The sequence below is a fragment of the Acipenser ruthenus genome, chromosome 12 (assembly GCF_902713425.1).
Source record: "Acipenser ruthenus chromosome 12, fAciRut3.2 maternal haplotype, whole genome shotgun sequence".
NCBI classification, from domain to species: domain Eukaryota; kingdom Metazoa; phylum Chordata; class Actinopteri; order Acipenseriformes; family Acipenseridae; genus Acipenser; species Acipenser ruthenus.
Window position 1 is genome coordinate 3,137,770 of NC_081200.1, and position 135,662 is coordinate 3,273,431.

At 38.9% G+C, this 135,662-nt stretch overlaps 5 protein-coding genes across 14 annotated transcripts; 1 reads left to right on the forward strand and 4 right to left on the reverse strand.

Annotated features, from left to right (window-relative positions):
• The first annotated feature begins 2,393 nt into the window (after positions 1–2,393).
• On the forward strand, positions 2,394–4,478 carry LOC117417357 (transcription cofactor HES-6-like). The gene is made up of 4 exons (XM_034029462.3): positions 2,394–2,760; positions 2,891–2,977; positions 3,118–3,199; positions 3,307–4,478. Exons 1-4 carry the CDS (start codon positions 2,680–2,682, stop codon positions 3,741–3,743), a joined length of 687 nt encoding a protein of 228 aa, XP_033885353.2. The 5' UTR covers positions 2,394–2,679; the 3' UTR covers positions 3,744–4,478.
• A 4,800-nt stretch (positions 4,479–9,278) lies between these two features.
• Positions 9,279–32,095, reverse strand: LOC117416452 (period circadian protein homolog 2-like). Of its 3 annotated transcripts, none has more exons than XM_034027522.3 (24): positions 31,825–32,095; positions 27,854–28,295; positions 26,592–26,690; positions 26,238–26,392; positions 25,704–25,825; positions 25,393–25,594; positions 25,176–25,227; positions 24,901–25,043; positions 22,864–22,942; positions 22,120–22,226; positions 21,751–21,907; positions 20,642–20,750; positions 20,303–20,434; positions 20,073–20,181; positions 19,659–19,830; positions 18,360–18,490; positions 17,329–17,529; positions 15,800–16,081; positions 14,543–15,411; positions 14,240–14,395; positions 13,655–13,817; positions 13,167–13,365; positions 12,590–12,740; positions 9,279–11,743 (listed from the first exon to the last, which is right to left on the reverse strand). In XM_034027522.3, the coding sequence occupies exons 2-24, from the start codon at positions 28,180–28,182 to the stop codon at positions 11,570–11,572; spliced, it is 4,293 nt and encodes a 1,430-aa protein (XP_033883413.3). In that variant the 5' UTR covers positions 28,183–28,295; positions 31,825–32,095; the 3' UTR covers positions 9,279–11,569. The 3 variants fall into 3 exon arrangements, with proteins under 3 accessions (XP_033883413.3, XP_033883412.3, XP_033883415.3); XM_034027521.3 differs by having other exon boundaries at positions 17,329–17,532; XM_034027524.3 differs by lacking the exon at positions 17,329–17,529 and having other exon boundaries at positions 9,280–11,743; positions 31,825–32,094.
• Positions 32,096–35,655: 3,560 nt separating this feature from the next.
• On the reverse strand, positions 35,656–48,467 carry LOC117417453 (vesicle-associated membrane protein 2-like). The gene is made up of 5 exons (XM_034029614.3): positions 48,349–48,467; positions 41,606–41,732; positions 39,686–39,844; positions 39,324–39,375; positions 35,656–37,641 (listed from the first exon to the last, which is right to left on the reverse strand). Coding segments are annotated over exons 1-5 (357 nt in total). The 5' UTR covers positions 48,351–48,467; the 3' UTR covers positions 35,656–37,624.
• A 1,647-nt stretch (positions 48,468–50,114) lies between these two features.
• LOC117417151 (phosphatidylinositol 4,5-bisphosphate 3-kinase catalytic subunit beta isoform-like) lies at positions 50,115–101,939 on the reverse strand. 8 transcript variants are annotated; one of them, XM_059034337.1, is made up of 24 exons: positions 101,324–101,939; positions 89,467–89,529; positions 78,612–78,798; positions 76,114–76,342; positions 74,724–74,947; positions 71,025–71,204; positions 70,047–70,214; positions 69,268–69,357; positions 68,301–68,549; positions 67,364–67,460; positions 66,732–66,862; positions 66,152–66,205; positions 65,663–65,851; positions 63,879–64,000; positions 63,130–63,273; positions 61,261–61,360; positions 60,106–60,284; positions 58,655–58,764; positions 57,964–58,042; positions 55,533–55,700; positions 55,205–55,328; positions 54,635–54,780; positions 54,365–54,497; positions 50,115–51,428 (listed from the first exon to the last, which is right to left on the reverse strand). In XM_059034337.1, the coding sequence occupies exons 3-24, from the start codon at positions 78,762–78,764 to the stop codon at positions 51,291–51,293; spliced, it is 3,207 nt and encodes a 1,068-aa protein (XP_058890320.1). In that variant the 5' UTR covers positions 78,765–78,798; positions 89,467–89,529; positions 101,324–101,939; the 3' UTR covers positions 50,115–51,290. The 8 variants fall into 8 exon arrangements, with proteins under 8 accessions (XP_058890320.1, XP_058890317.1, XP_058890321.1 ...); XM_059034334.1 differs by having other exon boundaries at positions 89,457–89,529; XM_059034338.1 differs by lacking the exon at positions 101,324–101,939 and adding an exon at positions 101,153–101,306.
• Positions 101,940–117,948: 16,009 nt separating this feature from the next.
• On the reverse strand, positions 117,949–119,650 carry LOC117416901 (forkhead box protein L2-like). The gene has a single exon (XM_034028379.3). It carries the CDS (start codon positions 119,234–119,236, stop codon positions 118,319–118,321), a length of 918 nt encoding a protein of 305 aa, XP_033884270.1. The 5' UTR covers positions 119,237–119,650; the 3' UTR covers positions 117,949–118,318.
• Positions 119,651–135,662: the final 16,012 nt, after the last annotated feature.

Consider the following 135,662-nt stretch of genomic DNA (forward strand, 5'->3'; position numbering starts at 1 on the left):
AAATAAATATCTAAATATATTTTTCATTGATTTTTTTTTCAATTTTGTTCCATTGCTTTACATGGGGAAACATATTGCATCCTCATATGAGGTCATCATGCATTTGCGTCTCTATATGTCCCTAATATAAAAAACTAGAAGATCCACTTGAAATATCTGGATCAGGAAGTCCCCCTGGCTGTAAACTCACACCGCATTATCTTTTAGGGTCCCGTAAAGTTTGAATGAGGAATTTCTCACTCATAGGTGTTCTTCTTGCCAGTTGCCTTTCCTGTAGGAACAATACAGACAAGCGCAAAAACGCGTTTGATGTTTCTGACAAAACCTGCTTGTAAAAAGAAGACTGTCTCTAGCTAGGTACTAAAAATACTACTCGGGGTGCTTTGATGCTTTGACACACGAAACCACGGGAATTGGATCATTTGATCTAATCTTTCTGCACCACTGCATGTTCTTACTTTTCAAAGAATGTGTGGTTTATTCAAATGACTTAAACTGTCATCAAAAAGGGGACTTTGATTTATTTTTTTAAAATCAGCATCCTTAACATGCAAGGTTCTTTAGAATAAAACGTCAGGTTTGGTTGTATTAAACAGATCAGTTGAATAACTTTTCTGTAAACCTGACACAGTACATCTAGTGTGCATTTCATTAACAACAGGGAACATTTGTAACCACATCGCCTCAATGCTGGGAATATACTGTACAAGGCTGAGCGGGGTTTTAAAACGGGTGTACATTAACGTACAGGAACACTGCTATAATAACGATTTCACAAGGCACTGATCCGTGAACAACACAACATGGTGGAGAGGGAGAGGGAGAGGGAGAGGGAGAGAGGGCGTGTTGGGCAATCCTACAAGCCCTGAACAAAGGCCCCCAGAGACAGCTGCAAGATCTGCAGGCTAAACTGTTAAAGAATAGCCGAACCATAGCGTGGGCATGGCAAGGTGCCAAGAGCTTCCACTTCAAAGCCTACAAACGCTGCCACCAAGTCTACTGTGAATTTCACAACACCCTGTGTAGTGCCAAAAACAGTGCGTAAAAACGCGAGGTGCTGCTGCTGCTGATTTGTGTGTGGAAATGGTGTGTGTGTGTGTGTGTGTGTGTGTGTGTGTGTGTGTGTGTGTGTTTGTGTGTGTGTGTGTTTTGCTTGTTTTTACAACGCAAATAACAATTTGAACAACAATGCAAAGCCATATTCAAACATATCACACGCTATATTACGACAAATGAATGAACGGATACAAATAATAATTGCAACATTTGGAATGCAACGATGTACAGCATTTAATAAACCCTTATAAAGAGCTAATGACACACAGAATATACATGAATATCATTTGAATATTTTTGCAGGATTACTGAAACTAAGCGTGAAACTTAATGAACCTGTATAAATAGGAGCACAAACGTGTATTAGTAGTAGTATTGGGTTATTGGTAGTTATTTTATGCTAGTTTAACGATTTTTTAAAAAATATTATTTATGTTTATGCAGTTTTGTGAGAGTTTAGACGGCAAACCCCGCATGTGGCTGAAGGAATTGCTTGTATAAAACAATAACGTATAGTTTTGCGTGTTAACCAGATAGCAATAAAAGGTTAGCAGAGGCACCATTTGAGTCGTCGCATACAGCATCATTCATATACAAAGCATCAATAGCATAAAAAAAAAGACGGAAACAAATGAAGCGCCAGCAAACACCTGTCGTTCTCTTTGGGGTCGAGCCCGAGCCTTAATTCTCTTATTTGATTCATTTGGTCCAAGGGGCTGCAGCTGCCAACTGTCAGCATCGTGTTACATTCACAAGGCCAGGCAAAACAGATCTTAGGTTCACAGATCCAAAGTGGGGTTTTTAGAAACGAAGCCGGGTAAATATATATATATATATATATATATATATATATATATATATATATATATATATATATATATATATATATATATATATATATATATATATATATATATATAAAACAGTGTTCAGCGTGTGTATCGATATTCTATAACCCTTATCAGAAATGCACAATCGTCTTTTGAAATAAAATAAAAATTCATATACAGTATACCTATTGAGTTATAATTTTTGCTTAGTTGAGATTTTTTTTTGTATTATATGAATACGTCCCAAAACCAGCTGTGAAAAATACGACAGCATAATCAAAATTTAACGGCATTATACGCCCTGCTGAAGTTCTTTACATAGCCTATCAATAGACGTGTTTTATATAGTATCTATAGTAATTGATGCCTTATTTTAGTTCATTCGTGCTCATGTTTCGTAGAAAATCGCGTCGGGCGGCGAGAGGAAACATAAAATTAAGGCAACTCCTTTTTCCAGGGCATTCACAAGTCCGCACAGGCAAAGCCCGCAGTGCCTCCAAACTGAGACAAAAGCCTGCCACACGATTGGCTGACGAGAGGTGCGCTCTGGCGTCTCTGGGTCCTCGCTGCCAAACCGCCTATTGATATGCAAAGTAGACCTTATAAATACTTTAGACAACAACTCACTTCCAGCGACAGAACTCGTTGAGATTACACAATAAAAAGCCGGTTTGCGTGTGTGTGTATGTTTCTGTAACTGTGTGAGCCTACCAGCTGCTCTCTCCGTTGGATTGAACCGATCTGTGGATTACAGTAGTTCGCATATTAATTTTTTTTGGGGTTGAAACCAAAAATGGCTCCCTCATCCAGACCTTACAAAAATGGATCTGCGCAGGATGATGATGAATATTTTGGGATTAAAGGCGACAGAAAGGTAAATGGCCTTTTTTGGATGTATATATGCATTTCATGGTTATGTTTTAATGTAAACATGTTTAATTTATAACTACAGTGCATGGACTCGGGATCTTATCAAATATATATTTGTGTAATCTGCATTTTAGGCGAGAAAGCCTTTGGTTGAGAAAAAGAGACGAGCTCGGATCAATGAAAGTCTACACGAACTGAGAGGCCTTCTTGCAGATAGTGATGTAAGTTTAAATACAACAATCTAATTCTGCGTTTAGGCAAACATGTTTGTTTGTTTTTTTTCATTAGGTGCATGGCATTTAAGGTCTTATGTCTCCTACACACTGCAGTGCAATACCTAATAGTCTTTCCTCTATTGCAGTTTCAGACAAAAACGGAGAATGCCGAAGTGCTGGAAATGACTGTGAAACGAGTTGAGAATATTCTTCGGAGCAGAGATCTTGGTAAGCCGCTGCGCTTCGTGTTTTAATGTGCAGTGTTTGCAAATATTGTGCAAATGCACTTTTAATTAACCGCATTCCTAACTTGTATGCTTTCTCTTTCTTTGTAGAAACCGACACCATGAACCGTGAAGCAAGCGAGCGGTTCGCTGCAGGATACGTACAGTGCATGCACGAGGTGCACATGTTCGTGTCGAATTGCCCCGGGATAGACGCTGCAGTGGCCGCGGAGCTGCTCAACCACCTTTTGGAATCTATGCCCCTGAACGAAGACCATTTTCAGGACATGCTTGTGGATTTAATGTCGGACTCTCCCAGCAGCAGCAGCACTTGGCCTAGCAGCGAAGGGGTATGCCCATCCATGATATCCCCCGGGGGTGCGGGGTTGTCTGGCCATTCTCCAGCGCCTTCTACCACATCCAGCGAGGACACATGTTCCGATCTAGACGAGACTGATACGGAACCCACTCAAACTTCGTCGGATAACTCCAGGAGCCACAGCATACCTGGTGTCCTCTGCTCGAAATCCATGTGGAGACCGTGGTGAAACTGTGAACCGCTTCTTTAAAAAGAACAAGGCACGAAATGGAAATCTACCTAGTAGTTTTGGCTCACGTCTTTGTAGAATGACCGTGTACAGTTTTCAAATGGTGCATGTGTGTGTGTGTGGTCGTCAAACTTGGAATTTTAAAAACTCGTGAGAAATGTATCGTATGGCACTGTTACGGACGACTGTTTTATTTTATTTTCAGTTGTACTGTTCCACTGTACTCGTTGAGTGAATTATATTTGTTTAGGACATCGTAGCAAAGCTCTTTTGTAAAGCACAGCTTCTCTTGGTATCGCCCGCCCCCCTTCCCCTTCCCCTTCCCCTTCCCCTTCCCCGATTTTAACTCCAGATGTCCAATTTATTTCACATTGAGAAAATAGGCCTGGGAACATACCCTGGGCAGTAAAGGGTTAAGGGACTGGCACAAGGATGCGCTGTGTGTGTGTGTAATATGCAAGGACTCGTTCCTACAAGGGATAGAATTGGTTAGCATAATTAGGGATGTATTTCTACCTTCTGTGAAGGAAGGGTAAACTCAAATAAATTGCAATGTTTAGATGTAAGTGTTGTTGATAGCAGGATGCCTTGAAAACTGCATATTGTTCTGGACATGAGAAACGACTGGTAGCACATTATTAATTTTAAATGTATATTAGGTATTGTAAAACGTTTCCTATTTTGGAACGTCTAATAAAACATATTAAAGAAAAGCGTTCTGCTTTATTCATCTCACCTGCGTTTGTTTTACTGTTGTGTGGATGTGTTTTAATTTGTAAATTATTATTTATTAATTTTTTTCCCACCTGCCAGACACAAATTATTAGTCGCTTATTTGGTGACGATCTGTCAGTTATGACTGCCTTAAACGGTATCACTGTAGCTTTGGGTTATAATATTTTATGTAATGTATGTAAATATCCATGTCCCAAATATTATAGTACTTGGATAAAGTGTATCTAATGTGTATCCATACGTCACACACATTTACACCGTAAAAGGTGTGTTAAAAGCAGTTTCAATTTTTAAACTTTCAGAAAGAATGAATTGTAAATAAGTACATAACTACAGAGGGCTGCAATAAAACCGATAAGCTGCTATTCGTTTGTTTGAACAGTTTGGGTAAGTTGTGGACGGCGTGCTTTGAAGGTCTAAAGCGAAGGGTTTTTTTATGGACCAGTTGTTCTTGCCGGTCAGTGTCAAAAACGCCACTTTTCCTTCAAGTCAAAGAGGTTCCCAGTGACATACAATGAACCCGTTCCATCCAAGTGTTTGAGTGCTTTGATATGCAGCCTGGGATGCCAGTGCGAACATGCACGAAACTTGTACAATTAAGAGATGCGGATTTTAAAACATGACAGCGTATATCTGTGTAGAATTGTACTTACTATAAAAAAATAATTATATATATATATATATATATATATATATATATATATATATATATATATATATATATATATATAAATGGATTCCCATCTCAAAACACAACTTTCATTTGTTTTTGTATTTTAACAATTTGCTAAAACAGCTTGTGTTTAAAAACAAATAACTATGTTTACATCCTTTTTAGCGCGTTAATATTCCACTTCGTGCTTCGATATATTAATATAGTATCCGTAGGTTAAATAGTTAATATGTCCGCGCATATATATATATATATATATATATATATATATATATATATTAGTTATAACTACAGGGCTTGCATAGGATTTATAACATAATTAGGTTAACTTTTTTTCATTCTATCCATAACCATATAGGTTCCAGCAGTTCTTTTTTTTAGTTTTATAAATGCACAAGCCGTGTCTCGCAGAGAGGGTCAGTGACTGGTTGGGGGTATGAAGACCCCTCCCCTCCCTGATGCTGAACCGCGACCTTGTAAAGTTGTCGCCTCTGATGGGCGTGTGAATGGAAAGTGTTATTTACACGGCAGATACGGAATCAATTGTACCAGTCAGCAGGACAATGTTAGATCCTGTCCCTGAACAAAATGCCAGGCACCAGCTACAAAGCAAAGCTCCATTTATAGAAATATGTTATTGCCCTGTCATTTGTTTTTTATTAGATGCTTTTTGTAAGTTAAAAATCTGAACTGTAGCCCACTGAATCCATATGATATGATGGAGACGGTTCCTGTTTTGCTCATCTCTGGAACCCTTGTTTAGTTTAGGGTTTAGAAACGTTCATATTGTAAATAACAGGGCGCACTAGAAGCACTTGGTCCATCTTAAATGAAGGCTTCTAAATGTGAAGCATCGAATTTTGGAAATCCTGGGGGAAACTTTTGGTTTTATAATGAACATCTGGAGTATCGTTGTTCAGGTGATTTGTGTGAAGTTAGGAGTTAGTTTCTCTGGTCCAGTTGTAGCTATATATAATATAGGAGCCACATGGCACGGCACATACAGATCTGAAACGGTATTTAAATTCACACACTATTCTCATCTTGTAACTGAGATTTAGTTAACAAGGCAGGATTAGCCATGTCTGTTGAGAGCCCTTGTCAATGGTAATTGTGTCCGTTTTTGCACCTTTCAATCAAATTGGAGGATGTGCCAATGTCCCGCCTGGTAAATGCCACCTTTCCATCAAAGCCGTTGTTTGCATCTCTATTTAGATAAATAACACTGATGATAGTATCTACCAGTTTTCACGTGGGATTTAAAATTGTTCTTTATCTCAGCGTTTTGAAATCAATTCTTTTTGACCTCATGCAATTGGTCACGATGTATTTATTTATATGTGTTTATGTATGTATCTTCAAAGAGGCGCGGAGAGCTAATAGGCGTCGCTGCTCAATTACTCCCTGTGTGCAATATGAACCTTTGATCTGCAGCAATACTCCAGCGAGTTAACTAGTGGTCTGCATAATAACGAAGATCTGACACCACGGGATTCAAAAAGAACAACAGATTGTAGTTGTTTTCTTCTAGAGAGAACTACCCTGGCTACCTGGTTATATACTGTGAATAATTCGACTATATACGAGGTGTTATACGTAGCTCAGCGGATCCGTTTAAAAGGGGGGCACAATACATGTCTAACTGTATACCTACATAACGAATGGGTGTCTTTGTTTTATGATATTTACATTATTTGAAGTTGAATATACATACATATTTTTGACACATTCAATCATTTTTAGAGGAGTGATACAAATGTGAAATACTTTTTTAATTGTATTATTATTATTATTATTATTATTATTATTATTATTATTATTATTATTATTATTATGTATTTGCTTTACTTGAAGTGGACGGCTACAATGCTACTTAATGGCCTTGTTTTACCTTATGTGGAAAACAAGGATGTAAAAGTGCACGATGGCCCCAAAAAACCGCCAGCACTCCCCCTCCACAGCGGCCAGCACTCCCCTCCACAGCGGCCAGCACTCCCCCTCCACAGCGGCCAGCACTCCCCTCCACAGCGGCAAGCACTCCCCCTCCACAGCGGCCAGCACTCCCCTCCACAGCGGCCAGCACTCCCCCGCCACAGCGGCCAGCACTCCCTCTCCACAGTGGCCAGCACTCCCCTCCACAGCGGCCAGCACTCCCCCTCCACATCGGCCAGCACTCCCCCTCCACAGCGGCCAGCACTCCCCTCCACAGCGGCCAGCACTCCCCCTCCACATCGGCCAGCACTCCCCCTCCACAGCGGCCAGGACCCCCCTCCACAGCGGCCAGCACTTTGCTGACGGATTAAAAATCCACACAGTGGATCTAGTTTATTCTGTTAATTTCCAAATTGGTCTCAGTTGTTAGATTTTTTAAATGTTTTATTCTGCAAAAACCGACCCTGCCCTTCAGTATGTATTATGTGTAAAAGCTGTAGGCATACTGCGGTTTGTATAGGACATGCTATAGATGTATTTTCTCTAAATGTTCATGCATTAACTAACAGTGAATTACCTGCGCTTTAATTGCACATTTCAAATAGGCCTAGCAGTATAAAAGTACACAGTATTTCGTAATACAAAATACATTACTGCTGTGCCATTAAAAACAACAAAGAAAAAAAGAAAGAAATTCACAAGTCTTTAAATATTTTATAGATGGCTGTTGACTAAATTAAGCGATTAAGCTTGCATGTTAACTATGCAAGTATATTTATCTTGTTAAGAATCATTATTTTCTTTATATAGACATATTAGAAAGGAGAATACAACGTTTATATAGCTACTTCTGTGTTAGCCTATAGTTTGAATTACTGATTGAGGGATACGAAGGTAGGTGTCGACACAGTGGGAAATCGCTTTCTCCTTTTGCACGGAGCTGATGTTTAACTGGAGATGGACGGTTTTGGAATGCAGATTTCAAGGTGAGATATAAACACGGCGCCTTTGAAGAATGACCGAGCGAAGAGAGAAGACGGATGACTTGTTGCGTTGGTCAAAATATAGCATCTTACCAGCGTGGGGACTGGGTTTCACAAAGATGTGTTTGTGAAACCACGACGCCACCAATCTCACGATGAAGGGAACCACCAATCAATAAATTTACACAGAGAATTGTGAGGGTCTGGAACCAACTCCCCAGTAATGTTGTTGAAGCTGACACCCTGTGATCCTTCAAGAAGGTGCTTGGTGAGATTCTGGGATCAATAAGCTACTAACAATCAAACGAGCAAGATGGGCTGAATGCCCACCCACCACACACAGAGCTTCAGGACGTCTTGTAATTACCTGCTGTACACAGAATAACCTTTTAATTACCATAGCACTTTGTTAATGGTCTGATCCAGTGAAAAATAATTAAATAAATACATGTTGACTAAATCATTATTTTACTAAGTATTTTTTTTTTTCCTAAGCCATGTTTAAGGGCTCTTGTAAAACAAAATCATTTCAGACCATTGCTGGAGCTTTAACAGTTTGATTTGACGTCCTTTTTCTTTAAAATGACATTGCTGCCCTCTAGTGTTGAATCTTTCAAATACATACATAATTAAATAAAATTATCTATGAATCATGATCTTAAGCTCGTTTAGCTCTCAACGTTGATTTGAACAAATTCATCGACACTGGCTATTGGCTCATTAAACAGCACATCAGGAGGGATTAATCCAGTTATTTTATACGTTAACTGTTTGTGACTGTTGTAAAATAAATGCCATCAAAGACATCGGAGGGTTTGCATTGAAGTGTAAACGATCTGCCAATAACAATATTAATAATAATAATACTACACAAAGTTGAGAAAGGAGTAAGGATATTGTAATTTACTCGGCATATGCAGTCATTTGACGCCTGTCCACCAGAGCGCGCTACAATCACAGTAGCTGCACTGCCATCTGTGTGGCACAATAGGAATAGTTACATGAATTAAAGCCTCTAAACCACGTATCTGTTTTCTGTGAACTGTACCAACGATTAAGGCTGTTACTGCCCCAAGTCACATGCATACAAATATGGATAAAGGCATCTTCAAATAATAATAATAATAATAATAATAATAATAATAATAATAATAATAATAATAATACAACTTTCATTGTGTTAAAAACATTGCAAAAATACGCAATAGGCAGAGAGAATAATGTGTAAATGGCACTGGGCTAATCCAGTAGAATATTGTGTAAATGTCAGTGTGCTAATCCAGTAGAATATTGTGTACATGTCACTGGGCTAATCCACTAGAATATTGTGTACATGTCAGTGTGCTAATCCAGTAGAATACTGTGTACATGTCACTGTGCTAATCCACTAGAATATTGTGTACATGTCAGTGTGCTAATCCAGTAGAATACTGTGTACATGTCACTGTGCTAATCCACCAGTCCCAGGTATCAAAGAGTGTTTTTACTCCTTCATTATTATAAATTTGTAAACAGGATTCAAATAGACACTCCTGTTCCTACATATGACTGGTGAGCGAGTCTGCTGTAAAGACCATGGATAAAAGCAGGGAAATGATGCATAGCGAATTGACTTTTGAGAATGACTGTGAATTGAACAGCACTGTGCTTGCCAATATTGTAGCAGTGGTGCTGTACTGTAGGGTAATGACGCCTGTATTTTAATGAAAGGTTTCATCAGAGCAAACAAGGCAAGTCTAATTTAAAAACATTTCCAAGGCAGATGAAAAGGTTAATCTATATTGCCTAGGACAAACTGAGGCTAATCATTGGTTGGTCATTTTAACCCAAATAATATGGATCCACCCTCTGAGCAATTCAGTTACATACAGTAGCTCTGGATACCTGAGACACATTGTCCTTTTTTCATATTCTTCTTTATTTGCTCTGTAACTGTACAAATAACCCCCTAAACCTAATTTTATGGACAAACAAACCTTTCTCCTCTTTTTAAATTTTCAAATTAAAAAACACATTGTACCAGTGCATGAAGACTTTGTCCAACAACACTTAAAAGACCAACATATATGTGTATTGCTTTAAGGTGTATCAAAACAATGACATGATGTTAAGAGAACACAACATGAAACGTCTGCGCGGTACGTATTTTAGTTTGCTGGTTAGTTTAAATGTGGGGCACCTAGTTTAAATTCATCCTTACTATACTGTTTCTTTTTATTCCACAATGCAAAATTGCTTGCAAGAATCCCGGATACCTGGTCACTGTAGACAAACACAATTGCACTTTATTTTTTATCCGCAGACATGAACCAGTAACACAGTGACTGTTTCAAAGTTCAACTAGCGCCTACAGTGGCCGTTTCTTCTTATACGCGTATGTCACTTAAATTACCTTTCAAATATATAAAACCAAATTACAAAACATATTATATATACTGAACAAAAGAGGAATTCCTAAAACAGAAGCAGTGATAGAAAGATTTAAAAAAAAGAGAGTGGCAAAACCAGTGTAAAATATCAAGTGTTCTCTCACAGTACAGCCAGCACTGAATGTCATGGTTAACACAAATAAATACTCAACAAATTGGATGCGAAGTAAATAAATAAACAAATATTCATAATACATACAGTAAAACCTGTATTTATGGTCACCTGGGGCCGGTTTTTCAAAACTTTTAATTTGGATCACAGTAATTCCGATCGCATTTTCAAAAACCCAATTGCACAACATAATCCAGATCAAATGCGTTAATTTGATTAGCAAAGTTTTGAAAAACCAGCCCCAGATCTTACTAGACAGTGATCACAGAGAATCCAAAAACAGCCATCCCTTCTTCCAATACAAGTGAATGACTGACACACTTTGAATAAGCATTAAGCAGTCACCTGTCTGTAGCAGCCCCTTTGGTGAACCTGTAATGCAGGTTTTACTGCACTTACACCAGCCTGATCTCACAACACCATACAATGCACACAGTGTCTCTCAAGTGGTTGCATTGTTCAACTGATTGCAGCTGAACAAAAAATAAATCATATTTCTTACTTGTTGCCCACTACTGTTTCATATAGGTTTCTAGATGCAGTTTTTAAATAAATATAAACATGTTTTTATTTTAAAACATGATGATAGATCTGGTCCTGCTTTCACATAGTGTTGCACTTCGATTCTAGAATTTCCAGTCATTAACCAACCAGCTGCCTCCCCTGTTGACTGACATGCTTTCAGCCAGTAGTATTCTTTGTCCTGGATAGCAAGACACTGCTGAGGTGAAACGAGCTAGGAAGTGCAAATGTAACTTCCTGAGAGAAAAGGGCATGGAAACTGAGCGCTTTTCAATGTAGTCCCAGGTATCATGCTTCAAATGAAATATACTTGAGACCTATGTAGCTAAAGTGAGAACCAAACAGGTAAGATTCATGACATTATTTTGTTTGCTAGTTTGCTACAATCACTTTCTATTTCTGGTTCTGAGTCTGTTTCTCATTAATTGCCTGTCTTGCTGTTAGGACATTGGACTTGCTTCTGCATGTATTTGCTCTTCGTTTGTAACACTCAGTGTCCTCAAACTGCCCTCCTCACTGGGTTTGACCATTGCACAGAGTTCAATGTTCTGTATATCCACGTCAAAGGCAGTGGATGCACCACCTTGAGTACTCTCCACAGAGCAAAGGCATTCCTGAAGAGACAGAGTGAAATACGATTAATACAGGACCACAGTGAAGAAAAGACTTTTGTTAAAAAATGTCCTTATCGATTGCCAAGTTAATATGAATATTTGAGTGTGGCACACATGAACCGGGAGATAAAAACAAAACAGGTATTGGGTGGGTCCATAATAACATGTGCAGCTATGGCCAAAAGTTTAGCATCACCGAGAATTTTAGGATTGAGACAATTCCAAAAAAAAAAACACTATATGAACATAATTTAGATATTTTGTTCATCAACATGATAGCAAAGGAACTACAAAATGATATAGTAAAAGTCTAGTGGAAGCCATAATACTAGTGCATTATTTCATGTTAGATTTCGTCAAAATGTCACATTTTTCAATATTTGTCAGTTTTTAGTTAAATATATGGTAAACTGCAAAGCCGTATGTAATTCAATATGTTAACATAACTTTATTCAGCAGGTCTGCCAATAGCTGTACATTAAATGCAATGTACAAATGTTATTGATAGAAATGTCTGCAGGTCGTAGTGTTTACACCAAAACAGCACAGGTTACAGAACGAAATGCTCTAAAAGCATGCCTTTATTCCAGACATGATTGTGTATTCTTGTTTAACACAATAACCTGGAGCACGCTTTTGCCCTCCCTCCCCCCCTCCCCCTTCCCCTTCCCCTTCCCCCCTCTCCCTTCCCCCCTCTCCCTTCCCCCCTTCCTCCCATTCCCCCCTCTCTCTCCCCCCTTCCCCCTCTCTCTCTCCCCCCTCCCCCTTCCCCCTCCTCCCCCCCTTCCACCTTCCCCCTCCTCTCTCTCCCGTGCTAAATGTAAAATTAGGGTTCAACAAACTTACTGCGACATCGATAGCTTCAGGCAGGACACCCTTCTTCATCCAGGGGTGAACCTCCACTAGCTCACTCTTCTGTTCCATCCTGAACTTGGGCTGGGCTTTCTGCATCTGTTTCAGCTTGTCTCTGTCTTCTTTGAGAACCGTCTCAAAATCTCTGCAGTCAAATAAATCAATACATGAATAAATCAGCTACACCAGTAATATACACATCTCCCACACCCCACAGATGGTAATGCAGCATTACATGCGTCAGTACAGAGGAAAAATGCAGGTCGCCATCTGGAACTGCATCTCATCCCATACCTTATCGGTTATTTAATCAAACCTGGTGGACCAGTTTGAAATTGCCAGAGGCCAGAATTTCTTAAACACACATATTACCATGGCCTTGATTCTATTAGTGTGAATAAGATTTAATGACAAACAGGTGTCTGTTTGAGATCTAACTAGATACAGAGTATATATTCGTCCCAAATATTTAAAATCAAATTGGCTACTAAGACTACTACAAACATATATAATTTGCTAACAAGACTAGACATTGAAAGCCAGCCTGCCTGAGCGTCCCCATGTTACTCACCGTGTCGGCACCTGATAAGTCATCATGACCGAATCGTCTGCATTAGAGATCAGCAGCCACATTGGATCCTGGAGGACGTATTTAACGAAGCCAGTGCCCTCTTTCTTTTCCATGCCGGTCTTGCCTTTCAGTTGGTGATCGTTCTCAGAAGAGTCGATGCTTCCAAAGTACTTGCTGGTATTGCTGGTCTGGCTGCTCCCTAAATGGATGAGTGGATTTCTCTTTAGTTCAGTTATACTTGCATTAAAACAAGCGTTGAGTTCTTGTAGAACGGTGGTCTCTTAGACACAAGTGCTAAATTAACTAAGATGTTGCTCCAGTGTACCTTTTGGGAATAATATATATATGTTTCCTGTTATGGAAATGTTATGGTATTGCGTGGCAATCGCATGCGTGTGGCATGTGGTACTGTGTGTCATTTTGTTTTAAACTGTACAACAGCATATTTGAGATGCAAACTGTTGTTGTTTGGTTACCACAATCGTTACCTGTGCCACTGCCTGAGGTGCCACACCCATTGGAGCCCGAGCCCAAGGACCCCGAGTTTGCTGACCCTGTGCCAGACCGCGAGTCTTCCTGCAGCAGAATGTCAAGCAGATCGCTGGAGGAGGAGAGGACATCACTGACCTGGCCTTCACCTGGGGATTCGCCCTGCACAGCAAGGAGGAAGGGACTTTTGAGTGGGGTACGGAGCACACATCACCCGTTCAACTTTATCGAAGAAAAGAAATCGAGATTGTTCAGTGTGCCACATTTTAGAGGAATATACTTTATTTTTGAGATTGTTAATACAAACATATTTATAAAAAGAATTATGCAAGAGGATTTTGTAGATTTTATTTTGTCAGACAGATGTTACACTTCAGTTAGCAAACTGATGGTGTGAACCCATTGCTTGGTAAGAGGCTAAGATACATTTGATCAGGAAATAAATACTTTCATTTAATATTCTTATTTTACAGCTATGCCAACATAGCGTTAAAACAGATTAATATGTTTTCAAGATAAAAAAAAAACAAAAAAGAAACTGGTCCTATCAATAGATTGCCCAAGTTGTCTCGATGTTAGCCTACCTCAATGTTCCAACAACCTCTACAGCTCACTTTATCCCATGCAAGGTTTTCTTCTGACTTTAACCCCTGATCCTTGGAATAAAAGGATCCAGAGGAAATAGGGATATTGGCAGGTGCTCCATACGAGTTTACTACACCAGGATGAATGTGTGCCAGCTAAAGGGTTTAAGGAAAAACATTAACATTAACATCAGCTACTTTTATATGGATGCTGCTAAAATATATAAAATATATAAGGAAAACAGAAAATATATTAAAAAAAAAACAGGGCTTGAAATATTTGTAAAATATATTTCTACATACGCCCTCTGACTCCTTGCTCGTGGCAGCTCCTTTGTCTCTGTCTCCTGCAGTCCCAGCAGCCCCTAGGGACATGGCAGAAGGTCTCGCTTCCTGCCTCTCCACCATCTTGGGCGTCTCTTCCAGCTGCAGGAGATTCAGTTGCAAAGGAGAGCTGCACCTCGACTGGAACAAAGGTGGAGAGGCTTGGTCCTGCACCCCGACCGACTGGGGGGTAGAGGAGCGGGACGGCCCATCACGCTGCTCACTCTCCATCGGCATGTTGTAATGGAACGGCTGCCCAGGAAACTGGGGGTACGCCTGGAAAACATTGGGATTGGGAGCGCCAAACTGGGGCTGTCCTGGGAATGCCGACGGAACGGGGAACGCAGCTTGGGCTGAGAATGTTGGATGTGGGGGGAAAGAGGGCTGTCCGGGGTAAAAGGACGAGTGGACTGCACTGTTCATCTGCGGGAACATATAATTTGGGAGCACGAATGCCACCATTGGAGTAACTAAAGGTGCCGAATACTGTGGCGGCTGCATTTGGCCGCAATTCTCCTGGGCACTCTGCCCATCCCCAAAGCCACACATAGATGGGTTGGTGGCAGGAGGCATAGCTCCTGGTGCAGTCAAGACTGGCATTGGGTAAGCTGGCACAACCGTAGGGAAGGACATAGCAGGGTAGCTGGACTGAGAGGTTTCTGAGGGGGACCAGGGGGTGTGGTTTAGGCCCACAAGAGGGGGCCTGTGTGGCTGCTGATTGTGTGAAGAGGTGCTGTCTGATGAGTCACATTGCTTCACACGTTTAGACTTGGTTTTCTTGTTTCTCCCTGCCTTCTTAAAGGGGGGTTCAGTGGCATCCTGCCCTCTCTGTCTGGGTGTTTGTAAACCTTGAACCAGCAGAGAAAATGTGAATGCATTAAAGAGTTCTGCCCTGAATATGCAAACAATTGAAACAGTTCTACATGCATGTTATTTTTTTTTAAAAATACAGTTTATATTATATGCATGTGAAAGCATTCTAAAAAAGAAAATGTGCAATATACTTTTATTTAAGTCACAGAAGGCAAAGAGTAACTAGTCGGAAAGATAAAAACTTTTATTATAAAAACTAAATAATTATCTTAATTACAAAAATAAAGTACAATTAAAACAATCTAAATTAAATACCAATTTACACTTAAAAAAAAATCATCCCCACTATCCCCATGAAGATCATTTAATGTAAAATAATAATAATAATAATAATAATAATAATAATAATAATAATAATCCCACCTTGTGCACATTTGTGCCCCTTGTGTTTCTCCTGCATGTAGAAGCTGCAAGGAGATTGAAACATGCGGAACCCCCGGGGCTCTTTGAACTTGCTGAGGAAGGCTTGCTCCTCCTGCTGCGTGTGCGCTGCCAGCACCTCTTTGGTGAGGCCCCGCTTCTTGTAAGCTTCCTTCTCCTGGCTCACCACTGGCACTGCACTGGCTGGAGGGGGAGGGGGAGGGGGAGGGGGAGGGGGCTGGCTCTCCACTGGTTCAATACCACTCGGACCCTCTTCCATTATTTCTGAAATGGCAAAAATTCATTTTTCTAATCTATGCTCCAATACCTTTATTTATGCATTTTTAAATACAGCCAACCAGCAAACAAACCAAGTAGAGAAAGTCCTACTAGAGAGACAGTTGTAATAGAGACAGGCGATAATAACATTGACTCCCACATTTAAATGGGCCAAAAGACAGCGGCCACTAGTGTTGTTTTTATTTTGGGCTGCTCGCTTTCGGTGCTGTTTTCCCGATCAGAGTAGTTAAGCACAGATCAGTCCCCTGACAGTACATTCGATCAGCCCTTCTGGAAGGCACAGTGCTAGAGGGGGAGAGCCCAGCATTAGCACTAACCAACTTTTCTCACTTTTAATTTCCTGCCTGCCACCCTCAGAGGAAATATGGATTTCTTAGTTAAAATCCTGTAGGTAGTTTTGAAATAATTACCAGGGACAGGCAGAGTCTTATCTGGGTTATTTGAGTTCTATGATTGCAGTTCTTTTTGTCTGCTTTTCAATTTCCTAAAACATTTCAATGTGCTCAGGATATACTGGTAAGCTGCTGCAATGACAGACGCTTATAGTGGTTAGTTTGCAAAAATCAAAAAAGAGAAATTATTAGCAATACAGAAAGCATGACAAGATGCATACATTTAAACTCTTGCAAAATAATTAAAGAAATATGCATGCAATAAGAAAACACTATTAGGGTATTTATAACCTTGGCATAGGTTTGATTTTCTTGTCGTTCAGTTGCTTTGCAATTTGAACAGTTAGGGCCATTCAATGAATACAAGTTAATATTGTTGTTATTTCAGCACCAATACTGACTATAATATGTATTAAACAGAGGGAATAGGCATGGAGTGGGAGCTTATTCGAGGTACAAATTGAACATCATGGTATATATTAATGGAATACTTAATCTTATTAGGTGCTTTGAGAGTGCTTTCTGCCAATTTAGTCAAATTGAAGCGGATGCTATCAGCTTAATATTAGAATTTGCACACTTTTTTAGGTGTGGATTAAACTGTTATAAGCTTCTGAAGACTGATTTTGAAGCTCGATTACTGCTTCAGTAATGATATATATAAATTTCTGATTTTACATGATATCATTACTGAAGCAGTAATTGAGCTTCAAAATCAGTCTTCAGAACTGATTTTGAAGACTACAAAAATAAAACGAATAGAAAAAATTAAAAAAGTAGTAAAAACACGTTTAAAAAAAGAAAAAAAGAAAACACAAAACAAAAGGTTTATGTGTGTACCGGATTCAGGCTGTGGTTTCTTGTCCCCAACGTGAACAAGAGTACTGCTGTAACTACACTGGCTGGTAATGGACACAACACTGTCAGCCTTGCTGGGTAAAGCAAGCAGGGTCAGTGAAGCGCCAACTACCGCTGCTGCAGAAGCGTTTTCAGGCGACTTCAACGAAGCAAGATCAGCTTGATGGTCTAACAAGGGAGAGTCTGCTAGAAAAATCACAGCACATAACGAAGAGAAGAAACAATTTCAAGAACCGTTTTTGTAAAAAAATAAATAAAAAATACTTAAGGGCAGGGTAGCCATCTTTGTCTCAAATATGGTCACACTAGCTCTTAGTTTTGGCTGATTTTCTATTTAACCCTTTCAGTCCAAGGTCCTGCCTTATCTTAGCGCTGTATGCTAACATAAGCCGTATGAAATCACGTTGGAACCTCACATGACTCCTAGGTCCCAGTCTGAAATATGTGTAAAACATGTATTTTTTGTTCAGTTCTCATGTATACTCAAAAAAGGGGTTCCTTCTTCAGCTGGACACAAATAATTCAGGACTGAATGGGTTAAAATCAAACTTCAAAAACTTTTCAGTGCAGCCGACACACAGCTCCTACTTGCAACAAAGTTGTTTATTGTCAGTTCAACAATATAGTGTGTTTTTATTTTGTATTCTTTTCTTTTTTTAAATTGAGAACTTTTGAAATGGTCCCCATTGTTCGCAGTCAAAAATCAGACTGTACACTCCGCTTTATTTTTAAATAAAAAAAATCATATATTAAACATGATAATTGAAAAGGCAAGGGCACATATGATAAAAAGCAGCTGGCAGTCAAAAGGTTAATCAAAAAATTTTATTAACGTAGTTTCAAAACTATTTAAAAAACTTACAAGAACCATACCCCTCCAGAACTGTATTAAATCCATCGGCATTAATACACACACACACACACACACACACATACATATATATATATATATATATATATATATATATATATATATATATGCGCTCACACACACACACACACACATGCTATACCTTGAGAAAGTAGCATGCTGTCATCAGTGACACCCTGCTTGTCTTTGTCAGAGTTGTCAGAAGATGCAGTGTTGGAGGAAGACACACATTTCCTCTTAACAGTGACTGGGATATTACAGCTATCCAGAAACCTGGAAACAACACAGCAAAGTGAGCCTGCTTGGTCTTGCTGTTGTACGGTATACACCACACAGTCAAACCTGTATCAAGTCTTAAACAATTAAAAACCTGGGCAACACTTTCATTAAGTCTTATTAAATCAGGTAGGATTTCCTTTTGAACAGTGCATGAACACGTGTTAATTTTGCAGGACTTCCATGCTTTTCTCGTGGTTATACTATGCGTTTGCCATAGTTTGCCATATGTTTTTTACATGCTTTACCATAATTCTCTGGGTTTTACAATGCATACCTATGCTTTATTTAACTTTGATCTGCTTTTACTGTGGTAAACTTATATAAGGGGAACTGAATTTATTATTTATCAGCTTTAAAAATCTCCTCATAATCTAAAAGCAGAAACAGTAAGACATAAAAGCTCTGAAAATGCAGACAGTATAAAGTATTCCTTCAATTTACCCGTATGCAAGACTGTGATTCTACAAAGGAGTTCATTGGTTCTTTTTTGTGGGAAGTATAAATAGGTCTTTACATGTGCAGATTTGACAGGGGGTTCAGTGGCTCGCTCAGATTTGTTTTTCAGATAGGTAAATCAGATTATAAACTGCATATAGCCTCTAGTATAGTCAATAGACAAGGCAGAGAACTTAGATGGAGATAGCATGCATCTAGGCCATTAGGCTTGAATAACAGCGCACTTCACATTATAACAAACACCGTGCTCCTGTTCAAATAATGCACAGCACCAATCAAAACAAACTCGGTGAAGTGCCTGAAGGAAGCGGGCCTGCAGTGTTATGCACATGAGGACGACTGCTGCAAGGATCTGAAGATAATAAAACCTACTCAACTGGTATTTATAAACAGCTTTGATGCAACAGCCACTCATATTTGCTGAGTTGAAATGGATTATTTCTAGTAATAGCAAGACACGGTGTACAAAAATAAGCAAATGTTTTTGAAGACATTCAATGACGTCTGAACAGCCTACAGGCCTACAGGCTGGCTGCACTCCTCGCAGAACCTTTCTTTAGAAATGTTTCTTGAATCTTTCATGACCGGATTTTAATGGATCAAAATGGGCTTTAAAAAGAACAAAACAATGGCACACCATTCCTCAAAGCAAGCCTTAAAAGTTTCATGAATACTGCCCTGTAACACCATTGGCTCTTTTACTGACCTGATAACACTGTCAAGACAGCTGATTTGCTGGTAGGAATAAACGGTCTGTTCCTTATTGCTTATCTCTTCAGACTTGGTGTTTGTTTTCTCAGAAATGCCTGTTGTATTACCATTCCCAGAGATAAGGAGAGTGTCTTTGGTCCTCACATTTGAGTCCTTTTGTGGTTCAGCTAAAAAAAAAAAAAGAAATGTATACATTTAATGAACGAATGAAACAGAATGTCACTTAAGAAATAGAAGCAGGTTAACTAAGAATGTCCAGTTAATTCCACCATGCTGGTAGATTGTTGTAGATAATTCTAGCACTGACCATTCATACTTAAATACTACTGTAACACTAAAGTATGATAATAATAATAATAATAATAATAATAATAATAATAATAATAATAATAATAATAATAATAATAACCAGCAGAGCTGTGTTTCTTCGGCTCCAGTTTAGCTCTGGACTCAATAAAGATCTGCGGCCCGTGGTTCTTGAGCATGTGTACACCTTTACAGATCTCTTGAAATGTTCTCTACAAAAGAAAAAAAGCAAAACAAACCCGATTTTAATCTTGAGATTATTAGTAAATGCATCTTAACAAAGAACTGAATGGAAATTAATTTAATATGTGTACATTTTGAATGCAGACTTACAGGCTTCTCCTTTTGTGACTCTTCATTTAGATGACCAAAGCTCTCACTGGATGAAGCCACACTTCTTAAATGCTCACGTGATTCATTGCTTCCTAAACTCCCATACCCACTGGAGCCATGGCTGTGCACCGGCTACAAGAAACACATTTTAGAAAAAATAACTAAATACAGCATGTGACACCAGGCATACACACACAAACACACAATGATCCTAGACCAATTGATGTAAGCAAGAACATGCTTTTGACTTTAGTTTCAAGCACAAACCATGTAGTTAGCCACAGTGTAGAAGAAAGCATGCTGTGTATAACTGTGAATTCAACATGTTTCAGGACGTACCTGGAGCAAAAGCCTGTAAATCTGCTCTGTGATTTCCTGAATATCAGAATCGATTATTTTACCCTCGGTAAACGGTGGAGCGGCAAAGACATCCTCATTTACAGGACCACTGTTCAAACAAAACAAAGTATTTAATGATTAAAATACAACATAAAAAAGAGCAAAAGCAATCTGCAATTATGTAATTTGATATATTCTAAATCAATATTTCTTCACAGAATTATTAGATTTTTAATCCTTTGTTTTGGCTACAGATTGCTGCGTCTTATTTTGAGGACAGTCAAGTTAGACGTGCCCGTAATCAGAGCAGTGAAATTTCACACTGGCTATGAAGCTCAGCACAGAGAACATGGAGCTTTATCATCACTGTGGGTAGGAAGGCACCAAGAAAAGCTTCAGTTTCTTATTTTATATTGAGGCGTTATAAAAGCATCTGAAGGGCTATATTTGGAGAATTAAGTAACATTTACACTTAACTTTCGCACTTAACAAAATCAGAGTAAGCTATTATAGCATTAGCATTAAAGAGAACATTAAAATAACAGATAGATGCCAGTTAAAAATGCTCCAACAAATTACAAAGTAGCCTATCCTCAAATGAGCAGTATGGCACTTAATGGGTTAATAATATTACTCCTTTTTGCATAAACACCCAATCTGATTGTGATCAGTCGATTCAATGGGACATTATCAAGCAAAAATCATCCCATAGGAATGGGCCAGTAGGTACCTACTAGCCTCCCAACAGGTAGAGTGGGTCCAGTTCAAGCGCTTTAATGGATGTCGGATGTAGTAGCCACTAGAGGGCACTAAACAAGCGGTGTTGAAATATTACTAAAAATGACTTTAATAGTAACACAGTTAGGTTTAGGGGTAGACATTAGGTTAGCTGTAGACATTAGGTTTAGGTGTAGGGGGTAGAGTTAGTGGTTAGTAGGCTAGTAGGTAGCTACTGGTTAGTTTGTCTTATGTCACCCGATCTGATTGAGATCATTCGATTGAATGGGACATTATCAAGCAAAAATCATCCCATAGGAATGGGCCAGTACTTCTGCTGCTAAGAGATTTTACAATAAAAATCAATACTCCTTTAAATTTGTGACACTTACGTTCTGACTGTATGTCTTCCTATGATAAACGACACCTTCCTGCTCCAAGGGTTGACAAAACTAGACCAGCTGGTATCCATAGTAACATATTCTCCGTTCCGAGCACAAAACCGAACTGCACAATGATCTGTGAAGGGCTGCCCTGCACACTGCAAAACTAGTAAGAAAAAATCAATGCATAGAAAGCATTCAACAAATGTCTTGCATAACTATCCAAAATAATTCAGTACTTTGCAAAAAACTATAATTGAATGTGATGACACATATAATTAATCCCAAAGCATTTTCGCCACAAGTTACTCTCTGAAAAGACAACACTTTTCATGCAAGTCCAAACAGCTGTGTATTAAAGCTACAGTACAAACTTACTTTTTTTGTGGACAGCCAACATCAAATGCCTGTCGCTGGGGTGCAGATACAGCAACACAGGTGTCCCTATCAAGTCCTGAGGAAGATAACCCAGCAGTGGCACCACTCTGAAGAAACAGATTAGATTGAATGATTCATGAGCAACATGTTATATTTAAGAGGGTGAACATGTTAATTACTACAGTATAGGCAAATCACCCCACAGTGAAGCCACCAACCCATAGGGCTTAGGCAGTTACCCCCCATGGTTCTATAGGAGAATGAGGACTAACATTAGCAGCCCCCTGTCCCGGGCAATGGGAACAGGATTGCCCTAAAAGCTCCCTTTATACCAGTATACCTGCCACTTTGTCCAATACAATGTTCTTTAAACAGAGGCATTCAGTTTGAAGTGTGTCTCCTTTGTCACATCATATCTACAGCTGAAACTGTTATTTGAGGTATTGTTTTTTTTTTCTCAAATGGAAAAATGCCAGTTAAAATGAAAGACCAGTTTGCTGAAAGCGCTTGCCTTAATAGACTAAATGTAAAAGTTAAAAGCTGTATTTTCCTTACAAACTGACTGTATTGCTCTATTAAAAGGATGTATCCAAGGTTAGGTGTTTTGAAACACAACAGTATATTATAAGGACGTTTTTGTGAATGTTGTCGCTTACTTATTCAGTGAAGGCAATCTTTTATTAAAGCACGAGTCAGTTTTGTCATTTGACAGTGTTCATTTTAGAAACGAAAACAAACTCCCACCTTTCATCCACATCCTCAAACATGCAGCTCGGGGTGTGGGTGGTGGTAAAGATCCTCTTATCTGCAGGAATCCTGGGTGCTAAAAAAAAAAAAAAAAAAAAGAATATGTAAGGTCTTCCTGTCTGCACTGTGAACCCATGCACTGTGACGTCACCAGCGGGACCAGAAAAAAGGGTCGAAACAGATGAAACCAATTCTCATTGTGCACGAAGGGCAACAGCAGCAAATTATATAAAACAAAAAAATAATGACACCGATACAGGAGAGTAGTGGACACAAGAGACAAGAGGCATAGCTGGCATTTCAAGCACTTCCAGATGTTGCAGGATCACTGCAAATGGTTGTGAATTCAAACCTAAGAGACTCACTGAATCACCGGAGTTAAGATGCTTTCTCCCCGATAGATACATTACTGGATACCTAAACTTAGAAATGCAATGATTTATTCAATTTATGAACTGATACTATGTGTACATATTTTTTCACATCACTAGGGTTATTTCGGTGTGTGCAGCCATGAATATTTTGGAAAATCGAATCAAATCAAATTTTAAAATCAGGTAATATTGAAATGTGTGATTATAAATGAATAGTAAATATAAATATTTGTGTTGTATTGTATTGCTTATAGCATTGTTTGCACTTATGACGAATAGTAGATTTGCAAATTTTCAATGACTGTATCGTTAATGAACTAATTGAGGTCAGGTGCTAATGTGTTTAATAGTGTGGACTGTATCTATTCACGTCAGCACGATGAAGGCAGTCTGGCCAAAACATGGCTTTGTTTTTAACTTTGTTCTTTTACAATAATAAATAATAAAAGGAAGGACATTTGATATTATTGACATTTGGAAGGATATTATTATTATTATTATTATTATTATTATTATTATTATTATTATTATTATTATTATTATTATTAATTATTATGTTGCACCTTATATTTTCATCAATTGTGAATTCAAACTAGAAATGTCTATAAAAAAAACAAGAACTTGTGGCAAAAAGTGGGAAATACACAACAATTACAAGTAGTTCCATGCTGGCAGCAAACTTCCAATTCCTCTGCGATTAACGTAAGTGTGTCATCGGCACATGCCAACCGTGATGAACAGGAAACCAAAATAGCAAATACAGTTCCGGATCCTATTCATAGTGAAGGCAGGAGAACAAAGCCAAGCCAATCTTGGGAAGAGGAAGGCTCTACACCGTATAATAAACCCATCACACAGAACAGTCTGTTTTTAAATTGAGTGCAGTGCGTTTCTACCACATGCTGGTCTGCCTGCCTGCCTCCTCTCCACAAATAAAGGAAACTAGCTTCCAATTACACACGTAGCTACAATTAGTAACTCTTGAGATAGATTTATTCAAACAGTTGGCATTCTACATCATTCTAAACAAAGGTACAGTGTAAAAAAACAAACATTTTTTTAAAGAAAAGTATGAAATGTTTAAAAACGATGGAGAGTATGCAAATCACTTTCTGCAATCTGCAATATCCACCATCATCTCAAAAGCCTCCCTTAAACATACTAAGCCGTGTTAAATATTCAAAATGATCCCCCTGCTTATCCCTCTAGCTCAGGTGTGTCAAACTGAGTTCCTTGGAGGGCCGCAGTGTCTTCTGGATTTCGTTCCACCCAAGCTCTCAATTACTTAATTGGTCTAATTACTTGATTAACTGGACACATTTAACACTTCTCACCAGGCCTCAAAATGTTTCACAGGTAGTGTACCTTGAATCAAGTGCATTTTTAAAACCATCAACTGTAAAAGACCTTGAAAAATATTAAATAAGTCAACTTCAACAAATAATTCGATCAATTATGTTAATTGAGAGCTTAAGTTGGAATGAAAACCAGAAGACCCTGCGGCCCTCAAGGAGTTTGACACACCTGCTCTAGCTTAACATGAATAGATATCAGATGTTAATCAGAACAACCCTAGTTTATATATTCAATATTCATACATACAGACTATGAAAGGATCCCATTAATGAGAAGGTGTGTACAGCACTTGCATTTCCTTTACCTTCATATCCAGAGTGTACTCTTTCTGCAAGCAGCAGACAGCTGAAATGGTCCTCAGCATGTTTAGAGTGCTGTACCTTCATCAGGTAAGGAGTCATCCGGAACGGGCAGTACTGCATTTCTCCCACTCGCTCTTGCCCTCCGCTGTGAAACATTGTTAAAAGATCAGAGGTCAGGAATCAGTGCAAAGTCATTTCTAGATTCTCCAGTAGATGGAGACATTGGTTTGTGCTGCAAGTTACCTAGAGTCACAGCTTTATAAATATAGGAGCTCACCTGATGCGACAGAAAAAAGATTTTTCCTGCATGGAGTCTGGAGGCGATGACTCTGTAAGACAAGAATAAAAAATGGTTTCTGGAACTGTACTTCAATTATACCCTATTTGTGAGTTTGTTATTTAGAAAAAACTAAAAACATGTGGCAAATGAATCATCACAACTACGATTGTATAGACACAAACTCCCTTGTCGACACGGATAACGTTGTACACACCGGCCCCAGAACACATGCTCCAGGATGGCAGCCTGTAAGGTGCTGTGAAGCTGTAGAAGACGCTCACGTCTTGTGGCAACAGGAACTCCACAAACTTGGCATTCCTGAACACCTCTCTCTTACAGTTCAGGATGCACGCAGCTTGATCGGAGATGAAAACAATCTTCCCTGTGATCAGAGAGACAGCCACAGCAAATACATCCTGTGGGCAAAAAGCACATGATGAGGCTGCAGTGTAAACATGCTTTAAAAACAGCACACAAGCATGCACTTGTGAATAGCACCTGCGGTATCATAAGCTGCACACTTACATTGTTTTTCAGCGTGTACTCAGATGTGATGTTGTCTATCTCTTCAATGGTGTAAGAGGAAACATCAAGACCGGAGGGCTGGCTTTCGTTGATCATGAGCAACTGATAGTACTCCTCATTAGCTATAGAAATAACAAAAAAACCACTGCGTCAACAAGGAAAATTAATAAATGCATTGGCTTTTTGTCAGTTTTCTTGGTAAGGTTAACATTAGTTAATTTTGATTATTGTAAAACTAAAGAAATCAAAAAGTGTCCCTTTCAAGGTCTGTTTGCATTATGCTTACTAGTGAAAGAAATAAGCACTTCATACAAGACGTTTCTGTAACTTAAAAAATAATGATGATCCGAGTACCTAGTTTGTATATTTACAGTGACAGGTTTAAAACCACACTTATGTATCCAGCCATTTCAAAGCATTTCTTATTTGAGAGAGAGGCCATTGACCTGAGAACAACATGGTGTTAGTGTACCTGATGAAATTTAAAGCTGGCATGGGGGGTAGGGGTAGTTGAGAAGCCACATGTCTTCATACCTTTGACTTGCTTCACACAGCGCAGTGCGTAATTCAGCGTAGCCAGCGTGCTGGATTTCCCTTTGGCCCTCTTTTCAGAAGGGAGGCGTACTTTCAGCTGCTTCAGAGTTTTCAGCAACTCTTTTTGAGTCTTGGCCTTCGCAGACTCTTCACTACTGCAATGTTGAAGCAGAAATATTTACATGGCTGAAATTATAGACCTGCTATTAAAATTTGATATATAATGGAAACAAAATACGTTATCATGAAGTCACTACAGCAAAACAGAGCAACAGATTTATTATGACACTGGGCTAACAGCTTAAACAGCAAAAGGGTTTGATCACAGTGCAACCCTAAGACTGCTTCACTAACCTGCAGCCACTAGTGGATGGGTTGTCAGGCTCAGAACTGGCACTGAGGAGACTGAATGCATTGGAGCTGCTGGGTGGGGACGGACTCTGGGAGTTCACGCTATGGAGAGAAGTAAAGACATTTAGTTTGAACCTGGCACTTACTGGGTGTAATGTTGCACTGGTCACAGCTACTAGATGGTCCACTTGCTTTGTATTGCAAGTGCAGACAAGAAAGATAGATAGATTTACTTTGGTTTTTACTGCACAGAATTCTACATGACACTGTATTGTTTATAATGACACAGCATTGATAGATATTTTTGGTACAAATGCATCCCCCACCCCAAACACACACACACACACACACACACACACACACTCATATTCCCCTAAACAGGATGATTACACAATGAGGTTCATTGCAATTATAATTGCATCCACTCGGACTATGGTCTTAACCTCGGGTATGCGGCTTAAGCTTCCAGCAATACCTTCTACATCCTATTTATAGTGCAAACGAGCTTACTCCACAAACCAAGTCCAGACATCTGAATTACAGTAAGTAGAGCAATGAATGAAGGTTTTAAATAAGCTATCGGCTAAATCAGTCGCACCTGAGTGTAACACCAAAAGTTAGCATCCTAACACTAAAAGTGTTGGGCTTGTCTGGATTAGTGGTTTTAGAGCTTTTAACCTCATCTCATCTCATCTCATCTCACTGACAAGGGACAGAATCCGTATCGGCAGTGCATCACACAGCACTGCCCGTTACACTCCTTTAACCTTGGCGATCGGCTGCAGCCACTCTGTGATCTGGGTAGCAGCAGCAGTGTAACTGGGCAGAGGCTGGGAGCAAACCAGCGACCCCGCACACCGCAAGCTAGCATCTAAATCACAACGCAAAAGAGCTGGTGTTGTCTGAATCACACAACACTGCCCGTTACATGAGCTAAATTAAGACATCTGCAATAGGGCCTTGGCTTCAGTGTATCCTAAATAATCTTACACAGTAATAGAGCCTTAAATAGATTACAATGATAAGTCTTATCTATTAAAGTACCTTGGGAATGTTATGCTTAGTTTACCCTATGAGATTTATATGGATGGCGGTATTATTTTGGGAGCAATCCTTCAGTTGAGTTATGGCTCAAGATAAGAAAACTATATAAAAGAAACAGGCAGTTCATTTGCTGGATTAAACTATTGGTAGAAACTGTCACTAAAAAACAAAATCACACACGAGACAACGACAACAATAACACCAACGACAACGACAATGACCTTTTATTGCTCTCTGAAGATTCCAACAGCACAGAATCCTTCCCGTTCCCACTGGAACTCCCTGAAGATTCATTCCCATGGGAGCCACTGCTCGTCATCTCCATGTCGCTGTGCAAGCCCTGCCTGGGCGAGGGGGCTCTCCTGTCCTGGCTGCTGTCACTGCCATCGGAGTGAAGCACAAGCTCTGCCTCTTCATGCCTGGCTTCTGAAAAGCTGCTCATTCTGTACAGCCGGGGTCTGGATGCTGAACACGCTGGGACATCTTCAAAATCAGGGTCCCGCTCAGGGCTCTGCCCCTCCAAGGTGGAATAGAGATAGTCTTCAGACATCGGATGTTAGGAGGTTTGAAATGCAAGCAGGCAAAACACAACCCATTTATATTGTCTTGCTTCCAATGAAAGCTGGCTCTCACTCGATGTTGAGAAGCAGGAATCTTGAGTATCTGTTAAAGTCAAAAGAGACATAGATAAAAACACATTTTCATCCCGAAGGTGAACAGATGTATTACAGCAGTCTACTGTACATCAAACAGCCCCTTCAAAAAGTGTCTTACTGTACCTGTGCAGACAGGGTAGAATAAAAAAGGATCAATGTCAGGGTTTGAAAGACATATTGTATGTGTCTATGTCTGGGTTTGAAAGACGTATTGTATCTGCTGATTTACTCGAGCAATTACTGGCAACTTGCTACAGACGGCAAATAGGCTTACCTCAGAGGCTTTGCCGTACTGAGGTAGTGACCAGCTAAAAGGTACCCTATTACAATAGGTTTTACAAGGACATGAATCTGTTCTTAATGTTGCATCCGGATACATTAAGGCAGTACTGCTAAAGTAATATTAATAGCAATAGTATGCTTTATAAAAAGCCTCATAAAGGAACAGCTTACCAAGATGAGTGAGTATAAAAGTGCGGACTCGGTGGTGCATTTACAGAAACGCATGGGGACTCTCCGCATCTATTACAGAGTGGCAGGCACGCTACTGACAGCATGCCAATCAGATTAGAAGTCACATTCATCAATATGGGTAAATGCACGACAGCACAGGCAAGTGTAGTTTAATATAGATACAGTGAGATAGAACAGCGGTAGCACACTGTGTTTATTACCAGAGTCCAGGTACAAAAGTCTGAGGTCATGAAATCTGCGTCACATCAGAGAAGTATCGTCACTAACACTGTTAAAATGACTCAGCTGCAGAAAGACAGTTGAATTGACATTAAGACATAATAAATAAATACCCCCTGTCATTGTTTTTAATAGGTCAGTTTCAATAAAACGTATTTTTTAACTGTGCTTGAGGTGCAATAAATAAATACAAAAAAACAAAGATGACCTTTGTGGTAATATGCTTTAACAGCATTGCCAATGTACTAAAAACAAGGAGTCACTATGGCATACAGCTTCCATTTCAATTCATTTCAGTACTGAAATGTTTTGGGACTACTGTGTCTATGCAAGCATTGACGTATGTTTGTCAGATTAGTAGGCCACATAACGGGTTCTGTCTAAATAATTCAAAAGGATCTATTGTTCTCACACTGACACTGCAGTGACACTGGGTATAAGCAAAGAGAAATGAAGGGGAATGAAAAATGACACTGCATGGAAAATATCCCACTAACACACAGCATCGGCACAACAAAACAGCTTCTTTTGTTCTCACTTTGACAAAATGTTCTGTCACATCTTTCAGTGTAAAAGCTAAGCTGTACATCTGAGGGTTTCCTGTAGCCACAGAAATGCACGTATACAAGCTCATTCAACCTTTGTTATCAAAGTGAAGTGCCTGAATGCTCCCTGTAAATAGAATTACCACAAGTGAATTTCCTGCAGCCACAGCTCAAAACCTCACTTTGCAGGTATTAATCTCACTGGGGTTTTACTAGCAATTTGCATTAACAAGACTAATCATTATTTATGAAACCATTTACCAAGAGTCATACACATAATTACAGCCAGTTTCACATGTTATAAATATTTGTAATTGTTTTAAAAATGTATTTAACAAATAACTGCCTGCTAGACGAACAGCTTCAAATCTTAATCATATTTAAGACCTATTTCCCCAGCCACAAAAGCAGCATGTAAGAACATGAAGATGAATGTGAATCGCCTTAAAAAGCCCTGTTTGCACAGTAACATTTGTCAGACAGGCACACATCCAGTTGTTCCCAGTTTGCATAGCTTGGCATTCTCCAAAACTCTGTTCACCCACTGTCTCTCTCCAAACATCCTGTCTTTTGAAGACTGCATTAACAGAATTGACTGTGCGATTATGTTTTTACAGTATATCAAACGTCACACAGCCGTGTCATTCCATCTCAAGTGCAATGAGGGCGGTTGTCAGTCATTACATTGTGTTTTGTTGCAAGGGTAGCAGACCCTCAATATGCATTTGCACTCTTCAAGAGCATCCAGATCACAAGGGCTCCACAGCTCTTCTGTGGCAGGTACAGGACACCTACTTCTCCAGCACTTGTGATTTTTCAGGGCACATCACACCCTTGATTAAAGACAGTCTAGGGGGTCTAGGGAATCCCCAAGCAGCCAAAGATATTCATCTAGGTACAGTAGGAATATGTGACTTAAGATTTTCCATAACAATAATAAATCCCAATATAAACTTTCTATGGGTTATGCTGAACAAAACTTAGCTGTATGTAAATCAATATGTTAACGTAACAAGGTTTAATTCGACTTGCAAAATTAGTTAATTCTATAGAGGTTTATAGTACATATCCATAGCTGTATATGTACTATAAGCCTACTTTACTCTAAAATCCAAATCTCAAGTAGACACCATGATTAGAGCTTTCATTTTTTATCCTGTCATTTACTACTTATTTATTTCACAAACTGATAACTCCCCCCCTCGCTGACATCCATTACTTTGTGTCAATTATACCTGTCAAAGTTACTTGACGATCCCAGAATATGCCTGTCCTAATAGGAGGCTGTGTGGTCCAGTGGTTAAAGAAAAGAGCTTATAACTAGGAGGTCCCTGGTTCAAATCCCACCTCAGCCACTGACTCACTGTGTGACCCTGAGCAAATCACTTAACCTCCTTGTGCTCCGTTTTTCGGGTGAGACTTAGTTGTAAGTGACTCTGCAGCTGATGCATAGTTCACACACCCTAGTTTCTGTAAGTCGCCTTGGATAAAGGCGTCTGCTAAATAAACTAATAATAATAAACAAATACCAGGTCCTGCCTGCACTGTCAACGTAGCCCTTGGTACAGCATGCAGACTCCCCTCATCCACCATCCACTTACTGTATGTACACTGCTACTGTTCTGTACACACTAACCACAAAAATAACAATCGTATGACCAATGCAAAAAGAACATGCGCCACCAGCCTTGTTACATTCTCATTATGAAAACAGATTTTACATCTTGAAGTCCCTTGTGCCACTTCGTTCTCAACAGGCTTTGATGAAGTAGTTTAACGTTTCACTGTTGCGGGCGGGTGGTACAGTGACCCTACCTCTGAGGACGCATTTTTTCTTTCAATTGTTTGTTCTACAAAACGGGTGCCGTGCACATAAATGAATAAATAAATAAATACAAACAGCTTACAGGGATTTGCAAATTATTAATTACATTCAAGAAATTACACTGTATAAATACAAATACATAAATGGAGCGTGGGTCCGTTTCTTAATCTAAACACGCTGACCCACCAGTGGATTAGTTATGTAACCTTTTTTTTAAACTGTCTTTAATAGCGCGTTTCACCGTTTATGCCATTTTAAAAACACATTCAAGAAAAGAAACTAACGCTAAATACACTGTATGAATTTAAACCTAGGCACGCTACAATTTAACAATACAATTGATTTTACCACGGTGCCGCTGCCTCATAATTAGAATGCCGCTGTGTTAACCATACCTAGCACAATGTGACAGCGACTGTACGCAATGCTTGATACATTATTAAATAAAACCAATACATAAAAAGTTTCAATACCTGAATGTTAAAAACAAAACATTGACTGTCCGTCTTGAGTTTTTTTTTCTTTAATGGAAAAGCTGTGTCGCGCTCTTGTCAATTTATTCAGAATTCCTGTGTAATATCTAAACGCCTATATTGAAAGTTACATAAACCAGACTGAGCTCCGCTGTAACAACACTGCCTGCAAAGATACTGCACTTGCTGAACGTGACCCCATTCCCTGCAGACAACCCTATTGGTTGCAAGAGCTTTGCGTGTCCAGGGATCTGTGCCTCTGCGCACCGATTGGCTTGTGTTGCAGCCAGTCTATTTGCATAATACACACATGGAAAACCATTCTACCCACAGTACTACGAGTATGACAATGTGGGCGTTGTGGTGGACGAGTACTATTGGCCCTCTTACAGAAAGAAACGACTAAGTTTTAATTGTCCGCTGTTATATAAACGCGGTTGAACCTTTTTCGGCAGCACTAGTATTGATGGTCGATAAGCTGTCGCTGTAATAACGTGTATTGTTTTTTAATTTAATATATTTATTGCATTGTAAGCAAAAATACATATTATCTCCTTGTAATAACTACGAATATCATGTAACTAATATCGGTCATTTAAAATAACAATAATAATAATTAAAAGAAAAACATTCAAAACGCAATGCCACTTAGCAAATATCGTTGCTTTTGCTCTGCAGAGACACCTTCTCTCACGATATAGAGAACGGCTTGTGTAATAAACTTCAGGGTGCAGATGTGAATAAGCAGCCTACTTATGCAAAGGCGTTGCTTCCGGTTTGATGGCCAGACGCACGGGACCTTAATTTGAAGCTCAGAGGCACGTGTGTTATACAACAAGCGCATGTCCCTAACTAGCGATGAGGAAAACCGAGTTCGTGTCCTCGGAGTTTTCGTTGTTGCATTATCAATGCTGAAGCTCATGTACAAATTATGTTGGTTTGACGTGTAACATAGATTTGGAGGTTGAATAGTAAATACCAAGCAGTCGTATAAATACTGCCAGCTATAGAGAATGTGAGCTCAAGTTAAGACTCTCCAACCAGTGGAATAAACCGATTTATTATTATTATTATTATTATTATTATTATTATTATTATTATTATTATTATTATTATATTTATATTTATAATAATAATAATAATAATAATAATAATAATAATAATAATAATAATAATACGACGGCTAATACTACTACTACTACTACTACTACTACTACTACTACTACTACTACTAATAATAATAATAATAACAACTAGTAGAACTAAACCCTGTAAAGCAGTTGCTCCCTAGCAAAGAGCACAGTGCTGGAGACTCCAAAGTGCAGTGGTGAATGCCAGATCAAACTAGATTATTTTTACTTAATGTAATGTTGGCCGAGGTTCTCAGTGAGATATTCTTTACATAATTCTGATTGTGTCTTTAATTAATATAGTAGCAACACACCAGCCAAGGAGAAGGGGATTAAAGAGCCGTGATAGAAATTACAGCACTGGTAAATACTGGTCAGAAATGATGCTTTACTGGTTTTCAGATGGTTGTGCTGGTTCAGGAGGTTTGGTGCTGGCTCAACCAGCACAACCATTTGAAGACCAGTAAAGCATCAGCTCTGACCAGTATAAACCAGTTAAGAACTATAACGTTCTTAAGAAAACTGTTTATTTTCACCACTCCTGAATTACACTTCTTGCTCTAACCTTGTCTGGGATTTTATATACCATCTGGGTTCTCAGTAAGGGGCCAATAAATGTTTAGTTTTTTCCCCCTATTCCTTGCTCTTAGCTGGTCAACATCTCACCAGCAGTTGCCAACAGGGAGCTGCTGGAAAATGTGGAATTTTTAGAGATGCTGTAATATATGGAAAAAAAATCCACCTGTACAAAATAATCTGTTTTGCACTAAAGATGCATGTGCATCATTGAAAGTACATCAAAGGGGCATTATTTATGAGGGTGCTCAGAGAAACAGGAACATTGCTTTTTAATATGGTGACTCATCTGGAAGTCATTCATTACTATGAATCAATACATCATAACAATGGGCACGTACTGCATTACATAGCATGATACAGTTGAATGGATTACCATTTTCCATGACACCCTTCACTTGTACATTTTCAGTGTGCAGACCCATTGCAGTCCTCAATATTTCATAGAACGAGGGTCTATATAAGATTTGCTGATGGATTTCCTCAACCTACATTCTATTTGAGTGTCCTATGCAACTGTCCTGTTCCAGTCCCCACTTGACAATGTAGGAATACAACCAACAGGAACACACGTCTGCATGTGGTTTTAGCATTTTATTAACACAATGAATCTCAATAAAGCACATGTCTGGTATAATTCCCCATGCTTTCTATTTTGCGTCCACCACTCCGAAACACATCCGTGCAGCTCTCTTTTCATCACGATTGAATTGGACTTTTTTTTTTTTTATCATGCGTCATTCAACGAAAATTGATTTTTTTTTCCATTCAAGTCTCCAGCCACTTACTTGTGCTTTCCTTGACCAAAATAGGTTTCTAAAATTGTTTCAGTCTATCTACAGAACCATTTATTTATTCCCTTAAGTTGTCACCGAAACACTGCATGCGACAAACCCCTTCGTACTAAACCCTTTATCAGGGTAAAAGAGACCAAATTAGCAGCAACACAATACAGACTATTGGGTATTAATGATGATGATCTATCCTGAGGATCCTGTATTACTGAATGCTTTCTGGAGGTGGATCATCTCCTTTGATGCTATCCCACTTCTTGCTTTTGATGTATCCTTCAATAAATGCTCCCTCCACAATTCTATAACAAAGGCATTGCCTACTTCACTTCCATAACTGCTATCCCTTAAACATGCATCTGGGCTTCTTTGTCCTCCAATGCTCCTCTGCAATGCCGTGAGGGGGACGTTATTAAAGAAAACTATTACTGGGCTTTCATCATTTTCTCCAGTTGCTTTTCAAATATATATTTCTTCAAAATACTCGCTCTGAACTCAAAGGAAAAACTTTAAGAAACTAAGCCAGGTAGATAAACAAGACCTGCAAGTTCCTTCTCCAGTGAAATATCTCAAGCTATTGGTGCAGAGAGATAGGCAGAGGATCAGGATGGAGATTGTGTTGTTCAAGTTCATCACAGATGTGCTCGATTGGATTACAATCCGTGGAAGATGACCACATCAATGGAACAGTGGAGGGGTGTATTATTGTCTTGAAAGTAGCCATCACCATCAGGGCACAAGTGCAGCATTGTTAGGGGACTCTGTCTGCAATGATGCTGAAGTAAACTACAGCATTCTTTCATCCTACCAGAGTAATCAGGGAACCCAGGGTATACCGGGAGAACCCTAACCCCCGTACAGTATGTTACTGCACAAATACAGAAGACAATTAAATATCCAGCGATCTTACAGAAACACAGGCCACTGTAGGGGCAAATATTCAAATCCTATAAAACATGAATAAATCAGGTCACCAAAGAGACTGCTCAATGCAAGTTGCCTTGTTTGTTTTAGGAAGCAAAGAATTATTAATGCTTTCTGATTGGTTGGAAAAGTTTTTGAAACATAATGAGTATCTTCCCTCTAGTATCTAGTTTCATGAAATGTTAAGAAATGGTTAACATGGTTCTTAATGATGTTCTTTTTTGTGCAATTTATGAAGTTTTAGGGCATCTAAGAGTCTTCCAGCACCCCCCGCCCCCTCCCCTTCAAAGTATCTTCGCTATAATTTGCTATTTAAACCATCAATTAAAAAGCCATCAAATTGAAACACTTCATACTTTGTATATGGAACAGTGTTATGATATATACAAACACAGAGGCACAGATTTTGTTTTGTAACAAAACTTTTATTTGCACATTAATATGCACATTAAACTCTGTAAACAGGATCACCATCGCAACATAAAAAAATAAATAAAACATCCAGTAAATAAACAAAGTACTTCCATGCAATGTCCAAACATAACATTACAGACTCGGGAACGACCTTGAACTGACCTCCAGCAGGGGCACTTACACAATACCATTGGTCTTCACAAGTAAGAAGCTCCATTAAGACACAAATTAGGCAAAGGCATTTTTATACAGTAGAAAACAAGTTGTAATGCTTGTTTTTTGTATACTCTTAATATAATGTGTCCTTATTCTACTTGTGCTTAACAGACGTAGGCAATTCACTCTGGTAATACAGAAAGGTTGCAATAAAGGAATAAAAGATTCATTTTGTGGCTAACAAGAATATTTATGAAAGATTAAAAAAGTGTGAGAGACGTATCAAAATACTTTTAGCCAAATGAGTTGACAGCAGAATACAGTCAATGGGAACTACATTGTGGAAATAATTGAGCACATGCCACATTTTTTTTAAATGGAAAACTAGATTAGAAATCCCGCTGTTTGCTGTTTAGTTCAAACCCTTTGGGGGTACCCTTGAGGGGGTAAACATCAGCTTGCATTGTGCACAGCACCTGATTCTATATTTTCTGTGCACTTACATACTGTTGAACTTTGCGTGTAACTGCTGTCACTGTCAGTGAAGCGTTGCTCAGTTCGTTTTGTAAAAGAAGGCTATGATTTGAATCATTGTTTAAATATTTGTGCTTTGACATGCTGTTTTGGGTCAGAGATATCTCAGGTGATTACAAAGGCAAGCTACTGTAGTCCCAGTGACTAATACTGTAGTTCCCATGACTGTACTCATCATACTGGACAGCCACGTTTTTATTATTAAACAATCTAAGAAGTGTAAGGCACAACACCACCACATTTACAAAAACATGTATCACTAGTGAATGCACTTGGCGTTTAAGCTACAGGTCGCTGCACTGTGAAGCCTTGTTGTGAGACTAATACAAGGCACTGCTAGAGTGTGGCACTATTTTACAAGACAGAGCCGCAGTTGCTAGAGAATAGAATGTGGAATGTTGCTTGTGGCAGAAATCTACAGTATGGAACAGTACGTGCGTTGGGTGTTTATCAACTTTCAATCCCAACCCCAATGTACTGCACCATTAAAAACGGCTAATGCACTTGCAATCTGCACAATGGGACTATTTAAATCTGGGTTACTTAAACTCGACTGAAGATCCAATTTGGCACTCATTTGTGGCAAAAATAAACAGCAAATTTACAATATATGGTTCTCTGTAAATATACTGTTGACTTACTGTAGTTTGCATTTTCTTTAACAAACTGGATTTTACTGGCCCCAATCTCAATAAACTATTCACACTTCAATATGCTTTAAGGCTTTAGACAGAGCCTATGTATGGTTAGTATGAAACACAGGTTTAAATTCCCCTTAGTATTTTAATGCTCTGTCCTTGTAAACACAAAACCCGTATACCACCAATACCAAAAAAAAAAAAAAAAAAAAAAAAAAAAAGACATTCAGTGAATTTACATCTAAAACAACCCCTCACATCAGGAATAGATCATTTAAAATGACATTACGGGACACAGAGCTACTCCAATTACAAAGCAGTATTTCTGTCACCTTCTGGAAACATTGTAGCCATTAATATCTTTGCTTGGCAAACAGAATGGAGCGGAGGATTCTGAAGGGGTGCTACTTGTCACATGACAGACAGGCAATGGAAAGGGAACACTTGGCAGTATTTAGCTGGTATAGTTGAAACAGATCATTCTCATTAAATAATAGTGCTGACCACCACGCTATTCCATCAGATCACATTATTTACAAGCAAAATAAAAACAACCATGGGACTTGTATGCAGAGGTCAGTATGTAGAAAAGGTACGGTCCCCGGAAAACAAGGGTCTTCTGCATTGTCACTCCTCTTTAGGTGCAGAAATAAACTATTTGAAAAGAGAAGCAGAACAGTGACAAGTTAGCAGAGCTGCTGTATAACAGTACTCCATGTTCTAAAACAGCACGGAATCCTTCAGGTAACTCATTCGTGTGCAAAACTGTCAAACACATTCACACACTCCTGAACATGGTCCAGATATAAAGGGGCAACACTCTGTCTGAATTAAAAACACGATTCTGCAATTGTACATATTTTTGTAAAAACAAACAAACAAAAAAACATCATACATACATTAAACAGCATAATACAACAAAAGGTCTCATAATTACAAGCGTATCATCCATTACTGTTACATTCAGAAATACAAAAAAAAAAAAAAAAAACTTAATACGTTCATAGATATCGAGAAAGACACTAATCTTGGACTAACTTAGGTAAAGATGTCAAAGGTGGTGCTCACCGGACTCTGTAAATCAGCTGTACATGTTTGTCGTTGAAATTTCTAAATTATACATGTTAAAAGAGTTTTCTTTTGAGAAACACACATACATAGACCATTCAATGCCTGGCTACAGACAACTATTTTAACCCACTTTCTGTGTAAAAGTCTTACATAACACACAGGCCTCCACTGGAATTTTAGTGTTACTACACTTGAGCAGAATCAATCCAGGTTAATAATGTTTATGTAAGTAAAGTGTTGCACCGTAATTGCATACAGGTATGAATCTTCAGGAGGTGTTGCTTCATAACAAACGAGCACATGGGTAGAAGTGTGTGAGCTGAGTGTATATAACAGTGCTGATTCTGTTTACAAGACCCGAACCTGCTCAGTGTTATACAGCCTTTAATATATTCAAGCTACTCAATAGCTGTAACAGAAAACAGGCAGTGAATGCTGCACTCTTATTGGTTCCATAGCGACCAATCGTCTGCCTGCTTCCTTGTACAATAGATCTCAAACAGACAAGCCACTTAGCCATCAGCAGCTTACATAAAGCATATGGTTTTATTTAACTGGGTTACACATTTATATAAGCCACTGATTTATAATGCTTGCTGCTAGCAGTGAAAAAAAATAAGAGCAGATTCTTATCAGATTATATAAAACATATAATATTCAGGTATAGTAATAATAATAATAATAATAATAATAATAATAATAATAATAATAATAATAATAATAATAATAATAATAATGTGTTCTATCTGAACGATTTTTTAAAGTGACTCCACATCATGAATGTGTTATTTTGAATAATCAAGAATTAGGTAAGTTAAACATAATGATGAATATTGTCCTGGGTTAAGTTTGAAATATGAAACATCATGTAATTTATGAGGGAAATGACCATAAGAAACAGGTGCAAGCACAGAAAGTGGAAAATTGGGCCTGCAGTCTTTTTTTCTTTCTTTTTTATGTAAAAAAAATGACCCCCTAATCTATCCAGTAAATAAACAAAATGTAGATATAACATGTGGAATCCCCTCACTACAGACACTTAATATCCTTTCTGTCAAACATTAATGACGAGAGATAACATCATTAACTATCATGAATATACTTTAATTAGGTCGCTCAAGAAGAGACCTGAGTTTTGTGAATTGGGTCCTATATTTAATCATTTGGGCACTGCAAAAAAAAAAAAATATATATATATATATATATATATATATATATATATATATATATATATATATATATATGAGTATATTAAATGTACTTACTGATGATGATAATTAGAATGATTGCACAAACCCCTCCAAGAATGATCATCATCTGTTAAAAAAACAAAAGAATGAATTATTAAATAATACAAATTAAAAATCACAATATGATGATAACGCAATGTACCACCATATTGTCTGAATTCTTTTTTTTGGAGGGGGGTGGGGGTGTAGAATAATCCCATGAGTACTGTTGTGTTTAGGGTCTGATTCGTGTTAAGCTCCACCCTGGATTTCAGGTGGATATCCTGTGCTGATGCAATCCAGGTAGTACCCTGCTACCGTAAAATGCTTTTAAAAATCCAGCAGTGGCTTATCCAGCCTTTCACATCCAATATAAGAAATCTTTTTACTGTGCTTACCTTACAGTTTTTCCACCAGTTCTTCCTCTTCAGTTTGGCTGCACTGGTTTCGAACTGGGAGGCCCCAGCTTGGAGAGCATCAGCGCGGTCATCCAGCTCGGAGAGCTTTGTGTCTCTCTCCATGACCTTCTCCATGTTCATTCTCATCACATCCACCACCTGCAAACAGTCCCACAAAGAGCTTCCACTATCACTGAGTCAGGAGCTTGCAAAACACATACTCCATATACACGGAATGGATTAGTCACTGATGACTCAACTGCACAGCACAGACACATAATGAAAACTTTATACGATGAACATGTGAAAGGAATCAGGGTACTGAAGATCAGAGGAGGAAAATCCACGATTAACATCAGATTTCTGACATAGAATCTACTTTCCACATATAAACTACAACCTTCATTCACAAACATTTAAAATGACATCCTATTATAAAAGTTTATAAAAGTCACTGAATCTTGCCTCATCCCAATTGCTTCCGATGAGTTGAGTTGGTTTAAGAGGCTGCTGCTCTGGCAAACTGAGGGACTTACAAACTAGAGCAGGGGCTGGGGTGGTCCCGGGGTTTAACATGTGGCCCATGGGCAGTATAATGGTAATTATGTGATCTTTCATAGGAATCAACTTAATAGAGATTCCCTATACAGCCCATGTGTTTTACTGTCATCTAATAATTGATCCTTTCTGAGGTCCCAGATTTCAAGAAGACAGGAGTAGGATGCCATCTGCTGGGTGTTTAAAATACTGCAGTATTCAAACTTGGTTATTCTAGTATTTTTATATTCATAGCTAACCTAATACTAAATGTAATAAATCATCCCTGACAAAACACATAGATAATTGGCTGGCGTAAAGTCCCTCAGGGTATATCCACACTTTCTATGGCTTATCTGTTTGACACACTGTGTGAAGTCTGGTACTGGCATAGTTCTCAGGGAACAATGATGCATAAAATGATGACCCACATGGGGTGCTACGTATGACACAGTTATAAGAGTTTAAAAGCAGGTTACAGCCACAGCCACAGCATGTATGGCTATGCCTCAATGACGTCGTTAAATCACCCTAAACTTCAAACACTGGGTAAAACTATGCAGCTACAATTTCAGCAAATGCATACAGGACTTGGCTGAAACATCCTTCAAAAGTTTCCCACAGTAAAAGCATGGCAAAATGTAATAAAGCACAGTGAAAGCAGATGTAAGTATTGTACAGCACAGAGCACCATGGTAAAGCATGTTAAAAAAAATGATGGCATTAAATGTGCATTATAATCAGGGAAAAATCATGGGAAAAGTGCAACAATACAGTGCAGAGATCCTATGGTAAACTTATATAGGAGATAACTTCGGATTCTCTACATCACCTCTGGATTCCTACTACATTTGTTAGATCAACAGAGTGTGATTTTTATCAACACTGGCTCCTGCTGCCTACACTACACCAGGAGAGGCTGGTCCTTCACTCTTAAAAGGTACACTGTGGCCAAACAGGTTTTGAAATGTGTTTTTGAAAAGGGGTCAAGAATGGTAATGAACAGCATGTGTCATTGTTCAAATGAGGGTTAAAAAAAACCAAACTATTTTTTCATTTTGATTCTTTTGTAAACCAGTGTTCATTATTTCTTACATTTCCCTATTTTAATTCCCATGCTGGCATTCATTTGGTACGATTTTAATTTTTTTGCACGTGAAACAGAGATTTAAGAATTTCTATTCAAAATCGAAACTAGTTTTTGTTATAGTTTATTTACATGTCAGACATTGGTAGAAATCCATTTCAATAAATGGCCTCTGTTGCCAGGATGTTCCAGGGGTGGAAGCAGACAGGATACCTGCAATGTATTAATAGCATCAGTTCCTATCCTACAACACAGACGCATCATGGCTTGCACAGTAACCCACTCTCTGAACTCACCTCGTCCACCTGTGCTTGGGACTGCTGGATCCGACGGTTGCTAGTGGTGTTAGGGGGTGGGGGGGGACCCCCAGTCTCTGGATTGGCCGACCCACTGAGGGGTCCTTGTGTAGGGGCTGGAGCTGACCTGAAAACATAAGGTTAACCACAGCAAGGAGGCATTGTGATTAATCAATAGTGCATGGCTCTGCAACTGCAAGAACACCTCCGCCCTCCAGCCTGCACATACAGATTTAATGAAACTGTGCTAATCACAACAGGCAGATGAAATGAAGGTTTGATGGGCATTGTAAGTACACAAAAGTAAGTTTAATTTGAGTCATAATGCATGTTTTTCTGAGAAACTTTTAGTGATGCTGAAATGAATCATGTTGCTAAAAGAGTTCAAAAGAGTGAGTTGAAAAAAAAACATGAATTAGTGGCTGTCTAAAAGTGGCAATTATAGACAAGTGCTGTTTAAATCCATTTGTTCATCAGATTGGGAATTTATTGAAGGGCGTTACGGTAATAACGCTACTGTGCTAGGAATTGGACGAGGACCAAACAGCCTTGTTTGTAAATGTTTGTTTGTTCTTCTGACTGCTTTTTATATGCACCCAATCCAATCCCTCTCTCACTCTCTCACTCTCTCTCACTCAAGGATGTGAACATGTGAAACATGAAACATTGGTATTAATTATTTTCAGGCAGTTGGCTTTCCACCCACTCAGAATCAACTTTTTTTTTTCTAGGATTATGAAAGAAATTTACTTTGAATTAATGATCAGATCAGAAGCTCAGGTGCCTTAGCGAGAGGATTAAATCCTGCTCACTGACTCAATCTGGGCAAGCCATCTACAAGAGGCCTGATCCGACTGATGCTCATCCACTTTCAACTGTCCGAGTGGCCAGAGAAGAGGGGACAGGTGTCAATTTACTGCTCAATGGCAGTCCGTGACAAAGCTAAATTGGATGGATTTGCAGGCAGCTCCGAAGCCAAGAAAAAGAAATTGTACGCCCACATGAAACCGGTGCTGGCAAATGTCAGTATAATTAGCAATGCAAGTAGACAGCACACAGAAATTTGTGTTAGGAGGATGTGTCACCAGTTAATTTCACTGCAGGCTGCAGTCAAGTTTATAGGGGGATCTTCATGTTAGATTCGACATAGACTGCGATGCACACTGTTGAACCAAATGTTGGATCTGGTGTTAACAAGCCAATCGAAAGCTGTGTATGTCAGGCTATATCAGGATACCCTGGCTGCAGCACAGCAGAAGGAATAGGAGGGGTGTGCGAAGGGAACCCCACGAGTTTAGGTTATTAATAGCTGTTGATGTTAAACACAGACAATTGATGGAGAGAGGCATGCAGTGTTCCTACCATTGCAAAGCTAAGATCTTTATCTTTTAACACCCTGTATCTGGCTTCTGTACAGGTTTACCAATGCTGTTTGTCACCATACCGTTTAGGGCAGGTGTGTTATTGCCTTATTGTAATTTCATATTTGACAGTTACTTCTGTTTTTTGAACAGTAATGTTAATGGCTGCAGTCCGGTTCATTTTTCCGAGGTTCGTATGTGGAATCATGTTTCACGGAACGATCCCACTCATTAAGATTTAATCTAACACATGACGGAACTTTGGAAAAACCTTTATTGGATGCCTTGGCAACCAAAAGGGTGCAGGAGATGACTCACTCCATGCCTTGCTGTTAGCTACGGAGGTAATGTGTCAATCAAGTGCAGAGATGCCTTCGACTTCATCAGCTATTAAATACCCCTCACAGAACTCCTTTGTTATAACCCAGCAGTCTGGACACACAGTGTGATATGTATTTGGAGTAGAGACCTATGCTTTCACTGTGTGGTCAGGGCTGGCCAGCGGCAGAAATAGTAAAATCAGAAGCGGAAGACTGCAGTTCCGCGGTTTTTGCACAATGATCAAAATGCCAAAACAATCAAACAAATGAAAAACAGCCCCCAATCAAAGCTGTAATTTCTTGGTTCTTTATAAATGGTGTGGTGTCTTCTCCAGGTGGCTAAATGACTGATTGATCAGCCAACCAGCAACTGCATACCTTGCATTCACAGGTTGTTCAATCAGACAATCAGCCTCCCAAGAAAGACACCACACCAAACCAATTACCTTCTTTAAAACCATGTGGCTGTGCAAAGGCTGGTCATCCTGGCTCCAGGCTGTTCCCCTTCTCAGGCAAGATGGCTGCCAGCCACAGAAACACATATTTTAATGTGCAGGGCCTCTGCCCTGTCCCTGTCTTTTACTAATAATAGAAGGGTTAATTTAATGTCATTAAGAGGTCAGTAAAAGCCATGCCCATGGCACCTAATAAACAATGATATAAAGAGCCACTTTGCTAACAGGGAGCAGTGTAGTGTGCTCAACAGGTGTAGCAAAACAGCAGCTAATTCAGTTAGCCTTCTCCGCATTCAGTGTCATCAGGAAAAGAAAACCATCATTGGAACCTGCAGTTATTAATAAGTTCCACAAAGGATTCCAGCCTGGGCGTTTCCAGCCATGCTGTGTGGGTTGTAGGGGTCCCCTGTGAATCACTGGGAGACCGTTTCCCTTTGCACAGCAACACAGGCCAACATACATAGCCCACTCACCTCCCCCACAGCTGCCTGTCACAGAATGAGAAAGCTCTTATACTTCAAAGTGGTAATCATATTCTTTTTTGAAAAGACACAACCCAATGCAAAATGTTGTGCCTTTAACATTTAATTCAACATTTGATTCACTATTTAATGAATGAATAAATATTCTTTTTATTGGAGGGTAGAATTGTATGATAAAAGTCTGGTGAAGGTTGAAAGCAAACAAAAAACAAACGGTTATTGTAGAGAATGAAAGTGTGACATAAGTAAAAGGGTCCCCATTGTATGAACCAGAAAAAAACATTGTACTGTTAATGAGTTTCACATTCTTATTGCTGCAATTCCAATTGTGTTCTTTGGAACTAGCTGACAGTGACCTCAACGTTGATTCATCTTAAAAAATTTACAATGAAGGTTGCGGTGACATCATACATTTTTTCCCAGGTTATTGAGTACATCCATGGATTTAAAGGGCAACTTGACATGTTTTCCTAATAAATTACTGTGCAACCACAGTAAATTTTCATTGAGATAGAGAAATCTATTAGCCAACAAACATATTTGTTCTTGGTTTCTGCAGAGAAGATCTGACAACAAAAATATAATAACTCAACGCTGCCACCTCTTCTGCAGTTTTCACACATTTTCCTAAAGATGCTTGGAACTATCAACACATCTCCAGATCAAAGGTGTATAATCTTATCACTGAATAAACCTGCACTCAATTTTCAATTACTTTTGAAAAACCCAAATGCTGTCTTATAAAAACCTTATATATGCTCCATATAGGGGGAGAAACTATGTAAAAGGCTGCATGTGATTTGTAAATACATAAATGGGTTATCTTCACGATGCAATCAACGTAGTACCATCCCTGGGTTTCTCAATCACTAGCAATTCAATATCTCTGAAGGTTAATGTTCTGCATATCTGCACAGACAATTAATGTCCGTTTTACATTTTTTATTGTATTGCCCAATTGCTTTAAGGAAGTCATTTTGTTCAAATCTGTCTATGCCGTGCATGACTGTGAAAAACAATGGACATGAATTGAAACAATTCTACAATCACATAAATATGGTTTAATTAAATACATTTTTTTATCTGCTTTTTTTACTGTCTCCTAATAATTTCTGTATTATATGGTGCATGAATGTCACATGGGGGTGTGGGGTGGGTGTGGGGCTGTAGCTTTCGAATCCATAGTCCTGTATGTACTGTAACGGGAACTGCTAGATACAATTCCTGCCTACAGACATGCCCCCTTTGATAAACTACTTGAGTGCTATAAAAGAAACTTTGTATAATCTTAAGCAAACATTCAGACACAAAGATCTAGACAGAAAAGGGCCCGGAATGGTTTCCTCTGTGGTAGGACCCTTATCCTGTGCATAGTATGGTCAATTATTGTTGGATCAAATTTAGAGGGTAAAACCTGTTTTTGATTGGGTGCTTTTGAAGTCATGGTTTGATCAAATTCAAATGAAAAGTCCACTAGATATAGCCTATAGTAACCAATCACAAGCCAGGTATGATTTATCAGCAGAGCACCAAGGGTAATGTTCTGAGAACCTTAATCATTTCTTACAAATAAGTATATTTAGAACAAAATCAGACAGGTTGTTCTGAAGATATAGATAAATACAATGTAAGTAGTGCCTCCACTTGTATAATTTATATACATTAAATGATGTCGTCCTAATGTATTCTATATATGAATGAATGAATCCAGATACTAATCTGGTTATATTTGCGCATTGTATCTCACCGAATACACTGGAATCCGCTTTTTATTCCTCATCAGAGCTTGTCAACATGTCTCTCAGTATGTGGCTTCCTGATTTATTTATAGAACTATTGATAAACCCAGCTGATGAATTCAGGGATGAGTCATCAGTCATTAAATAAGGCAGCTTTGGTTACTGCTCGTGGTCAGACTGCAAATGTTCTTGCTTCACACAAATTACAACAGCAATCAAAAAAGAGAAAATATATGCTCTTCAGTAAATTTCACAGCATGCTTTAACACCTATTAAGAAAAATGCATACAATGCAGCTGAACTCTCTTCAGATTTAAAATGGCATTTTCATGACCCAACAGAATGTGTATTTAATTTATTAAAGTAAATCTTCATAAATATTAGAAGAGATTTGATTTGCTTTTATGCTAATACTGTACATCTTGTTTTTGACAGACCAATAGTTCTGAAACATCAGATTTTTTTCAATGCTTTTGATGTAAACAGACATAACGTTTACACAAACTCATTCCAAAAATATGAGTCACCAATGGACTTTCAGGTGAAGCACTACATGTTAATGACTTCTATTGAGCAAGTGCATAGATTTAGTGAATCTAAGAAGTTATATTTGAAACCATTATTTTTTTGCAATCAATGCATGTCATATATCCCACCTCTGTTAATGCATTAAACATCCTCAGGCTACACTGGGGGAGTTTCCTTGCGTGGTTATTTACACGTGAAGTGGCGATGCGCCTGCACGTTCGGGAGAGCAGCTCGACAGGATCAGGCTTGTGGTTGAAAATAAACCTGAAATGTACGGGGCCTTTTTTCTTTTGGCTCGAGCACAATGTCTGGAGTAAAATTAGAACACACATGGAAACTCCCCATTGCGGTCTGGAATTGTGATTGAGCATGTAACATAGGTATCAGTGCAGCTGAAAAAACAGAACTCCTTGCACGTCCACAGGATGCAAAATAGCACAAGGTACATAAATGTCTACTCTTAATTTAATGGAAACCAGACAAAAGCATTCATTAGCAAATCACACAGGGACTCCTATATAGTCACAGTTTGTGAAAAGTTCAATCAACTCGGGCGAGAATAAAGCTTTCAGACAATCATTGGCTCAGGCAATCAGTACCTTGAACTTTCATTGGCTCAGACAATTAGTAACCTTGAAGATTCTGAGCTACCTTGAGAAAAGGAATGCCTGTAGCAAGCTTCATTAGAATACAATATATATATATATATATATATATATATATATATATATATATATATATATATATATATATAAAAATCAGGAACAGGCAGCTGGGGTGGGGGTGCTGACCAACACACAAAAGGGTCACCAAGCACACACATGTGGAACAGACAGAGCTATAAGAGAGTTATACATGGCAGAGCTCAATTGCCAGATCTCAATTCCATCTCATTGCTGTGTGTAATAAGATGGGTTGGAGGGACAATGCACATGCAAGTAAAGATCCCTCAGAACCACATGCTTGGTTTCCAGTTCTCCACAGATCTATACAACACAATAACACAGCCTTCACATGCAACACTACTGTTCCATATGCTTATGATTGTTTTAAACTTAAAAATATGTATTTTTGCAAAAGTGATGCTTTAGACAACTGTACTGCGTAGGGGTATCAGACGACAGCAACACAGCATGTATCAGATATGTAGGGTGGATGTTTAGTTCTTTCTCTAGACTAAACATCCATGGCAACATTAAGTGACTCTTTAACATACTTCGGTCAGTAAATTTTTGCTCCTGAAACGACTGTGAGCGAGGACTAGAAAAACAAAGCTAAAAATTGCGCAGAAGAAATAAAAATCGCAATACTTATACCCACACAGCACCCCCTATTAGTACTATTTGGCGCGCACGCATGCGTCAGCGTCACACCACTTTTTGCTTTTCTTTGGGGACAATAGAAGTAAACACACTCAATAAATAAGGGTGTTATCCAAAATCTCGACGTGCTGTCAATTAAATGTATCCAGCTAAAAATGGGCAATTATTCTGCATCTCACGGTTATGCTACCCCACCCCCTCGCAACAAGTTAAAATGTTACTTATTGAACTTTTTAAACCGCATGTGCAATAAAATAAAATAAACAATAAAATAAATAAAGATAAAATCACTTAACAGACTATTATTCAGACTTAAACGATCACATTTGCAATTATAATACAATTGTTCCAGCCCACTACATTTTTCAAGTCACCTCGCGGCGTTACCTGTTTGATTCAGCACCATCACTTAAGAACAGCAACCCAAATTCGCATCACGCCTACTTCGTGTTTGTATCAAGCAGTTAAAGTTATCATAACGTTATCCCACATGCTTTAACGCGTTTTCGTGTTCTAAGCAACTGATCTGTACTTACATCGCTTCTTAGATAGTTTGACGCCGCCTGTTACACAGCAAAACAACTCTCGCTCTGCTGCAGCAGCTAACAAAGATGGCTTTTGAATACTGTAAAACCAGTGACGTCCTCGACATCCGGGTACTTTTCAGCTGTAGCGGACGAAAATGGTGTCGGAGTTTACAAATACAGATTTCAACCTGTTACACCGCCCTTAAAATGATTATGCTACAAAAAATAAATGCACCTACGGCAAAGACATGTAATAGCAAACGGGACGAGAAAATGTATAGTGTATATTATTGACGTAAAGAACATATAATGTCAACAAATGAAACAAAAAAAATGTGTAATTGTATGAAAAAAATAATTAATTTTAGGTCAGGTGCATGTTTAGCTATATTTTAAGTTTCTGTGTCTTTGTTTTCCGAATTGCTGGGGCAGGGAGTCATTTTTGAGAAAGATAAATAAAAACGCTTGCACCACCCCAGTTACCACCAACCTAACGGTACTTAATATAAACTAGTCCAAGCGTGGCTAAACGAGGGTCGGTGAAATCCGCCTTTAATGGTTAATAACCTTCTGCTCAAATGCTCTGGTAGAATTATTAATAGCTGTATTACATTTACTTTAAAATCCAAGCAAACGCATTTCACAGCACCGGATGTGTGGGTTACTCTCATTCATACAACACGATTGCTTCTGCTAATCCTCAACCTGTACAGTTGCTTTGAAAGCTCTATATACATCGAGCTACACTTACGTGGGTATTCATTTACGCGGTGACGTCTGCGTGACAGTTGTTTATGATAGGGTAGGTGGTTTTCTGGAGACTACAGGCATTTTCATAGGACCTCAATGATTTTATATATATATATATATATATATATATATATATATATATATATATATATATATATATATATAGGGTGGGAGTAAATACCTGCCCTGAAATGGTCTATAAGGTGTAGGACCATCAATGATATCCAGCTTTGATCATTATGATGTATTTATTAGCAGACAGCCTTATCCAGGGCGACTTACAAGTGTTACATGATTTGACATGATTATCTGTTTTGGATGGATGCATGATAATTCTTTAACACTGTTTACTTGCACTGTGAGGTTTAAAATTACCATTTTATCTAGTCACAAGATAACAGACTTCAGAGCTTGCTTGGGCTTTGTTGTCCCTTCATGATTCTCCTATTCGAGCCCTTCCTTTGAAGACTGAATGTAAAAGCATACGCTATTGAAAACATAAATATGTTAGTACTTCTAACACTGAAGGAAATGTGTCTGCTTCAGAACATTTGGAAATGGGGCATTAAAGTTTCAATTTAAAAGAGGATCTTCTCTTATTTGGCTCAGATGTGATGTTCTGTGCAATGGAAACCCTCTACCAAGGATTAAAAAAACTAAAAATATATTTTCATAAGGGCAATGAATTTTGAAATGTGCATCCATTTGGTTGTGGAAAACAAGATGCTATGATACTGCAATTGCTGAGCAGAAAATGTGCCCGTGGCTCACAAAGCATGCGACGATGGCACTGCCAAGCAGCTATTTCATGATCAGCTTCATGTGCGCTAGACAGAGCAATGCAGTATCAACACAATTCAAGAGTTCTTTCTGTACAAACTCCTTCATTGTGTACTGCTGCTGGCCCAGATTCCAAAATCCATCTACCGTGGATCAATAGCATTTTCTGGTATTAATCTACTGAATGGCAAATGAATATTGTAAAAAGGCAATCAAATAAATAAAATGACTTTTTCCCCAGAATATAAGAAAATAAATGTAAAAAATACTTTAATAAAGCGTATGAAACAAAAACAAAAAGCCTGCCCAGAGGCATACAGATTTCAAATGCTCAGCGTCAACAACAAATACAAGCTACCAGTGTGAATCAACAGCAGGACAGGAGAAAAAAAAGAAAAAAACAAACACACACTACAGTTTCTTGGAACCAGCTTCTCGTATTGCACAAATCGACAGCCAATGATCGAGGAGCACCTCAAAAAACATACCTTTAGAAATAAATTAGTACAAGAAGATTAACAAACTCTGTATCCCTGTTGCTTTTTACACTACAGCAGAGATATAAAAAGGGTACATGTCATAAATATTGCTTTTGCATATATTATAGCAAGCAATAAACAGGGAAGTACGTAGTTTGTGGTACTTTGGTCCAGGGTTCGAGTTTCCCCTCAGAGCCGAGATCAATCCCAGTTAGACTTCATGCTGACAACCAATCTGAGAACCCAAGAGACCGACCAGGGTTCATAATACAAAAAATCATCATAAACCTGGTGGATCTCCCATCTTACCTTTTCAGAAACTAAAGTGACAAAACCAATGAGAGCACCATAACACTGTCTGTTAGTTCGTTACTGGGTATGTCCCTATGAAAGATGTCCTGACTTCTTGCCATACAAGTGCACTGAAACTATTTGATTAGCAACAGTGAGACAATCGTCAAAGTTACTTAGTGTTGAAAGAAGAGTTTGTGATTAGAACAAACGTATCCATCCTTTTTTTTTTGTTGGTTTCAGATTTATTACAATGTTTAAAGGTCCATTGTAACTATGTCACGTTTCAATTAAAATAAAGCCTCAAAACCTAGAGACATCGTTACAGTATAATTTGTCACATATTTCTTTACATCCGTTCCTCACATACCAGGTCATTAAAAATAAAGGAAAACGAAGAAACCAGTAGCGCTCGGCGTGCAAATTCAGCAATGGATGATTACTCACTATATACAGATATGTAGAAAAAACAAAAAGAAAAAAAATCATCTTGGTCAAGCTTTGAACAAGCAGAGTGAAGCTCAGAGTGCAACGATTGGGGTTATTCACATCCAGTCTGTGTCTCGGTCACATTATTTTGGTCCAGACGGCAGCTGATCCCTTTTTTGAAAAGCAACGTCCCCTGGTCATCTCAGTGTGGTTCAGTGATCGCTAGGACCTGTTGTCTTTCGCCACGTTATGTGCCATCCAGTTCACTTTAGTGGTCCAGCTCTCACGGAGCGCTTCATCAAACTTCTGCCTGAACTGTTTCAATGCATCCTCGTCGGTTTTCCCCAGGGCAAGAGAATCCTAAAAGGGAAAAAAAGAGGGGATTTAAAAGGACACCTCCTGCTACGGTACAGCTGTTAAAACAGAATAGATAGTATACAGTATTTGACTGGACCAACAAAGTGAAGAGTGTGTGACGGTCTCAACCTAACTGCAATTGTTAGCCATTGTAGCTACCAAAGGTTTTTCCAATATTATTCTAAAAAGTTTTTCCAATATTAGAACAGCAAAGAACATTCAAAAGAGGAGGTAAAATGTCTAAAAGACACAATCATTGACGAAGAGAAAAAAATAGCAAATATACTAAATGATTACTTTTCACAAGTTTTTACAAAGGAGGATATGGACAACATGCCCCACATGTCGACCTTTTCCTATCCAGTCTTAAATAACTTTAGCATAACAGAGGCAGAAGTGTTAAAGGGACTAGGAGCTCTTAAAATAAACAAATCCCTCCCAATAGTATTTAAAGAAATTAAAGAAGTTATTTACAAACCGCTAACCAAGACCATGCAACAGTCTCTTGACACAGGGGTTGTACCAACAGACTGGAAAATTGCAAACGTAATACCGATCCACAAAAAGGGAGACAAAACCGAACAAGTTAACAACAGACCAATAAGCCTGACTTCTATTATATGTAAACTATAATAAGATCCAAAATGGAAAATGACCTATATGGTAACAGTATCCTGGGAGACAGCCAGCATGGTTTCAGGAAAGGGAGATTGTGTCTAACTAACTTGCTTGATTTTTTTTGAGGATGCAACATCGCCAATGGATAATTGCAAAGCATATGACATGGTTTATTTAGATTTCCAGAAAGCTTTTGACAAAGTCCTGCATAAAAGATTAATTTTCAAACTGAACACAGTAGGGATTCAAGGAAATGCATGCACATGGATTAGGGAGTGGTGATTAGAGGAGAAACCTCAAAATGGAGCGAGGTAACCAGTGGAGTACTACAGGGATCAGTTTTAGGTCCTCTGCTATTCCTAATCTACATTAATGATGCAGTCGAGACTGTGTCCACATTGTGTCCTGTGTCGAGAGGGGCTGTCCTAGGGTCCGTATCCTGTGACAGACAAAGAGCTGGTCAGAATGACGCAGAGCTCTTGTCCTATCCATGTAGCACCTCAACGCCTGCACCGGGTAGAGGAAATTCAATCTCCTATCCTCCTCCGAAGAAAACGGAGGTGGATGGAAAGACTCCAGTTCCACAGACTGGTTCATGTAGAAGGCTGTGATCATCTTAGGGAGGAAAGCAGGTTTTGTACGTAGTGACAACCCGCTGCTATCGTCCCTGCTCACTGACCCGCTTTGCAGAGGCGATAGCCAAGAGAAAGGCTGTCTTCATAGACAGATACTTCAACTCTATGAAGTGTATGGGCTCAAAACGGGGCCTTCATGAGAGTCTCCAGTACAATATCAATGCTCCATTCGGGAAGAACGACCTTGCTTGGAGGGCGTAATCGCCGAGCACCCTTGAGAAATCGGATTGCCAGGAAATGCGCACCCGGAGATGCAGAATCAACGGGGCCATGGCACGCAGAAATGGCCGCCAAGTACAACTTCAGTGTAGAAGGTGACCTACCGGCATTGAGCAGTTCTTGCAGAAACAGAAACTGGCATGGGGCAAGAGACTGGGTCATGACCCTTAGTCAGACACCAGTTCTGAAAATATCTCCATTTGTAGGCATATGTGGAGCCTGCCCTAGTGTTCTGCAACGTACCCACGACCGATAGCCCTAGGGCTGACCAGCAGTTCCCTTCAGCGGCCAGACCCATAATTGGAACATGCCTGGTTTCGAATGCCAGAGAGTGCCTCTTGCCTGACTGAGGAGATCCAGGCAAAGCGGGATCTCCCAGGGCTGGCTTTGTAAGAGCTGGCATTGGGTCGAAAACCAGATTTTCCTGTGCCACCAGGGGGGCCACTAGGAGAACTGTCGCCTTCTCTAACCAGACCTTCTGTAGGAAGGTCGGAAGCAACGCTATCAGCGGGAACGTGTTAAGGAGCATCCTCGGCCACTCGTGGGATAGGGCGTCTACGCCTAGTGGACTGCCTAAGCAGCAGAGGGAGTACCACAGGGGACAGTGTGTCATCTCCGCCAAGACGATGAGATCAACCTGCGCCTTCACAAATCGTTCCAAAATGCGCTCCACCACCTGAGGGTGGAGCCACCACTCTGACGGATGCGCACCCTCCATCGAAAGGAGGTCCGCCATCCAGTTCACTACTCCAGGAAGATGCGTCACCCGTAGGGACAGCAGGTTCCTTTGAGCCCAAATCAAGAGCCAGAAGGCAATGTGATGCAACCCCGGAGACCGGAGGACACCCTGGTGGCTGATATACGCCACCGCAACACCGGGAGAAAGTGCTGGAGGGCAAGGAAAACAGCCTGCAACTCCAGCATGTTTAATGTGCAGGGACGTCCATCGGCCTGACCAGGTTCCGCGGCTCAACCAGCCCCACGTCGGAGCATGGGGAGGGAGTAGCGCGGCCACTTGCCAAGACGCCTCACGTTCTCGGTGGGAGCGCTCAGGATCTCCTCGACAGCCGACCCAAAGGTATGCCACAGGGAAATCGGCGCATCTAACAGCGCCGCCTTATCCACATCGGGGAACCTCGCTTGCGACAGCCACAGCTGTCCGCAAGCTACTTCAAGGGTTGCCAGGCTCCGGCCTAGGGCTTGCCCTGGAAGGCCGGAGATCTGGAGCAGCATGCTGGAGATGAGACGGGACTGAGGACATCAGCACAGGAAGGAGCCTATCGCCAGCTCTGATATAAAGAGCTCAGCGATTACCTACCAATAGGAAGGCATATCCCATAAATATGTTTTGGTGGTCGTCTTCGATTTAAACAGATTTTAAAATAAATAACAATAGTTTTGTGACTGTCCAACAGTGGCAGCATAGATAATAAATGGGGGGCAGGGGGGAGTAGTAGTAGTACAAACCTTAAGGTACTGAATGTCTTTGACCGAGGTGAGCTCGGGGAGGCCTGCGGTCAGCATCAGTGCAAACAGGGTGATGAACAGGTTTCCATTCTTCCGCAGGATCAAGTAGGCCTCTTCACAGTACTGACGAAACCTAGCAGAGACCAAGCAAACATGTACAGCAGTCAGAGCTACTCCCAGTACAGCAGCTGATGAGATCTGAACTCGGAGCACCACACTGCTGAACAGCTAAACTCAAACTGACTGAAATGAAACCAGAAAGACACCTGCCTGCCAAACTTCTCAGTGTTCCCAGTCTTCCCTTGCTGAATGACGTGGATGAAGTCGTAGGTGAGGATAAAAGGCACGCGCTCTCTTTTGATTCCGAACTTGGATTTGAAGTTACCAAGGATATGCCCAAAGTCTATGTGGAACAGCTATAAAATAAGATAGATAGACGCAAATAAAAATACATGCATAAAATAATTAAATCCATAAAATCAATCTGCGACTGATTGTTAAATCAGGTGACTCCGCAGCACTTCTCTCTGAGGACTACAATTTTGAGTCTTGTATTCGGACACATTCTAGTTAAGAATACTAGAAAAAGTACAGAGACCAATGCATGCACAAACTACTATTCTAAATACAACACATCCTCTTGACCGAAAAAAAAAAAAAAAAACAACACACTGAGCCATGAGATGGTGCTGTTGTGCTGGCCAGAATTTTTTTTAAACTAAAATGCTGCATAAGGAAAAACAGTATTAACAAGTGTAGCCAGCAACGGAATACGTTACCTGAACTTCGAAAAGTCTGTGAGTGAAATAATAAAAGCTGTATTTGTGTACAAAACCCTACCTGTCCGGTACTTCTGACCATGATGTTGTCACTGTGTCTGTCACCGATGCCAAGCACATAAGTAGCTACACAGTAACCAGCACAAGACAATGTAAACTCTTCGATGGCTCGCTCCAAGGCATCTCTGCAAAGCAAACCGGACAAAAAACGACTGAGGATTACAGTTACCAGGACGTCAGGTCTGGAGACACTACCACACCACGCATTAAAACATCCACAGAGAGCTGCATCAAAAAGCAGAATAGAAATGAATTGAAATCCGTTTCAATGCTAAAAGAACAGTGTGCAGGCCTGCTTTATACACAAGGACATGTTTGACAGTCATTACCCAGAATTCTTCTCTTTGAGCCAGTTCAGAAGAGCGTCCTTGTTGAAAGCTGCGGTCGCGGCCACGTTGCTGTTTGTCAGCTGAATGTTGGCGATAGTTTCAGACGCTGACACCACCTCAATTAAGCCAGATTTGTCTCCGGTTGCTAGGCAACCATAAGGCACAATTCTGTAAAAAACACAAAACATATAACAAATACAGTCGTCAGCAGAATACATGCAAACCAATGTTTTTCTGCAATTTCTGCTATAAAACAGCAGGTGGTGCCGTGTTTTAATTACTAAAGTAAAATCCAAACAACTCTGTATAAATGAATAAAAGTATGCCAATGGTGGTTTTGGGGAGTAAAATTCATATTGTGGATATGACAAAACCCATCCATTTGTCTGTACAAATGTTGTACTCGTTACACACAGTTTATAACATTCCTGGGCAATTAGAGTTTATTATTATTATTAAATATTGAAAACTTTTTTTTTTTTTTTTTTTTATTAGTTTTGCAGTTTTAATTTATAAACTCAAGAGATCACACACAAATTCAGGGATGAAAATAAGACTCATATTGCATAGCACTTTCACCCATTCCAGGTTTTACTACAAGCTTGATTAACCACAATGTACAGGTAAACAAGTTCAGGTGCGTCTTACTAAACTTCTAGTAAAACCAGGAATGGACCAACCTGCTTTGCAATGGGAGTCTGATTTCCATCCCTGCATGCTTGTGTATGCTGTATCACTGCCTTCACCAAAAGAATAATCCCCCCATTCATGCATTTCTACGAGAGAGAATGCTTGTCTTCATTGAACAGAATTCGTTTGTGAAGTAGTCCAGCTCTCTGTGGCTGTCAGGCAGCATTATCTCAAAACAGGGGCCTGACAGATCTGGGACTGGGGCTGCAGATCGGAAAGCGCCCCGAGAGATGAAACCCTTGCGCTGCAGATTGAGTTCAATAAGAAGCTGATTAAGAAAGGATCGCGAGTCTGGGAGACATGTGGAACCACTGCCTGTCTTATCACAAAATGACAAACCCGCGCCAAGAGTGGGAAGGTCAGGGGGTCTGGCTGGCACTCTTCCATGGCATTTCAAGCTTGCCTCGCTTGCTGCTGCTTCCCTGGGCTTCCCTCCAACTACTTCCCTTCAACAGCCAGAAAGGATGAAAGCTCTCTGCTCCCCAGAGGCCGAGGTACTCACAGTCCGAGGAAAAAACAACCTTGTCAGAGAGGAATTCTGACAGAAGTCAACTCCAGGACACGTCCTCAGGGCCCGTTCTATCTCATCCTGGTCTTTCTGACCCTAACCTCCTCTTGACCCAGAATGCAGTCCACCACCTCCTTTCTGTGGTGGGCTCCTACTGACAGATCTAGAAGCAATTCTTGGAAATCAAATGTCTTCTTCCTTCCTGTTTTTTTGCGCTTCAAAATGATTTAGTGAGGTCCAGCTGGAGTCGTTTTCATTCCGTGATGCCGCACAATATAAAATCTGCCAATCAAATTTAACCACCTTGGTTCCTTTGACAGATTCAATGGCCTATTTACTTCCTGCACAAGATGTGCTGGGCACGTTGCCTTGGCTAAGGCATACAAATTGGAAACAAATGGATACCCTGCGAATGAAATGGACATGTGCCAGGTGGAGTAATGGACATGTGCCAGGTGGAGTAATGGACGCAAACAATAACCTATTGAGCCTTTTTTTGTTTCACTAGATTAAATTCAACACTGGTAAGGGAGAGTTAATGTAGTAACACTGGGACCTTTTGCCCAAAGGCTTTGTAATAGGCTTCATTCAGAAACAGAGAGGCGATTTCTTAAGGCATGTACTCTCTCACATCAAAGCCAGACAAGATTATCTTTAATAGTACCATATGTTGTAGCCAGGGTTACTAGTGCCCAGGGGCGAGATTGAACTCCAATATGCTTCAAATGTGGCCAATGCTATGAACTCCTATCCAAACCGCTTTCAAATTGGGAATGATAACGATTACATACCCAGAACAGACCATTAATCCAGAGATTTTTTTTTTTAATGTAACTTTAAAAGAAATAGAGGAAAAAAAAATGTAAATGCTTATTCCAAAGGAACATGAAACCAATTATGGTAATGCTCACACACAGTTCCCAATATTATCCAAATGTATATAGCTCATTTATCTAGCTACTTTCAGAAGGTTGATAAGCCTGTTCCTAGTAGCGCGGTCTGGTGCGAATAACTCTGTATTTCATTTCTAGAGAACTGCTTATTGAATTATGATGTTGAAACATTGTGAAGCATTGTTACAGTACCTGGCATAGTGACATGTCAAGACCACGGTACAAGCTATTTCCAAGTAGTTACTATAGTAGTTACTTGGCCTGTAATGCAAACACACAAGTTCATTCTGTATTCAAATCTTAGTAGCCAGGTCTCTGTATTTAAACAAGGAGTTCTCACCGGAGGTCGAGATTAGCCTCCTTCCACAGCATGTCCATCAGCCGGAGTATCTGCAGAGTCAGCATGTCCTGTCGAAGGTCTGAAAGAGAGAAAAGAAACAGCAATGAAGAGCCTTTACCAAGGAGAGGGTCTCTGAACTAGGGTCAGACAGAACCCAGTGCTCCACAAGTGTCCTTTTTGTCAGACGGCTTTAGGGTGAAAAAGTGAATACTGTGGTTACCCAAAAATAATGAACCCTTTACTTCATGGAAGGCCAGACATTGGAAGCCTCCCTCTGCTGCCCCCCCCCCCAGCATGGTAAACCATGCATACCCTACAATGGTCTACAGAATAAAATGAGCTAATAAGAAATTCACAAAATGAACAGTTATTAGCTGGATGACTTAGTTTAAATTTTAAAAACTCTTAAAACTACAGCTTGCTTAGTTCTCTGGCTTCTTCAGCCAAAGCATCAGTCATTTCCAAAGCAACGTGTAGATGAACTTAAGAGGCTTCAAGTTCAACACACTATTTGGGCCAAAAGCTTTTTTCAAAAGGGCGCGCACACACACACACACACTCGATTGGGTCAGAGTGAACCAAACTGGGGGTGGATCTTGCCTGGACTAATCTTTTTTGGTGGGGGGGGGGGGGGGGTCTGGCTGATAAGAGGCGACCCCAGCCCTATTGGTACAAACCCTGGGCCACTCACCATCCCCGTTCTTGATGATTATGCCCAACGACTCCCCTCCCAGAAGCTTGTTTTCATACACTATCCACAGAGGTTTCATTTTTGAGTCCATGAACCTGCATTTCTCCACACTTTACAAAATAAAAAGGAAAAAAAAAAATCAATCAATCAATCAATCAATCAACAGTTCCTGTACAAGCCTACCCAGATTTGGAGAAAAAAATAAAACATACAGGAAAAACATTCTAAAGTGTTACTGAAATATATTTGCCCGCTTCTGGGTTCAGGGAGTAAACTGATGCAGAGCCGGGGAGAGGGGGGGGACGGGGGGGGGGGGACAGGACGGACGACGACGATGAGCATACCGATTTGTTGAGGGCTGCCAATATTGTCAGCTTTTTGTTTTATTATTACATCACTTTTCATTCCTCTTGACTCTTGGCTCGTGGCAGGAACAGCCAGCCATATGGCATCTCCTTTTTTGCTGGGGCTGAAATCACCAGGGTGCCCAAAGAGAGTGGAGCTAGCAGGGCTTACTGGGACCGGGGGGAGCCAAAATCATGGGTACCATCAATCTAATGCAGGGATGGAAATAAGACTCCCGTTGCACAGCTCTTTGATCCATTCCTGGTTTTACTATGGGTTTAAAATCAGACACACCTTATACACTGTGGCTAATCAAACTCAAAGTAAAACCAGAGAAACTGCTATGCAATTGCTTATTTCCATCCCTGTAATGTAAATATCTATAAAAACGATACATTATGGGGTGGGGCAAACAACCAATCACAAAATGTTTCAGGATGTTATTTTCAGTCTGTTGAATAAGTAATTGGTGGACATGCTGCAGACTGTCACAACTGCACTAACCATGTACAGGATGCAATAAGATTCTTGTGATTATCCAGCGGCTGGTGCTGTCACTCAGTTACATATACATATACAGCTGGCTCTCTGAGCTTATATATATATATATATATATTATATATATATATATATATATATATATAGATAGATAGATAGATAGATAGATAGATAGATATAGTTGTTTGCTTTAAAGATTACATTCCCAGTAAATGATAAGATATATATTTTTTTATGGATATGGAAAAAATAGTAAAATAGGAGGTGCTAGATTGATTCTTTTTTAAAGTTGGCTACATAAAACTGCAATCAAAACACACATGTGAATTTGGAAGCCTGTATGAATCTTCATTCCTGTAAAATTAATTTAGACTTCCATATACACATTGCACTGCCGAGCCAAACTGACAAACTGATGCTCCACACATGGAGATGAGTCATCTAGCTCGGGGGGGTGTCTATTATTGCGTGTGTTCTTGAGAACACATTATTCGTTTTGCCTTAATGGAATCAGGATTTGCACAACCCCATCTCATCTCATGTCTCCCACCACAAAGCAAGCCTTTGATGTCTGCCCCCATGGCCTGCTGGAAGGCCGTCATACTCACTTGAGCCCTGAGAGGATGACGCTGGGATTGAGAGGAGACTGGAGATTGGAGAGAGTCTCTGTGTACGCACTCTGTTTCAGGCAGGTCATCATGGCTTCCTTCGCTTTGCTCTTTGTGCTTTTGATGGTGCCCAGCTTGATGAGCTCGTTCACAGCTTTCAGCTTCGTCAGCGCCTCCACCTGAACAATACGGCATGGGTTAGCGCTGCAACGCCTATTTTTGGATTAAATTCACAACTTTTCTTAGCTGTTATCCCCTCCACATTGGAGAATCAGCACCAAAAACAATTAACATCAGCACTTGCTTATGGGTATTATTCTTCCATCACCTGAATATTCAAAATAAATAAATAAATAAATAAATAAATAAATAAATAAATAAAAACACACCTGATAATATTTAACCAATCTGATAAATAGCCACGTGCTTTCCCAATAGTGCCTAAACTTCATAAAATTAGGACAAATCTGTCCAACGCCACTGCTGGACAAACCAAGTCTAACCAATCCTTGCTGATCATAGGTCACTAATTGCTTACTGTTACAGGAACAGAATGGCAGTTCAGAAAGGAGATCCTTCTTTTCTATACTAGGAAACGGCTGCCTAATCTCCAAGGTGTTAGGTTAAAAGCTGAAAGGCAGCGGCGGTACTTTAAGCCTGGCCTGACAGGATACTGTGGAAAACTGGACCAAGGGCCGACTGTGAAGGAGAGGCAGCGGAGAGCTTTCGGGTCAGCCAGCTGTCAAAACCAACGTTGTGTGGCTTTTCCACAGTCCCACGAGCTGTGCTAGCACTGCCAATAACACTGTATACCACAAAAAATGAGCTTTTTGAAGTATTTATTCTTTAGAATTTCTTCCGTGTTTGTGCAGTTGGGAATACGCCAACCCTCCCCTCCTTCCCAGAAGCCGTGTTGACATCTAACTTCCTGGTATGGCACGAACAGTTTTACTTCCCTACACTCACTTTGTTTCTTTCCATCATCATTTTTGTTTTCTTCCAACATAACTCCCCCTACACTAAAGTGCATACGCAAGAGGATTTAAACAAAGTGGTAAATACAGCTGTGCATGTGGCAGTACAATGGGAGCATTAAATCTACGTATCAAAATGAAAGCAGCCCACAGGAGAGGAGGCTGTAGTGTTCTCCGTTACCTGTCTCTTCAGAACCTCGATGTGAGGTATACTGCCTCGGCAATATGCCTCCAGTATCAAAGCAAACTGTACAGAGACTGCAGGCATATGGATTTCAGACCTGCAAGACACCAAACAAAAACAACGATTAAAGCCAGAGGTTAAATAAAGAGCACACCGACAGCTTCTTTCTTTGCTCTAAATATCCGTTTGCTGTTACAGGAAAAAGGAGCAGGGTTAGAAAGCTTCTTCAACAGAGCAGGAGTAATTCACACCAGATCTAGGTCAAGCCAAGAGACTGAAAATAAGGAGCTTTCTCCAGCAATTTCTACATAAACAGTGGAAGTTTGGTGCCCCATTATGAGAGGGATTTATTATTTGGTCCTGTTTAACAAACACGAGCATGGTGGCAACGCACCCAACAGACACAACAGTCATAAGAAAGTTTACAAACAAGAGGAGGCCATTCGACCCATCTTGCTCGTTTGGTTGTTAGTAGCTTATTGATCCCAGAATCTCATCAAGCAGCTTCTTGAAGGATCCCAGGGTGTCAACTTCAACAACATTACTGGGGAGCTGGTTCCAGACTCCCACAATTCTCTGTGTAAAAAAGTGCTATTTTCTGTTCTGAATGCCCCTTTGTCTAATCTCCATTTGTGACCCCTGGTCTTTGTTTCAGGTCGAAATAATTTTGAATGCTCGAATCAGATCACCCCTTAGTCTTCTTTGTTCAAGACTGAATAGATTAAATTATTTTAACCTGTCTGCATATGACATGCCTTTTAAACCTGGGATAATTCTGGTCGCTCTTATTTGCACTCTTTCTAGAGCAGCAACATCCTTTTTGTAGTGAGGTGACCACAATTGAACACAATATTCTAGATGAGGTCTTACTAATGCATTGCAAAGTTTTAGCATTACTTTTCTTGATTTAAATTCAATACTTTTCACAATATATCCGAGCATCTTGTTGGCCTTTTTTTAAAGCTTCCCCACATTGTCTAGATGAAGACATTTCTGAGTCAACATAAACTCCTAGGTCTTTTTCATAGATTCATTCTTCAATTTCAGTATTTCCCATATGATATTTATAATGCACATTTTTATTGCCTGCGTGCAGTACCTTACACTTTTCTCTATTAAATGTGTCTGCCCAGCTCTGAATGCCGTCTAGATCATTTTGAATGACCTTTGCCGCTGCAACAGTGTTTGCCACGCCTCCTATTTTTGTGTTGTCTGCAAATTTAAGTTTGCTTACTATACCAGAATCCAAGTCATTAATGCAGATTAGGAATAGGAGAGGACCTAAAACGGATCCCTGTGGTACTCCACTGGTTACCTCGCTCCATTGAGTTTTTACCTCTAAAATCGGTACTTTGTGTTTTCTACATGTTAACCACTCCCTAATCCATGTGCATGCATTTCCTTGGATCCCTACTGTGTTCAGTTTGAAAATTAGACACGATCTCCCTTTCCTAAAACCATGCTGACTGTCTCATAGGATACTGTTACCATATAGGTAATTTTCCATTTTAGATCTTCTTATAGTTTACATATAATAGAAGTCAGGCTTGGTCTGTAGTTACCTGGTTCGGTTTTGTCTCCCTTTTTGTGGATCGGTATTACGTTTGCAGTTCTCCAGTCTGTTGGTATAACCCCTGTCTCAAGAGACTGTTGCATGATCTTGGTTAGCGGTTTATAAATAACTTCTTTCATTTCTTGAGTACTACTGGGAGGATCTCATCCGGCCCAGGGCATTTGTTTATTTTAACAGCTCCTAGTCCCTTTAACACTTCTGCCTCTGTTATGCTGAAGTTATTTAAAACTGGACAGAAACAGGTCAAGATGTGGGTCACGTTGGCCGTATGCTCTTTGCTCTGAATTACTTGCCTTAAATGCCAGAACAGGAAGTGCCCTATTCTCCGGTTGGCCTGTGCTCTCTCCAGCAGGAACCTGGAAAGGGCGCAGTCGTAGTAAGGCTCGTAACGGAGGACTTGAACAAGCTGCAGGAGGTACTGGGACAGCTCCTCGTCGCTGTAAGGGAACGGAGAAAGATGACTTATTGCAGAGAGAGCCGTATTCTTTCTCTACTTAATTCAGTGAAGGCTTTATTTTGTTTTTGCTCCTGTGCTGGAGAGCTCAGAAGTCCTATCAAGCCACACAACCGGCCCGCACTGCACACTGTTGAAAGGGCTCAAAGTTGCGCTTGACAAGATGCGTTTGAACTCAAGGTATAAGAATGGAGAGCTGTCAGTAGGGTCCGATGACTCAAAGTTGTTTAAGAAAACAGATGATTATCGTGGCTGTTAGTATTTTACACAATGCAGTATTTATAGGTCCTTTCCTCTAGCATCCGTTACAGAATAGTAGATCCTACTGTAGATTCAGACTGCAGGGAATAACCTAAAACCTGGAGCCGTGCATTCAAAGGAACACTGTCAACAGGAGTGAAAGCAAGTCCCAGTAAGCAGGCCTGGTTAATTGTTACTGTGAACACTGAAATGAGAAGCAACAGCTGAACACCTACACGGGATTCAACAGCCAATAACAAGACTGTTCAGAGAGTTCTGAAGGTGATGTATATTCAGTCAGGGTAAGAGAAAGGGATTAAACCCCCGGCACAGTGCTGATGTACTTGCCTCATGTCTCTAAGGCAGTGCACTGCATACTCCCGCACGTACTGGTCTGGGTAGTTGAAATCCAGCAATTCCAGCGCATCCCTCGGACTCAGCTTGGGCCAGATCTGTAGCAGAGCTTGAAGCTGTGACAACATCAACGATAGATTAAAATTTTGCAAACCCCAAAATAAAAAGAGGCATGCAAAGGTTTCTATTTCCAAATAATTATTTTTTTATTTATATTATAAACAGATCTTGCACAACCTTTAAGTAGATATAGAATATTTATTTTAGACTTCTCATATGCCAAAACTGGACATTTAATCATTTTTACTCACCTACGTTTATATATAAAACTAGTTACTTTAAAAATAAGAAAATGTATGCAGAATACTAAACTGATTCTTAAGAAAGCTTTACAAGGCAAGTGTTTAAAGAGTCTTTCAGGACCTCCCCATCTCAGTTTCAACCATATAGGTTATGAATGACAGGTATGTTGGGTATCATGTATTTCACTTGTGGATAAAAAGCTCTGAATTGGGTTTAATTTCACGTATTAGCTGTGTTAGTACAAAGATTAGAAAAATATGTGCTTAATTTTCAGTAAATGTTATTTGGGACTGTGCTGAATCCTCAAAAGATGGTTGAACCCTTGGTCTTTTCTTAATGCTTCTCTAAAGGAACAAAGTTAAAATCATTGTAACCTTCCCCCAGTCTAAATTGAATTGGAGCCTGGAAGTCCAGACTTATATTTCATCTCATATAATTTATATTATTAGAAGGAAAAACAAACGCTGTCAATTAATCATCAGTCTATTGTTACAGCGATGCAAACCAATCAGCAGTGTGTGCAGACTGCATGTCTGTTTAACTGGGTGCACAGCACTCTTGATAAGTACAAATGTTACTAAAACGCATTGTTTCAGGTTTGAATCGAAACAGCCACTGGACGGTATTGGCAGTGAAAGAGCTTGTCTGCCTCTAATTCATTTCCTTTAAAAAATGTCTAGTGCCTTTCGCTCTTTTAACCAAACCCATTTAGCAATGTCCATAACCTTAAATACTTTCTAAAGAGAATACAAAGACAGGGGCACACTGGAGTGAAGCACCTGCAGATTAAAACCACTGGAGCTGTACAATAAATTAGACTGCCCCAATACAAGAGTTATACATGTACCCCCCCTCCCCCCCAAACTAATTCAGGTGAAAAGCTGCAAACACTCTCGATTAACACAAGTGTTCAAATATTACGATGCCAAATGCTTTCTGCAACGCCCCGGGCCACAGGCAAAATCCGAGAGCAAGCCTGGGAATTTCAAAAAGAGAATGCGAGTTGCGGAACAAGTTTATTTATGCAAGTTGCTCTTTGCGAGCGGAAGTTTGGCTCGGTGAGCTCTGCAAGCAGGGTGGGTACCTGGTAGCGGCAGTGCAAAGGTCAGAGGGCAACCCGGGAACTGTTTTTACAGCAGCTTATCATGTCAACATCTGGGGTGGATTCAAATCCCCAACCTCGGATGCAAAGGACACATTTATATACAAACCTTTTAACCTTTTACTTACTGTTTAGCTGGAACATCATTATGAGGATCTTCTGTATGTGTGTGCATCTACTGTATATATTTATATATGTGTAATGTTGGCAGGGTTAGATCATTTAGATTTGATCAAAAAACACACAAGCCTTACACAAGAATCAAATTCACTTCCCCCACAGAATGAATCTTCTCCCTTATAGGAAACCATGCCAAGACATCGAACCGATCCCTTTCAATTTCTAGTTCTATAGGATTGGTATGTTCTTATACCTGAGCCATGTCCTCATGCTTGTTCCACTTGACAGAGAGCAGCAGCTTGGGCAGGGACTGGGGGAAGTTCTCACGGCAGTCGTAGCGTAGCGTCCAGATCAAATCCTTCTCGTTCTCACACAGCTGATACAAAGGATCCCGCTCCATTATCTCTTTCAGTTCAATATGAAACTTCTTGCCTCCACGGCCCTATAAGACCAAGGAGGATATCAGTATTGGACACAAGGTGGCAGTGGTGCACTGGCTTAGGTTTTCATCCAAAGAGATGAGGATGCAAAGGATGGAAGGTGGAATTTTATTGGCCTCTGTGCATCATTGATTACAGCGCAGATAGTTTCAGTTCTCAATTGCTTAGAAATTGCAGTATTACACAGAGAAACTAAACACTGTCAAAACTGTATACGGCAATACAGTAAGTCAGCAAGCAGGACAGGCAAAGTTAAAGAAAGAAAAAGAGGCAGACCAAGTATTAAACAAAACCACACTTACAGCCATTGTCACACAATCACTATTTCTTGCAATCTGAGCTGCCTTTTCCAATATCTGTAAAATAAACAATGCAGTTATTATTATTATTATTTATTTCTGAGCAGACACCCTTATCCAGGACGACTTACAATTGTTACAAGATATCACATTATTTTTTACACATTATTTTTACATACAATTACCCATTTATACAGTTGGGTTTTTACTGGAGCAATCTAGGTAAAGTACCTTGCTCAAGGGTACAGCAGCAGTGTCCCCTACCTGGGATTGAACCCACAACCCTCCGGTCAAGAGTTCAGAGCTCTAACCACTACTCCACACTGCTGCCCTCCGCACTGGTGTGTACTGTGTAGTTACAGTACACACCAGTGCCAGGCTTAAGCAGAGATTCTTACTTAAGGAAACAATTGCAGGTCTTAAATATTCACAACTATGTTATATTTCAATTTGTCCACCTAACCTGCTGACTCAAACCGAAATGGTTACAGGGAACCCTTTATTAAACTGAACTGAATCCAGTCATGAAGGCCTGTGTAATATAAAACATGAAGCATGGTTTCAAATGAACACTGGGACCTACCTTGTCGAAAGGGGGGTAGAAGACTGTAGGCCTGGAATATGCTGGAAACTTGATGTGCAAAGCTGTAGCATTTTCAGTGTATGGGTTGGTTTGCACTGTTCCTATAGGATTCAGCATTTCTTCAAGTTCATCTGAAATCATGAATTACAAATATTCAGATAAAAACGATGTACTTTTGGCAAGCACATTATGCACAGTCTTGTTGATGAACTGCTCAAGAAGTGCCTTCATCAGTGTACTAGTCTACTTTACCTGACAGAGGGACCGGCCAGAAAGAAAAAAAAAAAAAAACAAAACTTGAGAATGAAAATAGAAATAGAAAATCTCCTCGGCAAATGTATAACCATGCTTTTACCTGGTTTGCCATGTTTACTACTATTCTGTACCATACCTCTGTGCTTTAATATACTTACCTATGCTTTCACTGTGCTTTATTACAGTTTTCCTGTGCTTTTAAAAGGGCTTTCATGAATATCATCTTAAGAATCCCAAACAGATGAATTGAAGTAATCTTAATAGATTTAGTCTCAGACTTGTCATCTTAATATATTGTGTATGAGATGGTTCTGCTGCTGAGGTTCATTCATAACTGATGTTCAGGTTACTCGGCTCCTACAAGCTGGAGAACTTACCAGGAAATGACGACCAGCTGTGCAGAATAATCTCACCAGTCTTCATCTGCCCCCTGTAGTCAAAAACCATTGTATTCACCCAGGCGATCGGGTAGTGCTGGAAACATGAATGAGAAATCAATACCGGCCGTCAGAGTTCAAACAGAGTCTGTTAGCTTCACTACGATACAGAAAGAGAGTGACAAACGGAAGCGTTGTGCCTCAAACGGGTGGATCCAGACTTTCAATGGGGGAGGGGGGACGGGTCAAGACTGTCATGAAGGGGGGATACCTAATACGAAACATACCATTAAAGTAAAGACACGATTCTTTCCACTACTTGAGCAGAGAGGGAGAGACGTTAATGGGTTTTATTACACTCCATTTCAATTAGAGTGTCTGAATGGAGAGAATTCACTGCCACAGGTATGGAGTCTTGGGACTCGAGCAGAGGCTGCCAGATTGTGTTAACACCATCTACAGAGTGCTGAAAAGCTGAGAGCACAAAACTGATTGTAATCCACTTCTCCACAGGCATTATAAATGATGCTGCAGGTGCCTAAAAAACTAGATTTTAAAAGAATAAAGTAGTATACAATGAAATGGATCAAGGTAAATTGAAAGCCAGGCGTGCCAAAATTGGAGAGTTAAAATGCTTTAAAATTTATTTTTTTTCTGGAACACATTCACAATGGAAAAACTGAGCTGCATTTTCAAAGCCAGTTTGGAAAGCTTAACTTTCCTGGCTTTATAGAGAGGGAATGCCGAGAATCTTGTAAAGATACAGATCAATCTTTTTGTTTTAGGGCTCAGAAGTAAGAGCCAGTCCATTAACCTGCAAGACACGCGATACAAAGTTTAAACTGTCTCACTAGTACATTGCTAGTAATTTAGCCCTCTTGGAATACATCTTTATACTGTGCAATTCCTGGAAATCCATAGAAAAATGGAAACTTACTACTTTCCCAGCTTTTCTTATGGTCTGATACTTGGCATGTATGTTCTTGGTGGACTTCTGTTTCTTCACTTTATCCATCACTGCATAGACTGCAAAGCACAGCCGTGTCATTCTTGGCAGGTCGCAGACGTTAATTTCGAATTCCAGTGTTTTGTCCCAAACGTGCTCATTCTTTCCGAAGGTTTCTGCGCTCACAGCGGGTTTACAGAGAAGTTCTGTTCCATGGAAAAGGCCTGCCCGGACCTGAACCTGGCAGCGGGAGGATGAAGAGGTGTCAAAATCAGTTCAGGCACTAAAACATGTAAGATAGCCTAGTTAAAACAGGGATGCAAATATCACTCACGGCATAGCAGATTGATCCATTCCAGGTTTTACTACGAGTTTATTAAGACACACCTGAGCTTGTCACCTAAAACACTGGGGCTAATCAAGCACATATTAGAAGCTGGAATGGGTGAAACTGCTATGGAAGAGGAGTCTTATTTCCAGTCCTGTAAATGTACCCCAGATCTAATTAAAAGTATTGCAATCCAAACTTCCATGGCTACAGTGAATGTTTCACATTGGGAAATTTATTTGAGAATAAAAATGTAGTTTGATCTAGTTTATCCTTTAAATATTCCGTGCAAGAGAGCATTTCAAACTGTGACACCTGGGAATCTGCAAAGTTCTTCCAGCACCTTTATGGCAGAATATAAGCAATTCTTATTTCAGTGAATGCAGAGAAAGCAGAGAAGCTGAGCAGTTTGTTTCTGCAGAGTCACTGAAGTTTTGTAATGCTTTTCGTTGTTAACATGCCGTGGTTTCTCAAGAAGGCGTACTTCACAGTACAGGAAAGGGGATTTACAAAGAAAGCATTATGCACTGCACATGTTTAAAGACAGTCCAAGCTTGCGAACCAGCGAAACAATTGTGCAGCACATCTCGACAACAATACCACCACTCTAAAATATCCCTTTTTACTTACTTTAACCGTCTCTTCTGCGTTGACCTTGCTACCTTTGACCAGCACAATCGTAAAAGGAACCATTACATCCCAAACACAGGTGGATATTTGCTACAAGAGAGGAAAGGCAGCGATCTTAAAGTACGCGAAGTATTTACATGACGTCAGAAGACAGTGTTCTAATGGTTTTAGAATACTAAAGATGAAGACCAAAATACAGTCGACACACAGATTCACCATTCTAATTATCTGAAATAATTAAAAGCAGAGTCTGGTCTCTTTAAAGTAAACCAGTTTGAAAGTATGCACCAAAAAATCGAAAGCTGTTATGCAGATTGGTTTTTATTAAAAATATGGAAAGTGTTACAATGGAAACCAAATAAAAATGTACTTAACACTTTCAGTGTGCCACAAATACAACATTCCCAAAAAATTTAAAAAAAAAAAAACACACAAGTTCAATGCAAGTTCAGGTAGTCGAGACCTTTGCTGTCAGTGTATAAGCTATAACTTCAAGATTTTCAATAATTTTTCTGTAACATAAGAAACCAAGTTATGAAGACACAGGTTTTGTCCAGTGCCTTCTTCAGTGTACCAATTAAGAAACATACATGTAGGCAACACAGTTTGTTCTTTATGATTTCATGTTTTGAAGTTCTGGATAAGTGTTTGCAAAAGGCAATTCAAGTTTGAACACAACATTTCTTAGAAGCACTGTGGCACAGTTCAGAGGAACCGGCTGGCTTGACAATGCAATGGAGAAGCTTTTCCATCTGAGGATGTAAAGCACTGATACTTACTGACGTGGCTCTCCTTTTAGGAGGCAGAGGAAGAGGAGGGTTTGAAGATTTCCTGTTCACTACGGCTCCGATGGTGGAGAGCTCTTTTTCGAACACCTCCTTTACAGTGCAGGAGTCGATCAGAGTCAGGTGGGGGGACTCGTTATTTGTCACACAGTTCCTTATATACTGCAAACGTAAAGACGACAAGTTGACCTACACACTAACACTCCCATTATCCATTACATTTAAAAAAGCATTTGTACAACAGTTGTGTGGACTTCATGCTTTTGAATGATCAGTTTTAAAGACTAATAACCGCAAAGAACATTATGTTTCTTCCATATTTATAACTATAAATATAACTCTATATGATGAGTGGTTCACCATTGGAAGGATTTGTTGAAAATAGAACAATAAAACAGGGGGAAAAAAAAGGTTACAATACAGAAACACACACGCAGGATATTTTACCAGTACTGATAGCTACTAAGTGAAAAAGTGGTGCAACTAGAAACAGATGAATGGTTGTGTTGTCATTTATTCTGGCCCGAAAAGAGAGTCATGCTCATGGTCAGGCTACTGTCATCATCCAACATAGCTAAATAAATAAATAACTAGCCCACTCGGTGCCCCAGGGTAGTGCTGTACCCCATTCTCTCTAGTTCATTTGATCTATATTCCAGATGGCTCTCACATCACCGGTAAAAACAAGTTTTATATGCAGGTGGATTCTCTGAGCTAAAACAAACTTAATACAACTCCCATCAACAAAATGGACAGCAGTATATTTCTACATGTTGTTTAAATGTAATATAAAATGTCTCCCTCGGAGAAGATCTAGAAAGGTTAAACAAAAAACAAACACGAGAATAGGGCAGAGAGAGAGAGAGAGAGAGAGAGAGAGAGAGAGAGAGAGAGAGAGAGAGAACTTGTTCACCTCAGGCCCTCGAACCCTCACTAAAAAGATTTTTGGAGTGCTTGTTGTTTTGTACACACCTTGAACTGGATGAGGGGGTGATCTCCAAACAGGTACTCCAGCCTTCCACTGACTCGGAGTACAAAGTTGTTGCTGTTCGCCTCCTCTTCCTCCTTGCCGTGTGTCGTCAGCCACTTTCTGAGAGCCTGCTCCGTCAGGGCGCTGGGACTAGTGTGCGGGGAGACTTTGAGGCTCACGATCTAGTACGGGGTGGGGAAAAAATAATCTTAATACACACAGGCTAACAGATGCCAAAAAAAAAAAAAAAAAAAAAGGACTGATTTGCTTCCTTTTTTAGCTAGCCGCTCTTTTAAAATGAGGTGTTTTAACTGGCTTTATCCTTGAAGTCAAAGCTAAAGCAATGTTAGTCTGTATAGTGTCTTAAGGATTACAAATGAGAGAATTAACCTAGCCGGCTGATCAGCATACAACATCCTGTGTGGACCACCACCTCCTCTCTATGTGCATCTGATTGCAAAACAGTAATGAGCACAAGTCTAGCACCAGCGCAGAGACAAGATCAAGAGCCTGGTCTCACAGCTATTGTCCATTACCACATGTACCACAATGAGTTGCAAAGTGCCTGGACACCGTGTGCTCAAGCCAGCATTTACTTGATATTAAGTCTCAAGAACACCCTGGACTCCGCCGGAAGCCACAGGTTTCGTACTCAGCAGTCTATCCAAGGTGAATCATGCTTACTTGTATTCACTTGTAAAGGTACACTTTAAAAAAATGTCAGACAGCCGAGCGATTCTGTTGCCAACCTGCTTTCCATCCACACCTCTAACAAAGGGGCCCTAAGGGGATTGAGTATTGCAAAGCAGAGCGTCGCTGCTCGTCTATTAAAATGGAACACCGATTACATTGTAAAGACAGTCATTGAGAGACTAGTGGCAACCCAAAAGTTTTCAATGGTGGTGAGCTCGATACTAATACACTAAAATTGCAATGTTGACAGAGGTCTATACTAATACACAAATGACACAGATCTAGGGATTGAAATTCTAGCAGCAGGACTGTTCACTACTTAGGAGAGTCACTAAGATAATAAGTTCTGTTTAAACACAGCAAACTGACTTTGTAACTGCCTTTATATATTTCTGTTGAATATATCTTGCAGTCTTGAAACCAACACAGCTCAGCCATTCCTCAAGCTAGCAATCTGCCACCGGAATAAAGAAAAAAAAAAAAAAAAAGCTTGGAAAAATATTCCTCAAAGCTGCCAACACACAGCTGAATGATGCCGTGGAAGTGTGTGGTCCCTTCAGTCATCTATGGGAATGGAAATGTGCCTAGAGGAAACCCAGAAAGCCTTTAGCGATTCTGTTCAGTCTGGGTTTCAGGTTTTATTTGACATTGCTTTCACAGGACGTTAGATCATGACTCGTATGTGAAGTGTAGAGAGTACAAATGAAGCTGAACTGATAGCAGCAGATACTGATTCTTCTGCACTCCGTTAAACATCACATTTGCTATTTGTATCCTACTAAAGCACCCTACTGCAATTAAGCAGGTTACATGCTTCCGTAGGTTTGTGACTGAACAGGTACTGAGCACGGCATGAGCAGAGTTGTTGGAGGAGGAAAAGGATTATATTTGGATACCGTCAGTAATGCTGCAACACCTACCGAGAAACAAGCAGCCTTATCCGATGATCAGGGCCAAAATATCCTGCAATTCATTCTGCATTCTGAACAAAAATTCATTCTGCATAGCTGAACAAAAAATACCGAAACAACTGGGACATTCAGACAAAGAACCGTACATCTAAGCATTTCTGAGATAATTGCTAATAAAATTATGAATGCTTAAAATAAAAGGTCTCAAATTCCATTATGCATTTGCAGTTTTGGCAAATGTGATTATGTTGAAAAAGTAGCCCTTTTAAAAAAAAAAAAAAAAAAAAAAGGCTGGAATGTGGCCAGCAGGTAGAGTAATGAGATGACACAGTAGCCCTAGAATCCAGGGACCTCTTAATAGTGGAGGTCTACTTACAATATCAGACATTTACATTGGCCAGGAGAATAGGACAGTTCCAATATCATGGTTAACCAGAAAAGCAATTTTTAAATTACTGTTCCTTAGACAAAATAGTTTCATGCAAAGTCAAAGCTTCTGTGTGGCCCTGGATATAGGCAGTATATGATTAAATGCATTTATATTTAAATGTGGTTCATAGTTATTTATACAGTAGCTGGGACTATATTATATTGTACACTACATGCAGAACTCTGAAATTCTGTGCAATTCCATCTATGAGAACCATACGATCCCCTCCCTAACCCCTAATGACACACACAGAGATGCAGAGCAAGTATCTTATCAATAAATCAACGGCATGTGAGTAAAAGGAAAATCTCAAGCCACACTGTTGAGTTCTATATGTGTTCCATAGATTGCACCTTTTCATCCCAATACGACACGGCAAAGTATAAGGCTATTAAAAGAACATGGTAGAGCGGGTCATGTATAGATGCTGTGCTTTTAAAAAGTACCCAGTAGGACACTTAGTTAAACCGTATGCTCCTGCCTTCAAAAGATGAACTGAAATGTTAATTGACCAGGGAATACCCCACAGCACCATCTGTGTTGGGATACGTGTTCTCATACTTCATGGTGTTTCGAATGTATTAAATCCTGGTTATTAATGGGTTAATGTTGTAACGAAGAAGAAAAAAAAAAGTGCAGAGAAAAGTGAAACCTTGAATAAAAACAATAAAGTAAACCATTGTGGACATTTTAAACTTCATCAAATTACATGTTATTCCCCTGCCTCAGGCAAATATATCATCACTGACTTTCTCGAAGTGTTAAGAATCCTTCTCAGCCACCACAACACACGATTACTTGATCATATGCAAAAAAAAAAAAAAAAGAAAGTCTCAGACAAGCCTGCACAGGGTCCAAGACTGTCTGGCAGAACAGCCAGATACATTCCTCTTGAAACCAGCATATACGCGATTGCCTAAAGGAAGATTTTGTCCTTTCAGTGCGAGCTGCTTTCTACTGAAGCACCGCAACTGGAAATGGAATTCCTAAAAAAAGGTGTCTTACAGTTGCAGAGAACACGAGGGGACCAACATATGACAAGGGTGTTGAAACACCTCTGCAATCTTTTCATGGTTTAAATAAAGCATTAAAAATATCAAGGTTTACAGAAGTTACTAGTTTTGTAGCACCACCCATTCCAGAACCCCCTCCAAACACACTTTTCAAACTTCAAAATTCATCCGCAATGAATGCACTTGTACAGTTACCCCCTCCCCTTACACAGCCTGAAGTGATCCTTTGCAGTAAAACTCATTCTGTACAGGTTCTCTTCTTCATTCTTAGAAAAAGGAACCATTGCAAACCAACCCCACCTAGAAAAAAAAACTCCCTATAAAAACAAAAAAAAAGTTAGATACACAAACATTAACTGAAATTCTGGGGAGTTTTTTTTCTGGGTGGGGTTGGTTTGCTCTTGTTACTCCAGTTTTTTTTCTAAAAACCAGAAAAAACCCCCATACAGAATGAGTGGCATGGTTTAATTGTAGAGGACCAGCTCTTTCATATTTATTGCTCAATGTACACAAAGTAGAAGAACACATTTCGAATCATGCCATGGTTTTTTGCCATCAGGATAGAATGTTCATTCCTAAAGGTTCCCGGGTACACAATTTGAAAACGGAGGCACACTTGTACACACAGGCGCGCACACACACACACGCCTCTACCTGGGAGTTGTCGAACCGAACGGCGATCACGATCTGGCCCCCATGCAGCTTGTCAAGGATGTTGTCTGGCACACTGGGCTCCAGCAGGGGGCAGAAGCTGCACTGCAGCCACTCCATCCACGTGAGCAGCTGCAGCTTCTGCATCTTCTCCTCGCTGATCCGGAGCATCTTGGCGCGGAACTCCTTCACCTCGGGGTCCTGGAGGGCATCCAGCTCGTGGAGACCTTCGGAGGGACAGAGCATTAACCACCGGCGGGAGAGGGAGAGGGATTGTACCAGCCGAGCTTAGCGTAGCGGGAAACTAGAATGAAAGCACTACATAATTATTAGATTAACTGTTTCAAATACTGCAGACTGGTGTAGGTGGTCAAGGAAACAATTTTTTTCTTTTTTTTTTTTTTTTTTTTTAATTTAGTGGTCGCCAATTGTTTTTATCATTTTTTTCTCCAAATCTGGAATAGCTGATTTTTTTAAGGTTCAGCTCACCGCTACCACCCCCGCGCTGACTCGGGAACGGCAATGACGAAGACACGGGTCCTCCGAAGCGTGTGCCGTCAGCTGACCGCTTCTTTTCACACTGCAGGCTCACTATGCAGCCACCTCAGCGCTACAGCATCGGACGACAACCCAGCTCTGGGCAGCTTACAGGCAAGCCCGCAGGCGCCTGGCCAAACTACAGGGGTCGCTGGTGCGTGGTGAGTTGAGGACACCCTAGCTGACCTAAGCCCCACCCCCAGGCAGCGTTCGGCCAATTGTGCGCCACCCCCTGGGAACTCCCGTCCACGGTCGGCAGTGGAATAGCCTGGACTCTAACCGGCGACGTCCATCCAGACTATAGTGCACATCCTGCACTCCACGCGGAGCGTCTTTACCGGATGTGCCACTCGAGAGCCAGTATTCTTCTTTTAAAAGTAGAGAACTCACCTTGAAGACCTGACATTCGAACATCGCTCTGGTGACTTTCCATTGATAAATAGATATACCATCTGGATTAGCACAAATTGCACATAGGATTTAACAAATCTGAACTTCTGGCATGCAAACAAAAGATTTCTCAATTCCAAAAAAAACAGCTCTGCAATGTCTCTGTGTAAGTGTTGCATCTGACTGGATTCTTGAAATTCTCTACATTTTTGTTGCATACATTATATGAATAAACACCATCTGATGATTCATCAATATAGAGTAACCGTCATGAATTACAGCCAGGCAAAAGGGCTTTCTTCCAGTTCTACATGGATACAGATTTGGGATTAGTGATGAAAGCACATGCGTGCATATTGCTAATTAAAGTGTATACTAGAGCAGCGACTACTTACTGCATTTAGGGGACAACATGAACACAATAAGAAGCATTTTACTTGGCACAGCCCCTCTCCCCCCCCTTTACCTTTGCTTATAAGCACCCCTATTTTGGAGTCAAGCAGTTTCTCAGCTCTGCCACAGTTCCTGGTGACGAGTTTGAGGGCTGGGAGGAAGGGTCTGACATCACAGAGCCTTCGAGTCTCGTCCTCAAGCTCCTCGTGCACGGCAGTCTGGTTCACACACTCGAACATGTAGGCCTCCATCTGCCCCAGGAAGGTGAACAGGGGGTAGCTCTGAGCCTGCTTCCATAGCAACTGCAGTTAAACAAGGGGAATGTTTAGCACACTGCCTGATTCTCCTGGAGAGCACCTTAGAAGCAAGACACAGCTCTATCTATCTATCTATATTTATTTAAAAATAAATATAAAATGTTAATGGCAAAACCCGGTGGTCTGACGAATCTAGTTTCGCCAAGGGCTTCTGTTTTATGAATTTGTGGAGACATTCTTTAGCATACAAAGTGCCTTATATTGGTCAGCACCTTTTTAATAAAAAGCTTTGATGTGCATGAATGCATTCATGATTGTATGCATGTTCATTATTTACAAATCTGCATTTAAAAAAAGAATATTTATATCTTTTCTTTTTTCCTGCCATTATGCTTGGAGATGATTTGTTCCACTTTATGCCATCGTCTAAGCAACAACCCTTCAAGAAGCGATTTCTATCCCGGGTATGCCATAATGCTCTTCAGTTTAGCTAGAGATAGAGTAAATTGCCATTGATCTTTATAAATTGTGAAAGACCAGACAGCTAACATACGATCTGAACTTCAAGATTCAAGTACAACGGTTCGCTTAATATTTCACACTTAGAGCTGGTAGATTAACCTAAATACTCCTGAATGGTCTGTCAGTGGTTACTGGATATGAGGGTGGCTTTTATGTTCAGATATCAAGCCAGTTATACTTGTTATGGTCCAAGGTGTTTAATGTGGGAAAGATCACAAAAACAGATCTGTTCTAGCTTTCCATGTCAATCATTTTGAGTTTGGCCATTTTCTCAAACACAAATGAACACATTTTATAATGTAGAAGCAATGCTCTCTTCCCCAGCCTTTGGTAAATAAAAAGCTACCCATGAATACTTCTGCATGCAGGACTGTAGGGATTAACACAATTCAAATGTACTACCAGTAAAGGAAAATAGTGTTGGATATTGACAGGTTGGTAACAGTATTTTCACATTATACTGGGCAGTAGTAACTGGTGTGAATGACGTGTGAAACACATGAATGGGCCTATGTGTTCGTGGAAGCAATTTAAAATCAGTAAGAGACTATTTTAAGAAATATATTGGAACTAAAAAATATAAGAAAAACCTCAACTTCCTGGAAAATGTAATGACCAGGGGGGCAGAAGGTTGTGTGATTTCTATTTAAACAAGGCATCACTTGTCATTACTTGGAAAATGCCTTCTTCCCCATTTCGTCTGTTTTCTGTTATGAGTCACAGAAAACATGGCAAGGTGTTTCAAGCATTGGTTTCCTTGTTCTGACTGTGTCTGTGTCAGCAGCAGAATGCAGAGTCCTGGATTATTCACAAAGTTCCGGAATCTCTCCCCTAATTTCCACTACATTCCTCCCCCTGGCTGGGAGGCAGGGCCTGCATTTCTCTCATGGGCAAATTTCCCACATCGTACATCTACTATGGAGTGGGCAATGTTCCACATGTTCAAGATAAGGGTTTCCCAGGCAAGTACAAGTCTGTGCCCTTCTCAAGCTACTGGAATTATTTGGAATTTAGATAAACTGGCACTAAATGAATAATGTTCACGCACACTACACTACATATACATATACACATATATATATATATATATATATATATATATATATATATATATATATATATATATATATATATATATATATATATATATATATATAATCTATCCATCCCCCTTTTGCTTATTTCCTGCTGCAATTCACGAGTGGTGGAACTGAGGGATCGGATATTTTAAACCTATTTTAAGAGCGCCCTTTGCTTTTTAAAAAACAGCTACTCGCTCAGCACTAGCATCAAATGATATACAGGAAACCACCACCACAGGTTAAAGCACAGCAGCAAAAATACACTGCAACAATACTCCCAGCTTTGTTAACAATATAGAGAGCATTTCTAGAAAAAGCAAACACCACACATCACTTGGAAGTCAAGTGCAGAAACGACATCATCCTCACTAACATCAACCCTGATCCTAATACTTGGCTGATAGGAAGATGTCTACTGCTCTACAGAGTATTGGATCCACTCTTGCCAGCCTTTCCCATCAGAGACCACCACTAAAGCCCGCACTTCAATTACAAATTAGCTACACTCCTAGGTCTTTTTCTCCAATTTTATGTAGCCACACAGAAGTGCCCTGTGTCAAGCAGCACCCAAACAGCATGCTCTAGTCTGAAGAAGGGTTTTACTTCTTATTATGGATTAGGACCATCCGATATCCAAGAATGACTAACTACTTATATTCCTTAAACTGTGTACAGTGCTCTGGAGTGCCAGTTCCGGCTCCTCCACTCACCAGTTTGATGTGCTGGAGGGTAGCTTCTCGGGGGACGTCCATCTGGATGAAGATGCCGGTGGGAAGCAGGAAGTCCACAGTGATGCAGGCATCGTTTACGAGATGGGAATCCACGGCCCAGATGTCCAGAATGTCCGTCATGGCAGGAGGCATTGTGGGTAAGGGACTCCAGGACAATCATAGGGACCTGGGAACAAGAGCAGCAAAACAGCTCAAGCAACAGGAAACCCTTTAAAAGCACTGTAAACAGAAAGGAAAGGGCATTGAAGAAACACCCTCCCTCCAGACAAAGGCAGATCTTAAATTCCTGAGAGCAGCTAAAACAGTTATCTGCGACATGGTTTAACCACCAATTGATGAGAAATCAACCAAAGCAAGAACCTATTTAACTTTCCACTACAGTAAATACTTGCAGCTTCTGATCAGAAGATAAGAACACGGTTTTCAAAAAACACCCCACCCAGATTACCAGCAATACAGTAGGGTGAGCTAGATGAGATACAGTTTCAACAAACCCGAAGCAGTAAGTGATCTGACTGAGGCTTGTCATGCCCTTACTGTACAAGAGTACCAGCACAAGACAAGGTGTGTCATATTTACAGTGGCAATGTTTTGATGTATTTTCAAAGGGTAGTGAAAGAAGGCTGGTGTTTATGTTTCTATTCTGTGCACAGGCCACAGTTTGCTATGTACACAGTCCACTTCGAAATGCTGGTCACATGAAGTTTGCTTCAAGACAAGCCGTGTTCCAGATATTAGGAGACAGCAGAGAAACCAGACTGCACTGTACTACTCCCAGCAACACCAGGTCTTCTTAACTGGAACGTGAGCATTGCTGGGAGGAATAAACAGCCTGCAGAGAAGCAAATTATGTCAAACACTGCTGCAAGCATTCTGAACAATCAGTTCAAACTGGCCAACCTAACTCACCCAAGCACTGCTCTGGATGAAGAACATGCCTTTACCTAGCTATACTTGACCATCTAGTAGTCCCTACTCTTCTGCACTAATCCTCCATACACAAACATTGAGTACTGTGATTATTTCCATGAGTGAGGAGTGCTGAATATGGAAAAATCGCCAAAAGAGGGGGAGTTCTAGCACACATGAAAATCCCAATATGTGAAGCAGCAATGCAAGTACTGTAAAGGCTTACAATCCTGCAGTCAAGCGAGTTCATGAATTAAAAATCAACTAAAATAAATACTTCAAGTCGAAATCGCTAGTTATTGAATTATCACTGTCTTTGATTATTATGATTAAAGAAAAAAAGACAGGTGAGCATGCTAGATTATAAAACTAAAATGAAACACCATGAAACAAACACACAAAAAAGCCCTTTCTTTAAATAAAGTGTCCAATACCACTATTTTCTAAACAATGAATGCCTTGCTGATTTAAGCCTCGTTTAGCCAATTTAGCCATGTTTAGAAACAAACAAACAAACAAACAAAAGCAGACAAAAAGACTGAACATACAGCAGTGCAAGAACTGGCTGACCTTCCCAAAGAAAACCCCCTGGGGCCAGGTGCTGTAGAACCATTATGAGAATGAACACAGCAATTGACTGCTAGCTTTTAATATCCTCCACCCTTCCTGTGAGACATTGCAGCATGTGATCATGTACACAGGTAAACATGTTTACTGCATAAGGCACAGAGGTGGTAAAATCCCACACCGGATTCTAAATCTAAAAAAAACAAGCAGTGTGGCCTGAAATGCCAGAAGTTGTTGATCTATGTCATTTATTTTAAAATATAAAAACACAACCACACATCATTGCTTGTTGTCATTTACAGCACCATAGCCTGTTTTTAGGAGAAAAAAAATAACACTGTTTTTCTTTCATTGTTATGGTTGCTGCTGGAGTACAACTAAAAACAAACAAAAAGGCAGGAACTAACCCAAATGACTTGATAACTTATTTTTCTGGAAAAAGGTTAAAGCCGAAGCAGCCCTTTTAAAAGAAAAAAACATTATTGTTTTCACAACAAGCACAAAAGCCACCCCCCCATCACTTGACTTCAGTGTACTGCCCGCAGAAAGCTGAACACGTGCAACAAATACAAGGATTTGTATTCATTTCTCTTTTTATTATTCATTTTGCATTTATAACCTGTATGCAATATAAAAAAGTCACATGCAGGAGTCTGTGCCTGTAGTTCAAAAGCAAGATAGTGTCAGAAATTCAATCATATTGCCAAGCAAAATTGCTTTAACAAAAAAAAAGTGGACATGTACTTCAGTGCAAATAATTCCTAAGATTCCAGTAACGTAGAAACACTGTCATGCTATTATTTCATAACCAGATCCTGCATAACAGACACACACAGCTTTTCATACAAAAGGCGCAGGTTACAGGGACTACAAGCCTTGTACAAAAAACCTGTCACACATGCTGTGATCTCACACTTTCAGTTTAACTATGATGATCCCCTCTGCCCAGTGGCACTGAGAACCAACAGGAACAGCAGAACTAGCAGAAGTCTTTCTGCCAAACGGCTGTGTTTACAGTAAGATTGTCTGGTTCGGTCAATTCCACTTCCTTCTTAGGAATTGATATTTTAGAGACATGACAATTGTCATGATTGTTCAACTGCTTTCATTTAATCGACTAGCAATGACGCCACTTGAAGGAATTTGTTGCCACTATTGTGAGAAGCTAATTTAAACAGAATGCTGCCAATTGATTAAAAGGGAAATGGAAATTTATTTTAAAAAAGGGAATGGAATTGAAGAACAGGAGCGGACCCCAACCCTAACAGAGATATCTACAATACATTTTCAAATAATCATTGGGTTCTACTCTTCTGCTTGACAACCCTTCCCAATCATGAGGGAGGTTATTTCTACTGTAGGAAATCTCTCAATCCAGACTAGAAAAAAAAACAACTTCTTCCCCATTTTGCAAAAAAAAAAAAAAAAAAACTCCTACAGCTGCTCATGTTTCCAGATAAGTGACAGACGTGCACAAATCAGGAAGTCAAGAATTAACGAATTGTGGTTTATTTGTTACTGAAATGAAAAGAGCAACCCAGCTGATTTCACCAACACAATACTTAAGATAAGATTATTTTTGTTTTGCAAATTATAATTTTTGCATAAAGATGTTATTGCTACACTATACATTACAGAAAAAAACAACACATGTTCTATAACAAAAAAGCTGACCATGACAAACCACAAACTTGGGGAAAAATAATTCAGCTGTATGTGGCAAGAAAAAAAAAAAAAAAAAAAAAAAAAAAAAAATAGCTTCCGAATAATACCCAGCTCTGTATGTCTGATGTGTGGCAAAATAACGCATTTCTCAAGGGTCTGTGCATAATTAAGACAATTGTTTTAATAGTTTGTCTAAAAATACAGTATGCGTGTGTGTGAGAGAGAGAGAGAGAGAGAGAGAGAGAGAGAGAGAGAGAGAGAGAGAGAAACTGATTCAGCATTCCTAAATTATACTTGACTCAGTGAATGCAAACATCAGGCTTTAGTTAAGGCACAGTTTTGTTCTCCAGCACTGGGAGACAGCACTCTAGGTCGCTCACACAGTATTTAAGCCCGGTGACAGCATCTGTCTCCGTACTGTATGTGGAGAGTGACTCCAGATCATTGCTGTTGAAGCCTGAACACCACAGCAGAGGAACAGTGACTCATGCAGTCTTTGCTGCGGCAGTTTGTGGACAAAGTACTGCTGGATTTCCAGGTCGGTACCCTTTGACACCCGTCTGTGTGTTTACATTCCTGAGAAACATCAACTACAGTTCAAAAACTACTGGTACAAATTCACAGGACAGCAGGTGTGGTTATGCAAATCCTGTTCCCACAGCAGTCCACTACATATATATATAAAAAAAGTTTTGAAGTCAGGCTTCTGAACACTTCTAAGCTGACCAAATGTGTGTTTGTCCACAGAGATACTGCTTACATAGTTACACATCTTTGATTATGTAACATTATTATTACACCCACACAGTAAGTACACAGTAATTATTTAATTACAGTTAGCGAGGACTTGATCCAGAATGGCAAAGTTCTGCATTAGGGGTACTGTGCCAATAACATTGGATTCTAGCCCCCTGCATCTCAGAGTCTCAAACGCTCTGCACTTTGAACATGGATAGGCGTGTCTTGATATCCTACAAACAAAAAAAGGCTCCAATCACAGTTTACCCCGAGGGAACGATGCATTTAAAACAAGATTAATACAGTAAGCTGCACTGCACACCTAGAAGAAAAGCGAGAATTAATGAATGCATTTTTATAAAAACGTTTTCGCATTATTTCTACCCCATTTTAAAATGCTGGATTTGAATACTGCATCACAGCTGCAAGCTATTTGCCCAATACACACCTTTTTGAAGACCCAGCTACTGTATATTTAAAAAAAAAAAAAGAGGAACAAACACCACACCCTTTACAGCTGCTGTTAATAATAATAATAATAAAAAAGGACTACATACAGATAAGCTAGTCAGGTAAATGGTCTATTACACAGTTCCCATCTGGCCACTGGGCTGGAACAGCGGCATTATAAAAGTTTTAATAGCACTGGAAAACCGAGAAGGACAGTCACCTAGCAACCTTCCTTCTGCTCTTTATTGCTTCTGTTAATTTTTAATTACAAGGAAAAAAAAAACTGGCACGACTAAATATACTGACTATTTTCCTTACTGTACAAGAAGAATGGCAATCTTAAAGATAATAAAAAAAGTCACCCAATATTTGTGAAAAAGCTGTACTGTATCACGTAAAAGAAGACAGGAAGTTCAAAAGTTTGTACTCCAACTAAATTCTTTTCTATGCACTGTATTGATACACAGAGGAGATTTCTATAACCTCTCAAAGTGAATTCCGTGGATGATCAGAAAGAAGACATCACCGTCATTATGAATGTAAATGATCATCTCAGGAGGCAAGGCTTTCATGTTGGTGCAGTCCTTGGACCTGGCCAGGTGTATATTAGCATTCTCATGTTTACAACCAGCTTGACCATGGCAGCGTGCATCTTTTAAATGAAGGATGAAAAACATTTCACAATCTGAATATAAAAAACATGGGAGGGGATGCAGGTCCATTAGTCATATAAGTGACTTGTCAGTTTGGGGGGCGAATGAGGCTCTTCGTCCTGAACCATGCGAGATATCACTCAGACAAAGCATCCGGTCACAGACATGGGACATCAACACGCACGGGTCACACTGGGAGGATCAGTGCCAGAGACAGATCACCAACATGAGGACGAGTCACTAACTCACCACACTCCGAGAACAGCTGAACGGGGGCCAGAACGAGCCATCTGGGTGTCCTAGATTAAAAACACTTTCTTTTAATAGGAAATAAAGAACACTTAACGGTTCTGCCTGCATGTACAGTATTACCCAAGCACAGTGTAGCGAGAACCGTTGTGTGTTGTGTCATCTTTCCAACAAGCCCATATCCTGAAATGGAGCCAACAATAAAGAAATCCCTTTTCACAGAACTGATCAATTCTTACAAAGCCTCACTAAGAATTCGACTGGTGTGCCTAATTGTGTTACTTGGTAAAAATGTGTCAAAGGAATTCTATCGTCCAGACGAAGAAAAGTATTTCTACGGAAAACAAACAAGATTAAACAAATATTGGTCAATTTGTCGTAGTCCAGATTGTAAACTACAGAATATAAATATTCATCCAAAGGAGAGGAGGAAATCTTGCAAGTTCAGTGTTTCAAAGTTATTAGGGCTCTTTAAAGAAGTACGGCGCACAGAATCCCAGGGTTGAGGGTTTAATCAAAAGGTTAAGTCTGTGAATGATCGATAGGGGTCAGTTAACCAATTTAGTACCTGATTAAAACAAAAACTCAGACTGCAATGAATCTCGCAGGCCAGAGCTGTGTCACAGGTTTAAAAACATCACAGACCCAGTCAAGTGCAGCCTTTTTATTAGCATCAGAGGTCAAGAGGAATTGTTTACTCTTCCAGTTTCTAATCCAACAGAATGGTTTTAGTCACTTGACTCTGACACAGTCTTGATTCATTCTATTTCAGATAACATCACGTCACTCGAAACTCAAAAACAATGTGCCCTGCGGTTTGTCGGAGAGCTTAATCATTTTCTAAAAGACTAACAAAAAGACGAGTATAGTCAGCAAATAGTTACAACTGCTTCAGCGCTAAAATGGAGACAGAGAGTGCTAAACACAGGAAACAATATGGCACTGTCTATTTCAGATGGGTGAAAGATCTCCCCACAATAGCCCTCTGTCAAACCCCAGCTTACAATGCTGTAAAATAGCAGCCATACCAACCACAGCACAACAATACCTTTGTCTGAACATTTTGCAACTGTGTAAACAGCATGGGGTGCAAATTCAACAGTATATTAAAGCAAGCCAACTACAGGAAGCACCACTTTTATTAGTGTGCCATTCATTGCGCTGTGCTGTACACAAGGCAAAAAAAAGAACAAACACGAGGCTGTGTGGTCCAGTACTTAAAGAAAAGGGCTTGGAACCAGGAGGTCCCCGGTTCAAATCCCACCTCAGCCACTGACTCATTGCGTGACCCTGAGCAAGTCACTTAACCTCCTTGTGCTCCGTCTTTCGGGTGAGACGTAATTGTAAGTGACTCTGCAGCTGATGCATAGTTCACACACCCTAGTCTCTGTAAGTCACCTTGGATAAAGACGTCTGCTAAATAAACAAATAATAATAAAAGGAAATTTTGAGTTTCCTTAAACATATACTGTAATGGGGTTTATGGGATAGAGGCCTTTATTAGTATTATTAATATGTTTGACCTTTGTGTGCCTCTGTGAACACATCATTTGTAAAATTGCTTGCTAGTTTCTCTAGTCTCGTAGGCTAGTTGTTCAGATCGCACAAAAACTATGAAATTATTATTTTATTTTTTGTACACAAAAGGTTTAAATGACTAAAAAAAAAAAAAAAATTTAAATGTTCTCATTTATGTACACTGCCATTAAACCACCTTTAAAAAACACACATATACACATGCACAGATTATTTATAAAGAGAGAATATATGCCCCTGACTTGTTAAAAATAGAATGCATATAAAAAGTTAAAAACAGTTATAGAAACACAGGATTGTCCCTTATAAAAAATTACAACTATGTTAACTCCATAGACATACAGGACAGCTCTGTCACGCGTCTTTCTAATTTTAGGAGATTCATCTCTGCCAGATGAACTTGACTGACCTAATAAAATGATATAACGTCTGCTGTCAAAAAGAAGTTTAACAAACTGCTCCAGCTGCCAAAAGGGGAAGCGAGTCACAAACCCTTGGAAATTTTTTTGTTGCTGATCATCAATGTAAGAGGTAATAATGCACAAACCACTACCATGTGCCTTGGTACGATTTTGAACCGGAGAGCACCCTTTAGTCAAATAGTGGAGCATTACACCCTGCGTTTCCTTCTCAATTTACATGCCAAGCAAATGAAAAAGAAAGGGCATCTTTAAATCTATCAAGAGCAAAGCATATGCAAAAGGGATGTACCTATTGTTTTTTCCTGGAATACACAATACCTCGAAAACAGAAGTGCCCGTATTTCTTTTTCCAGTAAACTGTGCTATTTCTAATGTCCTTCCCCAGTCCACTGCACCTGGGGGTGAGATATGGAACTATAGCAGTTCCACGAACCTACTGCACCTACCAAAGATCATCCAGCGAAACTTCAAACAAACTGCGTACAGAAAAAATAATGCACTTACCTAAACTATAAGATTCAGCACCAACGTACTAACAAGACAGGAAACATGTGTGAAGCGAAAGTCAAAATATGTTTTACATAGCTAAACATCAAATCAGTTCACAGCAAGAGCCTTGAGGCCAGAAGCCTAGAATACCATGTTCCAAGACAGCCACAGAAATAGGAGCACTGAGTGAAAGGACAGCACTTGCACTACCCTGTGTTCTCATGGTTCCAATACTCATCTGGGCCAATAAAGAATCGTCTATATTGTGACCAGGGTTGGGGTCAATAGCCATTTTTCATTTCCAATTCCTTTTTAATACATTCTGACAAAGCCAATTGGCTCCCTGTAGCCCATTATAAGGGGATGGAAATGTGGAACAGGGTTTCTGTGTTACTGGGTAATGCAGTTACAGATCCTTCCTCAGGATGATATGGAGCTGTTCCAGATCAGTACTGGAGCAGACTGTGCTGCTTGAGGTACAAAATCGAGACCCCATTCGTTACTGCCCATAGATCCTCCAACCCTCTAAACTACAAATATGCAGTTCACACCGGTAAGCAAGTTAGTTAACCTTCTGCCAGTGAAAAAGTAATAAAAATATAAGTAAGCATCCTACTAATTTTGCAAGCTATTCATTAAACATACAAGCAACACATGTTGGCACTAGGCTCAGTTCTACCACTTGAGTCAAATGCTGAGTCAAACAAGCAAGCACTGCAGTCTGGTTATAGCAACCTGGATCGAATCCTTTAGCAGCAGCGGATCATTTGCAAAGGTTTTCTGATTGCACACCAATAGCTGTGTGAATGTACAGCTGTATAAATATATCCATTCTATGTACTGAACAATACAAAACCACATACACAGTGTTCCAGGAACGTGTATAAATATCAGAATGTTATCAATTCGTCACTGTGGCCAAGACTCCACAACACTGCAGAGGACAGCAGAGTAGGTTTGTGGTCACACGTTTGCAGTGCAGAAACATGTCTTCATGCAAAGTGTGTAGTCTGAATATTTTCAAACCGTACATGTGAATTTTAGGCATTGTTCCAAGTCTCAATTGTATCAGATGTTCTTTGTGACAGCGTGTTAGGTAGGGTCTTCTTAACAATTTCTCGACTTTTTCTGCAACCCAGATTGCAAGCAAGTCACAGCAACAGATGCAGGTGCTGATCTGTCAAATACATTCAAGATCACTTAAAACCACCCACAAATTAACACTTTTGTTCACTTGACAGCTGGTATGAACCAGCACATAGGAGAACTCTGACAACACACTTTAAACTACTCTACAAAACCAACTTCGATGAAGAGAGAGGGAGGGAGCGGCGTGTGCCTGCAAGTCTGATTCTTGTCATAAACCAGACATCCCCGTGCAGGCAGCTGCACGTCGGGACAGAGGCTCGTTGCAGCCAAGCACAAAACCAGCGATCCTCGTCAGTACGCATTCCTTAGGAGCCGCAATGGCAGTATCAATAGAATCCAAGGAGTCTCCATCTCCTGCACAAGCCTGCTGAACGTTTGGTGCAACCACACATCCCAGCCAACACTTTAAAAGCCCATATTCTTCCCCAGCTGTAGTAGAAATAAAAAATCCTCTACTTGCCCATTCAGTGATATATGCATGTTAGGAGAAGCTGATGCAGGGCTTCAATGATCAAGAGACTTGAACCCTTAAGCAATGCAAGTTTCTACCAGTCAGAAACGGAGACCCAAACCTAATCAAGTCCCTTAAGATACATTCTGGTAATTTATACAACTAGATCATTTCAACAACGTTGCTCAGTGTTTAACTGGACCAATTCAACCGCTATCTAGGTACTAGGGCAGAATGACCATCCCCAATTAGAGTTACACTGCCCTAGAATGATTGTTTACATTTTCATTCTACAGTAGACAAGCCATCTGTGTCTCCAACACGTGGTGAAATGTGTTCTTAACTCAGGAAATAGCACGTATATAACCAGCTGGAGAAGACACACAGATTTATAAAAATATAGAATATTTTATATATATACACACACAAGGCTGTTTTCAGCTCACTTCTTGTATGTGCCTATACAATAATTAATACCCGGTTATACATTAATACTGATCTTCTCTTAACTTAGGAGTTTTGCGACACCAAAAAGATCTGCTCTGTAAGCAACATGTTTCATGTCTTCTGCAATGAGTGGAGTGCAAGCAGCATCCGTGCCATCGGAATCTGGAATCAGTCTGACAATTCCGATTCAGCAGAAAGGAGCCAGATAGAAAAAGCAATAAAGACACCAAGAATGTATCCAGAGCACTAGCAAATGAAGGCAATATGGCGTTTCAAAGTGTTTCACAGTGCCATACAGTTCCGCTGGTGTATTTTTTTAGGAAATAAATAAACAAAGACTGGAGCAGATTAAGGTAAACAGAAGTCGAAATCCGACTGGGAATAACGCATTTTTATTTATTTATTTTTTTTACAACGTTAGCATGGCAGGATTTCCCAGAATTGTTTCTCTACATATACCAACGTCAATAAGATTAATAGTTCACTTGAGGATTTCTATAGGTCTATTGTGCCTTCCAGAACACAGCCCCCCGCAGGTGTCTTTCAGGAAGGTATTTATTCTATTGCTAAAATAAACGGTGTGAGGAACAACAGACTACTTTGAATTTAAACTATCACGTCTAGGGATAACCTTAATGCCCCCATTGACTCACACATCAGCAGGGTGCCTGGAGTGTAATGGATAACTATCTTAACAAATGATCAATCCAATGCCAGACTTATAAATCTGCAATACAATATCCCTGTGAACAAACTGCAAAGCCACACAAAGCCATTTCCACCTCCTTTCTTTGTGGTACTATAGTTATATTGTCCTGTGCCTCTGTTAATGCACTATAGCAGGCACCATGTAAAAAAAACAGCTGCCACGGTTGCTAATGAACTACTCCTGCACACTAAGTAGATCCCCAGGCCAGACATGCAGAAAAGCCTGTGGAATTCAGACACTGCACTATAAACACATTCGCAGAAGACTATAAAAGACAGCAGGTATACTATTAACATGTCCTGTTGTGCCACTCTCTCCTCACAATGCATCAGGGAGACTCCACTGTGCTGCAGAGCTCCTCTAGATAGGATCAGATAGACAGAAACCTACCTGATCTCACCTTGAGGTTTATTTCCTGTAGATCTCCCCCATAGTCATACCATCAAGGACAGCAGAACTGCATCTGGATTCATAAATATAAAAGGCACAAAAATACAAAGGTTTACTGCAGTGCAAGGAACACGCTGTACAGAATGTGCATGCAGCTTTCCTGCCAACTTGAAAAGCAGTGCTATATTTAAAGTGGTTAATATCAATGCACAGTATTTACTGTTAGAGCAGCATCAAGCTTTCAGAAGGCATTTTATATAAAGTTCAATTGAGAAAGGCAATCTAAATTTCTTACCTTCAATACGTCATCAAGGCATATTGTAATGTCCTTGAGCTTGGCTTGTTATACTATACTGTACTATACTATACTATACTATACATCAGTATTCAGCACAGGCTGCAGGTACATTGCAGTATGCAGCTACAATACCAAATGCCACAGCACTACCGGTACAGTAACTACAGTACACTGCTAGGAAGCACAGGATTTCCGAAAGATGACATAATTCCAGGTCATAAATAAAGCAATAAAGACACTAAATTGCAAAAGACCAATTCTAGTTAGTGACACACAAATATCAGCCCACAGCAAGGCTTTTACACAACATTAACAGCCATACAGCACAGTAATGCAAACAAAAAACCATCCACTCGCTCTTTTGCAATCCACCACCCTCTCTCCCTCCTTATCCACCAAGAAACTCAGTGTCAACCTTGACCCCTCCTTCTCCTACTCTCACCACATCTTGACCCCTCCCTCTCCTACTCTCACTACATCTTGACCCCTCCCTCTCCTACTCACACCACATATCTATTCTGGCACATTCCTGTCTCTTCTACCTCAGCAACAGTACGCAGAATTTGCTCTTTTCTCACCGACTACTCCATGCAGCTCCTAGTTCAGGCTCTGGTACTGTCCCACCTTGAGTACTGCAACTCCCTCCTGCCTCTGCCATGTGTCCGCTCCAGCTCATCCAAAACTCTGCTGCTCACCTTGTCTTTTCCCTTCCTTGTTTCTTTGCATTGGCTCCCTATCGGCGCACGCATCCAATTCAAAACTCTTGTACTCGCCTATCGCTGTCTTGACCTTTCTGCCCCCTCCTATCTCCAGACTATCATTTCTCCCTACACCTCCTCTCGCCCCCTCTGCTCCTCCACCACCGGAAGATTAGCTGTACCTCCACTCCCCCACTTCCAGAGCCCACTCCTTCTCCACCCTTGCCCCTCAGTGGTGTAACGACCTACCCACGGATATCAGGACTGCTCAGTCCCTGACCACCTTCCAGCAGCTCCTCAAGACACACCTGTTCAGACAGCATCTGTAAACCCTCACAACTCTTGACTATACAGCACCCAATTACAGTTTGTACTTGCCCTGAACTTCACCATACCTTGCCGTATTCTACTACTGCTCTAAATTATAATTACTTCCTGCATCTTGTACGTCATTTTACTCTTATAGGTATCAGTATTCACGTTTTTTGTAATTGATCTTATTTGAAATTACCCTCATCCATTTATTGTACTTACTACATGCTCTTACTGGATGTTACTCCCAATGAAGCAGAACATTGCAAATATTTTTGCTATAAATTATTGTACTTTATAACTGCTCTTATCTGTAATATGACACTCTGTGACATTATAGAATGTGATATTTTGCAACAATTGTAAATTGCCCTGAATAAGGGCGTCTGCCAAGAAATAAATAATCCACACAGAAAATGACTGCTGACAAGCAAACATAGGAAACAAAACCATCCGGTTCCCTTCAGATATTTGACAATAAATCCATGGAACAGATTCCTAAACCTAAATACTTTCAAGATCACCGACATGTTAATTATTCAGAGGTTGTATTTTTGAAGAGTCACAGTTACCGGCATGGATAAGTGGAGATTAATATTTTACAAGGTAACCATCATGAGCTAGCCAGATAACAAAAGGTCACTTCAAAGTTACATAAAGACATCCACATCCTGTTTGATATGGACTCCGTGACAATCGCTCAGTAAATATTGTGCATGCCGTTCTCTAAAACCATGTAATGAGTAGCAATACAGAATATATTTACTGTAAATGTGTAAAAGGTCCTGTTTTCTTACCCCCAAATCCAAATACCTAGCAAAAAAAAAAAAAAAAAAGGAAGACACGCTAACATGAAACGGTGAGTACACTCGCGTCCCATTTGAACATCATACCAGTCCCATCTGCAATCATTGACTGCCTCTACAGTATGGACGACATTTTACATTTTGTATAAATAAAAATTAGCTCACCAGATCATAACCAGCATAACCAGTTCACAGCCCTTCAGCATCCCTCCCCCCCCCCCAGGTTTTAAACCCATGTCTGGAGCGAATTCTTTTCAAATTCATAATGTTAGTCTTGGTTCAAATCGCACTGATATCACTCTGCTGCTGAAGGGAAGGAATTGCTTTCAACTCCATAGCAGTGGCAGATATGAACATTAGTCTTCCTAGTCCTCCTTAAGATGCATTCTACCTTTATAGAATAAATGTTACACACAGTAGAACAGCAGCTCAGCGCTCAACCATATCTATATCTATCTATCTATCTATCTATCTATCTATCTATCTATCTATCTATCTATCTATCTATATATATATATATATATATATTAGGGTTAGGGTTAGATATTTAGTTGGATCACTGCCAAGTTTGATTACAGGAGAGATTTACAGAAGTGTCAAAAGCTCATAGTGCAAGAGCCGTATTGCTCAGGCCCGGGAAAACTAATTTAATGTCAATAGCACACAAATTAAAATAGCCTCTTTGAAGACAGTGCATCAAAGACCGCCTCCCAATTTGAAATTATGGAGATTTATAAAATTCTAGCAGCTACAAAGCCATCATAACCCTATACATCACATGCCTTGCTGTAAACACAACAGAAATGCTAGTGAATACTTTTCAAAAGCCATCAATAGGAAGTTTGGATCAGAAAGCAGTCTTTGGTAAAAACTGATCAATTAGCAGCCAGGGATATAGGGCTGGGTGAAAGGCAATGGATCATTATTAAATAAAAAAAACATTAAGGGCATCAAAGAAGTTTTTTTATATATAAAATCTCAAGGGCATACTTTAACTCTTCTGGCTCTATTGCATGTGCAATACACTGTTCAGAGAAGCCATGTGACTGTACAATCCTATCTGTGCACCATGCCACTGTAAAACTGAAGTGACAGGCAGTCTATTCATGTGCAAGTTACCATATCATATAACCCAACCATGAAGTGAGGACAAGTCTAGCTGGCATCTGTTGGCATTTTAGGTAATCTCCTAAATTAAATGACTGTATAAAACATTTTATAAGATTGCATTATGCTGTAATTTTATAACAATGCTGCAGTATGTTTTTTGGTTTTTGTTGCGAGCCAAAAATCATGAATCATATACTGTGGATGTTCTACAACCACCACACACACACACACACACACACACACACACGTAATAATTAGTTGCCACCCATGCATTTCCACTTAAGCCAGAAATAAAAGTACAAGTTAATCAGGTTTAACAAACACACCTGCTCTACTGTAACACTAGATTGTTTTTATCAACAGGAAGTCACTGCATAGGTATCATCTTTACACACACTGAAACCTGGATTAACCAAAAGGCTGCTGCATATTCAAAGCATCGCTTTCATGCTCTAGTGAGAGCAGGTGACTGCTTAGTAAATACTGGTTTAACTGCATGCATTATTTTGGTTGCTGCGGTCGTGAATATCACTGACCCTTCATCACTCCAGCACAGATTCCTTAACAGCACACTGCAACATCCTATCCGCTACCGAGATCAAATGTACATGGGGGTGGGGGAGGGGGCACTAAGACTGTTTGGGGATGTCTGCTCTGGTCCAAGCATAGTGCAAGAGATTTAAACAAGACTTTACAACTGTAACAGCTCATCAGTTTACTGCTTTATAAAACACAGGCAGTCTGGCTTCTCTCTCTGTAGGGCCCATTAAACAGTGTGTTTTTATTTAGTACTGTCGTTTTTATGCTCCAGCAGTCTCCCCCTCCCATCCCTACCCCCAGAGGCTTTCCAAAAGAGGGATGCATGGCATTTAACTATAACTACTCCAAACTTTAAAAACAGAAAGGTCGAGGCAAAGGCTTGCCATACTACTCAGGGCTTCACTGCCCTAAATGGATTTATTAAGACAGCGTTCGTTTAAGTTGTTTAAATTGTGCACTCCCACACCACACACACACACCCCTTGCAGAGTTGACAGAGCAAAGACTATGCTGAATTTTTAGCTTTTTGATCCAGCAGGAGCGAAGACAATAGCATCCCAGTACAGCCTGTGTCATCAGGATTCTTCTTCTAAATGAGAATTAAAAAAACCTTTTACCACGGAATAAACTTGTAGAAAACAAATTAGCTGCATCGCTCCTAGTCACATTTCAGCTGATGCTCTACACGCCCATGCAAAACAAAAGCCATGGGACTGATGAAGCATACTGAGCTCATAACTGTTCATTGTTATGTTGTTATGGAACACAGATGACAAACAATGACACAAGCTGAAATATATATAAATAACTTGCAAGCAAAGGAAGTGTGCTGCGCATTTTAGGCATTATCTACTCTACCAACTAAATAACCAACTCACTGATACTCCTGTTCTATTTTTGTTAAACAAGGATTTTTATCTTTAATCAGGTCAGGTGCTCCTTAGAAACACTGAGTTTCAGCAGGCATTCAATAGGTGTATTTGCACTGCCATTTCTGATCCAGATCAAATGCATGGGTACATTTGATCACGATCAGTGGAGTTGCGTTTATACTGCTATTTGATCATACGCACTTAGAGCAAAGGTCTGAGCTTCACGTTATTACGTTCTACGTCATCCCGCTGAAGGATGTAACAAAAATTGTATCGCTGTGATAAAAATAAAGCACAATTAAATTTATTTGTAAACAAAAATTAACAAGCCATTTACTAACGAAGCATTTGATCTGGATTGGCAGTGTAAACGTGCCTATTCACGCCTAATAACTTGGAGCAGACGAGAGAGAGTCTGCAGGTCTAACAGCCGTCTGACACCCAGGAGACAAACCAGGAGAGGCGAGAAAGGCCATCACTCTGCCCTAAACTAAAGCAGAATGTAAAAAGAAACACACACACACACACACACACACACACACACACACAACAAATGGCAAGCAAAAGGAATTTTAACATTGTGTTTGTTTTTGGTGTTTTTTTAAATCATTGACCAGGCATTTATGTAACATGGATTTTTACTGGATTTATTTTAAAGGTATCTTGACATACTGTAAAGCACTGCAAGTGTTTATAAGAAGTTATGAAAGCTAATCTGAGATGTTTTGTACAAACAGGAACTTGGAAAGGGTGTTGCTTACTGTAGATCACTTACCAAAAAAAAAAAAAAAAATAGCCAAAAAAATTATTTATTGGAGCAACTGTTCCAACAACCCTGACCTTTAAATAAATAATTGGTAGAAACCCACAGCAACAAACGACTCACTTAATAAGTTACCATTTTAGTACAATAATCATCAATTCCTTATAAGCAGTATTCATCTGAACCCTGTCTACTGCATTTCACCATGGCAGGACCTTATAAGACCAAGATCAGAGACAAATGCCTTTGCTTACTTCCAAACAGGATTCTCATTCATTAGGATTTGCGTTCCATTACCAGACTCGCATACTAGAATTGAAGTTTTGAGTTAGAAACCGCATCTACTTAAAAAAAGAGCTTTATTAAATATTTCAACTGGTATTCATGAAAATCGTTACACGGCCCAGTCAGCTAAAAGCAAAATACTGCACATACAATTGAAATATTAATGCAAAGTGATCAGATCAAGACTTTAAGCCCTACTTTGCATAGTCTAAACTGCGTAACACACTTGGACGCATGTAAAGATAAACAAGCACCCACAGGTTTAGCGCAGCAAGTATTTTTGCTCCAGCCTAGGAGGTACACACTTATTGATGCAGCACTACATGCTCATGATCTGGCCTTGTTCTGCTTCATTGGGATAAAACTGAAAGACACTTTAGCAGACTGCCAGGTTTTCCCCTAAATAAGCACCTTGTAACCGACTATTAATTATTACGAAAGCACAATACTCCTTCTCTAAGGGAGGGGGGTTTCCTCCTCTGATCTTTTTCCTCTTGCAGGTACACTTACTGCAGCTCCGGTCCACTACAACTACTGCATATCTAGGAGCCCAGGCAGAAAAGCAGAAATGAAAGAGGAAGTATGTTTCTTAAACCAATAACATCGGATATTTAATAAGCAGCAACATTATTACGTTCATAAAAGCTCAAATATTTTGTTCATGTACCGGCTGTGGTGTACTGATTGGTTGTTTTTTCACAACCAATCTCCAAGGCTCCGTATGATGTAATCAGTTTTACATGGCCTGTGCAAGACAACTTTAAAACACAACAACATCCTAAAATTACCACCCTTACATAAGGTTGTTTTTCTGGGGGCTGCATGATGTTTGTTCAAAAATAAATAAATAAATAAATAAATAAATAAACAACAACAACATGCTTCTATCTTTCACAACCACTGCCCTTTCTGCTAATGGATTTGAGAAGCCCTTCATTTTCTAAAGCACATCAAAAGACTAACATGCACAGCAGTTAAAGGGAAACCAAACAAAACACAGTAGGGCAAAAAATGAATGATAGCCAGCAGTCTGTCTTTTTCAAACCAGAGAGCAGAAGCATGATACACAGCCGCACCTGCAATGCCTACGACATACAGCAGCACTTGCAATAGAAAAAAAAAAGCATTGTGAATGTACAGCCTTGCACATTCTCCTACACTTCAATCTGAGCTCTACTGTAAAATAACCATAGCTCTCAGTATACCTTTCAGACAGGCCCTACAAAAGCAAACCAGACTGCAGTAAAACCTCCTTCAAAAACAAAGGATCAGATACTTCCACCTCACCTTCAGGCTTGTTAGAGTTCAAGAACCAGATAGTCTTACTTCACACTCAAATGCAGGTCTTTTACATGTTGTGAGAAGGCTTTCTGGCTGGGGCACTTTCATTTAAAGCCATACTTTCCACCAACAGGATGACAACAGTCAAATATCTTTTTTTTCTTATGCAAATTCTTAGCATAGCGCGAACACAGATGAAGTAGTGAACAGCTCAAGGATTTTAACGCTGTTCAGGCTCACCTGCACGGGTTTGTCAGAAAGACTGCACAGCTGTACATCTGAGGACTATGACAAGGATGGGACCCCAAGGGAATGGAGGTGTTGATCAAGGTCATAGGAAACTATCGGGCAGGGGTAATGTCGCAGGAGTCTGTTTGTTTCACCTCAGTGCTTGATGACAGGACAGAGCCAAACAAGCATGCCCAGAGATGACCATGCATCTATTTGACACAGTGCTTGTGAAATGGTTGTAAAAGGGTCACCAACTAATGTGGACCACAGACTAAAAAGGGGTTTGCTCCTCTTGCGGTTAATGATACATAAACCACAAGTGATGTAGAAAGAATTTCAGGGTAGGAGTCGTGTGCTTGCATTAATAGAACAGCTGTGGAACTAGTGCAACACATGGGGAGAACAGGTCTGAACATGTCAAAAGTGCCTGCCCGATTACCCTTCTTATTATTATTAAATCCATCTGGGGGTGAGGGATGACCTTAAAATCGAGCATCATAACATGATCATCATTTGAAAAGCCTGCATCAAGGGTTTTCCGACAAACAACAAATTTGGCTAAGTCACCAACGTAAGGAATCAAGCAATTTCTACAGTCCCTTTGACTACCTAAATACCTAAAACCTGCTCCAAAGTTACTAGACTGCAATAGCCTGGTGAACTACAGTACAATGAACTGGCAGCTCACATCACTGCGTTGCAGCAATTAAAGGATTCTTCAATCCGTGCTGCATGAACAACCAAATTTCCAAGAAGGACCTGCTTTCCTCAGTTAACAGACAGAGCCCCATGAACATGAATGGCCTCTGGCCGCGCTGTGCATGCGTCATCGTGTGGCTGCAACCAACGTCTGGCTAGCGGTCTAACAAAGCATCCCAGGAGGGGCTTTCCGAGAGAAGAGGCCGAATGGCAGGGAAGCCAACATACTGGGCAGGTTCAGAGCATCTCCAGACTGTTCTCAAAAGCAGAAAGGAAAAGGACCCACAAGGTCAAACCTTTGAATTCATGAGTGTTTGCTTCTATGCTTTTGGAAAACACCAATGGATGTCTGTCTGGAAGCTGGGACTGCAGCATGACTAAGCAATGCATTGGAAAATACAGGAATCGTCCAGGCAGAAAGCTCCTTAGAAAATACAAAGCCTGTTTATCACTTAAAAATAAGATCCTGAAGTTGAGCAGCTTCCAGAAGCCCACAGATGGAGAGCTATGGTGTGAGAAATGTACTTGTTCGAAGAGGAAACGGGGCAAAACCTGAGAGCTTTACTGTTTATCTAGGAATGAGGACAGAGTGGATTGGTCGCAGTTCTTGGGTAGTCAGCCCACATGACTCAAGGCTGCTATCCAGCCGAGCTACACACAAAGACATCATCTACTCTAACCTGCAGTTTACACTCAAATTAAGCTTTAGTGGTTAGGCCTATTTCAATTTCCCTGCAATTATTCACTGTTTCTTTGGTGTCCAAAGAGATTTACAGCACTGCTACAGTTAAATAAATATATTATTTAGTCTACAAATAGAAGCATTTAAAATAGTTTCTGGAAACAAAGCAAGTTACATAGATTATGTGTACAGTAACACAATGGGGAGTTCAGCAAGCTGAACCAGAATGGGCTCAATATAAATAGCTGTACACATTTCTTATCTTACAGCAGAGAAGGAGGTTTCCTCTCTGACGCAATAACACAGTACAGTGCATTGCCTCTGCCACCCACATCTAGACTGTGCTGCCCCCATTGTTGATCCATGAGGGCAGAATAATCTCTTAGAAAAGGTCACTTTGGTAAGGTCTTCTCCAAACTTCCATGAAAATATTACCTATAAAAAGGACAGAGAGCTCACAAAATAATTCAAGTAAATCTTACCAGATGTATTACAATAATTTATTAGGTGTCATGGTTTCCTATATAAAAGGCACAAGCATGGAAATGATGAGAAACCCCTTGCATAGCAGTTTGATCCATTCGTGGGTTTACTATGAGTTTATTCAGACACACCTGAGCTTTTTACCTATGCACTGTGGCTAATCAAGTTTGTATTAAAACCCGATAATGCAAAAGTCGTCTTATTTCCATCCCTGAGAAAAAAAAAATATATATATATATATTTTTTTAATTGTGAGTCTTTAATATAGGAAATATAAGACCTACAAAGTGGCATCTATGTAGATTTAGTAAGGTTTACTAGAATTGTTTTGTGTGCTTTATCACTTGGACACCAAAGATCACTTACTAGTTTACTTTCACATGGTTCTGATAACCAGTTCTACCTCCTATTCACTAGCCTGGGGCAAGTCATTACACACTGCACTATATATAAAACACACACTGCATTCCACCCAAGACCATTCACATGATGAGTCACTGGACTGCACTACTGAATACTGACCTTTCCGACACATTGTAACTGCTGCTATTATTGACCTCGCCTGGAGGCAGAGTTAAACACTCATCTCTTTAAATAGTTTCAGTGATTAAAAATCACATGGTGGTGTAGAGGTTTGGAAAAATGGTCACTGCAAACACTAATATATATATATATATATATATATATATATATATATATATATATATATATATATATATATATATATATATATATATAATGCTTTCTATTCAGAACCACAAACAATTACTTGAAGATTGCTTACTAAATGTAGACGCACAAGAGGCAAATAAATAAAAATCTGGCTGTCAATGTGTTAAAGTCTTTCATTATACTTGGCAGAGAAGAAAGTAAAAAGGAAACATTTATGAAGTACTTCCACGAGCCATAAAGAAAAACACAACAGATCTACACTCAGAGTTTCCCTCCCCTCAAACAAGATCTACAATCCACGTAGCAAGAGCATTGCATGACTTACACTGATGTGAAACCTATTATTCGTTGGTAATGGCTGATTTCTGTACCGCTAACGAGAATGTGTAAATGAAAGGAGTACTGGGGTGCAATTTACCGCCCTGTGCGATGACTTTTCTTACTGTGAATGCTGAATTCTACATTAATCCCAGACACAGAAACACATACTGTAGCTCAGAGGCACAGATCCAGCTTCCAGGCATGCGTTACCATTCCTGTCAGTCCGCAGCAGTGCAAGCCCGGTATGCCTTCACCCACCACTACCTCTGGAGCTGCACTGACACTGATGTAGAAAAGAATCTGGTTCATTGTTTGTGTGCGATGATTCATGCACCCAACATGCACCCCTGGAACACCACTCTCATCAGGGGGATTTCTTTTGAAAAGTTATACTTTATAAAAGGGCCAGGACCCATCCTGTTTTGATGCCTTTATAAATAACTATAAAATGGGAGCTTTTGCAATCGAGAGTCAGAGTGAAAGTGAAAGATGTTGTTAGATTTTGTCTGAGACGTTTCCAGAAATATTCAAAAACATTACATCAACATTATTAATAATATTATTATTATTATTATTAATAATAATAATATTAATAATAATAATAATAATAATAATAATAATAATTCACCTTGATCTGGTGCATTTGACTCTCTTCATCACCTACTACACATCACCTGTTACCTAATTCTAGAACACATTCCAAACAGCAAACTGGTCTGACAATGTATTTCAAGCCAAGGCACCACAAAGCACAGTACTGAAAAAACAAACAGTACCAGGACCTGCAATGCATTCGAAAAAGCTGCAGAAAACAAAGTGTTTCTACTCTAGCAGTACAGGCTAAAGGGGCCTAACCACTCCAGAGCTAATACAAACTGTGGCATGTGGATTTGTTTATTTTTAATGGGTTATTTATTTAGAACATGTTAGAATTATGGAAAGGAGCTTGTGGACAATGTGTGTCAGTAAATGCTTATTTTAACTGTGAAATAGTTTTCAAAATAGACAGATGTATCTGTTCTTGTTAAACAGTGGTAAACCAGGCACAAGGGAAATATCAATACACATGCCCTACATTCTCAACTGACCTCAAGCAACCTATACAGACTGTATATAGAGCAGCTGTGAATGAATCCACAAACTGTGCCAACAGCCCACGAGTTCTACTGCAAAACATGAACATGCACTACAAATATATAAACAATAATAAAACAACAATCATAATAATATGTTGGAGCTCAACACAAGAGTCGGCAACAAAACCTCATTTATCACAAAAAAAAAACAAACAGAGCATTTTCATTTCAAAGCCTGAGGGTTGTTAAGAATTCATTTCTTTTTTTTTCCAATTCAAACAAACACCAGTAAAAAGATTAACAATGAACAAAAACACTGTTTAACTCAAAACAAACTATATCGAAGAAAACAAAAAACTGAATTGAAAAACTTATCAGGAATGTTATCAGAAAGGTTTCACACAGTATTCATCCAGAATCTGTTGCTTATATACATACACTTTTTTTAAAGTTACATTTTCAGATGTAACCCCTTACATTGCTTAATAAACACGTTTTGGATATATTCTGAATCGTTACTTTTCTATTTGGTGCACATGGTTTAGGTCGTGTGAATAGTCAACTTACCTCCACCCCGATACCCTCAACACCGGAATCTCTTAATCATATGAATGTAACAAGTCAATAAAAAAAATAAAAATATAAACTTTATTACAGCATGACCAACTTTAATGGAGAGGCAATGTGTCTCTCAGCGAACCTCACACCAGGTTTAGTTAAACAGACTATCTTACCTACCTCCAATGTGTCTATTTCCCACTGTTGCTCCTGGCTAAATATAAACTATTCAGGTCGAATCAGGAAATGCAACGAAATCTAATTGACAATGCTGTCCAGCGACCAGCTTGCCAAAAACTTTTCAAACGCCACGAACACAATTTTCAATCCGGCTTGCATTAAAGAGGCGTCGATGCAATATAGCCCAACATTCCAAGCAGGTGTGAACTGTTGTTTGTCTGTCTTTCTGTTTTTCCAGTCGTCCTATGTGACCTGCACGTCTCGGCTGCCAGAATGATGATACAAGCAGCGCAGCCGGCAGATTCCCGGATTCCCACTCCCTCGCTGTGCAGGATATTATTCGACTCTGATTTCACCCGGAAATACAAGCTTCTGAAAACAAAACAAAGCAACAGCTCCCGGGGAAGCAAATTCAAATGACTTTTGCAGCAAACACGATTGCCGAATGTGTTGCTTCTATTGTGCTGTGCACAGAAAATAGACTTTCGAATTACAAGTAATGGAATGTTTTGTTTTTTTTGTTTGTTTTTTGCCAAAGTAGTTACACACGGACCATGTTGCAAATTGAAAGACAACCAAAAAGTTTGTCGCTGCGGTGACGAGTGAGGTAATGAAGTTCAGGACGTCATCGTTTTTGTTGGTAAATAAGTTGCGTGCCCAACTCAACTGAAATTAAGTAAATGTTAGAGCCGTACTTCATTAAATTCGATGAACCAATTGGTTTCATAGTGGCGAACCGAAAGCGTATCGCACTTATTTCAAAGGTGTCTTAAAGAAAATCGCATCGTAGACCAATGATGACATATGGTTATTGTAAAGAAAAACTGCGTTATTTGAGAACAGCAGACCTACACAGCGCAGTTTGCTCGTGTCAAACAAATACACAGCTAAGCTTTAATCAATTTACCAAATGGTTTTCAGTCTTGACTGTTTTTACCCTTAAGAAGACCATGATCTATCCGCCGCACTACTAGTCACAGGGGCTGTCTCCCATTTCAGAAGCCGTAGTGCTAAGGACAGATCAGCGAGCAGATTCCCCAGGTAGAGCACGATTTTCGGTCAGTTACAAAATAGAGCTCCGTGCTGTTGCTGGGTGTTGGGCTGCGATACTGCTTTTTTACAGCTGCATTTCTGTTAAGTCGAGTTACAAGAACACGAATCACAGAGATCTGCGTTCACGTTAACATTGATGCAAACGAGGATTGATTTCTGTGGTTTATTTATTTATTTTAGTAATACACTGTAATACGTATAGGACCTACGGGTATAAATGCATGCATGCACATTAATTAAAATGTAACGCGTGTTTAGCTCCATCACAATACATGTATTTTAAATTCAGCTTGCCTTAGGACTATATTACTCTTTTTTTTTTTAAAGACAATATTTAAGAAGTTCTTAAGAAAAAATTTAGGACGATCGTAAGAAAAATTGAAGAACTGAACATAAGAACAATCTTCGGAAGATCTTAACTATTTTCTTACGAACTTTCTTAAGTTTTGTCTTTCAAGAATACGGGTCCTGGCTCGGTGCTCCTCCGTGGGCTCTGCCATGATTGATTAGCATTGTGAGATACACGGTACTCTTTAGCATACATTTGTATATCATGTGTGTACATTAGCATTAAGTGCAGCTCAGTTCAGTTCATCGCTGGAGCTCCTTATGAAACCAAGGTGCAGCAGAGCCGCTCGGAGCGGCACAGGAAGGCGTTTCGCATCAAAAGAGCGTCGAGGCGTACTTAATTGTATCAGACGGCGCTCTACTCATGTATTTTGGGACTTCGTCAAAGTGTTGTGCTTGAATTGAGTTCGGCACGCCTCTAGAGCAACCGTCTGAAACTGGCCTTAGTCTGCATCAAGTGGACTAAAAAGCGGTGTATCAAATCCTGCAGCTCCGTACTAAATTAGTCCTGATTGCAGCGTACCAAAAATCTAATCCTGAAAATTGGATTAGCTGACCTGAACAAGTGGAACAAGTTAGACCGATAATAATGACTAACCCATAATAAGCCATTACAAATGCAGATGGAAATTCACAATGTAAAGTGTAAAGACAAACTCGAGCATTTAGCCTACGTGTACATTGTCATTACTAGCATTTGCTAAAACAACAACAACAACAAAAAAAGATATTGAAAAAAGTCAGAAATATGAAAAGGTATGAACAAAAGTAAATAATATATTAATGATAAAACGGTAAAGGCGTTTTATTACGTTAGGCGTGATTCGGGCAAACACATTTAAGTAAAAGTACCCCCATATTCATAATATAATTGAAGCCTACTACATGTCTTTTTGTGCACATTCTGCACACGGATCATTCTTTCATTTTAACTTGCCGGTAGCCTATTACTGCTTGACACTGAACGTTAAGTTCTAATTGTGTTGTTTATATTTAATACACATTACACTGACATTCCAGATTAAATTGAATACATCAAACGTGTATGCTTTTTTATTTTTTTAAATACACAGTACCTTAGTGTGTGGCACTTTATTAGTTTGTACAATATTTTAATGAAAAAACGAAACCAATCTCTTCAGAACACGTTGTTCCTCAACCACCACAAAAAAGAAAAAGGTGTCGCATTACTATAGTAGTGTATTTAAACTACCGGATACATTCGCTGTCTACCTAAAACACGAATCAGTGTGCAATATAGTGAATCAACAATATATTAAGGTATATTATATAATTACATAGTGCAATAGTCAATTTTAGTAAGGATATTTCTGTGACTTGGCGAGCGAACCTTACTGAACCAAATGCTTCAAAAGGCTTCACTTTTCACTTCACTTGTTTTTAGATATCATTTCAGAGAATAAAGACGCTGTCTTTGTGTTAAAATGCGCTCTACAAACAGCACAAGCAAGCATACTAAGTCAGTCTTATACTTCAAAGTACTAAGGTAGTCCTGAAAAGGATCATGTCACATCCAATTTCGTGTTTAGTCCGATTTAGTGGATGATCCACCTGTGGTGATTATCTTCTGGTACTGCAACCAGGATTAACAACTGTACTAACTTTAATCTAAGCAAGTGGACTAAACCTGCTTAATCCGCTAGTTAGACGCATCAAGTTGACTAATTTTGGTACGCTGCAATCGACCCAGCAACATTAAAAGGGTGAGAGTTTACTACAAGATTCCTACCTATCCGTTTAGCAAAATATTTAAAAACGACATTTACTCTCAAACGTACTTTAGATTTTACGCATATTTAAGTGAGGTGGCTGTCAGAATGGGGAAGTGTGGTGATATAAATAATTACATAATATCAACCACCATGAAGAGTTTATCATCTTGATATGTTGTTCCTCATACAGTAGGCTATATTTCAAACTGAACGTTTCCCTTGTAATAGGATCAATTTGCTGTTCCTGCAGTAAGGACACAGGTTAAAAAGGGATTGCTTTGTCATGAAGAAAGTGGGGGATCTTACACTGTGTGCCTTGAGACATTTACTTGAGCATTGCTGCTGCAAAGAAACAACCCCATAAACACGTTGCCCGTGTAAAATAACATAGACAGAACGGCAGACAGCTGTATAAAAATGCTACAGAAACAAACGAGCATGGTGCATCTTCCTTTATGTTTAAATGTATTTACATATAATCATTTACAAGGATACAGCCTTAATTAGGATACGGGCATCAAGCAGAAAGTACTTTTAAAAAATAACTAAAGCAGAGATCCAGCATTCACTGCAACAACATCAATATACAAATACAGGATCCGGTTGGATCAGACAGGTTGGATTCAAGTGCTCCAGCAGGCTGACACCCTATAAAATAAAAAAAAATAATCCAGTATCATAAAGCACGGGGTCGAAATACACCATTTAGAACACTGTTGTAAACTCTAGTGTTTTGGTCACCACAATATAATAGTATTTGTGAACTAGGTCATGAGTGTCCCAAGCAAAGCCTTGTTGGAAAAGGACATGGTAAGGTTTTTCAACAAGCAGTAACACGTTTTTAAATGTAATTTGGAACTTGATTTGCACATATGCATTTCTACACCAAACTAATTGTTCCTTTGTTTGACCAAGTGTATGTGATTGTTAAATTTTCTTAAGGATGCGGTTCTGTTGCATTAGTTCAGCATGCTAGTTTACCAATGCCCGTTTCTACCATTACCAAAATAATGCATGTTCTAAAATAAGCTGTAGGGCTGCTGATTGTCAGTTCTTCAAGAAATAATCAGATAATTAACTGCAATTAAGAACAACCCGATCATACAAAAGAGTCTTTGTTCACGAGCAGAGGAATCTCTTCCTTCAAATGGGAGCCAGCCTTTCTAATGCCACATTGTATCAGTTCAGAATGCACTTTTTGAATGTTTTTCTGCTGCCCGTAATTCATTCATCTGGTGTTTCATTTAAAATGTAAAGGATTTCAAGATTGGTTTTGCAAATGTGTTCAGGACTTTCTTGTTAAGATTCTCGGCTGTCCATTGCTTTTCGATGACCCTCCAATAGATGTGTTTTGCTGATAGCTGAGCGGTCGTGACTAGTTCCTTTCAGCAGAAGCTTTAGAAAATGACACGTTTTCACTGACCATGATCAGCCTTCACGCCGATGTTCAGTTAACAGTGACCTACAGCGTGAGTACCCACTCTCAGATCTGATAGAACTGGTGACAGAGAATTGGATTCCTGTCACTGAGGGCTGCCACCTGATTGGCTGAGAAGTGGACCTGTCTTCTTGTTTAGCAAGCAGGTTAGGTGGAGTTGAAGGGGTGTAAGGCGGGGTTTGTGTGGGAAAGGATCCTTCTCAAATTTAATCCCGCAATAAGGGGTCAGCGAAGCAGGTTAAACGGGATGCAAACTGTGGTACTCCTGCAGCATTCGGTATCAAGTTAAACTTTAGGATCACTGAGGACCTCTAGTGGGGAAATGTAAAATGCTCACCCAGAATGTACAGTAGAAACTTGGTTTAAATACATGCATACTTCTTTTTCTTATTACTTCTCGGTATATTATATTTCAGCTTAAGAAAACATTCTAACAAAGGACATACTTTTTAATGTTACTGTCTTAAAGCTGCATACCTACCTACCCTGGTGCATTACTGTGTACGTATGTGTTTAAAGGCGTGCTAACCAAGGGTTTAAAAACATCACTGTTATTATCACTGGCACTGTCCTCACTGCACCTCCTTTACTGCATTTGAAGATCTTTTGTTTTTTTCTTGTGTTGTATTACTTCATTTTGGACTACTGTATTCAGATTCTTCAAAGACAATGCTGTCATTTAAAAGTTGCTGTACCTACAATCGCTACACGTGTTGTCATCGAAACTCTACCATTCCCAGTGGTTCTTGGTTTATCTACCTGGCTGCAGCTTGTCTGGGGAATCCTAATTGCCAGAGCTGAACACACCTCCCGATTCCATTCTGATCATGTGACATGGTGACCTTTTAGCTCTCCCAGCGCCATATACTCTGCCTGTGTAGTTCTAGAGTGGGTGGGGCTAGCAGAGTTCATGTGGGTCATATTGAAACATACAAAGTGACATGATATTCCCTTTAAACCCAAATGGACTTGATCCTGTAATATATCCGAGGAGATAGTCAGTCCTACAATGATGTCATTTATTTTTTATTGTGAATATACACGCATCTTTAAAGTGGCTGTTTATTGGTCTTAATTTTCCAAACGCATAATAAACTTTGGGGAAAAGGGCAGTGTATAATTCTGTAATGCATTGCTCCAACCCCAGCATGGTTTTATTACAGAGTTGTTTGGTTTTATTTGATTAAATACAGCCTAATTCAATTCAAACTAGCACAAGTTTAATCAAATAATATGAAACGGCCCTGTAATAAAAAACACACTGGACTTGAAAGCAGGCATGATATAAAACTCTACATAATTCCTACCTTCAAAATATATAATTAGTTTAATTGAGAATTTCAGCCAAGAAGGAGATGTAATTGCTTGAAAGGAATACTTTTCAGATTTCAGGAGTTGAAACCTTAGGGGTAGAAATGCACGTTTAATATGAACACGTAATGACAAACGGAGAGGTCAACTTGAATGTTTCTAATGTACTACATCTGGTGAGAATAATTCCCAACTGCATGCGTGACTCATTTCATAACATGATGCCAGGAACATTGTCTAAAAAGGTCGGTACAAGGGTCAAACATTATAGTAATAGTTACAGTTATCAGCACACGTTCGATTACGATATCTCTTTTGGTATGTTTACACAATTTGAGATATATAATAATAATAATAATAATAATAATAATAATAATAATAATAATAATAATACATAGTATTATACAGTAATACAAGAAACTATTCTTCCAATTAATAATCTTGTAAGCAAGAAGTTATAGCAAGGCCGCATTTGTAAGAATGACTAAGAAGATGGTAGAAATGCCAGAGAAACACAGAACTGTTTTTAGCGGTCAAACTAAAACGCATTTCCGATATCTTTAAATACCTCTACCACCCTCTGGTGGTCAATCCTAAAGTTACAACTTCAAATTGCACTCAGCTAGTTTAAATAGTGGGTTTTTCCAAAGCTACACACACACACACACACACACACACACCCACGCACACTATATGCTGTGAACCATAAAAGTGCCTTCAATTAATTGAAGTACTATTCACAGCACATTAAGTGTTACGGGATTAAACATGAATGTATATACTCGAAACAGTTCATACTAATGCTGGGAACACGTTTGCGTCTAAAACGTGTTTAAAATCTCTTGCATACGCTTTCTGTTTAAGTCATAACAATTTGATTTTACAGTAGTTCAGGGGACATTTCGAATGTTTGAAAACATGTTTGGATGCGAAAACAGGCCACTAATACAATACCGCAATTTAAAACTAGTACCTGATAGACTGGGTCCAGTCCAAGCTTTTATAATGTTCAAGCATTGTTGCACAAATACAATGCAATGGTCGTTATTTACACGACTTTTACTCGTGAGTTATTGGAAGTTCTATTTCTGAATAATAACACTAAAATATAGGCTGCTTTAAACTTTTATAAACGTTTATGAAAGAAAGAATTCTCTGTTGTTTCTTGTATTTCTTATGTAGATTTATTTAGGCGTGTACGATAGATTTGAAACAATATTTTGACTTAGTGTTATTACTGTGTTTAATAACCCGAGGTCCCTAGGGGGTGATATAGAAATAATAATAAAAAGAATAAGTTAAACATCACGTAGGGCCTACAGTACATAGAATGATTTCAACAAACCCAAGAAGAGACGCTGGAAGTGAAACGTGGGTGTTTATATTGTAACGCAAATGAAGACAATGAAAAGTAACCCATTTATTTTATTTTAAGCATAGAAAATATGGGCTAACACGGTGACAATTGCCGGATTTCTGTGAATCAAATCTTTGCATATTTTCCTGTTTCTATCAGATGTATAATAAACATCGGTGACCCCAGTCCACTATCAATGGATTCGGGGTGAAGTGGGCACTGTGCGACTGGAAATGGTTGCGCTTAAATGTAAAACATTGTCAAGAATGTCATGAATTCAATTGTGTATAACACTGGGAAACCGGCAACCTGAACCTGACTTTAAACGAGACGCGTTTTCTATCTTTTCGATTCAGTTGTCCAAAACCACATTTAGGCTAAATCCGACTTCGATCAAACTAGCATACAGTCTATAAAAAAATATATAACAGAAGAGACCCCTCAGCTAAGCACATACTCGGGAATCACCAGCAGTCTTTGCGTTGGTAGTAATCAGATTGTGTTCAGATTGTTAAAAACCATAAATAAGAGGAGTGCTCCGTATAGCATAAAACGTGGCGATGCGTTCTTTTCTGGACACTGTTCAAAACATGAAGCATTGAATCGGAATCCAGGGTCTCCAAGAAGAACGAAGTGAGTGATAGTGATAGTTACTCAATTGTTTCTTGATTAACTCAGCCTTTTTATGACATCTTTGTAAGACTGACACGTTTAAGATCGCATCTCGATACATTTTTAAATCAATCAATCAATCAATCAATCAATCAGTCTTTATTTTATGTAGCGCCTTTCATAGTGGACCATGATCACAAAGCGCTTTAGTACATTGAATACAAACAGTAATAAATAAATAAATAAATACATGCAAATACATTCAATACAGGCATAATACCTTAAATAAAAAGACTACGGTGTGAATTCTAAACATTGTGGACGCGTGTGTTTTAAACACGTGTTACATCATTGTTTTATAACATCCCCTTGTGGGTATAGGAAGGTATGCTTGACTGTATCGTTCTCTCTATGGGATCATTCACTCCTAAGGGTCATAGGTCTACCCGAAATAACACTTGAAGATATACTAACAGCCCTTGTATTAAAATTTGTTACATAAAATGTGTTAGAATATATATATATATATATATATATATATATATATATATATATATATATATATATATATATATATATATATATATATATATATATATATATATATATATATACACACACACTCAACTTGCAAAAATGCTATTGCGTAGGTCTACCTGAAAACAGACTAGAAAAAAAAAACCCTGAAAATCGGTACTTCTCACACTCGCTGTTATGAGAACCACGTTATCTAGGTAAGGTCGTCTTTTCCCCCATGTTTGTCACGAGGACCCAGTAACTAGTTATTGGAACTCCTATCCGTGGCATTTCGTATCTCCCGAACACCGGGAGACGCTCTATATGCAGGAGTATTGTCAAGCCCGTTCCCCTATCACACACCTGTGGTCCTATCACACTGTGCCGAACACAGAGAAATATTCCAAACACCCGCGCACTGTGCCACAGCCTCAACAACCTGCACATGCTCCACACCTGTTTCTTTTCAGCCCAGAGAAAAAGGAGGGAAGTACGATTTGCATCCTTTGTTTTACACCTGCTGAGGGCACAGTATGTGTGCTCACATATTCACGTGATGAATTACATCTCCACTTTCTGAGGAAATTAGAGTTATAACTCACATTAAAAAAACAACAGAATTCAAATGTACTGACATGACAGGTACACACAAACGAATGATTGAATAATACATCCAGGACAACCTGTTTAACAGCAGTGATCCTTGTCCGAGGTTTTCCACCGCATTTTTTGCAGTTTTAACCTGCTTTTTCCATAAGCAATGCACCCTGGTTTGCAATGTTACCCTAGTAGAGAAAGAATTTGTTTGTTTTTCTGCTGCATGGTTGGCCACATGGGGTCAGGTAGGTGATTCTCTAGGCAGTCTCGGCGCGTCGATAACGTTTTTGCTGCTTAGAAGAATGTGTTCCAGAGGACATTTAGAGATACCTGCGTGAAGGATGCGCCCCAGAGAACATTGAGTGACACGTGTATGGAACAAATCATGTTGTGGCCACAAAACGGATAAATATCTTCAATACAGTTGTCATAACGATAACATTTAAATTACCGTAGGCTAATATATGGCAGTTATCGTGCAGTGAAATTACTAGTAAACTCAAAACAACTTTCATATATATATTACAGGTTAAGTATGTCGTGCAGAAATACAGCACATTATTGGTTAAATATGTCCTGCAGAATATACTGTAGGTATTATTATATTCACCAGATTCACCGTTGTTAAAAACTGATTTTTTGGGTTTAACTGTTTTATTTTCGGCCTGTGTATTATTTTCATCGGGAGAGCTAGATTGAGACCAATGTCCAGAGAGGTCTCACAACTTCAGGAACGTATCTGAAGATCTCGCCTGCATTTTAGCACACTAAAACGTCTCTTTAATGCATGCATTAATATATATATATATATATATATATATATATATATATATATATATATATATATATATATACAATTACAATAAATGTGCTTATTTTTAACTTGTTGACATCTCATGGGCTTTGAGCTTTAAGGACATTGCATTTTCTCAACATATTACAAGTATTTGTGTTGTTTTGACGTTCCAACCCGTGGTTTTATCTATCTATCTATCTATCTATCTATCTATCTATCTATCTATCTATCTATCTATCTATATAAATTCATTACCCGACCCTGCTTTTGATTTGATTGGACTGTAGTCGATGGTTTCGGCTTCGGGTTTAGCATGAAAGCCGATGACTGTGCACAGGATACTGTTCTGTCTGCAGGACACTGAACCTTGAGTGTAAAGCACATACCATTCTTGAACTCCACATTGAAGTCCAAGAACAGTTAAGGGGTCTGGCTTAAAAACAATAAAATAAGCACCCCGTGACGCGACACAGCACGTGGAATATCCTGTTTGTTTTATTACCAGGAAAAACACATTGATTTTTTTTCTTTTTTTTTTCTTAAGCTTTTTACTAATTATATTATTATTATTATTTATTTCTTAGCAGACGCCCTTATCCAGGGCGACTTACAATCGTAAGCAAATACATTTCAAGTATCACAGTACAAGTAATACAATTATAAAATGTATGCACGGCTTTCTGATCAAAGATTGAGTTTTTACAATTTATTTTATGAATTTGCTTTGACTAATTAAAGTTTTATTTCATCACGCATAACTCTCGATTCAGTTAAACGTGTTTCAGGTTATGGATGTATATTCTGTAATTATTATTACTCAAACAATCTTGTACTGCGAATATTTACGAATCATTAATATAAATATAAAACACATTTGAGTAATGATTTAATTAGTTTGGTAACACTTGTGTTTTTGTTGTGCGTAAAAAGTGAAACTTCAACACGAATGTGTCAAATTCCTTCTTTTTTTTACAGTGCATTTTACAACGACATACAAGTCGCATTTCTCTGAAATAAAGTGAACAATTATATGGAAAATGCGCAGCGGGAAAAAACATTTTTGAAAATCTGTCAAATAAATTGCATATATATATATACAAATCTGAGATCTGAATTCAATTGGGTCAATCTGCACCAGAAACATATAACAAATTTGATCAGTCTGTTTAAAGTAACCAAGATATAATTTTCAAACACACGCATCCATATTGCTAAAAGCACAAAGGAATACAATTAAGCTAGCATTGTTTATTGATTTAGCCTATTTATTTTCAATACAAGAATCGGTATATCGTTTTCAAATTCACTTTTAGTCCATGTGTTATCATTAACTCAACACAGCTGGCACTTCTTTTCACATTAGTTTATTGCATTATGAATGTCTGCATTACCACATGCCTCAGATGGGCCAGATTTCTGCATTGTAAGAGTTTTCTTGACATGCATCATTCGCTTCCCACCCGCCCAGTCCTTTATGTCAAAGCATCGGCTTGGCTTTGGCAACGTTGTTTGTTTATTTTCCCCTTAATGTTAAACGGATTCATATTGTTAGCTCGAATGTTTTGTAAATAGGAGCGAGGTGTTTGCGGCAGACCGTGTGTCGGTTTCTCTTTTCTTTAGTCTGTTTGGAGCTGAGGCTGTGAAAGAACCTAATCTCTATCCAACATTATTTACAAAACACACAAGTTAGGAAGCACAAAAAATATACACTTGTTTTTCTTCCCCTTTAAAACGTATTGTGTTTTGTGCAAACAGTGGGTTTCAAATCAAAGGGTGTCGCTAGGATGTTTTAGATAGACCACGCTTGTGCAGATACATGTTTGTACTCCACGGATATTCAGATTTGATGCTATCAGTTTAGAAAATAGAACTATGAATTGCTACTAACTGAAATCCAACCATTTGCATATACATTAGGCTATTATATGGCAAGGGAATTAGGATACACATAGTGTAGCCCATGCATTACATTCTTCTTCTTCTTATGATGATTAATAATAATAATAATAATAATAATAATAATAATAATAATAATAATAATAATAATAATAATAATAATAACGCACACTTCCAGGTTCCAGGTTAATGAACGTTTATGCCTATTTAGAATAACAAACTTGAATGTCCCTATACTGGTGTGAATGCAGGCTGCAATTGGGGTTCTATTGGAAACATGGGCTTATTTAAAGCCTTGAATATAGACTCCTCTGTTGTGTAGCAGTATTGAACCCATTGGTTCCACAGAAAGCCTATCGGTTCTATATAGAACGCTCAGTGCACTAACAAACTACATAGAACACTTGGTATTATAGGCCTATTAGACAATCATATCATTGACCGGCAGGCAGTGAACAACTCGTGATCTGCCAAAGGGGGATCTTTTTTGTACACGCAGAATGAAAGCTGGGTACACAGAGCAAGTGGAATATTTTGAATTACAGGCAGGTATGGAGACCATGTGAAATGCGTCGGGTTGGGAGCCCTTATAATACGAAATTAACGGGACAAGGGGCGGGCTACAAAAGTGCCGAAACTGGCAATAAATAATGAAAGAAAATAGGAGGGCGAATTACCAATTAAAACAAAAATATAACCTAGATATTTCATAATTACACGTATTACTACGTTAGATTAACCGGCGTTTTGATACATCGTTTTGCAAATGTGTCGTCTTTCTTTGCTTGGATCAAATTGGGCTTATAATAGGACTTGGAACAAGATCGTATTGTTTTACTAAACCACACAGACTAAATACACATAAAAAGCGTGGTCTATAAAACACGATACTGTGATTCAACAACACAGTTTAGCCTGAGCGCCATAGGGCAACATGCATAACAGCCACATTTCTTTTGTGTTATACAATTCTTAACAATTATTATTATTATTATTATTATTATTATTATTATTATTATTATTATTATTATTATTATTATTATTATTATTATTGTTGTTGTTGTTGTTGTTGTTGTTGTTGTTGTTGTTGTTTCCCAAACCCTGCCCCTTTTCAGTGATATCAGTTCTAGCTCTCTGTATATATATATATATCGATGCAGAAACTCTTGACTGTGTTAAACAGACAGGAGGCCTGCGTGATATCATGCCCAGCTGTCACCCCAGGTTTTCTTTCTTATATTTTTGTAGCGTTTCGGACTTCTCTGAAACCTATCGTGTATGGCTAAGGAGTCTATACTTTAAAAAGCAGGCCTAGTTAACAAATTGGCCTACAACAAAAACGATTCTATTTAAAATGTCAGGGTCGCTAAGGCAGCTTCAAAATAAATATCAGCGCGTTGTGTCAGGAACTCAGCCGCTTATACGAGTTTGGAAATATTCAATTAACCATGAAAATACAATAATAATAATAATAATAATAATAATAATAATAATAATAATAATAATAATAATAATAATAATAATAATATATAGTTCAATATTACAATTTACATTTATTTCATGTGAACATGGTAATGGAATTGGTAGGCCCATAATGCCGCATAGCGTCATTTAGCAATGTCTTTACACAAGCCTCGTATACAAACGCAATCCTTCTTCGTGTAGAAACACTTATGGGATACAATTCATAGTTTCAAACATGCCCATGTCAGTGACCCGTCTAGGCCTTTTTGTTTTGTACAGTAACGCTATCTGCTTTGATAACAAAGCGGGTACTGAAACATCGAACTGGTTTTGAATACGGTAACGGTTAAAACAGTGATACACTATACAATAATAATAATAATAATAATAATAATAATAATAAATGTATCTGACAAACGTGTAGGTCTTTCGCGTTGTCTTTCTAAATACTGCATAGGCCGTTGAGTGAGTATTTGAAAAATAAATAATATATCTAATAATATGATTGGAGTGCACATATACTGTTATTCATCGAATTATGCACTAATATGGATACAACTCCAATAATATAGTCAAGATAACCCTTTATCCGCGTCGTTTCTCAAATGAATGTGGTGCATTGAGCGTTGTAATCGACAAGGGCGACACTGAATGCATAGGCTAAATGCGGCATTATTTCCAACTGTAATTTGATTGCTCCACTTTCATTGAGCGTTTAATAATAATAATAATAATAATAATAATAATAATAATAATAATAATAATAATAATACAGCAGTAAGGTTTCTGCGTTTTGGGTAAAATCTACAAATCAACAGAACGATAAGGGTGACAAAATACATTGAAGACACGCATTGAATGTAAACAGAGAGGATGGGTTTCATTCAGTGTGTTTATAATGCCATGCTATTGTCTTCTTCTTCTTCTTCTCGGTTGGCAAGATATATATATATATATATATATATATATATATATATATATATATATATATATATATATATGTATATTACAGCAGTCAAAACACATTGCAAAGCTATAATTAATAGAGCATAATTTCTCATTTTTATCATCAGTTATAGAACATTTCTCGTATTGTAATTCCTTTCGTTTCTCTGCTGTTTGGCAAAATAAACTCAAATAAACCTTATTACAGTTTATTGGTGGCAATCACTGTTTTATATTTCATTGTGTGAAGTAACCCTACCCACTTAGTGTGTTTATTTTCGGTCATTAATTAGTTTCGGTCATTAATTAGTCATTTTTAGACAGTTTGTGGAGTTCGATAAGTTGCATTACAAAGATGCATTATAAAATAGATGCACAGAGAAGTTAACATGCTCATAGCGAACTTCGCCCTGGGTAAGTCTGCTAAGAAATAAATAATAACATGGTACAACTGTACACACAGTGACTAAATGGGCACTGTTGTGTTACAAATGTTGAGTCGGTTAACCTGTTTGACATAATGCGGTTACCTCAACTCTACGACCTTAATAATGCAGTTACCTATACATAATTAAATACAACATAATAACAGCAGCAACATGGAAACAGTTTTCTGTTCTCAGGCTGTGCGTTGTAGCCCACGGTGCAGCAGGGCGGTCGCCAGAACAAACACGCAGCCGATCAGATTGACTTATCGAACAGCTTCTTTAATTCTGTAATCAGTTCCTACTTCTCAATTCAAACACAGAACAACGACGGGCACACATAGAACTTTATCTTCAACGTGTTTTATAAATCACAATATAGGTCTCAATTTATGGTTCTGGGTATTAGAACGCATAGGTGCAGTTAAAACTAAAAGGCCGTATTTAGAGTCTACAGAACCTAATTAAACCACACACGAGTCTAACGCTTAATTTACTGCCTAGCAAATGGCTAAAGTTCTTGACACTATATAAGAGCGTGGCTCTAAAAACGGATTGCCGGGAGACTATTACAAAAAAGACAGGGCTTGAAATGGCATCAATAATAACCCCACAGGCTACATTTAAACTAGGTTAAGTAAACCTTAAACACTATTAATTGAATTATTATAACGCACGACAATTTATTTTATTAGAGTAAATTCATCCATATCTAAAAGCACCGATACCATTCTATTAATAACAATTTGAAAACAAAGGCCTTAACTTTTTCATTACCGTTTGTAATATAATATAATATAATACATATTTCACTATTGCCTTCTTAAAAACACCGGGGAGTAAAACTGCCAAATCGTTTAGGAATGCAAACTATATTGTTTTTAATAACAATTAATTTCAATAGCCTACAGTGTAAGCATATGGATTTATTAGGCTAAGTGTAGGTATAAAATATGACTACAGTATTAGAAATTAGCAGTAAAATGCAAAACACAGTCCCCCAACCCCCCCGTATTATTATTATTATTATTATTATTATTATTATTATTATTATTATTATTATTATTATTATTATTATTATTATTTTAGATAAAGATACAGCTTCAATAAATAACTTCCATTACATCAGAATTCAAGGTCATTCTCAGTTCCACAATGTAAAATGTAAAACAGGACTAGGTATTTATTCCGATTATTTTATTTCGACTGAACGTCAATAATAACACACATATGCCTTATATTGAACATTTCTAACCTTTAATAACTATGCATTTTATAGAATCAGATCTAAGCAAAAAAGCGCTCGAACTCTGCTTTTTTTTTAAAGCCTACCTAAGATTAATATATATATATATATAATATGAAACAAACGCTGGCAATAAATGAACGATAAACAGAAAAATATAAAGAAATACATGTTTATTATGTCATTCGCTATAAGAAATACACAACAAAAGTGCTAGTTTTTTTTTTTTTTTTCATATTGGTCCCACATTGTTTAAAACAGTATTTTAGAAAATTAGAAAGCAAATTGAAACTGGCCCTGAAATATCGTCAGTATGGTTGTATAAGAAACTTTTTTTTTTTTTTTTTAATACAAATATACTGTATATATAAAACATAGGACAAACACAATTCAAAGCTCCACATGGGGGCAAGAGACTAACATACAGGTCAATGTGAAACTTTCTTAATACATGTACTGTGCATCAAAAATCTCACAAATCCACTTGTCCATAGTAATTAATGTCCGTAAGTTGGCGACGTGGCGAGCTTTAACAGCAGAACCGTTCATGGGGTTTTGTACAGATCTGTAAAATATTTCTATACAACGTCTACAATTATTACATTCATGATACACGTAGTGTAATACCTGCTGGAATAATCCTTCCTTATCACAAAAAGGCTAAACCCATGACTGAAAACAACCCGAACAGCGCCTTTGTTTCTAAGAAAATGATTTTACCGTCAATGTCATCTACCGTGTTAAATATTCTACGTTGTTCGTGTACATATACAAGATTTACATTACATGAGCTACTGCATATATATATATATATATATATATATATATATATATATATATATATATATATATATATATATATATATATATATATATATATATATATCATTATATATATATATATCACATCAAGCACGGCAGTGGGTTTTAATTAACGTACTACCACCCTTATGGAAATGGACGACCAACATTCTTGTATCACGTTAAAAAAAAAAAAATCTTCGAATCCTAAACAGTCGGGGCAATAACAAACACGGGCTTCCAGAATCTGTTTCTAGCTTTTTAAGTAGAGAATGTCTCGTAACTTACACTGCCTTGAATCAAACAGGGCGCAGGATTCCCAGTGCAAATAACTTTGGCACAGACATTATTTGTAACAGAATCCATAATCACCGTTTAGAAAATGTTTTCGCTGGTTATTTTTGTGGCGGTTGTCGTCGCTGTTTGGGTAGTTCTTAGATAGCTGATATCCAGTAATTTAAATGTCTATTCTTGTATGCAACGCGCTGTGTTTGCTCTCGTGGTCCCAATATGAACAGTGCATCATGGAGAGCTCCGCTGGTTGACGGGAGCAAGCAAACTGAAGGCCGGCTCCGTTTGTTGAGGAGGCCGGAGGAGGTGCAGCGGTCCCCGGGCTTAGCTGCTGAGGGTGGTGAGGATGGGGGTGGTGGTGGTGGCTCATCCCGTTGTAGGAATTCACCATGCTGGGTAAAGTCATGCTTTGGACTCTAGAATAAGGATTGTACGAGGTGGGCGATGACAGTCCTTTCATATTAACTGGGCTGACGTTGCCACTTGCCATCTGGCAAGACGTGTAAGACATTGGAGTGGGAGGCTGGGTCAGCGACCAAGAGTTGTTCATGAAGCTGGATTGCAAGTATTTTGGGGGAGAAAGATAACCATAGCCGTCACCGCCGAACAGAGTCTTCCCCGGCTGGAAGTGAGTCGGAGGGGGTCTGAAAGGCCTCTTCATCCTCCGTCTTCTCCTGTAGTTGCCCTTCTCAAACATGTCTTCACATGCGGGGTCCAGAGTCCAGTAGTTACCCTTCCTTTCCCCACCGCCTTCCCTCGGCACCTTAATGAAACACTCGTTCAAGCTCAGGTTGTGGCGGATGCTGTTTTGCCAGCCTTTCTTGTTCTTCTCGTAGAAAGGGAACTTGCTGATGATGTACTGGTAGATACCCGACAAGGTAAGCCTCTTTTCGGTGCTCTCTCTGATAGCCATAGCGATGAGAGCAACATAAGAGTATGGAGGTTTTTGGGACGGGTCCGACTTCTCAGAACTTTTATCCGGACCCGGTTCCTCTTTGGGTCGCTCTTTCTCCTTGGAAGTGTTGGTGTCATGGACCATCAAAGTCATTGCGTCATCTTCAGGATCTTGGTAAGTGGCCATCATCACAAAAAATAACAACGCTAATAATAATAATAATAATATCTATAATAACAATAATAATATTAATAATACAATAATAAGCTTCAGTCACTATCACTGCTCAGTTCCGTACAGTATTTGTATTCGCGCCCAGCTCGACTGACTGCAGTGCAATGTCCGCCAATGCCTTAGTACCAAAGTTGCGGTCCTTGTGAATAATAATAATAATAAAAACTTCTCTCCAAATCATGCAACGGCCTGGCAGCCCGAGTTCTTACACGAGCATGCTTCTATAACAGGCACAGCCCAGGTTGTGAGTATTTTGTTCTTTCAGAACAACCTTTTCTTCCTTCCAGTAGCAGCAAGCCACCTCCGCTGCGCGTCTCATGTATCCCCGGATGATGCAGTCCTTTCTGATTTGTATGCCTCTGATCTTGTTCCGCCTCCGTCACTATCTCGCTTTGCCTATAGCTGATCGTCCAGCGGCATCTCAAGTTATACTGAAAGTCAATTTTGATACTCGGCGCTTCTGTTTGTATAATGGCCATTTTCCTAATTACTAAATTCACAAGAACTGTATATTTGCACTCGATGTGAGAATAAATAAATAAATAAATAAATAAATAAATAAATAACGGAACTGTAGTAACTCCTGACTTTCAATGCACCGATATTACGTTTTTTAAAAATAAAATACATCGTGTGCGCATGCATTTTTTTTTTTTTTTTTTTTTTTTTACAAATGCGAGCTACGAGTGTTGTGACAGGGTATCACATTTTTAAGTAGCAATAATTATTGTTGTCTTTGGGACTGCTTATTTATTGAACTGTAACATTGCTCAATTCATCATTCTCACAAATGCATGAAAACGATAGGAGGAAGCATGCATACAACGTGCGAATTTCTACTTATATAGTAACTTCATGTAGCCAAACATTTAGAATCAGGAGTTTTCCTTAAGTTGGTTCCAACTATAGTTTGCATACACATTTGTGATGTAGTTGTTGGCATCACAGATCACACACTACTTGCACGTTGACAGAATAGGTCCCCTTAAGATTTACGTAGAGGTGCATATTCTGTGCTGGTGCGCGTACCTTGGTGCTACAAGCAAAAAGTGTGCTCTCCGCACATCTCCTTCCAGGTCAGTGTGAAGCAGTTGGCAGATGTCAGTAATTGTCTGTCTGTTGCTGCATACATTGTGTGTCAGACAGGCTCAGAAAAGACAAATGACTTCCAAATATTTGGGGACGTCTCCTCCACTCTTTGTCTGGCCACGTAGAAATTCTTATTCTTTTTATTATTTATTTCTTCACAGACACCCTTATCCAGGGCGACTTACAATTGTTACAAAACACAGTACAAAGTATCACATTAATCTAGTGGGCCCTCCATGTTTCCTTTATTTCTCCTTTTTCTCTCTCTCTCCTTTCTTTACCTGCTTCCCTGGTAGTTTCACCGGTATTTCTAGTCGACCATGTAATTTGGCTACAGTTTAGACTTGGTTTTCACATGTCAATTGAAATACAAACGCTAACACTGTTGCTGGTTTGCTAAATCGCTACATTTGTATGTAAATGAGGACACTACCCTAAAGTTCAGCCCATGTCGACCGCTAACCCTCACTTGCCGAGTGGGCACTAAACCACGGTTGCTAAATCACATATGTGGGCAGTCTGTTTGCCCACACGTGCGCCTGATTCTGGCGCTCTAACTGTTCGCAAAAGTGTTTTGCGATTGTCTTAGGGGTTTGCGAAAGTTGCTAAATAGGGCCCATATCATCCTATTGTTTGCCGTGTAATTAGTGTGGCTTGTGCGGTCACTTTCCTGCACCCCGAATGCCCCAGATCACTTAATTGATCCGGTTTTGGGGGGTATAGATTTCTCTGACCACCCATGCTGGTTCTGCTGGCTCTTCCTGGTAGATATTTCCGTACTTGGAGCTCGTGCAGGTGTAACAGCGTTGTTGTATGTGTCATCACCTCCTCCAGATTCCAGATTCTTCACTTTTCAATCCCAGAGCTCGGTGAAAGCGCGCGGCTCTCAAAGCGATACTGCTGCAAAAGAAGGGACAACTGGCCCAGGTATTCCAAGATTACATCTTTCAATGCACTGCAAATACTGTATGGGCAAAGACAGGAAACCAGGAAATAATTCATTCTACAGGAAGATGATATAATCTCCATGTTTTCAGACTAATATCAGTCTTGTATTAAATCAGCAAGATTTGATGAAAAGCAAACTTCTTACGGTACTAATATAAATTGTTATTAACCGTTTGAATGCTAATTTAACACAACACATGCAATGCATAATATGTTTTTATAACGTGTGTTGCGTTGAAAATAGTAGCCTACTTGTTCAATGCTTTGCACATCTGACACTTGTATTTCTATAAACTTTTGCGTTTAAAAAATGGTTTAAGCGACAAAGGCATTATTTTCAAGCGAGACAAATTAATAGATTTGTACACTTTTGACATTTTTTAAACACAAGCAGTTTGGTGTCATACATCAGTTTGAGATGTATTTTGCTCTTTCATAAATTCTTAAAATGCACTTACTGTGTAATATCTATTTATATGCGTTTTAAATTATTTGCAAACCATGATCTATACATATATAAATTATTTATAATTGGTTCTCAGTAGCGTACCCTGTACAACCAAATTAAGAATTAATGATAAATCCTTTGCAAAGGATTGTTCGGGGTTTGATTGTTTGAGAAAACACAGATAGGTGTTACCAAAACAAAATATAATTTCTAAAAGTGCGTAAAAAATATGTTGAATGAAATGAAGGTTGAATTCTTAAATACATTTGCTTTGTATTTTGCTGCACGTGTATTTTGGCAGTTAAAACTGTACCTGTTGAACACACTCTATTCTAGTTCCGAGTCGAGATAATTGTGTTGAAGGAATGCTTCAGGAGTCGTATTATTGTTGCGTTTCGTAAGAACACTCATCCAGCACTTCTGACGCTGAATAACATGTTTAACAATGTTTTGATTATTGACTTTTTACAAGGATGAACAACTGTTAAGGAACGTTTATCCTTAAAGGAGATGTGTTTAATTAGCTTGCTTCTCACTGTGTGATATTTGCATTGTATGTCAATGTATTTAATGGTTTTATACACTAAACGGTTTATTATTTGCAGGTTGGAATCACTAAATAAACTTAATAAAACGGTGAAAAAAAGGGGCACAAGTGATGACCATATAAAGCAATATATTACCCAGTGTATTTAAAAATCTAAAATAAAAATTACTTAAAACTAAAATTCCCTCTAATTCAAAACAAGATACATTGCATGCAATACCATTGCTTCATTTGCAAAAAAGAAAATTGAAAATCAACTTATATCTATTATCTATCTCTCTCTCGTGTGTGTGCGTGTGCGTGTGCGTGTGGTTTAATGAATAAAAACATTATTTATTTTAAAATATATAGATGCAGTAGCAGTCAACAACAACATTGATTTGTATATTACAATTTCGTACTGGTATATTAGAAAGTGTATGTGTTGCCTGTACTGTGAAGTATCAACGTGTTCTCTCTCTGTTCGCTGCAAACTCATTATTTTATTTATGTAATTGTTTGTTTGTTTCCAAACTTGAACTTGGAGGGTCTTATTCAAAACAATCGACTGGTCTGAAATGTATGTGACTTAAAGAGAAGTAGTTTTAAATGAGTTTAACTCATCTTTTGCATTGGGCGCTGCACGGCTCAGAAGTGGATCTGTACTTGATTGATCACGCAGCGTCACAATGGACCGCTGGTGTAAACAAACATGTCAAGAATGTGTAAAAACTCTCTCAGCTCAAGTGTGAGCCCCGAATGCGGCTGTGAGTGAAACACTAAGAAATGTGGTTTGCTGGTGTTTGATTTTATTATTCGATATGTGAAACTTTTAAAATGCACAAAACTGTAGATTTTACTGTAAAGCCCTGCGCATCTTTAATCAAGTTTATTAGTATAATTTAAAAAAGTTATCACTTACTTTTTTTTTTAGTACAGACATAGCAAATAATTCTCTTACGTTGTGATAACTGTTCAGAGCAGAAACATTTTGTTGAACAATATGTACGTTTTGATATACAGTAACTCAGTAAATTATTATAGTATTAAACCCGTCCTGTGGTATGTCGGTGTTTTTGCTTATCCTTAATGTGGAAGAAAACAATTGCAATTAAAAAGCAAAGCAGGCAAGGCTAATTATAGAGGCTTGAAACATTCAAATAAAAAGCTGCATCCCAAAAAGCTGATTAAAACAGGCATGTGTTTGTTATTGTGGGAAGGGACAGAGGAATTAACAGAGACCTCATACATCGACGAACTAGTGAGACAGTTTGCAAAGAATTAACGAAGTTAACAGCTAAAAGATATATACAAAAAAACAGGCTAAAGAATAACTATAACTATTTGAGTTATGAATGTACTGGCATATTAAAACGAATTATAGTGAACACACACACACAAACACACACAGACACAAACACACACAGACACACACACACACACACACACACACACACACAGACACACATATATATATATATATATATATATATATATATATATATATATATATATATATATATATATATATATATATATATATAGATAGATAGATAGACAGACAGATAGATAGATAGATAGATAGATAGATAGATAGATAGATAGATAGATCGTACCCTGATACGACATCGTATTGTTAGCCTATATCAAGCGTTTTCCGCAAATTCGGTGTTAGCATTATTTTTTCTGAAGGCTACAAAGGCCATAGAAACGAGCCCCTGGACTTATTTTGGAACTGGGCAGGGAATTTAGAGAGGGAATTTAGAGAGTTATCAATAGTCGTGGAACCTTGCGTGTTTGCTTTGGCACCCTCGTTGATAAAATTCTAATTGATAACTATTATGATGTTCTAAGGAATTCCTGCCTGCTTTAAAAAAATCTCCTTCCTTCAAAGCGACGTGGAGGCAGTGCGGTCCAGTGGTTACTGTCCAGGGCTTGTAATCAGAAGGTGACTGGTTCAAATCCCACCTCTACCACTGACTGACTCGCTGTGTGACCCTGAGCAAGTCCTTGTGCTCCCTCCTGCGGACAAGATGTTAAATCAATGTCCTATTGTAAGTGACTGAATATAATGCAATTCATAGCCTACCTCTGTAAAGCGCTTTGTGACGGTGGTCCAATATGAAAGGCCCTATATACAGATACAATTATTATTATTATTATTATTATTATTATTATTATTATTATTATTATTATTATTATTATTATTATTATTATTACTACTACATTAGTTAGTTAGCTGGTTGTCTTTAGTATTGTGTTTGCAACGCATTGGACTGTCCAGCTATTTATTCTTTTTCACGAAAACTATTTTATTTTTTGGAAGAAGTTTTTTTTTTTAACAATAATCACGCGACTGTGACAGACAATACCTAGACAATACCTGCACAAAATAAAATACATAGCAGAAATAATCCCGAGCTTTCTGAAATGAACTTCATCAATTCAAAAGGCGAATTTTTTTTTAAGACAGGCTGAGACAATCACAGCGACATAAGGAATCAGAAGATGTGTGCGCAGTGTCTGTGACATGGTTTCATATTTTATTATTATGTTTTGATATTGTTATCATTATAACTATGTAGCCTATTATAATGTGTATTATTTATCGATACTGTAGGCTTATTTCTGTTTTAACCGACATGTAAAGCGCTTTGAGATACTGAAAGGCGCTATATAAATAAACAAAATTGAAAATGTAAATCGATCAAGAAATTATAGTGATCGTCTCTGCTTCTGGCCCGCTAGCAGCATTTATTTTATTTGCAATTTTAACCTGTACTTCTAGAAGTAGGCCTATCTGTAAACTAGCTCAGCCAGTATAATCCTTTCTCTTTCTTGCTGTTTCAGCATGGCTTTACTGATTTTCCTGTCCGGTTTGTCTCCTAACACAAACCACAATTCCCCTTAATAATTAGGCTCATTATATTTTGTTTGATAAATGTGTCACATGTGTTCTAAAGTATTTAATAATTATTTAGTTAAATGTTAACTAAGGTGCAGCTCCAAACGTGTACATTACATGGGAATATACAGTATAAAGTGACATATACAGCATAGTCTACATTAGATACAAATGGGGTGTTAGGCCACTTAAACCTTTAGTCCTCTAATGGTTACGCAAATGATTTCCAAGACCATTCAAAATACATTTCTTGTGTTGCGTGGTTCATGTATTTTCAGACTTGTCTACACGACTCCAGCATGCGATTCGACTCGCATGTAAAAACAGGTGATTGAGATTGCAGGTGATAACGGGTCAAAAGACCTACCGCAATATAGAACCGAGCCCCAGAACATCATTTGGATTACAACTCTTCACAGGCATCGTTTTTATTATTACAATTATTATTTTTCTATTTATCGACTCACTAGGTTTGCAAATGACCTGCATCGCACAATTTAACTATCGATTCCAACCCAAAACGCTCTTGTTCTTATCCAGAATTTTACACGACAGCGGCTTCATTCTTGACAATTGACTCGACATTTTTTGTCTCTCTTGTTTCTGCAGGCTATCGGTATTTAACATAGATGTATGAGGTATAACAACTGAATAATAATAATAATAATAATAATAATAATAATAATAATAATAATAATAATAATAATAATAATAATAATAATAATAATAATAATGTCTAAATGCAAAAAAGAAAGAAAGAAAGAAATAGGGGACAGGATCTACTTTGTTATTGAAAATGTGAACACTAGCACAGCCACAATGTATTTTGAAACTCGCTTTAAGCCCCTCTGTGTACATTTCCTGACCCTGTTTGAAACACGGATGTTTATCCTTCAGCGTTGGGCTGGAATGCAGATGAGCCGGTGCTTCAGTTCAATGCGGTTTCAATTTGAAAGCAGATGCTGGAAAGACACAGCCGCGAGTCTGACGCGTAAATTCAAACGTGTAAACCCATAGGCTTAACCTTCATCACTTCAACATGTTTTTAAAAGTAAAACTCATTGCCGAACGTTACTAAGTTATACAGGAACAGTCAAACATGTACCTGCGTTACGCATGGTTCTTGCACACCGGCTACAAAGGAGAATATTGTGAGGATCTAATATAGGGCCTATACTGTACACGAGATTGACAGTGCATTTAACCGAAAAGCAATTTATTACAGTTAAAATACAGAATATTGTGTTTTTAATTATGGCTCCACCATATTTTGCTGGACGTTTGTGCGAAAAACAAAACAAAACAAAACAAAAAGACCTGAAAAGAAAATCATTATTCGCCACAATCTACTAATATTGCACAATTAATGGCCGATTTGCCATGAAATTTAGCCGCATAGCCTACAGTATTCTCTTGGAAACGGAATTATTTAAATGAGGAATAGAGTGCCAATGTTAGAGAGCAGGCACCTGCTGCCAGTCAAACACGGCAAAACGGTTAAGAGGGCGCACCAAGTATTCTTAGGCGGTGGTACAATGCACACCATGACCATATTGTTTGCAATAAATACAACGGGGTTAGCTTTCTGATAGAACAGATTTTATATTTTGTAATTGTATCTAGAACCTCAATATAGAATCTAAACAGGGTTCCAATAAAACCCCCAAAGGAGCCGTATTTAATTTATAGAACGCCCAGTCGCCCTCTTTTCTAAGACCGTATAATTTAACTGTTTAGCAATACGTGTAGGTGATAGGAAGATGCCTATTTTATGCAGAACTTCACATTGTAGCTTCACAAAGCATTACAGTCCTTGCTGGTATTATTATTATTATTATTATTATTATTATTATTATTATTATTATTATTATTATTATTATTATTATTATTATATGCATTCAATAAACTTGTTTTGTGGCTGTGACCATGCACAATTTGAACCCAAGACACTTCTGTGTGTGTCAGAATTTCAAATACAGATGCCTTTTTAAATATAAAACCATTGGACTCTAAATGGAACCGAGGGTTGTTTTGCCAGCGCAGATCAACGTCATCCGTTAACACGTCTTTGATTAGAGGCAGATGGGTTCTCAATAAAAAACATTCGCTAATAAGACAGGGTGGTGTACTAATCTGGGTCCGCAGCGCAACTGAGAGGATCTTGTGTTAACCCTAGACTAAACATGCATGGACAACACTGTTATACCCTATCTCTGGTTTCGGTTACCTTACCCTTGTGCTTTAGGGGCAAGGGTTACAATTTAGCTCATTTTCTGTATGAATATAAAGTACAAAAAGGGTTAAAAGTGTGAAAAGGATATTATATAAAGGATGTTGTTAAGTAGAGTCTGACCCAAATGTACTGCTACCTACAGGGATCCAGGTTCAATGATGTAAGAACGGTTCGGGACAGGTAATGCCTGCCATGTGAATTGCATGCATAATCTCTCCTGCAGGGGTCTAAATTAAATTAGAGGGGAATATATTTGAAAATATAGTTGTAGTCTTCAGTCTATGGATTGATTGTGGTATGAATGTACCATGTTATCTAGCTTTGTCACAGCAAGCATCCTAATGAGGGTGCCAGGGTTAGTTGTATGCACTTGGAAACGCCTTTTCCGAAATCCCTTCTTTGTGGAACTTGATAAACTATTTCTGAATTAGTCGCATTGTACCAGACTAGGGGCTCATTCTATATCACAACCCAGAAGGATCTATCAGAACAGCACCCCCCACCCCTTTCATGTAGATCCATACATGTAAGAAAGAGAAAAGAATACCCTCAGCCCTCATGGACTAAATCAAAAGCGTCTCGTGTTCCCCTGGAACAAACAGGACTGTAAAAATAAACGTACCGCCCCCCCCCCCCCCCCAGAGTGTGTGTGTGTGCGTATGTGTCTCAGTCTCAGTGTGTGAGTGTCTGGGTCTGTGTGTGTGTGGTGTGTGTGTCAGTGTGTGTGTTTGTATGTGTGACAGTCTGTGTCAGTGTGTGTGTGTGTGTCAGCGTGTGTGTGCGTCAGTTTGTGTGTGTGTGTGTCAGTCAGTGTGTGTGTATGTGGGGGGGCTTCCTCACTTTGTACACCCTGCATTCCGGATGACACAGCTCATTGTCTAAAAGGACTAATACCCAATACCGCCCCCCCCCCCCCCCCCCCCCCCGCATTTTACTACCTCTCCGGAAACACATCAGAATATTCTTGTATGGAACGAGCAGCATGTTTATCTTTCTTATCACTAAGAGGAAGTCTATGGGAAGCAGTATGCCATTCTCTCAAACTGTCCCCTGTCACATAATTAGAATTCATTTCATGAACCAGAGCAGATTTGGGCCTAAAAAGCAGGTCTAATTAGATGACAATAGCCTATTATAAAAAGTATTGGTTTTCCTCTCCAGCGTTTCTAAGCACAATAACTATTCCTCAGTGTAAAACAATATATGATCTAACTCTTTTGATTAAGAGAGCACAGTACGTTTCGGCTGCTCTGCTGCGTGATGAATATAATGAGGGGGTTTCTGCCAAAAAGTCATTATTTGAGGTTTGAATCAAAGCCAGTCCTGAATGCTTCACAGAAGCTGTATTGAACATAAAATCCTATAATTGTACTTAGTCTTGTGTGCTACAGAGACTTGGATACTTCAAACCTGCTTTCATTTGGTGGCAGTGTCAACAGATATTATACAGAAAACAGAACCAATAAGAGTTGTTTGACACATTATGAAACATTAATACTTTTAGGACTAGCGTCTCAAAGCTCTTTCCCAGAAATAAACATGTTTGACATTTTTATTTAGAGGCTTTTAAGAAGTTGTTTCTTTTTGTTTGTTTTGCAATCGACATTTTCCTGAGAGAAAATAATTGTGATGATTTGGAGTAAATGGCTTGAGAAGCTCTCTCTTAGTCTGCTTTCCGGGGAAAAGGAGAAGTCAGTGTTTGCACGGCAAAACTTTATATATGCCCAATATATCCTACAAGCACTCATTATGATGAACTCGGCCACGGCAAGGCAATAGAGTGACTGTCCTTTAATAGGATGGGAGGATGTTTAATATCTATACTTATTCCAACCCAGTCTCTCTCTGTGTGTCAGGAAGGATCGTCTAACAAGTTCCATTCAATAGTGGTGTTGTGAGGGGACCATAGGACGCGAGGGACTGAAGTTAGACCAAACTCATTTTACTTGGGAAAAGTGCCAGCTTCGGGCTCGTGTTTCAAGTGACGGAGAGACTTCCCACTTGATAGAACAACACCGATCAGTTTAGCAGTCTCGTGCTGCCTGTATTATATGCAGCCGCTATTTTATCTATATTTCTTTTTTCTTCAAATAGAACAAATGAACAATTCTTGAGTTATCACCAGGAGGTTTATTCTTTTACAATGATTTACACCGTCACCTTTGTTAGATACGCGTTTGTTTAATTTACCGTTAAAAAAAATCTTGCTGCAATAAATAAAGAAATAAACAAATAAATCTGAGATAGAACTTTACCTTAGGCAAATTTATCTGAGCTTCCTCATATTCATGCATTAGCACCTATTTTTTATTTGTATTTATTGTTAATGATGTAAACACTTCAATATATATTTCTGTATTGTATACAGTTTGTTGCATACATTCAGATTTTCCCAAAGTGATTTTTCCCTAGCTAATGTAAGAAGTGCCATTCTTTGTAAAGTGTCTCAGTATTTTTGTTTCTACTGCACTATGTGTGAAAGTCTAAACGGGCGTTCCCACTGTTTTTCGTTGAGTCGGGTGTCAGCTGATTTACAAGCAATAGCTGTTTTTTGGTTTTGTTATTTACTCTCAATCAGCTGGCTCAATGTTGTAACACTGTTATACTCACCAAGTTAAAAAGTGAAACATGCCCTAGATCCTGGACTTGAAAAATTAAGTGTGTTTGTGTGTGATAAAGAAGCCACTGCATTAACTAACCATTACCACAAATTAAACACAGCATTGAACTGTTTGTAAGCTAATAAAGTGTTCAATAAAATCACCAAAATATTGACTGTCCGTCTGTACTAGTCCATATCTTACTGATAAATTGCACTTTAATATATAATAATAATAATAATAATAATAATAATAATAATAATAATAATAATAATAACAATAATAATAATAATAATAATAAAATTGCATGTTGTATTCAGTGAACATTATCTTTCCTTATCTTGCTAATTGCATTCCTTATCCAGATCCAGAATGCCAGAATGTACATCACGCTACTGTATCAGCAATAACACAGTCTATCTCAGTGCTTGGGGATATCAGACAGAAATCTCAGTAATAATGTTACACTTGTGCAAAACAAGCTGCTAAATGCTTCTGAAGAGCCACGTTTATATTTACTGACGGTTGCTTAGAGATTAATGTCAGTGCGGTTTTTTAATTACTGCTTTGAACACAAGCATTAACCTTTCACTTGGGTGTGTGCCCTGGAAAAGCTTTGATGCAGGGTTTCGTGCCCGCATTTATATATAACTTGTAAATTCACAGTTCCATACTTAAATGCTATTTAGTTCATGAAATCCATTCATAGTTGTATTTTCCACAGTGGAAATGCAATATTTAATATTTTTCATACTACTGTTTTGTTATTGGCAAGTGGAAGAAGAGCTCATAATTTGAGTTTGTTGAGGAAAGGTAAAGTTTAGATCATTAGCCAGACTGACACAAACATAATACTGTTGCAAAATACTGGGAGAGATGTTTATTAGTCAACATTAATGGGCTTTCACTGGTTTTCTGTAACCTGATGCCTCTTAAAATTGCCTCAACTAGCCAATATCTAGCAGGGTTTTATTTATTTATTTGGCTTCATTGGTAAACACATCCACATTTCTAATGGTTCCTCTTTCAAGCACAGTGTTACTCATGGGAGACTGGGAGACTTGCAAATGTATCTTGAGAGTAGGCTAGCAGTGTACAGCTATGGCCAAAAGTTTAGCATCACCCTATAAAAATAACAAATTTTGCTTCATAAAGTGGAATGAAACCTGCTGAATAATATTACATTAACATATTCAATTACATAACACTTTGTAATTAATCCTAAATTTCTAGGTTATGCTAAACTTTTGGCCATAGCTGTATTTTGCAATGCCAACATTATTTAGATAAGTCTGTGATCATTTACTGAGTTCCTGGTTTAAAACTGAAATGTCTGAAGTGTAAACTGTAGCTCTATCAGAGGAATAATAATTTGCATGATGTTAAAAAACAAACAAATCTACAGTAAAATCAGCATTTGCTGGTATGTTCTATATATTGAAAGTAGTGTAGCTTTTCTAATTTTGATGCATGCACATTTGCTTTAAGTTCTGCTCCACGTGTAATGGTGCCAGTGCTCTGTCCTTACTTGCTATTAACTGATCCTGTGGCTTTACTAGCTCTACCTTGTTTCCCAGCCCCCAGTAGACTCGTTATCCATGGATCTCTGTGCCTCGCTTGTAGAAATGATGACAGCGTGTTGCTTTAAGAGTGCTTTTGCACCTGCACTGCGCTGTAACGAATCCGACTGACCTCTTGTTAACAGCTACTATCCTCCAGATACCAGTCATATTTACTCCAGGATTCCTGTCTGAAGTTGACTTCTTGTGTAACAGAAACTGAAAGAAAAAAAAGGTGCAAAGTTATGGCATAAAACCTTCATTAATTAAAAAAACCCCACAAGGTTGTGTTTACAGTGTGTCTATCTCTTCTGGGGCTTTACATTTTTACAAGTATTTGTGGATGTAACCACCAAATTGCTTCAGCTAAAAGCTAATCAAAATGTTCGGACTGCAGAGTAAACAAGGTTATGTATTCAGAATGCGGGTAACTTTAGGGAACCCCTCTGTATAAATTGTCAATAACTTGTCAGCAGCTTTTAGAAGCATTCTAGTTCAGACATACTAAAAGAAACTTAATACTTTCAATGACAAACCTTTCGTCTCAAGGTCTTTTTCAATGTCTGATAGAAGACTTTCAGTTAAAAAATGTTTGTCATTGAATTTATTTAATCTCTTTTGGTGTTTTTACAGTTATGGACAAAGCATTGTAGTTCGCTTTTTTAAAATAACTGAACCATTTAAATATTTACAATCAAAGGCCGTGAATGGAACTATCATCAAAACAGGACATAGAATTCCTTGAACATCTTTTACCACCAATGTGAATGGCACAAAAACTACACTTTATTTGCCTTGGGCTTCTAAATCCGAAGAGGTTAGTGAATGCTAGTTTTCAGGCATCTGGTTCGAAGTAACAGCTATAGAGTCACAAGTCTGCTGTAAAATATGAGAGCAACAACACTGCCTGCTTCAACCTAAGCTATAAACTGTACCTGCGCTGGCCAAGCCTACACGAACTCACATCATAGAAACCACACCGACAGAAGGTAAGTCAGCAGCTTTATTCTCGTTTTCTTTTTCAGATCCCACTGATGGAATTGAGGCATTATAATATACTGCCTGTTAGCTATTATTCTCTCCTGCGTTTTATTTTTTTGTTGATAAACCCAGCTGTCGTGAAAGACGCAGGTGTGACAGCAGCACTTGCAGAAGCCGGCTTCCAATCAGCTGACAAGGTTCAAGAGGAGCAGGTGCTGGTGCTGGTTAGCCCAGCTCTCCCCGTGGTGCTGCCAATGAGCCTGGCTTCTCAGGCAGACACAGGGACCACCCGCTAGTGGGGTGACACAGCCGTTTAGCCACCAGATTCATTTCATTCGGAGACCTCTCTGCTGAGCTTACACTTTTAGTAGGCCCTAATCTCTCATGCCTCTGTGGTGAGCTCCTGATGCGGACCAGCTGACATGACAGACTGGAAGGAAAAGAAGCCCAGGAACTAATCACAGCTAAAACAATTTGTGTGAAAATTACGGGAAAATGCAACTGTATCAGGCAGTGTAGGCATAACAGGCAGTGTTGTCTTCCTCAGCAAATATCTGTAATTTTATTTTAAAAAAGTACATAAAGTTAACAATGCAAAAAAAAAAACCCATGTTGTTACAGTTACAGCTGTATTTTCTGTAATTGTATAGTTTATTTTGACATTGTTGGAGTCTAAGAATAATGAGTCAAAAAGATTTTAAAAGAACATCTACATGCCAAACCCAAAAGTGCAAGTAGGAAATGAAGGGCTTTCAGAAGACAATTGTATTTACAGAAGTACATGACTTGTTTTACTTGACATAAGAAAATAACTAAAGAAAGAAAAGAAAAAGAAAGTTTAGAATTAGCTTCCTGTGAATTAAAGCCAATGAGAATTTTTTTATTGCAGTGTTTCATTTATTTCTTTCTCATGTTATTTCATCATCCTTACATTACAAAAAAAGCTACATGAATCATGAGCTTCAATAAATAATTTATTATAAAATGACAGAAAGCATTCCACACCGCCCTGCTAAGAGTATGCGTTGTGTTTTAATTGTATAGATGCTGATGGTTTTAAATTACTCAGACCACTCTGGGTCCAGCTGCCCTGGCTTTCTCTACTGTTTCAGGCAGAGACCCAAATTATCATCACCTAATCAGTGTTATACAAGGAAAGCATTCCCCGCGGGACAGAGCGCTGAACAATGCAGCAGTGACACAACTGTGTGAAGTGATTCACTGCCATCCAACTGCTTTAGAAACTTGTTGAGACTCACAGCGTTGGTCTTATTCTTAACATTACACAGTACTTTTGAGTAAAGGAAGTGAATATTTACTTATGTTATATTGAAGTAATGTAAAACTATTTTTAAGTTCTCTCTCTCTCTCTCTCTCTCTCTCTCTCTCTCTCTCTCTCTATATATATATATGGTTTAATTGTAGTGCACACTTAAGATATGAAAAATGTGTTATATATATATATATATATATTATATATAAATATACATACAGTATATATATATATATATATATATATATATATATATATATATATATATATATATATATATATATATATATAGTCAATGATATCAAGCTTATTAACAGATTTAAATTAAAAAAATGTGTAGTTACCATTGCATCAAAAGCCTGTAAGTACCTCCACTGTTTGTTTTATATATATATATATATATATATATATATATATATATATATATTTAAAGACCTAGATAAAATTGCAATGGATGTATGAGTACATAATATGGCACAATGAGGTATACGATAGTTCTAAAACACATTTCTTCCACTTGTTTTATTTCATTTTTTTTTTCTTTTGTACCAGTACCCAACCCTCCTCCCCCACAAAAAAACATACAGAACACTGTAGTGGAATAATTTCTTGCCTCCTTTTTTGTGTCTCAAATCAAAGGAATGATGTGAAGATGGACTTGTTTGCTCTGCTGAATGCTGGGATTGAAACCAGGCTTCTTCTCAGCAAGACCTCCCCCTGGCTCCAGAGCTCCTGCATCCCAGCGCGGAGCAGAGCGCTTCCTGTGGTCCATCGCTCCCCAGGGGAAGGGATTAGGATTAGGGACCCAGCGCTAGCCGATGTCCTGTTTTTCTTTCTCTCCTGCAGTCTTCCTGAGAAAATAAACTATGCGCAGCCCTGCGCTCTCTCCAATTCTTAATTCACCTAATTAACTTAATTCACTTAATTGCTCAAAATGTGTTAATTGAGTGCATTGGGGAATCAATTATGCTAAAGTTAAGATAGAAGAAATATATCAATATATTATATATTAAAACTATATCTACAAACAAGCTTTTCTTGTAATTTTTCCACAGTATGTTGATGAAATGAGATCTATTAAAAAAAAGCATAACATGTTGATACTATTAATAAAAATAAAGTATACTATAATATAATTTTATATACTGTAAACTTCAACACTTTTGAACAACTTTAATAGCATGGAGTATTTAATCACAAAGATTAATAATGAAGGATTTTTAAAGAACTGTGAACACGATAAGGTTCATCACAACATCAACGCATTGTAGCCAGTTCAAAACCCCACAGGAGAAGATTTGATTTGAAATATCCTTGAAATAAGTTGACCATGGACTGTATGCAGTGGAGCTTATCCCTGACACTGAAGGGTCAGAATTGTTAGTGTGATTAACATTACCTTGACAGAGGCACGGGCAGGTCATATCGCCATGGGAGAGCCCTGCCAAGGCCCCTGCCACCGAGGAGTTCTGAAGATCCCAAAGGAAAGACCACAGATTCAAAGTCCCGGCAAAGGCAAAAGCCAATGTGCTCTTAATAAAAAAAATAAATAAATACAAGGTTTATTAAAATGCACATTTCAAAGTAACACAAAGGCAGACTGTGGGACTGGGGGCTCCATAGCTCAACACTTATCGAGTTAGACGCTGAAATTCAGAAAATCCTGCAAGACCCTTAATGCCGGAGAAAAGAAAATAAGCAAGCTCCCAGAGACTTGTGCAAAGCACACCATGTCGAATGTTTCAATTCCGATGACTGATCAAGCAATTTAAACATTTATTTAGATACAAAATAAATGAAATGCTGATGTTGATGTTTC

Excerpts from the sequence above, each read along its gene's own strand:
- LOC117417357 (XM_034029462.3), top strand. The coding sequence starts at position 2,680 with ATGGCTCCCTCATCCAGACCTTACAAAAATGGATCTGCGCAGGATGAT. Across the intron at positions 2,761-2,890 it reads GGATTAAAGGCGACAGAAAG|GCGAGAAAGCCTTTGGTTGA; the intron begins GTAAATGGCCTT and ends TCTGCATTTTAG. Across the intron at positions 2,978-3,117 it reads GCCTTCTTGCAGATAGTGAT|TTTCAGACAAAAACGGAGAA; the intron begins GTAAGTTTAAAT and ends CCTCTATTGCAG.
- LOC117416452 (XM_034027521.3), bottom strand. The coding sequence starts at position 28,182 with ATGTCTGAAGACTATCTCTATTCCACCTTGGAGGGGCAGAGCCCTGAG. Across the intron at positions 22,227-22,863 it reads TTTGAGGATGTGGATGAAAG|AGTGGTGCCACTGCTGGGTT; the intron begins GTGGGAGTTTGT and ends CTGTTTCTTCAG. Across the intron at positions 21,908-22,119 it reads GTTGGCTGTCCACAAAAAAA|TTTTGCAGTGTGCAGGGCAG; the intron begins GTAAGTTTGTAC and ends TTTTCTTACTAG.
- LOC117417453 (XM_034029614.3), bottom strand. Across the intron at positions 39,845-41,605 it reads CCCAAGCACAGGTGGACGAG|GTGGTGGATGTGATGAGAAT; the intron begins GTGAGTTCAGAG and ends GACTGTTTGCAG. Across the intron at positions 39,376-39,685 it reads ACTGGTGGAAAAACTGTAAG|ATGATGATCATTCTTGGAGG; the intron begins GTAAGCACAGTA and ends TTTTTTTAACAG.
- LOC117417151 (XM_059034339.1), bottom strand. The coding sequence starts at position 78,764 with ATGCCTCCTGCCATGACGGACATTCTGGACATCTGGGCCGTGGATTCC. Across the intron at positions 68,550-69,267 it reads ACGCAGAAGAGACGGTTAAA|GTTCAGGTCCGGGCAGGCCT; the intron begins GTAAGTAAAAAG and ends TCCCGCTGCCAG. Across the intron at positions 54,781-55,204 it reads TGGTCAGAAGTACCGGACAG|CTGTTCCACATAGACTTTGG; the intron begins GTAGGGTTTTGT and ends CTTATTTTATAG.
- LOC117416901 (XM_034028379.3), bottom strand. The coding sequence starts at position 119,236 with ATGATGGCCACTTACCAAGATCCTGAAGATGACGCAATGACTTTGATG.